The sequence below is a fragment of the Sciurus vulgaris genome (assembly GCF_902686455.1).
Source record: "Sciurus vulgaris genome assembly, chromosome: 5".
In the NCBI taxonomy this organism is placed as follows: Eukaryota; Metazoa; Chordata; class Mammalia; order Rodentia; family Sciuridae; genus Sciurus; species Sciurus vulgaris.
Window position 1 is genome coordinate 43,475,246 of NC_136465.1, and position 144,179 is coordinate 43,619,424.

The 144,179-nt window shown below is 34.3% G+C and overlaps 2 protein-coding genes across 9 annotated transcripts; one reads left to right on the forward strand and one right to left on the reverse strand.

Annotated features, from left to right (window-relative positions):
• Positions 1–213: 213 nt before the first annotated feature.
• On the reverse strand, positions 214–105,019 carry MICU3 (mitochondrial calcium uptake family member 3). Of its 6 annotated transcripts, none has more exons than XM_079142745.1 (15): positions 104,554–105,019; positions 59,342–59,495; positions 55,906–55,937; positions 51,001–51,079; positions 46,775–46,822; positions 42,291–42,373; positions 40,388–40,459; positions 36,568–36,606; positions 24,590–24,685; positions 18,104–18,204; positions 17,371–17,542; positions 8,738–8,846; positions 6,306–6,463; positions 4,598–4,666; positions 215–3,001 (listed from the first exon to the last, which is right to left on the reverse strand). In XM_079142745.1, exons 1-14 carry the CDS (start codon positions 104,983–104,985, stop codon positions 4,598–4,600), a joined length of 1,644 nt encoding a protein of 547 aa, XP_078998871.1. In that variant the 5' UTR covers positions 104,986–105,019; the 3' UTR covers positions 215–3,001. The 6 variants fall into 6 exon arrangements, with proteins under 6 accessions (XP_078998873.1, XP_078998871.1, XP_078998870.1 ...); XM_079142744.1 differs by having other exon boundaries at positions 220–2,998; XM_079142748.1 differs by having other exon boundaries at positions 223–2,998; positions 104,596–105,019.
• A 5,102-nt stretch (positions 105,020–110,121) lies between these two features.
• On the forward strand, positions 110,122–130,543 carry FGF20 (fibroblast growth factor 20). Of its 3 annotated transcripts, none has more exons than XM_079140187.1 (4): positions 110,122–110,168; positions 111,194–111,307; positions 128,113–128,216; positions 129,339–130,543. In XM_079140187.1, exons 2-4 carry the CDS (start codon positions 111,247–111,249, stop codon positions 129,582–129,584), a joined length of 411 nt encoding a protein of 136 aa, XP_078996313.1. In that variant the 5' UTR covers positions 110,122–110,168; positions 111,194–111,246; the 3' UTR covers positions 129,585–130,543. The 3 variants fall into 3 exon arrangements, with proteins under 3 accessions (XP_078996313.1, XP_078996312.1, XP_078996311.1); XM_079140186.1 differs by having other exon boundaries at positions 110,145–110,176; positions 111,217–111,307; XM_079140185.1 differs by lacking the exons at positions 110,122–110,168; positions 111,194–111,307 and adding an exon at positions 121,511–122,693 and having other exon boundaries at positions 129,339–130,540.
• Positions 130,544–144,179: the final 13,636 nt, after the last annotated feature.

Below are 144,179 nucleotides of genomic sequence, written 5' to 3' on the forward strand. Positions count from 1 at the left end.
ATGTTTTTACTTTCTCTGAGCATTGTATAGTCATATGCACATATCACAATTATAGATGTATTTCTATTTTTAAATCATGTGCCAAAAATATTGATTGTGATATAAAGAGAATACAATATTTCATAGAATTTAACATGCAACATTGCAGGATAAACTATTATTTCATGAGCTACTAATAAAGTAAAAATGCTATAAATTAAAAGAAAATCAACACAATCCTTTCTTATTTAGAATTTTTATTGTATTTGCTGAATATTATACGATACTTTTTTACATAATTTGAGAATAAAATACTATGTTTTTTAAAAGTGTTAACTTACTATATGGCTACAAGAAATATATAAGAACTAATGCATTTTGAAAAATGGTAAATTTCCAGGTGTTATCTTGGTAAGATGCCTACAGAATACCAACATTAGTAAAATGGGCTTCTGTAATTTTGGTTAAATTACTTTAAGCCACTTAAATAATTAGTTCTGTGAAGCAAAACTAATATGCTATTAGGTAATATGTAAACTTTCTGAAATGACTTCTGGTACTAATAACCATAACTCTATAATACAGAAATTATTTTGATATAATTTGTGAGGCTTTATGGGTCTGTGATTTACATCCCTACTATGGTGTTAATGAGATCAATTTCACATGCATGTATTACTGTAGAGGAAGGTATAAGATCAATGTTGGTTTGGTAGGTTTGGTAACCCACAAAGATTTCCAAAGTTTGGAGGTGAAATTTTCAGAAAAAACATTAGACCACAGATATACATAAAAGCAAACTACAATGTTTCATGATTCAAGGGCAGGTATATTTATTTTAAGATAACACAAGAATGTAAGACAGGTTGCTTTTCCATTGTAATTTATAATAAGGACAATTAATTGGAATTGAAGTTAATGAATTCCTTATTATGAAATGATTCTGAGAAGTACATTAAATCATTTGTCACGTAAATTTTCTGTAAAAAGTATTCATAGTAAAATTTTATGTATAGCTTAATCTTTGCAAAGAATAGTTTATAGAAGGAAATACTGAAAATAACAGCATACAAGTATTTAGTATATCACTTTCAAAGCATTTAAAAATATTTAAATTGGTGTAAACAAAAATCCAGTGAGATATTTTTGCCTTCTATATTACAGATAATGAAGTTCAAGTGAATCTCTGTAATTTACTATTCTCTTTTCATTTAAATTGATTAGGGTGTTTTATTTATTCCCATTTTAATATTTTGGTGCAGCCTCATAAGCAGATATTCATCCACTCACTCTGGCATGACTGTGTACGTAGTACAGTGTTGTCATTGGGAGAATGAAGGCTAATAAAAGATATTAAATGGGCTAACTTGATTTTACAATATTTCCCATGTATGCAAGATAATATAACTTAGAGCCAAAGGTTAAATTGTATTTTTCCTTATTTTAGATAACAGATAATACTATGAATACTCAATGGAACATACAGTAGATAACCTTGAAAGCAGATGTAATTATTATATCATATGGGATTCTTAAAATTATGTATTGGTTTTTTTCTATATTGCTATAATAAATAATATCAGATAAAGTAAAAAGTCTAACAAACACAAAATCAATGCTAAAAGTAATACTTTCTTGGAAATAACATTACTTTTATAAATAAGCTAATGCAGATCAATTTCACATTTAATAACATAAAAAAGTCAGTGTTTTCTATTTTCATATGTAAAAGTAGGGTAATAGTTGGAGTGTATGTAACATATTAAATATGTCTTAGGAAGATAAATGAACATATCTTCCACATGCAATATATAAATAAATTAGTTTAAATTCATTATACTATTTTTGTATAGTATCCTTGTATAAACTAAATGTTTTTAATTAAGGATTTCTATTTAGTACTATCAAATTATTTCTCCATGTTAAAACCTAATCTTGTGATTTTTTTCAGTACAAAGTTTTTATTTTCTCTTTTAAGACATATTATTTGAAATAATGAATTATAGTATTACTGGCATCACTTTTGTATGTGGTCCTTTCACAAGAAACAATATTAGCTTCTATTTAAATATACATCAGTCTTCTAATTTGTTAGCTTTATATAATACTCATTTTAATGCTAGACATAACTAAGAATATGCAATAAATTACAGAGCTCTAAGATATTATTTTACTAGTTTTTTTTAATATATATACCACCTGCAATCAGAATCAGCATCAAGTTTTAAACAATAATGACAGTGACTACTATTACAACTGTACCTGCTTCTAACTGTCAATATATGGCCCTTATTTTATTTTATTTTTTTTGAGAAAAAACAACTACAGTTAAAATTTCTTTACTGTATACATAAAAGAATATCAGACATTCTGTTGGCTTTGGTAAGTGAACAACAAAAACTTTAAACAAGTCAAACAATATATGTTACGTAAGTACTTTTAAAATTAAAAGTACAATGTAAACCATATTATTTGTCAGCTTAATTTCTACTTGTTTTCCAAAATCACTTCAATATAATTAAAAACCTGATAAATAAAAAGGATTTAAAAACAATTCTAAGGGCCCTAACATAAATCTGAAGCAATACTCCTTTTCTGAAAATAAATTCACAGTCCAAAATCAAAGAAAATATGCTGTCCATTTTTAGGTGATCTACATTCTATGAGTCATAAATTATTTTGATATGAGGAAAATTTCTAACAAATAAATAAAAATATTTTAAATACATTATTATATCATCAGTTGAAGTATGCATATACTTCTGAAGGGAATGAAAAAGTGCAGAGTTCAGTAAATCAAGGCAAAAGGTCAACTTGATTATATATAACATTCGTAGGAAGATGCATTTCATCTGTTTTATGTTTAAGAATTCAGTTCAAGAAAAATATATTAATTCCATAGCATTTCACCATTCCTTTTCTTCGTGTTCTGATTTCAGACTTGTTTCCACTCTCAGAAATTTTGCTTCTTGCATTTGTCATATAGATAGTAATCCATTAATATTTGCTTTAGGAATATCTACTTAAAAAAACACAATAATACAAAAGCAATATTTATTTAGGATATGACTGCGAGGTGATGGCATTAATAAAAATTCTTATGAAAATAATATGAAACAGTAAGGCACTCAAAAACATTCCACATAAACTAGTAATAAGCAGACTTAATCAAAAAGTTTTAATTTTGAAGTTCAGTGTTTCATTAGAAACTTATCTAGTCCTCAGTCTTAGGTCTAGAAAAAGAAAGCAATTTCTAGCTATGGTTTTATGCAGTAATATGTAGAATCAGTAGTGTCAGTGTGATACTATTACAAACTGGTTAGGAATACTATCTATTATGGATGTCTAAATGGATGGTCCTTTTTAAAATAAATGTATTCTTTAAGTTCTCAAAGGTAGTATAAAGTTCCTTAAAATAGAGATTAGGAAAACCTTACTTCTTTGAGTAGCTGGATCACAACAGTTACCATCTAAGACAAGTAAATACTTGCCTCTAAACATTTTAGACCAGTATTTCCCAAAGTGGATTCCAAAAACACTAGGTCTCAAAGCTACTTTGCAAAATGTTGATAACTGCAGTTTCCTTTAAAAGACAAAATGAATAGCAACATATTAAAATCTAATAAATTCTATGGGGAAGTAACCTATTTAACAATTTTTATCATAAACCTTGACTAAGCAACTTTAAAAAAAAATTTTAAGAAAAATATGCAGTGATGTACTCAGGAACCACTTTAGGAAACAACTGCTGCAGACATATATAAATGTTTCAAGCCTGAAGAAAACAGCAAGCAATAAGCATGTGAATATACTTACATTAATTTATAAAAACAAATTTCCATTGTGGAAATCTAATTAATCAGAACTCACAAATTGTATAGCTACAGTTGACTTTTAAAAGAAAAAAGGAAAGATAAACCCTTCGTTTTGGAGATTAGCAACAAGTGTGAGATACTTCTTTGGGTCATTACAAATGGAACAGGCATCTTGAATCTTAATTATTACAATCCATGGTGATAGTATAAAGAATAAATAAGACAGTTTGGACAGCCAGAAAGACCTGAAGCTTAAATTCTAGTTTGTCACTTACTAGCAAGTTATCCTGGGCAAGTTACATGTGAACTCTTGTTTTTCTCTGGTATTAAATGAGGTATCTATTTCAAAGAATTAAATGATACTACATGTGGAAGAACTCTGAGTAACACCAGACACCTTAAGTAATTCTAAAAGAATTATCTACTAAGTTGTAGCGGAAGTTCAGAATAATGATCTCAAAAAATAGTAATAAATACTCCTTAGATGCTAATAATCCTAGATTACAAACATACAATTTACATTCATTAAGTTGAATCTGCTCAGGTACAAAACTATAAGTTTAACATAAGAATTTTAAAACACTCTAATGGCCTAAATATACATTATAATTGTATTTGTCTCAGCTATACATATTTTTTTTTGGTGCTGGGGATCTAAACTAGGGTCTTATATATGCTTATATATCACTGAGCTATATATACCTTTAGACCTTTATCAGCTATTTTTTAAATGTTATAACAGAAAAGTAATAATTATTCCTTTGCTGTTATTGAACAAATTTAGATAAACAGAGCTAACATACTTATCTGCTATGAAGTTCTTTTTTTAGGCAGGATTTGAAAGTGGGATACTTCTGGACTGTTTTATAGCCCTGTGGAAGAGAGAATCAAAAGTGTTCAAATGTTCATAAAGAAAAATTCAGCCTAATTTAATTTATATGTGGAATCTAAAAATGTTAAACTTATATAAGTACAGTAGAATGGTGGTTAGCAGGTGCTGATAAGGCTGGAGGATATGAAAAGAAGTTGCCCAAAGGGTACAAAGTTCCACTTAGGAAGAATGAGTTTTTAAGATAAATTGCATAGAAAGGTGATCACTATTAATAATTATGTATTGTATATTTCAAAATTGCTGAAAAATACATTTAAAACTGTTCTCACTACAAAATAACAAATATGTGAGGTGAAAGATGTATTAACTTGATATAATTATCCACAATGTATTCATATTAAACATCACATTGTACCCCCATAAATATATACATTTAGTATTGGTCAATTAAAAATAAATTAAATGAGGGGTGGGGAGAGAGTGGGGGAAGGAAAGATAATAGAATGAGATAAACATCATTACCTTATGTACATGTATGAATACATAAATGGTATGATTCTACTTCATGTACAACCAGAGAAACAATAGTTGTACTCCATTTGTGTACACAATGAATAAAAATAAAAATAAAATAAAATAAAATTAAAAAAACAAACTAAAAAAATTGAGCAAATACAAATAAAATGCAAAGGTAATCACAGGAATGTAATATATACACAAAAATTAAAAAATAACACCTAAGAAATAGTGTCAAAGGTTTATAACATAGTTTACATTTAATTTGGGCTTTCTGCCTAACTTTTTTGCAGAAAAATTAGAGATTTTCAATGTATGTCTTTACAGTATTTGTGGCATAAACTGAAATATTAAAAACTAACCACTAGGTGGCAGTTAAGTACACAGCATGTTTACCAAGAGAGCTGAGTTTTAAGGTCATTCATTACATAATCTAAGACAAAATAAAACATAATCTAAAATGAATCTTGATTGTTTCTCTACAAAGCTTTTTCTGTTTAAAACTGTATAACACTTAGGGATATCCTTGCTAAAGATATAAGACTGAATATATTAGTTGTTAATTTTAATAGAAAAAAATTTTGTTTTCCATTTGTGGTACATCCATAAATATGTTGGATGTATATACATTTATTGGGTCATGCTATATTTCACATTTTAAAGCATGGTTCTTAGAAAAATAATCACTGACTAGCAATTACTTTTTAGTATGTAAGTATGAAAAAATAATTGAACAGATAAAAATCATTTTAAATTTATTTTCATATAAACAGAAATTAATATGTAGTGACTTAAAAGCCTTGAGATACCTAGAGGAACTGTTTCTCATATAAAAGGAGAAGTGGAGGTATACTTGTATATTAATAATAACAAGTCTAAAAAGCCAATGTACAAACAATTTTTCAAAAAGTTTGGCAATACTTCATCCCAAATACATTACACTAACTGCATATAAAAATAAATTATTAGAAAATTACTTAAAAAGAATCAACTTTTATGAGCTAAAATTGTTTTTGCATAAGTATATAAGGCCTATGATTCTTCTTTGCAAAGAAAGCATTCCATGCATAAATTGTTAAATATGTAAATTGTTCCTGAACTTATTATTTTTTTCCCTCGGATTTTAAAAAGAATATCAATAGGCTTGAAATCTGTAGGTTTACCCGGAATCCTCTATGTAGTCTGTCTTTCATAATCCCAATAAATTCTTTATAACTTAATTGATCATCTTTGTCAACATCAAAAATCTTGAAGACGGTATTCACTAAATGTGGTGAAAGTTTGAGTCCAGTAGCTACGTAGACAGCACGTTTAAATTCATCTAGAAAAGTGTCACAAAAAATGAAAAAGAATAGATCATTAACATTATTTTTTGTATGTGTTAATTACTGGAAAGGTTGTAAAAGAAGTTGTTTTCAAAACATAGGTCATGGTCTTGCATAACACGGGACTTTTCATTAACCATGTTGTCTTTTAGGAAACAAGAAGATATTTTATGGTTTTACTGAAAAGAGCAAGAAGCAGTTGTATTTTAGGTTAATAATGTATTCATAATTAATGTATGTTTAATAAGTATCAGTGACAGATCCTTTTAAGTTCTGAGAAGAGAGTTCAGATAGGCAATGAGACACTTCCCAAATAACCATTACATAGGGTCACATAAAAAGTACCAACAAAGTGCAATGAGAATTTGAAATGAGTGAGTACTTCTGTCTACAGTGTGGAGTAGGGAGGGGAAGAGAAGAGCAGTGATTTGGGAAGGCCATGATTTTATATTTGAACTCAGCCCTCAAGGGTGGATTTCAGTTTTTAGGGATAGAGAATGGCAGATGAGATGATGTGAATGAAAAAAAGCACGGGTGCAGATGGGAGAAGAATAAAACATATTCAGAAAACAATGAACAGTCTGGTTTTGGCAAGCACAGGGAACATGAAGCATCTGAAGGAACTCTGCACAGATTGTAAGGTGAAGAACCTGTACATTCTCCAACAGGAGATTTGGAAACTGAAGAGTTTTTTTTATAACTGTTGTATCATAGAAAGGTTAATTGGGGTTTTAGAAAGATTCTTCTTTGAGTTGTCTAGGAAACATCAGAAAGCAAGTAGCTAGTGGCAGGAATGCCACACAGGTGGCTTATACAACAGTTCTTTTAAGAAGTAAACTCCCAAATTAAGATGCTACTAGTAGCAAAAGGTAAGAAAGAAACAGATATGTTCCTAGCTCTTACAAAAGCAATACAATTTTTTCCCATTTCCTTAGTAATAAAAAGAGCAACTTTCTATTCTGAAGCAAGTAAACCAATAATGATTTTTATAAAAAGATCATGGTAGTAAAGGCTGATCTGTGAAAGCATGGCTTCCCAAAGTTTTGGCTTTAAAACACTAAATTAGGCTGAGATGATGTGAACATCACAAACATATCAATTTCTTTGAATGTTGTAGACTAGAAAAAGGTCGAAATACAATTTTCTCAGGTTTCTCTTAGTCAATGAATACATGAATGAGGCCTTATAATGGATCTATGGATGCTGGTTTTGTTTGATGCTGGGGTCAAAACCAAGTCTTTACCAATCCATACCCTAAACCCCTCTAAGTTTTTGAGAGATATGATTATCATCATCACTTAGGAAGTTCAGTTTGGCTTCTCCCTGGACTTGAGCAGTAAAAAACCCAAGACTGCCCTCTGAGATTTAATAAACTTGTGAATTAACACAGATTATGGCAGATGGCAGACATTACAGTAAAATCGTCTTTTTAAAAATTTTTTTTTTAGTTGTTGATGGACCTTTATTTTATGTTTATTTATATGCAGTGCTGAGAATCAAACCCATGGTTTCACATTTTGCTAGGCACGCACTCTATCACTGAACTACAACCTCAGCCCCAGTAAAATCCTCTTAAAAGATATAAACAGAAAGTCCTCCTATGGCAAAAACTTTATAAAAGGACAGACATGTCTTTGAGGGGAGGGAAGGTGATGATCGTTGTCACAGAATTCTAGTAAAAGAAATTGGCTTCTTAGCCAAACAACAGTGTTGGAACAAGTGAACTGGTCCTGAGGACTACAGCATTCTCAATTCTATTTTAGTTGTATTTCTGTGTAAATGAAGCAAAACTGATATATAATTTTTATGTATCATTCTCAAAAGTTAGTTAATGTAAATTCATAGTTAAGAGGTGGCTCTGCTGATAAATTTCTGGTATTTGAGTCAGCAGGTATTAAATCAGTAAAATAAATACCATTCTGTAAGAATGTCTGAAACATGGCCAGTTGGTTCTTCTACAGATAGACACATGTCCTTCAATGTTATCAAGTGGTCACAAGGCTTCTTCTTTGAATATTTTTAGAAACATTGTTTTCCCATAATATGAAATTGAGGACAAAAAAAATTCAATAAAAAATTTAGTTCATTTACCCTAAACTTGCTTCATTTTCTTTTAAGTATCATAGCTACTTTTCACTGAAAGTATAAATCAGACTTTCAGGCAATGAAATGATGGGTGACATCATATATCTAGTTGACTTATTGCCAAAGACCCTAGGAACAATTTAGGATTATTTTTTGCTTTAGATGTTTGAAGGGTAATTACTTACCTTGTCCTATAGAGCGACTTGCAAAGTTATACATATTAAGGGCTATTGCAAAGTCTTCTAAGTTGTTCAGAAACTGGAAAAATGATCTGAATTCATCAAATGTGATGCCCTATTTTGAAAAACAGATGTAAATGCAATTAGCAGTATCAAATTTATTAAAATAACTATCTACACTTAATATAAGTAAACAAATTTATCTGTAGTAATCTCCAGTATATCTTGGAAGTAAACATTTCCAGAGCACGTTAGAATTTTTTTTCCAAATGGAATTTAAGATTCATTCGGACTTATTTGCACTGGGTAGTGTTGTTACCATTACGATATATTTTTAAACACTGTCATATGAGCACAAAGCTCTAAACAATGCTACAATAAAAAATGAATTAAAAAGTTTTTATTTCTAAGGCTCAATTTTTTTAACCCTGCAAATATGGTAATTAAGAAAAAAGCATAAAGGACAGTTTCCTTTGCATATGCACTCCCTTAAATATGATTCAGCATTCAATCATTAATGTCTTTAGAATGACCATGCAAAACCAAAATGCTGACCAAGTGTCAACAGTAGTCTATTTGAACTTGTTCCTGTCATGATAATGCTACCAGGACAGCAGGAGGAATTCAATGACTGTGTTGGCAGGCCCAACACAGGCCTCAGGGTAGGACTGTGTAAAAGACTAGTGATAAGAGTGGCTTCTTTCGGAATGTAGTACAATTGCTACCACTGATATTACAGCAAATAAATAGAAAGGTTATTAGAAATAAGTACAAGGTATCTCAGAGTGTACAAATTTGGACAGGAGCTGAATTTTAGTTAATGCGTTCTCAACAAAATTAATACAAATGAGAAAAAAGCAGAGGCAAAAGCTTAGGCTTAACAAATTCTGATTTTAATATGGGGATAAAAGATAAAGGGATACCAAAGAGGCAGTGCTGGAAAGCTAGGGAAAGAACCAGGAGTCTATTTAAATGTAGTAGCTAACTACTAATTAATGATTTATTACCAAAATACCCAATTTTTGGTATACATTATTTCCACTTCAATTACAACCCCTCTTTTATTGGCAACATGAAAATCCTCATTATGTTTTCATACTTTTGTCTTTTTCTTGCATTCATTTATGGCCACTCCAATACTGGATCCTACTTTGTGACCTGATCCCACCTGCCATGTCTTCTAGAGAGGGCAGTTAGAATCAGTTAGGAAGACTGCACCAGAGGGAAATATCTTGATGAGGAGAACTTGCTGTCAGGAAAAATGATCGCTGCTTTGGTTCTGTACTAGTTTACAATGCAACCAGCCACCATAGCAACAGTCTCTGTCTCCAGATGACAAATTACAAGTAAAAAACCAGAAAGATGGAATATTTTTAAGCAAAGGGGTAATGAAAATATCAATACTTTTTTTGTGGGGGCGGGGGTACTAGGGATTGAACCCAGGGGGACTTTACCATTGAGCTGCACCCCCTGCCCTTTTTCTTTTTTATTTTGAGACAGGGTCTCACTAAGTTGCTTAAGGCCTAGCTGAACTGCTGAGGTTGGCCTTGAACTTGTGATTCTTCTCAGTCTCCTAAGTTAAAAATATCACTGAGGAGAATGAATTTAAGAAACAAGTCAAAGAATGACAGGCTACAATTTTCAACATCTGAATCTTTAGATTTTTCAAAATATGATTCTCACAGTTTGGAAATACAGATCAAATTTAGAACCACACAATAATTCTCTTGTATAGATTGAACACTTTGTGTTTGAAAATATGAAACTGTAAAATAAAAAGTGGGGCATTTATTTTTAAGGAGATAATTTGAAAAAAATCATCTTTAACAGCAGTGAGAGACACATAGCCTGGATGAGAGGCAGAGAGAAGAGATGTGGCCTATTTATGCCATCCTATCATTATCCCCTGAATAGAATGTATCCATGAACTATTAGAGGTAAGATGAAAAGAAGTGGTTTACGAGCTAACAAAAATAAAACAATGATAAAGACTTAAAAACTGCTGTTTCTCCTGAGTCTGCCATATTGGCCATTTGGCTCTAGGCTTCACTCTCCCCCTTAGGAGCCCCAGGTTCCTCTGCTGTGCAGGGGCTGAAGAACACTAGGGAGAAGAACTGGCCCCTGAACACATGAAAATGGTTCAAAAAACTGGAGAGACACTGCCCTGAATGAAAGCAGGGAGCTTAAAGCAGAAAGCTTCCAGAGGCCTAATACAGAGGGTGATCCAAGATGGCGGACTAGAGGGTGACTGCATCTCCAGTCGCTCCAAAACCCAGGATTCAAGAAGGGAAGGCATCGAGAGACTCGGACTAAAATAGGGTGAAGTCGACTCACAGGGTGAGCCGGGATGAGTCTCCCCCACCGGGTGAAGCTCGGCCTGGGTGGCAGGCCTGGATAGGGGCGGCTTATCAGAGCAGGGCAGGGCAGCTAGAGTCTTTCCCAGGTAGCCCTGCTCCCTCCGGCGGTGGGCTCCTCCCACACAGCCAGCTTCTCGGAGCAGGCCCCCCAGTGAGAGCCTTTCTGCACAGAACAAGCTCCAAGTCCTGGAGCCAGCAGCAAGCTTCGGCCCACAGGCAGCTTCAGGGACCAGGACAGGGCAGCCAGGGACTTCCCCAAGCAGCCCTGCTCCCTCTGGTGGCAGGCTCCTTTCATGGCCAGCTTCTTGGAGCAGACCGCCCAGTGAGAGCCTTTCTGCACAGAGCCAGCTCCAAGCCCTGGAACCAGTAGCAGGCTAGGGGCAGCTTTCTTCAGAAGCACTGCATTATCAAGTTCCTCCAAGACTTCAGGCTACTGAAGGCTGGGAGGTGATACACTGGAAATCTACAGGGACACTATAAGCCAATAGAGGCAATCTGCAATATCACAGAGTCCCACTGACATCTGACTAATATGAGAAAACAAGGGAAGAAAATGTCCAAAACAAACCTAGATACTATATCAATAAAACCCAATGACAGCACAGCAGAAGAAATGTCCGAAAGGGAGTTCAGAATGTACATAATTAAAACAATCAAGGAAGCAAACGAGGAGATGAAAGAGCAAATGCAGGCATTGAAGGAGGAGATGAAAGAGCAAATGCAGGCATTAAATGATCGCACCAATCAACAGTTAAAAGAGCAAATATGGGAAGCAAAAGAGATCATTTCAATAAAGAGTTAGAGATACTGAAAATAAAACCAAACAGAAATCCTTGAAATGAAGGAAACAATAAACCAAGTTAAAAACTCCATAGAAAGCATAACCAATAGGATAGAACACCTGGAAGACAGAACCTCAGACATTGAAGACAAAATATTTAACCCTGAAAACAAAGTTGACCAAACAGAGAAGATGGTAAGAAATCATGAACAGAATCTACAAGAATTATGGGATATCATGAAAAGGCCAAATTTAAGAATTATTGGGATTGAGGAAGGACAGAGAAACAAACCAAAGGAATGAACAATCTATTCAATGAAATAATATCAGAAAATTTCCCAAATCTGAAGAATGAAATGGAAAACCAAGTACAAGAGGCTTATAGGACTCCACATATACAAAATTACAACAGACCCACAACCAAGGCACATTATTATGAAAATACCTAACATACAAAATAAAGACAGAATTTTAAAGGCCGCGAGAGAAAAGAATCAAATTACATTCAGGGGGAAACCAATAAGAATATCAGCAGATTTTTCAATCCAGACCCTAAAAGCTAGAAGGGCCTGGAACAACATTTACCAAGCTCTGAAAGAAAACAGATGCCAACCAAGAATCTTATACCCAGCAAAACTTACTTTCAGATTTGACGACGAAATAAGATCCACTCCAAACCTACCTGGATCAAGGGATAAAAAATGGGACAAATAGCAGAAAAAATTCAAAACCTTAGAAAGAAGGAGACAAGTAAGAATGGTTATTTGAGCAATGAAAGCTCAAAGGGCCATTGCACCATTGTATAATTCTAGGAAATAGGCATACAATGCATATACCCAGGAGAGATGCATGCTTAGAAAAGACAAGAGGAGTTTAGGCTACGGCCTCTGGCAAGACAGTATGCACTCTATGATAGGTGAAGGCTAATAAGTAAGAGTTTCAGGAAGTCTTGCTCAGTGATCGGATGTTCCATCTCAGAGCTAAGTTGCAAAGAGTAAGAGAGCACTATTGTTTTTCTTTTTGGGTGTAGGCATATAAAGAAATCTGACAGTTCACTGGCTGACCACTAAGATAACAAAGCAGAAACTCCAGTAACTAAATACTACAAGGGATCTATATTCCTTTACAAAACAGTTTGAAAAAGTCACTAAAGAAATGGATGGTTGCATGGGGAGACTCTCATTTCCAGAGTTACCATATCATAACAGTCAAAATGTTCAGATTTTAGCAAAAAATTACAAGGCATGCAAAGAATAAGGAAAATATCACACATTTGCAGAAAACAAATCAGCAGAAACCATTCCTGAAGAATCCCAGATAGTGGACTGACTAAACAAAGACTTCAAATCAACTATCTTAAAAGAATTAAAGGAAACCATAAATATTTTTTTAAAAACCCTGGAAAAATGATATATGAACAAAAAAAGAATATCAATAAAGAGACAGATATTATAAAAAAGGAACCAAACAAAAATTATGGAGATAAAAATCATTAATAGCTGAAATGAAAACCTCACGACAGAAGTTCAAGAACAGATTTGAGAGGACAAAAGAAAGGATCAGAGAAGCTGAGGAATGACAACTGAAATTATTCAGTCTAAGAAAGGAAAAAGAATGAAGAAAAGTGAACAGATGGGGCATCATCAAGAGTACCAACATATGCTTTATGAGACTTAAGGAAGGAACAGAGATGAGCAGAAAGATATTTGAAAAAATGATTGAAAACTTTCTAAATTCTGATGAATGACCTAAGACATCCAAGATGTTTAAGTAGAATAAACTCAGAGTCCCACATCAAGACAAATTATTATCAAGCTACTGAAAGCCAAAGACAGACAATCTTGCAGGCAGCAAGAGAGAAATGATTCCTGAGTAGAAGTGATCCTAAATAAGAATACAGCTGACTTCTTATCAAAATCGTGGAGGTCAGATGTGAGTGGAATGATGCAATTCAAATGCTGAAAGAAAAAAGTCTGCCAACCACGAATTCTATACTGGCAAAACAATCCTTCCAAAATAAAAAGAAATGAAGATATTCCTAGATAAACAAAAGCTAAGAGAGTTTATTACTAGCAGGCTTGTGCTACCAAAAAATACAGAAATAGAGAAATTCCTTGATGCTGAAAAGAAAGGAAACTAGATAGTAAATTATACCCATATTAAGAAATAAAGACTCTGGTTAAAGTAAAGGTAACTACATGGAGTACTGTTTCACATCTACTAGGATGACTAAATTACCAAAATAGCATATGGAAAATAACATATAACCCAGCAATTCCACTTGGAGGTATATACACAAAAGAATAGAAAAATGGTATTCAAACAAATACATGTACATGAATATGCTTGGCAGCACTATTCAAATAGCCAAAAGGTAAAAAGAGCCCAAATGTCTGTGGATGGATGAATGAAAAATCAAATTGTAGTACATACATACAATGGATTATTGTTCAGTTACTGTGAGGAATGAAGTACTGATACAAGCTACAATATAGATGCATCTCAAAAATATGAAAGAATTTGAAAGTTTATGTGTTGTATGACTCCATTTATGAAACATGTAGAACAGTCAAATTCACAGAGAAAGCAGCATGATGGTTGTCAGGTACTAGAGAGAAAAGAATGAGGAGGAACTGCTTAATAGTTACAGGATTTACTTTTGGTGTAATGACAATGTTTTGTAAGGAGACTAGGAGTTTCCATTAACGGAACAGGAAAGGTGATAAATGGAACAAGTTTTGTAAACTTGGAGCCTGAGGTATCTATTGGATCTCCAAGTGGAAAGGCTGAGTAGGCTGTATATAAAAGGCTGAAGCAGGAAACATAACCTAAGTTCTACACACTAATGACGACTATCAGCATCCCTGATTGTACCCCTGAAAACTAGATTCACATATTCAACTGTTTATTATCCATACTTAGATATCTAGCAGGAATATCAAAGTTAACTTGTTCCTAATAAAACTCTTGATTCTGTCCAAATCCTAAATCTATAGTAGTCTTACTATAGATTTTCTTAGCTCAGAAAATGGTACCATTGTTTCATCTTGATTTCTTTTTTACTTCACATTGAGGTATAATCCATAAACAAGTTCTATCAGTTCTGTTTTCAACAATCCAATACCTGACCCTTTTCCCTACTTTTATCTTGGTCCAAGTTATACTTATCATGTACCTGGACTCTTATAAAAGCATCTTAACTTGTCTCTTTCAAAGCTGGGCCAACTGAAGTTTATCTTGTAATGTAGCAGCCAAGATGATTTTTTGAAACATCAATCAGATTATATGTGGTACATGAATCAGATTATATCTTAATATTAAAGTAGACAGTCAATACTTATTGAATAAATACTTGAATGAATAAACTCTAAAGCAAGGTTGGCAAACTTATTCAGTAAATGGCATGAGAGTATTTCCATTTTTGCTGCTATATATGGTCTCTGTTGTTACTATTCATCATTATAGTACAAAAGCAGTCACAGACAATATATTAAATGAATGAACAAGACTGTTCCAATAAGATTTTATTTACAAAAATGGGAGATAGGGTAGTTTAAATGATTCCTGCTTTAAAATTTAAAAACTATAACACTATCAGTATCATTATTATCAAATACTATCAGTATCATTATTAGAATCAAATATATCACTATTAGATATCACTGATATAAAACATATCAATATTAGAATAAAATATAAATCTTTACCTTGGTTTATAGGGTCTTATAAGACTTGACCATAACTATCTCTTCCTCCTTATCACTTACTACTCTATTATTTACTTCAGGAAATGCCTTTTGGCATTTTCTCAAACTAAGCTTTTCCCCTCCCCAGGATTCTGGTGTTTGCTCTGCCAGAAATGCTCTTTATCCAGATCTTTGCATAGATCATTCCTTACAGGTTCTCTTCAGAAGAGCTCACCCCGATAGTCTGCCTTTTTTTCCATTCACCATGATTTTTTCATAACATTTATCAGTATCCGCAAATATAATATTTATTTTTTGTTTATTTCATCTCTGTATTTCTATGAAACAAAATTTTATTTATCTTGTCATTTTATCCTTAATGCTTAACGTAAGGACTCATAAATAGCAGATAAGTATTTACTTAATAAATATCTGCTAGATAAATGAATGGAAATAAAAATATCTTATACATATAAAATGCTAGTCCAAGGCTTCCCCACCCCTCCCCCCATTGGAGAGAAAAGAAGTAAGGGAAAGACCTGAGTAAGGTATGGTATAAACATCACCGACCTGCAAGGGTGTTTGCAGAATTAATGTGGTAATGCAGAAAAGAAATGTTTGTTTCAATTAATGTTGGTGCAAAATTTTTAATTTCTACTGTAATGATTTGTAGTGTTTAAGATACTTCTATCAACAAGAAGGTTTTAGAAGCTGATGTAAGATTATTTTACAAGACTTTTCATTTTGAAATAATTTTAGATGTGGAAATTAACTGTGAAAACAGTACAAGGAGTTTCTATAAACTTGTCATTCCTGAAATTTGACCTTCTGAAATTTATAGATTTTGATATTTCCATTTAATAAAAGAAAAGAAAAAAACGATTCAAGGCTCTAAACAATACAGTAGTAGCTTGAGTAGTACAGTTTCTAATATTTATTTTTAGGGAATTATGTATGAGTTGGAAAAATTCAGCTTAACAGGTAAAACACATTAAAGTTCCCTGATTAAAAGGCAACGTAAACTAATGGTCAAATGCATCAAGTCCTTTTTTTCTCGTTCCTCTGGGGACCTAGAGAATTGTTAACATTGTCACAGTGTATCCATTCTAAACAAAGTCAAACATTTGCAAGTTTTTCTTGGAAAGATTAACCTGATCCTTCTATAAACACAAATAGAGGCAATATGTCCAAAACATCCCATGCTTAAAAGGGTACTTGTGACACCAGTTCTATTTGGTTGCAATGATGCATTCAAATACCACTAGATAATGCAACTGCTCAGTAGTGCTGACAACACATTTGTTACTAAACAAATAGACAACCAGTTGTCTCAGGTTCTTAAGCATTCAGGCCATCCAAACTCTTTGAAAAACCTCACTTCAACTGCTGATAAGATCACTCACTCATCAATGGCAGTCTTCAAATGACCTTTTATTAAGGGTGTTACAGAAATGAATGGAGTGTGAGATAAATGATGTCAATATAAACTGTTTTGAAGTGATGGTCATGTACTAGTCAAAGCATACAACTCAGCAGAATTCTCTTGAAAAATAGTATTCTTAATTTGAATAAAACAACTGCTGATAACCTTAAAGGTTTTTAGCATACCTAAAATAAAAAATACGGGTATTTTCCTGTAATTTAAAATTAATTTTTTTTAAATTTGGAGAGAACACTTGGGGCACAAAAGAATAAAATCTATCCAAAATATCTTTGATTTACAGAGGAGAAAGAAAACTAACAAAAGAGGTACTTTATAGACCAAGTAATTGGAAGATAATGTATATAACAAAATAAATACAGCACATTAGATACCTTTTCTTCAGGTATACTGTAACGCACATTTTCCAAAAATACTGATGTATTTTCCACATTTGTATATCGTAGAAGAATATGAGCAAAATCTTCTTCACTAATGGTATTCATTCCATTAGAGTAGGAAAGGAATTCTATTTCTAGAACTTCTGTTTGAAGGTTATCCATGAATCTATGATAAAGTACAATGAAAATGAATAAGAACAATGATCAAATACTCACTGTCCTAGAAAAAATTATTTGGAAATAAGTTAATTACATGATGACTCAAAGCTTTATAAAAATCCTCTCCATAAATGGGAAGAAAAAAGGACAAGTTATAAGAGACTTAATCACTCAATGGCTGTGACACCTGGGGAATATAACCTCTCAGGGCTTAAGTTTCCCATTTGTACAATGGAGATAATAAACATACCTTGCAGAGTGCTGATGATATTTAAATTGCTTATTACTCCTGTGGCTTATTGAGACTAAGGTATAGGAAACATACCCTCTTCTGGACATACAGGTGATAACAATCAATACAGACATGCAGACATTTTTATCTTTCAACAACTTCCTGTCACAATTATCAATATATCTACTGATAAAAAGGTACTGGTGGAAGTGGATATTTATTATAAAGAGTATCTTCAGTTAAGATGAAAGTAGCAAACTGGTATCACTGCCACTGCACTAGATGATTTCTAATGACATTAGCATTCTAACAATTTTCATTAAAAATTAGACTCACCTATAAAAATCTTCAAAGTTCAGTTCAGCTTTTCCTTTCTTTCCAAAAAAGTGTACAAGAAGTGTAGTATCTGCTACTAAACTTGTGATATCATCTGCACGCTTAAGAAAAAAAATCACAATTTAAAAGTTAATTGCAATTAAAAAGATAGGATAAAAGTCCTCAAATAACTTTTATCAACATATAAATATCAAGAATGCAAAGGTACAAACATTAGAATGAAAAGCACAGACTATATTAATAAATGTAATTACAGTTAAAATAAGTTCAAATTTTGAAAACAAAAATTTGAAAACTGATTTTTATCCCCCAAAATGTTAAAGACGTGACTATATTTAATAAGCTTTTAATCTTAAATTATGCATATAGGGTACCTGTACTTTAAATTATCTGAGATAGTTTAAATTCTTTAGCAATCATACAAGTATACTATATTTCAGTCATTTGATTTGGATTTTCCTAATCAACCTGAAAAAAATCATTTTTTACAGGTGGTCAAAAGAGGCAAATTTTTTTGGATGTACTACAGATACAGAACTGACATGAGAATGACCCCAAACTTCATAAAAGAGATACTTTTAATCAGGATACTTTCCTATTATATTAAATAACAATATTTTAAACAGATGATACTATACTTTGAAACTACAGTGATAATATATCTTGGAATCTAATTTTTTCAAAGAAAGGGCTTACATGATTTCCTTGAATGCATCACAAGTTAATACTGGAGGATTTTTTCCTTTCCATACCACTTAGTAAACTAAATTCCAAGTGTATTCTTTAAACTGCTTGATTATATTCCTTATGAAGTTCAATGGCTATGAAAACTTTCTTCTTTTCTTTAAAGCTTTATAGGTCTTCCTTTTTCCTCCCTCCCTCTCTCCACTCCTTCTTCACATAGACATTAATTCATACCTATTTTTATAAACTCAGGTACAAAAATCATAAAATTCAAATGAATGTAACTCTCCTACATAGCATCCTAGAAAATGTAAGAAACATAAGAGGTTAAATCATTTTCTATATTTAAAAAAATCACTTCATATGTTCACTAAAGATACACAGTTGAGGGCTAGGGATACAGTTCAGTTGGTAGAGTGCTTGCCTTGCAAACACAAGGCCCTGGGTTCAATCCCCAGAACCGCCACCCCCTACAAAAGATGATACACAGTTGAAATGTGTTACTTCTCAGCCAGAATACTGATAGTACTCTACAACAGGACACAGGGAAACAAAAACCAAAAAGCTTATCAACTGTAACTATAAAGCTGCCCGTTCTCCCATCAGGTACAGCCATTTTGCCCGCCTCACAACCACTTGTCAATCTGCGCTCCACCCGCCTCTTCCGTTATAGGAATTTCCAGCCTCCCCATCACCTGTCAGTCTGCGCTCTGCCCGCCTCTTACATTACAGGAATTTCCAGCTTACGCTGCCACCATTTTCCTGCTTCCCACATTATGTCCTAACATGCTATTGGTTCATCAGTCAGCCTGCAAGAATTCTCCTCCGCTATTGGTTCCTTCCAGCCCGTGAGATTCCAATATCTGGGAGAAGCCACATGCCATCTTTCTCTTTTGCCCCATCTTTCTGCCCCTAGCTGACGTGTTAATCGTCCTCATAAATAAAGTCTCTTGCGTGAGACCTCGTGTCTGCCAAGCATTTTTTGGGGGGAGCTATTGGTGAGCCGCAACTGAGGTGAGCAAGGCAGTTCAGTGGGATCGCGCAGAGGTGGCTGCCTTACATCTCGGGAGCGCACAGCGGCGGCTAGAATCGCTCTGGGCGGATCCCAACCTGAGCTGCATTTTTCCCCTTACATCAACTAAGGACTCGTTTTCTATTGTCCCTGAAAAAAAGTCCATTTCATCCACCTGTACACAATAAAATTTGATATCTGATTCCTCACAACCCTCTTTCCAGTCTTTCATGAACGCAGCTATTTATCCTTCAACACTGGTTGGATCTTTATTTCTCCCTTTCTTCTAGTGGTTTCTATGAAGTAGCAGAGATCACACCTTCTGATTTCCCTTCTAACGTGTACCTCTATTAATGCATTGAACTATTTTTTTACAGTGATTTCTCTGCTCCTTTGATTACCTATATCTCTGTCCTAAGACTTCTCAATAGTTGGAATATCTGAGAAGTTTCCTATTAACACTACCAACTTCTTTGAAGGTCTGATAGCAATTTGATCTGTTGGTAGAGGAAAAATAATATGGGCAGGTAGTCAAGTGCAACACACTATTTTTAAAATACATCTTCTTAACAAAATATATTCTGAATACTTAAGAATAAGAGTGGTAGAACCAACCTTTCAATGCTACATATGTAAAGGAGACTACAATTTGAATTACTCTGGAAAGGCACTATCTCACCAGTAGGTTTGAGAAGGCAGACTGCTCTAACGGAAAAAGGCTAGGATTTAAAATCAGAAATTTTGTTTCATTGACTTTTCTGATCCTCTGCTTCATTTCTGTTAAATGGGAATAATTTTAATCTACAAGTTTGTGGATAAAATTAAAGTATGAATATAAAAAAATTACACAAATGTACGATTATAGATAGCACTGGGGAGAAAAGACACCTGATGTTAACTACAGACACTCTTTTATGATTTATATATCTAGTTTATTCAGTTTATAACCCTTGAAACAAATAAGTAGGGGACAGAAGTATCTCTGAAGGAAAGTGTAAGTGAAGCATGACAGGAGGTTCTAGACAGTCTGCATGCAAAACCAGAGTATTTGTTTGGAAGCTAGAAAAATGGGGCAGGAGTCAGGTGCAGCAGCACATGCCTGTAATCCCAGCGGATCAGGAGGGTGAGGCAGAAGGATGTAGAGTTTGAAGCCAGCTTCAGCAAAAGCGAAGTGGTAAGCAACTCAGTAAGACCCTGTCTCTAAACAAAATACAAAACAGGGCTGGGGATGTGGCTCAGTGGTCGAGAGAGAGAGAGAGAGAGAGAGAAAGAGAGAGAGAGAAAGAAGAAAAGAAAAAGAAAAAAGTGAGGCAGGAGAAAAGGGGACAAAATGTGCAAGGAGTTAAAGGAATGGCATTTTTCCAAAAGTTGCTTACCTCACAAATAAGCAGTAGTGTGGTGAGCAAATTAAATGATGAGTTCCAGGGTCAGGTGACTGGCATTGAATACTGACACTTCTCATTATTTAAGTGACCCTGAGGAAGTTAACCTTCCTGAGGACATTGTTATTCTCAGGAATAGTAATAGTATGTACCACAAAAAGTTGTTCAAAAGTTAGATACACTTGCAAATATTATAGCACTATGACCAGCACATTGTAAATGTTTAACAAATTTTAGCTATTATTATTTATTTTTGCCAAACAGATATATTTCAAGAAGTTGAAAAAGAATTACACACAACTAACATTGAAAGTAACTGGAAAAAGGGATTTTTATATGGCACATTCTTATTTTTTGTTATTGAAAACATATGCTATATAGAGATGAACAAAATGCCTTAAAAATGAGAGGTTCCAGGAACACCAAAAATAGTGAACTCAAATAATGCAATTAAGGAACATTTTCCTCTGGTGCTGTGATGTCACTTACCACAAGACACAGCATACTAAAATGAGACGGCTTGGTTTTATACAAGCTGGAAATAATGACCTCACTTGGCCAGTTCTCATGCCCACTGAGTAGAGCACATCTTAAAATGTTTCAGCATTAAAATCTTATTAGATTCAGGTTATACTTATTCAGATAATCTAGATCCAGTTTGGCCTAAGTAACAGTTTGACGTTAGAGAAAAAATTTAGAAAATGGAAATAGGGAAAACTTGTTTCCCCATTTAGTGAAACACAGTACTGCTTAGAGTCACTGAAAACTATACCAGTGTCCTTGGTATCCTAATGGTGTTACATAACGTAAAGTACAAGAGACTTAAGACAAAAATAAAGACTTTATCTCCTTGATTCTTAGGCTCATTGTTAAAATAAAATAAATTCAGGTGTTTCCATACTAAAGCCAGAAAAAGTCATAAAAGAACCCAATGGGCCATTTACATGAAAGGCTATTATGTAATTTTGTTTTGATTAAAAATCATTTTAGGTTGGGGTATAGATCACTGGTAGAGTGCTTGCTTAGCATGCATTTGGACCTGGGTTCAGTTCCCAGCATTAAAAGTAAATAATTTTAAACAATCAAATAAAAAATGAAATAAATTTGTACAAAATACAAATTTATTCAACTATTAAACTAAGGAATTTTAGATAGTCTTTCAACATCTTTTCATGTATTACAATGTGATAATACTCTTAAGTTCTACCTAAGGGCTGAAGACACGCAAATTTTCATCATATGATTTTATAAAAATTTTTTTAAAAAGGGTGTTTTAAGACTATTTTTAGGGTACCAAAGGTATGTTACAGATTATTAAATCAGAAAGAATTATAGAATTAGCTCTGGGAAGCTGTAAAAGCCAGTGCCAGCATACCTCTAATAGAACCATATACATTTTCCAACGATCTTACACAAATCATACAATCCTCTAAGTATATAAGACCTGACTGGTGTTCTGATATAAAGCTTACCAGTATTTAAATTAAATTCGAAATCTAATTAGCAGATTTTATCTGTCAGAATTTTAGTAGAGCTAGATAGTACTAAAGAAAGGCTGGAAATGGAAAGGTGGATATTATAGTATGGGGAGAGACAACAGTGATATGACTATTAATTTGAAGCCAGGAAGCTAGGCCACAGTTGGTTGGCTTGTAAGGACTTACAGGGATAGTGTTCTCAGTTACTCCTATTTTTAAGTACAGACTACTCTGTCCTACTTTAATGATTTTAAAATAAGATATTTCTAAGATATCTGTAAAGCAAACATCTTCCACTTCATATTTAAACATGGCCCAAATTTAAAAGGTAATTTTACGAGGTAATAGATGGTGATAATTACATCATATTTATATATCAAAGATTAAGTGTAGGGCAAAAGGTATCATTTATTTGTTTTGGGACTTTAAAATTGAGAAGAAATGACAAAATTCCCCTAGTCTAGGGATGCCAACTGAGCAACACTATAAAGATGGATAACTGAGTATAACAGAAATCACAGCTAAGCCAGGCACAGTGGTACACTCTACAGTGCCAGCTAATTGTGGGGCTGAGGCAGGAGGATCCTTTGAACCCAGGAATTGGTGAGATTCCATTTCCAAAAAAGAAATGCATTACATTATTGATCACACTTTCCTTCTCTATAATTTTTAGGTATAATTTTTAAAAGTCAAATTCAAAGTTTAGAAAAAAAACGAGAAGTCAATTTTCAAAGAGAAAAAGATAATGAAAAACAACTCTCTTAGAATTTTCCAAGAAGTCCTTTCCAGTAAGATTGGTAGCTTTTAGTTTGCTTTTGCAGTGCTTGGGATCCAACCCAGGGTCTCATGCATCCTAGGAAAGTGCTCCACTGCTGAGCTACAACCCCATTGTACTCTAATAAAGTTCTTTTATGACCCAGATGCCCTTCAACAGATGAATGGATAAAGAAACAGTGGTATATATACACAATGGAATATTATTCAGCCATAAAGAATAATATTAAGGCATTTGCAGATAAATGGATGGAAATGAAGAATATCATGCTAAATGAAATAAACTAATCCCAAAAAACCAAAGGCCAAATATCGTCCCTGATAAGTGGATGATGATATATAATCGGGGTGGAGATGTGGGGGGTGAGAGAAGAATGGAGTAACTTTAGATTACGTAGAAAGGAAATGAGAGGGAGGATGTATATGAAAAATAGTGGAATGAGACAGACATCATTACCCTATGTACATGTATGATTACATAAATGGTATGAATCTACATTGTGCACAACCATAGAAATGAAATGATGTATCCCATTTGTGTACGATGAATCAAAATGCAGTCTGTAAAAATTTGAAGGAAAAAAAAAAACCTTTTACTTAAAAACTTAGTTTTAAGTGTAGAAATTCTTAATAAGAAACATAAGGCAGTATTCAATCTATAAGACACAGCCTGTCCTTTAAAATTAAAATCACTATTGACTGTGGATTAACACAGTGGTACAAGCAATCTACTCTAAGCACAGTAATAAGGTACATGTCAGTGTCAAATTCAAAAACAATAATAAAACTAAATTAGGATCAGTCTGTTTTTTATTTTTACCATGCACTGACAATTTTAAATAATGTCAAAGTAAAATAGTCCTCCCTTCCTTTATTGACTGTTCTGACCACATAGTATTTCCTTTTAATTTAGTTGGCAAGTCATGTTTTAACAATAAGGAAATTCATTTAACACAACAACCACAGGTCATCTTGCAGCCCTTTCCAGCACAGGTGACATTCAAATACACAGTTTACATATACTAATTATTACTTTACTGAAGAAAATAAAAAATGTTGTATATTTTTGGTTTCATCCTTGTGACTAAAACAAAATGAAAACTATGTTTAACAAAATGACAAATAGTACAAGGACCTTGTTGAGGTTTAATTATACCTCTGCGAGATCTGAAAACAATGCTTGGCTTGTGTTACGTCTCAGTGTATCCCAATAGCTTCTGGAGACAAGTTCCTCAGTATCTGTTTTAAGTACCTGTAGAAATTTTAAGAAGCACAACTGAAATCTAAAGAATAGTTACAAAGAATGACAATTATACACTTTAAGTCTCTTCTAACTGACCTTAAAAGAAAACACATTAGCTTACCTTTTTTGTTTTCTGCTGCACACAAGAGTATTAAATTACACTGCTGGTAAACCCACAGTGCTTTTCAAAACAGTGGCTGGTAAATAGCCACTGTTTCTAAGTACAATATGGTTTTGTAAAAAAGAGTCAAATTCTCCAATCCCTCCCTCTGCCCTTCTACTGAGACATGGAAAACTTCTAAGAAAATACAAAATAAAAATATTATTCACCCTGTAATCCCAACTACTTGGGAAGCTACGGCAGGAGGAATCCAAGTTCAAGGCCAGCCTCAGTGACTTAGCAAGACCCTGACTCTAAATCAAAAAGTAAAAAAAGGTCTGGGAATTTAGCTCAGTGGCAGAGTACACCTGGGTTCAATCCCCCCAGCAAAAGCAATTTTTATTCATACCTTCTATGAAGTAAATTCATATATAGAGGATTTTGATAATCTTTTAGTGACCTATTATATCAAACTTAATTTAAAAATTATTTTTGGTTATCATACATCTTGTTAGTGTACCAAAAGGAAAATAATCTTATCCATACTTTGGAGAAACAAAGTTTAAATTAATTCGAAGTTTGTGAAAAATAAATAAACCTGTTTCAGTCAACTGCCTTAAAACTACTCAGGAATTTGGTAGATAATGTTTATTGTGAATGGATAAGGCACTTTCTAATCTTTATTACAAGGATCAAACACTAGCTTTTTAACTCAGTACTGGTTAGTAAGAAGATACCAAGATTAAAAAGTATTCTAATCTTCCCATGAAAAGGTTGGACTGTAAGCTTAACTTGATTCTCTAAACAAAAGTAATTAAAATCAATATTGGTCAGGATTTATCAGGGAAGATAACATGATTCTCAGGTGAGGCGATCTTTTGGTTACTGATAGAAGAAAATGCAGCACAAAATACTTAGATGAGAAAGTATGATATGAGAACTTTACTACTTTTTTGGTCTTAATTTTTAAAAGTTTGGAGTCATCAGGGCACAGTGGTATACACCTGCAGTCCTAGCTACTTTGGAGGGTGTGGCAGATCACTTGAGCCTAGGAGTTCCAGGCTTGCCTGGGTAAGTCAGCAAGAGACTGTCTCAAAATAAACAAATAAATCAAATTAAAAATAAATAAAAATAAATGCTGGGTACCATTAATAAAACTGTAGTGCAGTATTGTGTAGTATAGAAATTATTTCAAAGACTGTCTTCAATTTAATTAACTATTATTAATTAACAATCACTGCCTACTACTCATAGTTTAATAAAATGTTAACACAGACATAAATATTACCATAAGTAATAATGTGGCAACATGAGAGAAAATCTGCCCATCACTCCCTTTTCTAATTAAATTAGCTTTAACTAAGTAGTTACAAACCAAACAGGTAAAATTAGTGGAACACTGAACTAACAGAGTTCATTTTCTTTTATGTAGGTTTGGATTAACCTCAATATATACTAACTAGATAATATTTGAGACAAAGAATTTAATCTAGTTAAAAATGCATTCATTTCCAAAGTATGTCTTAATACTTGAAAGAATTTAAAAATATACTTTGAAGATGAATGCATTAAGATTTTTAAAAAAGGATTATAAAATCTATCAAAATAGAAAATAAGGCTTACTGTACACTATTTTTAGAATAATGGGAATGATTCCTTTTGTAAACGCACATCTCTTCCACACTGCCAAACACTGTTCACCAATGCATGCACGCGCACACACATGCACACAATTATAAAAATATCTAAAACACAAAGAGAAAAAGTAAACATAAAGATTTTAAGACCATAGAAAGGAAGCAAATACACTAAAGTAGACTGATTTTCTCTGAATGATAAGGCTATTTTTTATTTTCTTCTTTTTACTCTCCATATTTTAAAAATGTGTATTTACCAAGATAATATAAAACTTTTTTAAAATTAAAGATGTTTAGAATATAATAGCTCGGTAGGTCTCCTCCTGCAGAAAGCTTTATACTCATCCCTTAGCTCCAGAGACTAAATTATGCTAGAATATAACTGAATTACTGTAATTGGATATATTTGTTTTTGTTTTATCTTATACCATCTTTCAAATTATAAAACTTTGAGGGCAGGGACAATATACTTGTAGTAGCTACTACTGAAGGAAAAAAAAAAAACAGCTAATGGATCATTGTGATTTGTCAGGCATACTCATTAATGCCTAAATATTTGCCTGTTCTGGAGCTAGTGCTTAATTTTTTAATTGATAACTTGGGTAATAAAATTAAGTATATTTTCAGAATATGCAAAACTAGTAGTAAGATGTAACACCAGAAAAATATAATAGGATTTTAAAATAAGCTTAAAGTAGCAATGAAAATAAAACTGAAATTTAATAGCAAGAACACAAAGCAAAAATATAAAAACAAAATATACACATATAGTCTAAAGAAAAACAAGGGAAAATGCCCAAATGTAACTGAGCACTGTCATGATTATAAAAGAGATTTAACTATGATGCTTTGCAATGTAAATATAGAGCAATTTGCAGACTTCCTGAAATCTTCTCATTATCTTTGATCCAAGTGTTAAGGCACTTTATCAGAGGGGCTTGTTAGTGTAGACTTTCATTTTTTAAAAGGAAAAAAACACACACACACATATACTTCAGAATAACAACACTGGATGGCACAGGCAAAATGATGTCCTGAATGTACTGTACCCTTAAGTGTGATACATTTTCTGCCTGAGTTCAGAGGTTGTTATTGGTAGAACTCCCTTAAATTTCCAGTTTTGGTCAAGATTTCTTTATGCCTTTTTAGCTAAGTCAAAGTAGGATCCTATTCCAGTCATTAAATGCTATCTATGATAGAAAGGTAGGAAGGCAGGCAGGAATGGAAGAAAGGTGGGGAGGAAGGGAGGAAAATAAGGGAAAAAAGAAAGTTAGTAAGAAAGAGACATTAGAAATGTTAACGCATCACTGTGGTAAGCAAAACAATGGTTCCCCAAAGTTGACCAGACAGACAAATAAAGCTAGGGTCTAAGAAAGGTGATATTCAGACATTAGGTCAAGTAAGGGAAAAAATAACAACTCACAGAAATAGAGGGTAAACTGTCATTACTATCAATAATATTTAAACAAACACAAAAACAAATGAAAGAAAACTATACATTTTGTGGCATTTTGACAACTGTGGACTTAAAAACAGAAATCTGAGAATTGTAACTTAAAGTTATATGGGGCTACCGTGTCCCCTAGGTATGTCATGGGGGAAAAAATCATAAAACAACAGACAAATCCTCCTTAGAAGAACACACATTTAGTAACTTTTCTTAAAGAATTCTTACAAAGAAATCCCCACAAATATATCCTTACAACACAAAATTAATGTTAAAGAATGAAAGCTACCATAAATGAGTCCCAACAGAAAGAACAAACAATGGAACCAGATTTCAGATACTGCAAGCTTAGATAGAGAATGCAAAGTAAGTTTCATAAGTTTAATATGAACCTGGATTTGAAAGGATTATTTAGGAAAAATAGACTACCAAAATTTTTAGGTCTAATAGAAAAAGAAACAAATTTAATATCTAGGAATGAAAAATCAATACTAAAATTTTAAATCAGATTATATATAGACAGAATTAATGAAGGGAAAAATAAGAAAAATCATCCAGAATACAGTATGAAAAGATTGAAATATGGGCAACTGTTAGAAGAGAAACAGAATACAAAATGAATATTAATGAAAGCTCCAGAAAGCAACAGAGAGAAAATGGGATAGAGACTATATTCAGACAATGACAGTGGACATTCAAAAATCAATGGAAGAGGGTGGGAGGGGGGCAAGAATGGAGGAAGGAGGGACTGTATAAAGGGAAAAGAGGGGGGAAGGAAAAAATAACAGAATGAATCAAACACCATTACCCTATGTAAATGTATGATTACACAAATGTTATCCCTTTACTTCATGTACAACCAGAAAAACAACATGTATCCCATTTGTTTACAATTAAAAAAAAAAAAAAGACACAGACAACATATACACAGATAGGTACTAAATGAGGAAAATAAAAAAAACAAATTTTAGGAAGTTATTCTTTCTACAGTGTTATGATTTAGATAAGACTTGTCCCCTGAAAAAGTCATGTTAAGCAATGGAGGAATGTTCAGTGGTGAGATGGATTACTAGAGCTATAACCTCATCAGTGGATTAATTTATGTGATACATTAATAATTTGAATAGGTTACTGGGTGGTAAATGTAGGTCACTGGGAGCATGCCTTTGGGGATTATATCTTGTCCCTATCTCCGGGCATGAATTCTCACATTTTCATATTCTCATTCTCTCTCTCTCTCTCTCTCTCTCTCTCTCTCTCTCTCTCTCTCTCTCTCTCTCTCTCTCTCTCTCTCCCTCCCTCCCTCCCTCTCTCTCTCTTTCTCTCTCTTTCACCCCTACCCAGTCTCTCTTACTCTCTCTTTTCCCTCCCTCCCTCCTTCCTGGTTACTATAAGCTGAACAGCTTTTCCCCTCCACAACCTTCTACCATGATGTTCTGCCTTACTTCAGGCTGAGTTATGGCATTGGCTGACCATGGACTGAACCTCCAATACTCTGAGTGTAAAATAAAATTTTCCTCTTCTAAATTGTTCTCTTCAGATATTTTGGTCACAGTAACAAGAAGTTGACTAACATATGTGGCTTGAATGAGTATATGAAATTCTTACTATTAAGGGACCTCTTAAGGACAAGGACTGGTCTTATTCATTGTTATATTTTAATTTCTCATTCTGCAGCCTAGAAGTAATGACTATTCAATCCTTATTAGAAACATAAATAAATGAATAAACCAAAAAAAATCAATGGATGAAAACAATTCTTAAATTTTCAAAAGTTTAAAAAAAATCACATATAGAAACAAATCAGAGAGATACACTATAATAAAACTAGAAAAACAAAGGCAAAGAAGATTTAAAAGCCGTCAAAAAGAAAACAGATTACTTACAAAAGGAAAATAATTAGATTCAGGGTTGACCTTTCAATTTCAATAATAGAAGCCAGAAGACAATGAAATGATATCATCTTTTGCTGAGAATAAATAAATGTCAACTTAGAATAATATATTTAGGATAATTATCTTTCAAAAACGAGGTCAAAATAAGGATATTTTCAGAAAGGTTTATTTAATTTTTATTTATTAATTTTTTGGTGCTGCTGGGGATCAAAACCAGGACCTTGTGCATGTTAGGCATATGCTCTACCACCACACTACACCCACAGCCTGTTTTTATTTTTTAATTCACCAGAAGACTCTTATTTGAGGATATATTTTGTAGATATACAGTTAAGAGATTTAGGAAGGGTTAAGATTAAAGAAGGAACTAGTGAGGAAAGAATGGCAAACATGCTAGGTGCAGTGGCCTATGCCTGTCATCCCAGCAGCTCAGGAGGCTGAGGCAGGAGGATCACAAGTTCAAAGCCAGCCTCACCAATTTAACAAAGTCCTAAATAACTTAGCAAGATCCTGTTGCAAAATAAAAAAATAAAAGGGGCTGATTATGTGGCTCAAGTCGTTAAGCAGGTCCTAGGTTCAATTCCTGGTACTGGGGGGGGAAAAAAAAAAAAGAGAACAGCAAATACTTAGGTAATCCAAAATCCACTCTGATGGCACATATTTTTTAAGTTTAAATTGTGGTATTAGGAAAAAAAAAATCACACTGTACAACAATTCTAAGTATCCATGCTAGGTGAGAATAAAAGCTATTAAAGCAATTTAATGTCCTATTTTGGAGGAAGAAAATAATGATACTGCCTAATCTAGGATTTTATTATTTAAGCATACTTATTAAAATTTCAAGAATACCACAAAAAATAGTAACAGTGAATGTCCTCTTGAGTAAAGAAAAAATAAACTTCAGCTGATTCAACAGAAGGCAGAAATTTTTTTAAAAACCACTATTTTAGAAACTATGATCATATTATGGTTTTATTTTTTTTTTTTTATTTTGGGGGCGGTACTGAGGATTGAATCCAGGGGCACTGAACCACTGAGTCACACCCCTAGCTCTTTTTTATTTTTTATTTTGAGATAGGGTCTCATTAAGTTGCTTAGGGCCTTGCTACAATGCTGAATCGGACCTCAAACTTGCGATCCTCTTGCCTCAGCTTCCCAAGGGGCTGGGATTACAGGTATGTGCCACTGTGCCTAGCCTGTTATAGTTTAGATATGAGGTATCCCCAAAAGCTCATGTGTGAGCTAATGTAAGAAAGTTGAGAGGTGCAATGATTGGGTTACAAGAGCCTCAACCTCAGCAGTGCATTAATTCAGTTGAATGGATAAACTGGATTAATGAATTGGGTGGCAACAGTAGGCTGGTAGAGTGTGGCTGGAGGTGGCAGGTCATTGAGGGCATCACTTTGGCTAATATATTTTTTCCTTGTTGAAGGGAGCTTTCTGTGTTTCCTGGTGCCATGTCCTAAGCTGCTTTCCTTCACTACACAATTCCATCATGATGTTCTGCTTCACCTCAGTTCCAGAGCAATAGAGCTGGTCATCTATGGACTGAGACCTCTAAAACCCTAGCCCCAAATAAACTTTTCCTCTTCTAAAATTACTCTTCCAGGGCTTTTGATGACAGTGGCAAAAAAGGTGACTAAAACAGACGGCAAGTAACCAGTAATATAAATAAGTAAATTCTTCAATTAAAAAGCACAGATTGTCAACCAGGATAAAAGGAAACCAGAATAATTCATGATATATACTGTTAAAAAGGACTCATCTAAGAGAGAGGTAGAACTGGTCTACTAGACTTCCATTAATGATAGCCCAGTAATTAGCAACAGCTTTCTCATTGAGAATAACCAAAAAGGCTAGACCAAGCATCTTAAAAACATGATTTGCCTTTGGTATTGCATTGACATTTGTACCAATGATGTAAAAGTAATGGTGAATAAAAAACTGGGGCCTTAGTGCAAATGAGGCAGTGTTACTAAAGACCAGTCATTATATTCTTCAGTGCCACCCACTTGGAGTTGAAAAAAGGAAGAAAGAAAGGAAGGAAGAAAGAAAGAAATTCTGTTTAAGAATATACTTTGCTTAAACTTTGAAGACACATTTTTTTATTAGAGCTTAATGGTTGAATATACATCTTTTTAATATTTGGTTTGATGAAACAGGAAGAATGCATAAAGCACTTCTGCTGCACACTGAAGTACTAAGATTTTCTGAAGCAAGGACATTTGTATGATGGTTTGTGTTGCAAGGCGAACTAGCCTCTCTTTTCATGAATCATCATTCTTATTTGAAGGAATAAATGATAGACAAATTATGGTTATTTAAACCCCAGTATTTGGCAGACTTTTTTTAAAAATGAATCTAGTGAGCATGTCACTTGGAAGTAAACAACTGACAATATTTGTTGCCAAATAACATTGTAACAGAATAAATGTAAAAATGGCTATGAGAAACCATCTGTCTTCTATTAAGCCTACTACTAGAGAGATTTGCAAAGAATATAAAACAATACCACTCTCCTCACTATATTCGTGAGAAGTTATTTTTCATAAAAAACCCTTATGTTGCTCAGCACAGTGGTGTATACCTGTAGTCCCAGTGACTTGAGAGGCTGAGGCAGGAGGATCACAAGTTCGGGGCCATCTTGGGCAACTTAGCAAGATCCCGTCTCTACATAAAAATTGAAAAGAAAAAGGACTGGAATTTAGCTCAGGGGAAGAGCAGTCCTGGGTCAGATACCCAGTACAATTAAAAAAAAAAAAAAAAAAAAAAGCTTATGTTAACATATAATGAGATTTTTTATAGTTATTTGAAAATGGATTAATATTTTTTAAATCCTCAAGTTTAACTGCTTTCTGCAGTACTGGAGATTAAAGCCAGGGGCACATTACCACTGAGATACAGCCCCAGCCCTTTTTATTTATTTACTTATTTTTTGTGGTGCTGGGGATCAAACCCAGGGCCTTGTGATTGCAAGGCAAGCACTCTCCTGACTGAGCTATTTCCCCAACCCCCTTTTTATTTATTTTGAGACAGGGTATCACTAAGTTGCCCAAGTTGGACCTGAACCTGTGATCCTCCTACCTTAGCCTCTGGAGTCTAGAATTACAGGTATGTGCTGACTGACTTGGCTCTCAATTTTAATTTTTTTTTTTTAAAGAAAAATTTTAACTTTATTTTATATATGTATATATTTTATGTGATGCTGAGGCTTGAACCCAGTGCCTCACATGTATCAGGCAAGTGCTCTAGCAGTGAGCCACAACCCCAGCCTTTAATTTTAATTTCTAATATGGTAAATATGGATATAAAACACAAAATCCCTTTGGGATCCTTGATGATTTACAACAATGTAATGGCATCACAAGAAAAAAATCGTTTAAGAATCACTGCCTACACCAATACAAGAGAATGAATTAGGACTACATACAATAATGCAGATGACACTGGCAAGACAATCATGTTAGTGAGTCAAAGAAGACAAAAATTTCATACATATGATTACATTTATAAGAAGCACAAAATGGGTAAAACTAAACTAATGTTGCTTCAGATGCATAAGTAGCAAAGCAAAGCAAAGATCTACATAAAAGTCACTATTGTAGAAGACAGCAAGGGATTGTGATTCCTCAATCACTTATGAAGGAATTTATTTGAATAGAGCAGTATTTTATTTCTTGATCTATATGATGGCTAGACTTATATAATTACCATTTTATTTTATATTTACATTTTATTTGTAATAATTTTCTGAACCTAACATATATTTTAAAAATCAGGGAAAGCTTCATTATCACTACAGGGAAAAAAAGGAAAAACCATAAAAGATAGAAAATAATAAAAATATTAAAACAAAAGTAGTGTATTTACTCTAATAACTAAAGTATATTTTAAGGCAAAAAGCACTTCAAGAAAACTAGTATCATACATAATAAAAGATTCAATTCACTAAGAAGATATAAATATCCATACTTTTTTTCCCATATTCTTATATAGGTGATAACAATGCTTTAAAATATGCAAAACAAAAATTAAAACTTATAAGTAGAATTTAATAAATCTATCATTATAATATGTAATCTAATATACTAATTGACAGATCAAGCAGATAAAAATATCAATAATAACAAAGATTTAAAACACATAATTAACATGCAGGGCAATATGTATATATATTACAGTCCTATACCCCAAACTGAGAATATATTTCTTTTAAAATAAAGATTACTTATGAATATTGACATGATTTTAGTGCCCAAAACACATCTCACAACATGTTAAATAACTGATAAAAACTGGTGCTTTCTGATGACAATGGGATTAGGGTAATTAAGAATAATCTCTTAAAAAATCATAATATAAAGCAAGCCAAAGTCAAACATAACTTGACTTCAACATTATTTATTCTTTTGAATTTTTATACTTCTTTTCATTAGTGTGGGAAAATAAAAGAGAGCTGACTATATGAAAAATATGAAAAAAAGCAGGGTTATTTGGAACAGAAAAGGGTGTATAAGGTAACAACTATCTTCATGGACACAAAGGAATATATTCATTCTTTCACTGAAGTGGAAAATAATTTGAAGAAAGGCAAAATCAAACTGTAAGAGGGATTAAATCTTGGAACCAGGCTAATACAGGAATCAAAAAATCTCTTCTACAGGCCACCGACTTTCCTAAAGGAACTTCTTCCCATAGGTAGAAACTAGTTATTATAAATCTTTTAGGTTATATTCAGTTTCATGATCTACATTCAAATTAAATACCTAATCATTTACATTAATCTACAACTCTGGAAACCAGCAGAAAATTGTTGATTAATTTATAACCAACATACATATTATACTAACATATTTGTACAATACTTCAGTAATGCTTTATATACTTTTTCAGGCTATTAGAATTTTTAAAAATTTTAAATGGATTTTCTTTCTTTCTTTGCAGTTTTTGAAAATAATATATATATATATATTTTTTTGAGCAAACCCTCAGCAATTTAGCAAGTTCTGTCTCAAAATAAAAAGGACTGGGGATGTGGCTTAGTAGTACAGCACTCCCAGGTTCAACACCCAATAGCAACAAAAGTATTTTTCTATTATAGGACAAACTTTATAAAACCAACTTAACTTCCAAGGGTGTTGAAAAATCATGTAACTCACTTAAGACTCTGAATAAAAATGATATCCAGTTATATCACTTTAACATATGTATTATATATTTCATTATATCTGTAAAATAATGAAAAGAAAAATGTTACCCATTAAAACATAAGATCATAAATATACTTTCCTATTAAATAAGAAAGCATAATGTAAGTGAAAAATGCAGTTTAAGTCTACTTCTCAGTATTATTCTCTTAATGTCTAGATGACTACAATTTGTATGTGTAGTTTAAACTAGAGTTATATTAGGATCTATTTCCTTTTAACAATTACTCTGTGATGTTTTTAAAAACTAGATAATCATCCTATATTAAAACTATTTATGATGTTAAAGGAAAAACAAAAGCTCATATAATGATAAATTAGAAATAAATCATAAAATTATAAGCATTATGTTTCATGATGCAGATTGTACTATAATCTGTAAGATTTTTATTTTATATGTTCTTTATAAAATTTTGAAATGATTTCAGAAATTCTTTAAAAATTTAAGAAAATGATAGACTATATTCAATGGAAAACAACAGTGAATTTTGTAGAAAATTTTTTATAGTATTTTACAAGGATTAAAACAATTAGTTATATCAGTCCCATAGACTTAGTTTGTTCCCTAATCATTCTAGGTCAATTCCTAGTGACTAGGCAAAATATCTTGGGTTTATTTTATGTTGATGTTGCTTCTAGCACATGTTCAAATCTAAAATAATAGTTTTCATAGTTTGCAATTTTGACTAAGGGACAATATACTTACTTTTAGAATTCTACACTATTGCTACAACACTCAGAAAATTAATGAGCTAATCACCTGAATTCAAGGGCTTCTGAAGTAGAATTGCTATAGTTTGAGGAATTCTTTTAAATGGCTGAATGATCCTTGGAGAAAATAAACTATTGTCCATGTTCACATTAAAAAAGGGCCATGGCCTATTCTTAGTAGGTTAATTACTAGCTGGGCTAACCAACAAGCTCTGACTTTCTCAAAAGAAGAGAAAGAAGGAAGTTCAGTATAAGAAGTACATTTGGAAGTTCACTGATAAGAATGTCCAACTTTTATAAGGTAAGTCTGAAAATTATAATCTTCTTTGAAAAATAACATGATACACTGATATATTAAATAAATCAAGTATCATCTTATACCAGATTTTTGTGCATACAGACCCAGAGAAAATAGGCAAGTAATAAGGGTTTCAGAAAAAAATTTGTGAGATCTACTGAAAACTAAAATGTCCATTAATATGCTTCTTTATTAGAACTGATCAAAAATTATATACCAGATGGATAGATCTCCATCTTAAACTACCCTTGCTGTTCAGGAGCACAGTTTATCTTATCTACTGTTTGTGCACACCTCTTCAAATATTACTGAAAAATATAACATTTCAATAATTCTACTAGAGTTGTTAGTGGTTATTGTTCACTCACCTTTCCTTTATTTTAATATAAAGACCATAAAGTCATACAATCACTGTGTCTTTTTTAGTCTTCTTATAAGTCTAGGAAGGAAATGTAAAGTTTTGGCTCAACTGAACCTTATCGTATTCAATAAATTCCCAAACATTCTAAATAGTAGATACAGCTTTATATAAAGAAATAACATCATCAAGAGATGAGGGCTATATACATAAAGAACATTTAAAGTATTGTACATACACTATTAGTAGGAGAATGGTATCCATAAAGTTGAAGACGCTGACATAGAGCACAAAGGGCCAAATGAAGAGTCACATTTCAGAATGAACCCAAGTACAGCAAAAGAAAAAAAGAAAAAGACGACAAAATAATCAATTAGGAAGGGCAAATCATTATGCTACATTCTATATAGAGCACACACACAATACAAGTAGGATAAGTTAAAGATGAGTAGCAAAGTTTTAAAAATCTCATATAATTGAACATTAAGTGAATCTGTGCTCATTTCAACCACGCACATTGTAACCTGATAGCACTACTGCTTTGAGTAAGACATGCTTCTTTTAAGTATGCAGTTGTATTTAGACAGGTTTCAGCAACTGAGGGAAACTCTAGATAAAGCATCATGATAGTAGAAATGGTCTGAGATCTGCACTGGAATTCTGTTCTGCTATTATCAATGCTATGACATTATACAAGCTAAATAACCTCTCTTAGACTGTTTTCTCATCCATAAAACAGGTACAATACTTACCCGGGAGAACTGTAATGAGGACAAAATGGGAGTAACATTTATTATGAACATAGCACAGAGCTTAGCATGTAAGTAGTCTATAAAATGTTATGTTCATTTAACTCCTTCTCAAGTATAGCTAATTTTTTATATGCAAATATTTAAAAATTTAATTTCAATTTAATTTTGATTTGGGTATGTTAATATTTAGTATAAAGTAGCAATGCAGTTCTATTAAGTTTTACAATTAGCTAACTTTTTTGAGTGTCTACTATATTTTGCATACTGTTAAATGGTTATGTATTTTAGTTCACTAAATCCCCATAAAAATCAGATGTAGTCATTACTCTTGTTATCCCTTTTGTACAAATGAAAAAACTGAGGCACAGAAATGTTAAGGACATTATTCAAGAGCACACTGATAACAAGTGGCAGTTAATATCCAAACACCCAAAATCTGGCTCCTAAGCCTATGCCATACTGCCTCTTTAATGTAACCCTGTATTTTCAAAATGAGCTGAATTTTAGTTGCTTTGAAATTAATGTTTTAATGTTTTAAGAATGTGTAGAATCATACTGTCATTTAAATAGCATCTTGACAGCACCACTTTGTGTTCTAGATAATCCTCTATACTTAAAACAGTAAAAATAAAGCTTATTAGTTTAGATTTGCATTATTTAAAATGTGATTGACAGTATTTAAAATTAATTATCATTATTATTAAATATAGTAATGAGCTGTACTGCTGAACAGTACTGTCAGTCAAAAGCAGAACTAAGCTGGGTACAGAGGTGCATGTCTATAATGCCCTGGCTTGGTAGGCTGAGACAGGAGGATCAAGACTTCAAAGCCACTGCTTAGCAAGGTGCTAAGCAACTCAGTGAGACCCTGTCTCTAAATAAAAAGATATGAAATAGAGCTGGGATGTGGTTCAGTGGTCGAGTGCTCCTGAGTTCAATGCTCAGTACCAAATAAAAGAAAGCAGTACTAAAAATTATTCCTATATTAAAAAAATAGTTCTGATAGTTAAGTTATATAAATGAGACTTTAGGAGCATTATTCAAATCATATAAGATAAAAACCTTTGAGGCACCTGTAGAGATCAATGACTTTAGTAAGCATTCCTTTACATATAAACAAGTTAAGTATTACTTGAAAGTTATTTTTATCTGTTCTTTAAAACTAAGTGTCTTTACCCACATATTTGTTAGGGAATGCTGTATTGATCTATATGCATATAAAACATCACAGCTTAGGATATATTATTGTAATTTAGATTTCATAATTTCAAGTAATGAGATTTTACTGTGTCATTAGTATGAAATATTTGCATTATATCAATATTAAATTTTTTTACCTTGGCTACAATGAAGCTCAAAGAGAAAAGTTTTGTGCTTATACTGTATATTTTCCCAGTGTGTACTGTCTGCTACTTGATGCATGTGTTTTAGTAAGTAAATGTTAATGATTAGAATCATATTGTAGTTTTATTGGAAGATCCATAAATCTTCTCTGGAAGTGGAATAAATAAACAAATAAATAAAACAAGTACATTTCTATCCATTAAAATGCTATTTGTTACTAAGGAATATCAAATTCATTAACATAATTCAATCTCCTTAAATGATTTTATTTAACAATAAAATTATATTCAGTGAATTACAGTTAGAGGTAATCTATCAAAATTAGAATAACTTTATTCTTTTAATGTATTATGTATAGGAATAAAATTTAAGAATATATTAAATTTTCTAGTTGTCTTTGCTATTACTTTAAATGATAGCATTTACAGGGCTATTAACATCGATTTATTAGTTACAATTTGGAAACTGTGAGATCTAAATTAAGTAGTGAACTACCTAATACTCCTTCCTTCCTTCTTTTCTCTTTCTCTCTTTCTCTTTCTTTTTCCTAATACCCCTTTAATACTTCACTAACATTATAAGCAGAACCAGTTTTGTTTTTTTTTTTTTTTTTTTTTCCTTCCAGTACTAGAGATCACTAACATTATAAGCAGAACCAGTTTTGTTTTTTTTTTTTTTTTTTTTTGAGCTACATTCTCAGCCTTTTAAATTTTTTTTTTTGTTTTTTTTTTTTTTAATTTTGAGCCAGGGCTTTGCTAAATTGCTGAGACCAGTCTCAAATTGACAATCCTCCTGCCACAGCCTCCTGGGCTGCTGGAATTACGGGCATGCCCCTCTGCACCAAGCTCTTTGGTTTAAGGCAGTCTTCTATAGGTTTTGTCACAGTGCATTTATAATTTTATCACAAACTGAATTTATTAAACTAGATAAAATTATATAATTCATTAATATACTGGGATTGAATATGGTACCCAACTGCTATCAATAATTAATGTTTAAATAAAAACTAATATACATAACCATAAGAATAATATAAATAGTTAATTATTTTAATTCCTATAAACGAATTATAGGGGTACTAATTTGCAAATGAAACAATTATCATTTACATGTCTGTATTTCTGGCATCTAAGTAGCATCTGAAGAAATACAGTACAGTGGATAAAAGTGTAGATTTTAGAGCTGGCCATACTTGGGCTCAAATCTTGGCTTTCCTATTTAATAGCTATAAAACTTTGGAGATGATATTTTCCAATTATCAGTTTTCTCATCTATACCTTGTGGACAATAAGAGAATTGCTGGGTAGATTAAATGAGTAAATACGGGCAAAGCACCTACTGTAGTGCCTGCAGTAATGTCTCTGAACTCATTTGTTATTTTTATTACATGAACTGATCTGTTGTTAGGCTGAAATAATTGAGACAAACAACAACAACAACAAAAAACTGGTAGTAAGATGAAAAGAAATGCTGCTAAATTCTAACTTCAGAGTAAGACAAAAATATTACACATTTCAGAAAAAGAATCTATAATATGTATTTCTAAGAATGTAAAAACCCCACATTACTACGTTATATTTGCTTCAACATTCATATTGTTATATTACCAGTTTACTCATATCATAATTAAATCTTTGCAATTCACCTTTAAATTTTTACATGCATAATGATCTGTATTAATCTACTGTATGATATACCCTTCAAATTTCACAGATAACAATAATATGAATGAAAATGATTTAATGAATGTGACTATGGGTACAGATATTTAATATCAATATTTAACATAAATATTGATATTGATGCATATAAATATTGAAAGAATTTTTCTACATACAATTTTAGAAAGTTTTCAAGAAGGGAACAGCTCCAAAGTTCTAACTTTAATTACTGTTTCTCAACATGAATAAAGTAATTCTCACCTGGAAAATCCACCTGAAACTATTATAAAGTATTTCTTACCAGCATTGCACGCTTTTCTTCATCTCCTTTAGTTTCTCTCTTTTCATTTTTTTTCCTGAATATCTCTTGAAGCTGAAAGGAAATTTATCAAGAGTCAAATATCCAACAAGTGTTTTGAGACACCTACCTATCACACTATGCTAAGTATATTTTCAAAACAAAGAAAATAGTTTCATCAACCATGAATATTTGGACAACTACTTCAACTTTTTATTTCATTTTACACAACAGTTGAAAGTCAAATAAAACATGCTACCTCCTAAGACTTTAGACTTACACAAATAACTTAGACCAATTCCACCTCATGCTTTTAGAAGCTCTTTGCAAATGGGCGAATTATCATGTATAAGGCAGTAGTACAGCAACTGAAAAGACCAGACCGCAGGTTTAAAGTAAGGAAAGGTTTTTGTAAGAGTGTAGAGTAGAGGACTAGGGATGTGGCTCAGTGGTTGAGTGCTTGTCTAACATGCACAAGGCCCTGGGTTCAATCCCCAGCACAACAAAACAAAAACCGTGAAACAAGAATGTAGAGTAGAAACAAATAGAAGATCGTCATGAATGCTTTTACCTCCCATCTCCATAAACAGACAGCATTCCAAAAGCCCTTTATATAAAGCAACTTCAAGGGAATGAGTTCTCCAAGTTAATCTTTATGTCAGTGGAGTGGAATTTAGCAGTGTTGACATAGAATGCTTAGTCAAAATTTCTTAGATAAATGGTTCATTCTGAAAGTTTCCTAAATACAGTTATGTACTATTATAACAAAATTACATTAAAATAAACTTGTCTCTTTTAGCATATCTCCATCTATTGCAATGAAACTCAGAACTCCCACCTTTTGACCATTCTGTAAAGCACTAGAATGAGGGTTAAAGTTCCAATGGCTGGTTCAGGGACTACACCTAGGCAAGGGCTATGTGTATGTTAGTTTAAGCTTTTTGATAAATCGCAGTAATTAGTCTGCTTGTTTCCCTTTGAATGGCTACTAATGAACTTTTGATGAGGATTTTTATTTATTCTCTCTCCTACCAGAGAAAAGAATGGTTTAATTTGTGTTCTAGTCTCTGAAGTAAATCTGAAGCTCTTTAGAGGTTTTCTGAAAGATTTTTAATGGTTGTGTTACAAAGGGAAAAATCCCCAGAAAATAAAATGACTATGTGCGGCTTTTTTTCCCCTTTGTTTTTATGTAGGTGAAGACAGAATTAAACATAAATGTTAAGGGTAGACCTTACTACTTTAAGGAAGAAAATAATCTTCATTTTAGAGCAAAAACATAGGAATCTTACCATAGAAAAAGATGCAGGATACATAGGTAAAAAGAGAAAAATTCTGGAAGAGGAAGTGGGAAGATAAATGAGCAGCTAAAGACACTATCAGACCAGCACTAAGGTTGAACTGAGGTGAGAAAGATCTACCTAAGAGCTGTCAGTCCTTATTCAAAGACAATGGAAGAGAATAGGGAAGTGGATGCAAGACTGCAATATAAGGCACCAGTGAGTGCAAGAGATAAGGAAAAAGGGAAACTATCAAGTCCCTGTATTGAGAAGGAAGAAAAAATGCTTATGGCAAATATTTGTGACTAGGTGGTTGATATAATGGAGAACGAACAGTAACCTGGGCAAATATAATCTCAGGATTGCTTGTTATATACCCAATAGAAAATATCCAATATATTCCAAACTTCCAACTAGTATATACACAATTTTAATCATCTTTATACTATGGACACAATATAAATTGTTATAATGTAAATATTATTGAAAATGTGAGTATATAATTATTTATTAAAGTTGAAGCATACATTTTTCATTCCTCTAAAGTAGTACTTTGACAATGCAAAAGCATAAACATATAAATAAGCAATATTTAATTATTGATAAAATGCAGCACATAATATACATACCACTAAAAACTCCTTTTTATCCACCATCTCATTGCCATCAGTGTCAAACATGTTGAAAGCTATTCTAAAACCTGCATGTGGCTCTGTCATAAAAAATAGAAAAAATTCATGAAAAAGAAAAATGTATTTTAAAGTACAAAAACCGTATTACTTACAAAGTTTCTCACATACTATATCAGAAATATTTTCTTTAACCAAGAAAACAAAAGCAACATGTTACTATTATTTAAATATAACAAAAATATGAAGATATAAACATAACAGCAGACTTAAAAACCAAACTGATAATATACTTTAAATGTCTGTATATCATATAGCAGGAAAGGAAAAACTTGACTACTTTTATTCTAAAAATAAACATTAAAAGTCTGTTAGTTTGTTAAAAAGAAAATTATCAGTTTATCATATCTGAAATAGTCTCAATACTTAACTACTTAGAATGACAGAAAAAAATAAAAATATGACACAATGAAACAGGCCCAATTTGGAAAATTATAATTGAAATGACCTTTGGAAATAAAGGTCAAGGATGAGAGGTTACAGATTTGGGTTTAAATTTCTAAAGGCTTCAAAAATAGAAATATAAAACAAGAGGTTTAAAGATGTAATTCCCAATTCCTCCAAAAGACAAGAAACGATTGCTTTTCTGAGAAAAGCCTTTTAGAAGTTAAAATAATAAAAGGTAAAAAGGAAACACTTAGAGACAGATAATGAACTGCTTTAATTTTATGAACCTTAAAACAAGGTTCACTCTTTTCCTCTTTTTACTTCTAGAGGATAAAGAAGAAAACTGGACAGAAGAAAACGTTAAGTTCTTCAAAGAGAAGCTCAGTACACATTGCAATGTATAAAGCTGCTCTCCCCACCCTTTCCCATGCAGCCATTTCCCCACCTCCCAACTACTGTCAGTCTCTGAACATCCTAGCTAGCTATTGGTTTATCAGTCAGCTTGCAAGTATCCTTCTCTGTTATTGGTCCCGTTAGCCCAGCGGGATTCGTAAAGATAGCTTCACCGCCATTTTTTCTCATTTGCTTTTCCTCCTCCTTGCTTTCCACCCTCTCTAGCACAGCGCCCTTTCTCCTTCCTTTCTCTTTTCCTCTCTTACCCTGCAGGGAGACACTCTGTTTGCTTAATAAATTCCTTATGTGATTTCCTGTGTCTGGCGTGGTTTTGTGGGATTTCCTTACACACATGCTTTCTCAAAAGATTTGACTTTTCTTTTGACATGACTAGAATAAAGTTTAAAAAAGAACCCCTGTGCCTCCCCACTACAGATACAATTGCTGTTGACTTATTGTAAATCTTGAACCTGACAAAGGAGAAGCAGATAGCCTTACTTACTTAACCCATAATAGCTATCTCTGAAAATAACAGAAACAATAAGCCAGTCCTTTATGTTAGCCGAATCTTGCACATATTTTACGAATCTAAATTTTCTTTTATTACCATTGACTATAGAAAGAACAAAAAATTTATACCATCTCTGATCTTGAAAGTAGGCTATGGCTTGGATGTGAGGTCCCCCAAAAGCTCACATGTAAGACAGTGCAAGAGGGTTCAAAAGAGAAATGACTGCATTATAAGAATCTTAATCCAATCAATGAGTTAATGCCCTATAGGGATTAACTGAGTGGAAATTGAAGTGGTTGGGTGTGGCTGGAGGAGGTGGGAATTGGGGTGTGGCTTGGGGGATATAATTATCTGACAAGTGGAGACCTCTCTCTCTCTCTCTCTCCTTTCTGATCACCATGTGAGCTGCTTCCCTCTGCCACACTCTTCCAACATGATGTTCTGCATTGGGCCCTGAGGAATGGAGCTGCTCTTCTATGGACTAAGACCTCTGAAACTGTGAGCCCTCAAATTTTTTCTCCTTTAAAACTGTTCTGGTCAGATCTTTTTGTCACAGCAGCAAAAAAGTTGAGTAAAACATGCATATACAAAGGAAGTCCTTATAAGCATTGTTTGGAAGAGAAAATGAAGTTGAAAAATAAAAGGAAAAAGGAAACACTTATAGATAGATACTATAGATTATGTAGCCCATATCCTGCCAGTCCTCTTTTCATATTTTCTTAGTTCTAATCCAAACGTCCTATAATTTTTCTCTTCTAACTCCTTAGAAGCTTTTACAGCTGTGTCCTATACTCAAAGCAAATTTCACAGCATTCCCATCCTTTTTTTTTAGTATGTAAAAACCATGTTATGATTTGGATGTGAGATGTCCCCCCAAAACCCCTCTGGTAAGGCAATAGGTAAAGTCATTAGTTTATGACAGCTGAAATCTTATCCACTTGATGGATTAATAATCTGAATGGACTACTGGGGGTAACTGTAGGTAGATGCGGTATAGCTGGAGGAAGTGGGCCACTGGTGGCATGCCTTGAGGATTATATATTTTGTCCCTGGCTCCTCATGGTCACACTCTCTCTCTGCTTCTCTTTCTCTTCCTCCATGATGTTCTGCCTCATCTAAGACCCAGAGTAATGGATCAGGAGATAAACCTGATCCTAACCTCTGAAACTAAACCTCTGAAACCATAAGCCCAAAATAAACTTTTCCTCCTATAAATTATTCTTATCATATACTTTGGTCACAGCAACAAAAAACTAATACAAACCACTGTTTATGGTTTTATTCCCCTGCATCCTTAAACCATATTCTGTCCTATCTAAAAAAGTGAATTTTCTAATCAGCATTGTTCTTATTTGTGCCTATTACTCTATCTGTTTAAGTACTTATAAACTTCTTATTTTGTAACCAAAGTTGTTCTTGTAGCAAGATAATTTTTTCAATACATCTCTGAGACACTCCTAGCATCCACTCAAATTCTCATGATAGCACTTGTCACTGGTCTTGCATCATCACTATTTCCAGACTAGATCAAACTCAAGTAGTCTTATTACCAACTGCACATTACTTTTTCTTTGTCACTAATATTTTCTTTTCATTTTGTGTACAGGAGAAAAAGAAAAACACAAGAAAAAAGAATTTTTGAAATAAACATGTGTGCATGCACAAATTTCCCTTCTTCCCTAATAAAACTTCCTACAATAGAACTTACGGTAACATTATTCACTTCTAAGTTAACCACAGCACAATGGTATAAATTTGCTCATTGCAGGAATACAAGGCATTTAAAAAATTTTTTATGTGTTCTAATTTGTTGTACATGACAATGCATTTATACATTTTGATAGATCATACATAAATGGAGTGTAATCTCCTTTTTTTTCTGGTTATACATATTGTAAGATCACATTGGTCATGCAGTCATATATGTACATGAGCTAATAATGTCCGTTTCACTCTACTATCATTCCTACCCCAAAGGTATTTTAAACCTTGTTTCTAATAATAAGAGTTTTACTGACATTCTTGTTCTCATGCACGTCCATAAATGCCCACTAATGAAAATCCCAAGAGCAATATTCTCTCATTCATTTCTTTCTACATTCATTTACAAACTATTTTTTTAAGTAGGTACCACATGCAAAACACAAAGATAACATTTAGCATCATGGACCTTGCATTTCAGGGTGGGATACAGACAAGAACATGTAAAACAATAACAATTTCAAGTAAGTGCTCTGAGGAAAACAAAACATGGTAAAGGGAGCTGGGCACAGTAGTATGTAGTCCCAGCTAATGAAGAGGCTGAGGCAAAGGACTATGTGAGTCCAGGAATTCCATCAGCCTGGGCAACTTAGTAATACAGGGAGACCCTGACTGAAACAACAACAACACGGTAAAGTGATTAAAAAGAGATGGGAGAAGGAGATATTTTAGAGAGGATGAATTTTTCAAATTTTCACATTTGCAAGGAAACCTGAATTATATTTATTCTCACAGGGATCTTAAGGAAAGCACCAAAGGCTGAAAGAGCCGAAAGTATATAACCTTTGAAATGGGAATTAAAGAAACAGAAAGGTCAGGTGGCAGGAGCACAGTAAATAAAGCACACAATTTCCTCTATTAAATGAAGAAATTGAACTGAAAAATCTTACTAAGTCCTTCATATATTTAACAAGAACTGTTGCATATGTGAGGAATTGAAGAACAAAGCTGCTTTAGGATAAGGATGATGGGTATTCTGATAGACTCACCAGTTTGGAGACTTGAGACTCACTCTCTCATATTAGTCTTGCAGAAAATCTGATTCAAATGAGTACAGTAGGAACTTAATTATATGTCCTGACCTTTGGGGCTTCATGAAGAATAAAACCAAAAGGATTGATTTTAAATTTATAATTCATGAGCATTTCGTTACTATACCACAAGCCAAGATACTTGTTTTTGACTCTTAATAGTGCTATGCTTCTCATATTTCTGCAGTATTTAGACATGAATTGTGCAGAACAGCAAAGATAGGCCTTTCAATAAAGATAGTCATTTTCTTTATTAGGAAAAGCTAAGGAAGATCTGTTTTCCAAGATCCAGATTGAAAAAGAAAACTGCATCTAGAAATAGATTTAATGAGCATACTTACTTGTTAAAATACATAAAAGAAAAAGATATTCTGTGTAAGAAATCACACCTAGAAGAAAAATAGTATCAATTATGCTATATACAATATTACTTATCTTCATATGTATTAAAGTAAAATATTCTACTAGCAAAAGATACTGTGAATAAAGAGTTTACAGTTTTAAGGAATATGCTAAATATTGTTTCAAAGGAGTCTAAATTATTATAAAATAACTACAAAAGCAGGAAAATTAATTTTACATTAATTGTTCCATAGGCCAGTGTAGAAACATATACAAAAATTCCCATTAATGCTCTCAAATATATTAGCAAAAAAAGGAAAATTATAATTTCACTTATAGTTGTAATTTTTAAATTTGCTCCTAGTTTTTCCATGTATGAATCCAACATAAAATTAAAAAGGCAGAAATGATTAATGCTGTGAAGAGCTTAATTAATATTTAGTAAAATGTGGATAAAACATTTAGACATTCTTCCTTAGAAATGCAGCTTTTGTACTGCATTCAAAAAATAGGACTTTATAGTCACCAGTTTCCTGCTGTCCAATTATCATTTATCATTTTTGAAAAATAATATTTAAAAGTACTCTAGAAATTAATTTAATTTAATGGCTTACACTATGTACCTTGCACCCTGAGTTTTCTGTAGCCCCATAATTAACTTTAAAAAGAGTCTGTTTGAAGTAAATAAAAATATACATTGTTACTTAAATTCTTGCTTTTGGACTAGAACACCCAAAACTAGAATTAATGGCTTAATCGAACATCCAAGTAAAATACTAAGAAAATTATAATCAGAAATAAGTCTGCATTACTTATCAAGATAGCAGATAGTTTTGATGTTCAGTTAAAAGGTATTAAAAAATCTTTAAATAATCAGATTGTGAACTTTAAAGTTTCCTTTTTATCTGATGTTCTTTGAGGCTACCCTCTTTGTTATAGAACAAAGAGAAAAGAAGTCACTGTCAGACAGTATGTCAGAGACATGAAGGAAACAACCCAGGAAGCTCTGAAAGCATTCTCTTCTTTTGTTTATACTAGAATATTGTGACCTATGGACAGATAGTTCTGGTTGATTTCCATGAATGTTATGGGAGAAAGATTCTGAAACGGCCAATGTATATAAAGATACAATACTTAGATTCCATAGAGAATCCTCCAAAAAAAAAAAAAAAAAAAAAAAAAAGAAAAAGAAAAAACAAATGCCAAATGCAAGAGGAAAAAAGAGAAATGGGGCTTGTTATCTCTCACATCCTATCTCACTGTTGTTCTAATTCATCTGGTGGAATTGCTGGTTGGTACAAAGAATTTTTTTTTTTTCTCCAGTACTGAGGATTGAACCCAGGGCCTTGTGCTTGTGAGGCAAACACTCTACCAACTGAGCTATATCCCCAGCCCAGCTGGTACAAAGAACTTTAATAACTACTATACAACTTGTACTTGACAGTAAATTTAAGATTTTCTTCAAACTGAGAATTACTTAATAGTGTGTCTTGATCATGATAAGTACCTGCCTGTAGGTCTACCTGGTTACTAAGGTGGCTTAATCTATAGGGAAGGAGAACAAAACAAAACTCATGATGTAATTTAATAAAAATGGTCAAGAAAAGCTGAAAATATTGCTGAATAGAAATTGTAGATTCTTAACGTTTTCCAGTAACAAAAATGGAAAAGGTTATGGATAAACCTTTGAATTTATTCAAGGTTACCCAGGAAAAAAAAATACATTTAAAAAAACACTAAGCATATAGTAAAGGTACACTCTTTAGAAATGGAATAAGATGTCAACTAGGTTTCTTTTGAAAAATCAATCAAAAAAAATTTAAAGAAAGTTCCTTCAAAAGCATAACACTGTTTAATTCCTGTATTATGATACATTATAGCTGGCTGTTATAACTAAGTCTATGTAACATATGTTTTCATAAATATTGTATATTTCATTTCATTTTTTTTCTTACTGGGTAATATTTCAAGCAGATGAGCTTCTTCATTTTAAAATTAATCTTCAATAGCTCTAAAGAGTTAGGTTTATAATTGCCCTACCATTTAATCTCTTAAAAAAAAAAAAAAGCAAGTATCTCTGTGTTTCTCTATTTCACCTAGTCTGATGGCTCTAAAACTTATTGGATCATATATTGCCATATATTCTACAGAGTAGCCATTGAACAAGTGTAGCTATTTAAATTTAAATTAACCAAAATCAAATAAAACTGAAAATTCAGTTCTTCAGTTTTGAGTAACACTGGCCATATCTGAAGTGTCCAATGGCAACATTTGGCAGAAGATAAATATGAAATAGCATAGAAGTAGAATGTTTTCTCCACTGCAGAGAGTTTTATTGAACAATACTGAATAAATGCTCTTCCCCAAAAAGAAGAAAAATAGAAATATGCACATAACACAAGGAAGATTAGGACATTCCTAAATTTAAGGCTTTCAGATTAAAGCTTTTCTTTAACTAAAGAGAATTTCCTATTTCCATGCATTTTTTTCTCAAATTATGTTTGACCCAATTCATATTTCCCCATGAGTTATATTAAGGAAAAATTTTGAAGTTCACCATATTTATCTGTTGCTTTTGAGTTTTGAACATTCCTGATCCTATCACCTCACCCTATAATCTGTATGGTAGTTTTTAAGACAAGTTCCAGGAAAAAAAAAATTTAGATTGAGAACACGTTGGCCCAGGTTTCTCAAATATATAAAAACCATAGTTAAGTAAATAATAAAAGATACATTGTATTTTTCAAATTCCATGTGAAACTAGTGGAAGCAATTTTTAAATTTTTTTGGTTACTGGGGATTGAACATATAAGTGTTTTACCACTGAGCTTCATCCCTAGCCCTTTATTTATTCTTACAAAATAGATATAAAAAATTGAGTGTACATCCCAGTGGCTACAGGAGGCTGCGGCAATAAACAACTCAGTGAGATGTTGTCTCTAAATAAAAATATAAAATAGTGCTCAGCGGTGACAAGTGCCCAAGTTCATTCCCTGGTACCTGCCCCCCACCCCCTGCCACACAAAAAAAAGTTAAATGATTATGCAAAAAAATCCTTATTTTTTAATTATTTACTTATTGGTACTCACTTTGAATTCTTAGCTATTGCTTCCTTTTTATTTTTTTATGTTGAGAGAGAGTCTCACTAACTTGTAGAGGGCTTGCTAGATTACCCAGGTTAGTCTCAAACTTGCAATCCTCTTGCCTCAGCCTTCCAAGTCACTGAGATGACTAGCATTCATCACCACACCCGGCAGACACTTGAATTTCTAATTCTACTTTAAGTATATGAATTATAACTATTCCTTCAAAGTATTTCATCTTCAAGCTATAAGTATGATATTTTCAAACCAAAACTGATTAACAAAGATGAAATCAATACCTATTTAATTTCTTTCATTTTTTTTTGCATATTCTTTTATTTGAAAATCTAAACAAGTGTCATTCCTTTTTAAGGTTAAAGTTATTTTATTAACCAATTTTTCCATAAACGTGTACAAAAAGTATGTTGTAAAAGAAAACTTCAATAAAAGCCATGTAATATGATTGCAAGCAAATTAAATTAACTTAGATAAATGAATACTAATAATGGAGTAAGTTAAAACAGGTGGATTTTGTACTGAGCATTGTCTATAAAAGAAACGTTTAAATTTAGCTGTCAAAAGACTCATCTACTAAATTTTTCATAGTGATTAAATTCAAGAATATCTATAATTCCTTAGAAACAAAATGAAGGAAGAAAATAGATACTTGAAGATCTAGTATTTTTAGCTTTTTAAAAATTTCTTTTGTAATGCTGGTGATTGAATACAGGGCATCATGTATACTTGGTAAGTGCTCTATTACTGAACTACATCGCTGGCTCAAGATTTAATATCTTTTAAGAATGCTTTCTACTGTGGCAAATATAGCTTATGCTTTTCAACATGGTTCTTTAAAGAGAAATTTTTTAAATTATGAAAGTTCATTCTGTTGTTAAAAAAATGCAGATATAAATAATATACATAAAAAATAACATGAAAACTACCCTTAATCATGCCACCAAAAATAACATTACTACCCAGAAACATTCATATTTTAATGTTTTAGTTTTCAGATATTTCTCTATACATTACATATACTCATGTAATTTTAAAAATTACCACAGGTATGGGAGAAATATACATATATGAATGTTAAAATTAACAGTCAATATTGAAATGTGTAAGTATTAAAATTAACTTACCTCTTTCTTTAAGATTTCGAAAAAGCTTTGATGATCCCTTCCAAACTGGTGGTGTTTCTGAGAGCATTTGATTTAATTCCTATGACAGAAGGTGTCATATAGGTAAACTATTTTCTTATAACATGGAGTTAAAAATTGAATGTTCATGTAAAAAATTATCATTTAAAAGACCTGAAATGTGGTATATTTATCCTATTTTCTGCCTGCAATTTATTCAACCACAAAAAAAATAATATTTGCCCACAGAGCAAGTATAAAATAAATGATAAAGAGTCTATATTGAATTAGAGCTGGTCAAAATTTCAGATAAATAACGGAGTTATATATAGATAAGACAACCATATTAAGATAAAACAGTGAGTTTAATTTCTGGAGTCAGTTATAAAGGAATAGTTTTATAAAAGCCACATGGATTTCTTCATCAAGGTCAATATGATCACCTAGCCTTACAATGTTCTTTGCAGCATTATTGGATTGGGGGGGTTTTGAGTAGAGAAATTAATGAAGGAATATGCTAAAGAGGAATGAAGAGTATTTTTATGGTAACTCAAAGAATAAGGACATCTGATGAAGTGGAAGGATAGGGGTATTGAGTTGTTAACAGTTTCAAATCTTTTTCTAATTTTAATTTAAATATTTAGGAAAGAACACAGACCTACTTCTATCTGGTCAGCTTTAAAAAAAATGTATCACTGCTGGTGGGATATTATTGAAGAATTTAAACATTTGTATCATTGCTCATATAACAATTTTGAATTTATTGTGCATACTTTATAAAATTACTAAATGAAAACTATAATTTGGTTAATTGTAAAGACTACTGATTAAAGGATTTAATAAGAAAACAAACTAATCTGAAATTTAAAAATTACTCTGCTTAGTAACACATTAAGAAAAAACAGAGACCACTTCTATTTCTAATATTCAATCCCTGTTACTCAAACTGTGTGGTTTACCCAACAATCTGGGTGTTATTTGGAAACTTGTTAAAAATGAATTTCAATTTTCATATCCAGCCCTACTGAAACAGACTGGTTTTTCATAATATCTCCAGGTGAATTTTGTATACATTCAAGTTTCAGAAGCACTTCAAACAAATCCTTTTTGATGCGGTTGTACCTGAAAACACTCTGTGGTATTTATAAACAATCATTTTTTTCTGATAACTTTAAGAACTTAAAATTTATTAAAATTTTAATATTTCAATTCATGATGAGAATCTCTCTCCTTACCCCCAGTGCCTACCTTGTTCTCTTATATGTAGCAGTGCTGTATAAAAATTAACTTGACTGACTTTTGACCCTGGCCCCTGGGAGGAAGACTATAAATCTTGGATCACACTTGAGTTTATGCTAAGGACATGATTCTGGATGGGATTTGGTCACCAGAAAGAACAACTATGATTAGAAGGCTGAGATTTTGACCCAGGCACAACCTCTTGAGAGGAAAGGGAATAAAAATTGAGTTCATTCATATGGTCAATGATTCAAACGATCATACTAGGTAATAAGACCCCAAGAAAAACTTCTGGATACGAAGGTTAGTGGAGCTTTCAGGTTGGTGAACACACCCTGCTTTCAGATGAAGAGGGCACAAAAAGCTCTTTGTCAGGACCCTCCCAGACCTAAACTTTTGTCTCTTCATTTGACTAGACTTAATTTGTATTTTTTGCAATAAAACTGTAATCATTCACATAGCATTTTCCTGTGTTCCATTAACCCTAAGGGGAATTGTAAGGAATTGTGGCAAACCCCTGGTTTTGTAGTCAATAAGGTCAGAAGCATGGTGCCTGGAGACCTCTGTTTGTTACTGTAAGCAGCAAACATCTGAAATGGGGGCAGTCTTTTGGGGCGCTATATACCTTTATACAACCCTATGCCTTTATACAAACTCTGGGTGATTAGTGTCAGAATCATACTGCAGTATTGCAAGTAAGTATTGAATAGATATTTTCTGACTTAAATTCAGTTTCCCAAAATTACAGATGTTTCTTAAAGGTATTTATACAACCTTCTCAAATGAGTACAGTTTTTTTTTTTAATTATACAGTTAATACATATACATCATAGGAAAAGTAGTAAGCATAGGCAAGAAAAACTAATTATGATCCAAAGACAAACCACATGTAAGCTTTATTTAATATTCTTTTAATCTGATTCTGTAGTTAGACATCCTTATATAGCATTTTGTTACTGCAAATATTAAATCTCTCCTTTTACTATTTTGTAACTTCCACTTTTTAGTTCATATATTATGGGCATATTTTCCTATCAAATATTTTTCTTTTTTATATTAATGGCTACATAGCTGTTGTCTATAATAGCAGTTCTAAAATTCATCTCTTTCCATACTTAAAAAACTGAGCCTCAAAGAGATATTATTTATATGGGTTAATCTATTTGAAAGTTAAAAAAAAATTTTTTTAAAGCACAGGAATACACAAACATAACATTCCACAGCTGTCAGAGCAATGACATCATCACTAATCATGCAGCCTCTTGGAAAACTCTACACTCCGAAGGAGTAAGAGTAAATAAAACAAGAATCTTCACAGTATTAGAATGAAAATGATTTTGATCTCATACATACTTGAAAAGGTCACTGCATTTAAAGAACTGCAGTCTATATTATTCTACAACTTCTTGTTTTGCTTAACCTTGTATTTTCTAGGTCTATTCACTTTGATACACATAGCTCTAAAGTATTTATTCATCTTAATTCTGTATCACTATATTTATCTTTGGTATGTCAGTTTTACAGTTCTTTTATTCATTTCCCTAATGATTGACATTTATTTTGTTTCTAAATTCTGTTGGAATTTTTGTTAGAGTTGCACTAAATTAATGGATAAATTTGGAGGAAATCAGTATCATTATGAGATAGCTTATTGTCATCCATGAACATGATGCTCCATTACTCTTTTTTCTTTTTTTTTTTTTTGGTACTAGGGATTGAACTCAACCAGGGGTACTTAACCACTGAGTCAAATCCCTAGCCCTTTGTGTTTTTTTAATTTTGAGATAGGATCTCGTTGAGTTGCTGAGACTGGCTTTGAACTGGCAAACCTCCTGCTTCAATATCCCAAACCATAGGGATTATAGGTGTGTGTCACCACCCCCAGGTTATTTCCTCATGTCCTTTTAAAAATGTAACTTAATAATATCTTCCATACTTTCTGTTATGTACACTTTTAAGTATGTAATGATTCTTGTTGCTATTGTGAAATATCTTATTTGATACTAGTTTCTAATTGGCACTGCTGCATTAAAAGCACAGTATCAGCATGTTATTAAACTTTGGTTCATTGATTTTACACCCAATGGTAACTTTGCTAAACTTTTATTTGAATAAATCTCTGTACTTTAAAATTTTTCTCTCAGTCATATTGTTTGCCACTATTCCAATCATTAGATTCTCGCCCCCCCCCCCCCGCTTTGTCACACTGTATGTTATGGCCTGAATTGTGTCCTCCTTCCTCCCAAATTCATATGATAAAAGTCCTAATCCCCATTATCTCAGAATCTGATTTTATTGGAGAGGGACCCTTTAAAGGTAATTGTTTGAGGTGGCCCTAATCTGATATAACCAGTGTCCTTATAAAAAGACATTAGGACACAGACATGCACAGAGGAAAGACCATGTGAAGACAGAGGGAGAAGACAGCCATCTAGAACCAAGGAGAGAAGCCTCAGAAGAAAATGACCTGCTGATGCCCTGAATTTAGACTTCAAGCTTCCAGAACTGTGAGAAAATAAATGCCTATTGTTTAAGCTACCCAGTCTGTGCTACTTTATTATGGCAGACTAGAAATATAATTTTTTTTTTTTTTTGGCAGTACTGGGGATTGAATCCAGGGCCTTGTGCTTGCAAGGCAAGTACTCTACCTATTGAGCTATCTCCCGAGCCTCAGAAATAGAAGTTAATGAGATATAATACTTTCTTGACTTCTAATAATTGCAGTGGAATAGTTGTGATAGCAGGTATATTTTTATTATATGTAACTTTAAAGAGAATGTCTCTAACATTTCACCAGAAAACATGACATTTGCTATAGGCTTTTGAGGATTCCGTTTAACTAGTTAAGGAAAATGGAAATGATGAAACCAAAAAATAGAAAATTATCAGTACATTAGTAGTCTCTAAGCCCCTCACTGATGATGTTATACTGTATCTCCCCTAGAGTAAAGGCCATCTCGAATTTTATGTTAATCATTTCTTCAACTTCCCACCTATGAAAGTAATCCTATGATTTTATTTTCCCAGTTTGGGACTTTAAGTAAACAGGATTATATTTTTATGTAAATTGTTTGTTTACCACTATGTTTAACTGAGATTCATCTAGTTATAGCATTACTACAATGACTTTGTTTCCACAGTTCTATACTATTTACCATATGACTATATCAAAATTTACATGTCTACTATTAATATATTATGTTCTTTTGGGCCATTATGAACAATCTACCAATTCTTGTGAATCTCTCCTGCATTTAAACAATGGTTTCTTTAGGTATACACACTGGTATGAAATTACTGGGTCATACAGGACATTCAAGTTTAACTTTACTAGATACATGTGTATGCACTGCTGTAGAATTTAAACCCAGGCATGTAACTGCAAAGTATAGGATATGTATTATCTTCAATTTCAGTAGATAATGCCAAATTGTTTTCCAAACAGGGGTATACCAATTTATGTTTACAAAGGATATTTACCATTGAGCTATAGCTTCACTAGTCCTTGGAATTCTATATATTTTTAATTTTCTTACAACATGGAGGGTAAAAAATGGCACTATGATGTGATTTTAATTAAAAAAAAATTTTTATACACACACACGTGTGTGTTTGTATGTATGTGTATATGTATATGCATGCATATGTATACCAAGAGCTTTAACTTACCTGTTTGGAAAGCGACTTCCATGTTTTAGCAACTAAAATAAATATAAAATAATTAGATAATAAATACTCCATGTAATGTATATCCATATTTAGTTAGCCATCTACAACCAAAACTCAAAGCTAAGCTTCTATGTCCAAAAGGCAAGGGTTTTTTAATCTCAAGATTCAAATTTAAAATATGAGCTTATCTGTTTCATATACTACAAACTGTTCATAATAAATATTATCAGTCAAATAGGAAATACTTTCCCATAATGAGATTGTTTTAATTTGAGGCTTCCTGGATTTATAAGGAGGTGGATTTATTTCATGTTAAACATCCTATTAGATTAAAAGCACAAATAATATTCATAAAATATTCATGTTAGAATAAGAAATATTAATATTTCTGAAAATAATTAATAGGTGAGATCTCTCTAGGATGAAGAAGGAGGATATGAGACAAAGAGTAAAAGAGATGATAGATGAGCAGGTAAAGTAAAAGGAAAACTCTCATCCTGTTTTCATTCTTCTTCCCTACAACTTCTTAAGAAATATCTTGGAACAATAGTGTTGCAGTTGAATAAAACATCTGGGGTCACTTTCTTTTTTTACTTCTTCTTCATACCCCTGAAGATCTCAAGCATTATAAAACTTATAATGATCAGTAAATATTGCTGGGTGTTGTTGTTGTATAGATTTAAATAATATAAATATGTAATGCCTGCCTAACACTTATCTCCAGGTTGAAACATGATTAAGTCTTGTAACACAGCTGCATTAAGAAAACTGGTATATATTATTTTAGCTTCATTACACTAATGACAACCAATCATTGTTTCTATATTGATTGGAGCAACTTCTGTACAATTAACAATATAGCAAATTCAAAATTACATGAAAGGTACTTTTTTGCTATGCAATATAACAACTCATTTTAAGACCAAAAGGAAGAAATAAGCTTCTACACTTTGACAAAATGATTTTCATGGAGAGAGATTTCTGTCATAATAACATCCTTTCTTTACCAAAGATAGTGTATATAAACATGTAATAGAGTGATTAAAATCAGACTATCAATTAGAACTTAGTAGTAACATTAACTAGAAGACTGTATACATTCATCTCACAATGACACTTTGCTTTTAACAATGAAAAGAATATCAGAAATAATATTTATGATTCTGTTTCTCTTGAAATATAGCCATAAAGGAAGAAAAACAAATGGTACAAAAGTACACGCACATGCTCTTATGCAATGCTCAGAAGCTATTTATCAAAAGAGGAAGTTAGACATACACTTGAGTTTTGTAGGATTTATGAGATTTCCATGGTAAATTATTCACAAAAGATATATTCATTCTGCCGGAAATGTAGCATGTTCACTATTATTAGCTTTTTTTAAAATAAAAAGATTAAAGGGCCACTAAGGTTGTCCTTCAAAGGATTTTCGGACTTTCTAAATTCATTATATCATATGAAGTTACTACATCCATAAATATAACTTAGGTGGAGAGAAAATACTTTAATTCTATTGGAAATATTTTAATTCTTAAGCTATAGTTGATGTGCCTTTAAATTTTAGTATTTTCTTATATGTATGAAATATTTTTAAAGAAACAGTGCATTTTAAAAAATGTAAATTGAAATAATTCTTGATGTATAACAGTAATCAATTAATGATTGTAGTTCTAAATGGGAAATTTATCTATTAAGGTCTACATAAAGAAGTAAAACAAGAAATTTTCTTGTTTCAAAAACAAATTATAATAAACATATAGTTCTCAATGAACATAATTTGAGTTATTATTAAGCAAATATTTATGTACTACATCATTTTTGCCTTCATAATGTTATCATAGTGTATCAAAGATTTTTAAAAATTCTGGTTATAAACTCAAATGATGAGGATTATGATGACCAATACAATATTCATTAAATGCTCACTGTGTCAAGCACTACACTAAGCAGTTTTTCAATCTCCAAAAATTCTTCTGAGGTTATTATTACTTACACATTAATAAATTAATACAGACTACATAATAATAAATTTTAAAAAATCCATACTATACCAAATCAACTTAATAAGGGGGGCTATTATCATAGTTTTCCAGCCTTTTCTATCATTATTGCCCTATGTATTTCCAAAGTGGTTGCTATAAATATACCAATACCCTCTTATTTTGTTTTTGTTTAGATAGTTCCCTCTCTTTTAGATGCTACTCCCTCAGTCACTGGTCAAAATCTTATAAAAATGTATTTATTATAAGCTAAAATCTTCCAGGATCAAGCCTCTGCCTCCAATTCTACTCCAGCCATATTTCCTTTCTTTTTTGTAAATTTCTCCAAAGAGTTGTTCACATTCTTTATCTTCATTTCTCTATCTACTATTCAGCCCTGCAATCTAGTCTTTGCCCTAATCACTCCACTTTAAAACATCACTTTAAAAAAGTCATCAATAATCTTCACATTAGTATATCTAATGGACATTTTTCTGGTCTCATTTAAATTCTCAATAGCATTCTACTCACGTGACCATTCTGGTCATTTTCTTCAGTTTCTATGATTCTAAACACTTCTGATTTTTCTTTTAGTCAACTTAAATGAATTAAGAGACAGATCCAACTGTCTTATCTTTCACATGTTCAATATATCTTAAACACATTATGTCTAAAACTTATATCATAAATTTTCTTTTCAAACCTCATTCCTACTGACACCCATCTAATGAAGCCAGATATTACTCTTTCACCACTATCTTTGGAGGCTTTTGAAGCCTGAACTACCACTAGCCACACTGTGATATAGTATCAAAGAAAATTTACAATTTTCAGAAAAAGCTATGAAAATATTCTTTCTCCTCATATTGGTGAGGTGAATATTCCTCATACACTTCATGTAAAACTACATATTCTAATAGGTTAAAAACAAAAGCATACATGAGAATCCAGTCATCTTTTATTAAATTAGAGATCAAGTAATTTGCAAGAGTGTGCATAATGCCAAAAGGTTTAAGAACTACTAACACAAGGAAATGTGAGAAAAAATTAACTTATATTTATACTACAGAAGTTATGACAAATGCAAAAGAGATATAAAAGAAATTATTGACCAGAGCTAACTTCAAAGTCAGTACTCTGAATTAATCTGTTCAGATTAGACAAAAGAATAAGTAGGCAGAATCTCTTATAAAGAATATCAAAAGTAAGGTGGTATTGACTTTTGATGTATGAGAAAGAGGAAACAATTTAAAATTTCTGAGAAAAGATAGATAAGTAAGGGTTTATAAGAAATATTATGGTAACACTGTATAGCATATGTCTTGAAATGCCACACATCTGGAAATACCATACTACCTTTCTAGCTATTCTAAAAAACATACACTGCCTCATACTTTTACAAAGTATAGATAAGAATATAACCTAACATGATTATGATAATCTTAAAATATACTTACATTTAGGCTCATCTGTTGTTACAGCCAAAATAAAATCATATGGAGTCATGAATAACTGCCCTTCACATTCTATAGATGCAAACAAACGAAATCGCCTTTCCCGGGATGTAGCATAGAGGTCTAAGTCTTCAATATCTGTTCTGCCAACAGCAACCTAAAGTTAAGAAAGCAAATAAATTTTGACTGTGTGAAATAATTTCTCCTTTTAAAATATAAATACCTTTAATTATGTTAATAGTGAATTAATCAAGTAAATGAGCAAGTGTGAAAATATTTGGTCTTCTGGAGAACCTGCATCAGTTTATAAATAAGTAATTTACATGAATAAAATGTATCAAAAAGATCCTATCAAGAATGCCATTAAAGACTTGAAGATTTCTGAATAGGCACTTCAAATGATTTATTTTTTTGAATGGTTTGTCTTAAGGTTTGGTTGTAGAGAACATTAAATTACAGAGCCAGTGGTACCTTTACAGGAAACACCAACACTTGCTGAATGCTTACTATGCACTCTCTATATACTTCTTTATTTCACTAGACGTTGATTCACTTAAGTCTATTAATTTTCTAAAAGGAGAAACTAAAGCTTGATATACTGCTCATGACTACCACTAAGGTAATCATGCAGGAATATTTAGATTAAAGCTGGAAATACTAACTCTAGATCATTATAGTATAGTTAACCACCAAGAGTCATTCTGAATTTTGCCTTGGATCAAGAACAGAATTAAAACGTGTGGGTATGGGGTAGGGATCCTGTTTTCCTCCATTTCAAGATCTTTCCTTATAGACAATTTTCCACTGTTATCTCTTTTTGAACTAAATATAGAAAATTAATTATTTTAATAGATGGATTTTCCTGATTATAAAATTACTGTATAACTATTCCATAAAATTTAGAAGTATTTTTAAATATTTATGGATATACTTTTATATCACTTTTGGCAAAAGAAATGGAATTAAACCATACATGCTGGGCTGGAGTTGTGGCTTAGTGGTAGAACACTTGCCCAGCACATGTGAGACACTAGGTTTGATTCCCAGCATCACATAAAAATAAATAAATAAAGTTATTGTGTCCATCTACAACTAAATAAATAAATAAAAAACCAACCATACATGCTGTTCAACAATCTGATGTTGGTGAACTATATCAGGGCCATTTTCCTTTGCCATTAGGATAATCTAGTAGTTACTGCAGATAATTGGAAGACAGAATTTAAAAATTAATAGATATAATTATTTTGATTTCTTTCTGGCAAAAAATGGGATTATACTACATACGCAGTTTAGTAATCTAGTCTTTCTTACTATCAGGACCATTTTCCTATGTCACTAATTAAAGCAGAAGACTATTTTGAAAAACTATAATATTCCATGGTAAGATTTTATAATATAATAATAAACAATTCTGCATGGTTAAATATTCAGGTGATTTGTAGCCTTTTACTATTACAAAACAATGGTATAATAATCAGGCTTGAAAATGTTTAGAAATATCCACAAGTAGTTCCTTGGGATTAATTTCTGTAAGTAAAAGGCAAGACCTTTTTGTATATTATAAGGGAGTTCATAGTTATTTATGGGCACCTCAATAGTATATAAATTATACTTCCACATGTTTCATAAAAACTAATTCATATTAGAAAAAATCTTATTTAGGATGACAAGTTTATTGTCTTTATTGTCTCTGCTTTTGTCTATTGAGCCTTAATGCAGATTATGTACAAAATATAGACATTATTTAAGCATCCTGGGAAATCAAAACAAAGCTACCCAAAAGAACTTCCAACAAGGAGACACTATTTTTTTATTTCTATGTAATACTTTATTAAATGAAAAGTCAGACAAATGATCAATGTTTTCCACCATTTTGAAGATGACAACTTTTCAAAACATTACACAAACACTAAAAGAAAATTTCACTCCTTACTCCCACCCCCCTTTTTGCATTTGACAGAACCCAGGGCCTTGTGCATGCTACTGATCAAGGGCTCTACCACTGAGCTACATCTCCTGCCCCATCCCCCATTTTTTGATGGTGTGTATACAAAATGGAATATGTGGTCTCTGCCTTTAATGTGTTTACAATGTATGTAGAAGAACACAATACTAGTTGAAAAAACAAAAGATATAAACATTGGGGAAGGAAATAAGTCATCAAATGAAAGTAAACAGAAGAAAAGCACTATAGGTTGAGATTAAAAAGAAGTTTTTATTCAGAACAAAATACAAATTTTAAGATAGAAAGAGATATGAACACTCCAGGTTTATCCAGCATATTTGAAAGATGATAATAGTCTTCCCTGGAATAGAGGATTTATATTCATGAAGAAGTGAAGGGAAGATATGGCCAGTTAATAATGATTTCTAAACACTAGACTGAAGCACTGGATTTAATCTAACAGAAAACAAAAGGTTTCAGAAAATTCTGAAGTGGAGCAATGAGAAAAGAAAATGGTATCTAAAAGATAAAGCATATTTCTTTGTACCAACAAAAACAAGGCTCAGTAGTATATTAATAACAATTGCTCAAGCAATTCATAGGTACTGGGAAATTGTTTTGGCTCTGCCATGAGTAAAACATGACACATTGAACAATATAATGATAATTATGGACAATAATCTCCCTTACTAGTGCTAAGTGATTAGACTACCAGCTTAGTAATCTTGTATACACATATCCAAGGGCTTTCTTTTTCTTAGGACAGGAAAACAAAACTTGACTGTGACCAGTTTACTTTTCTGCTTTTTTCTTACTAGACCATTTCTCTGAGCTTATCAGTAATCCCAATCAATCATGATTTATTTCCAAAGTATTTCATGGTTGATCACTCTGACTGAGCTCCCACTGTTTTTGTACCACAATTTGAAGCCACACCACAGCTGAACATTATTAACCACAATTTTGCATATGTACTATATATTTGTTTTGAACTCATTTGACTTGATCTGTGATTTCTGCTTCTACCTGGTGCTGCCATTAATGTGTGAGGTGCCTGTTTTCTCATCAAATTTTCCTTAAGTATAGTCTACTAATTGTCCCGTCATGCCAAACCTGCTTGACCACTGCAGGTGGGAATCTGATCCACCTTCTATGGGCTAATGCTTACAACTCCTTCTCCTTTACCTCTGCTAACAGTTAATTAACAAAGCCTATAGCTCCCCTTTAATTTCTCACATCTACCCATTGTCACTACCTTTGTCAAGCATTTATTTCTATTTCCTACAGTTTTACAGTTAAGGCCTGTGATGTTGCATTCTTTTTTTTTTTTTTTTTTTTTTTTTAAAGTGCTGGGGATTGAACCTAGGGCCTTGTGCATGGGAGGCAAGTACTCTACCAACTGAGCTATATTCCCAGCCCCATGTTTTGCATTCTTCAACCACTGGAATAGGGTATGAAAACAAATCTTACCAAGTACAGTTAAAGGTTTTCATTAATACGTCACTGCATCAATTTTACCCCTTGTTGCCTTAACAACACTATTCATCATTTTTGATAACAGCATTAGGTGGTGCCCACAGGTCCACTTAGTATCATCTTAAAAGAAGGTTTGACCCAGCTATCCCACTCCTTGGCCTATACCCAAAGGACTTAAAATCAGCATACTACAGAGATACAGCCACATCAATGTTCATAGCTGCTCAATTCACTATAGCCAGATTGTGGAACCAACCTAAATGCTCTTCAGTTGATAAATGGATAAAGAAACTGTGGCATATATATAATATTACTCTGCCATGAAGAATGATAAAATTATGGCATTTGCAGGCAAATGGATGAAATTGGAGGATATCATGCTAAGTGAGATAAGCCAATCTCAAAAAACTAAAGGACAAATGATCTCGCTGATAAGCGGATGAGGACATATAAGGGGGGTTAGGAGGGGTTAGCGTTAGGGTTAGGGTTAGGTTTAGGGTTAGGGATAAGGAGGGTGGTAAGAAGGGAGGAAGGAAGGACTGTATAGAGGGAAAAGAGGGGTGGGAGGGTTGGGGGGAAGGGAAAAAAATAACAGAATGAATCAAACAACATTGCCCTATGTAAATTTATGATTTTTAATTAAAATAAATAAATAAATAAATAAATAAAAAGAAGGTCTGGCAAGGAATATAGGAATGTTTTGTGTCCAGACTCCCCCAAATATATGCATATGTTTGTGTGTGTACACGTGTGCACTCACACATGCACCCTAAAAGAGAAGAATATGATTTATGTATTAAAGAGAAAACTAGAGTCTGGGTGCTTAAAAAGGCTTTGATATGGCCAGCTTGTTGCTTCTTCCACTGCCTTGTCTCAATTTAGATAATCACACAGTTACATATTAGTGCTGCTCAAATGAAATATGAACTGGTAAAAAGTGAAGAACAATTATCGCCATCCCAGTAAACTGACCTAATTTCAGAACAGTTAGTTACCATCAACTGAGGAAACTGGGCTCATCGGGTTGTCTGAGAATGAGATGGGACAGAATGCAGAAGAGGAAATCGATCTTTGAATTGGATTTAAAATTCTCTATTCTCTTCCTCTGACTTATTTCTCTCTTTCTACTCTAATGGAATACTGTTTTAATTACTGTACTTTCTGAGTATGTTTTAACAATAAAAAAAGCAAGACTGTCCTGTTGTCTATCTTTTAAAAATGTTAGTGAACTGTGAAATCAATTTGTCAAATTATATTTTTAAATTCATACTAGTATTGTTTGGGTTGACAAATAATTTTGGTTTAATTTAGGGAAACATGAAAGTCTCACAATATTATTTTTCCAATCTGGCAATAGAAGGTCTATTTATTCAGTTCTAACTATGTCTTTCAGTTAAGTTTTGCAGTTTTCTTCTTGTAAATTTTTTTGTAGATTTACTTGCATACATCTTATAGTTTCTGAGTAGTCTAAATTGGGAATGAGAACTTTTATTTCTATCATATTTTCAATTGGTTATTTTTGATGTGTGGGAAAGCTGGGAACTTTAATGTATTTGGTTTGTGTCCAACTATCTTATTAAAATGTCTCATTAATTTGAATAATTTTTTTGTTTTATCTAAGAAGATGATCATAAATTCTTTCAAAATGGTGACAGTTGTAGATTTTCCTTTCAATATTTATACCTTATTTTCATTGCCTTAGTTATTAGAAGTACAGGTATATAAAAATGATTTTGGATAATATCAATATTAACCATTCTTGATATTCTGAGAATGATTCTATAACAATATACTCTTTTTCTCTTCTTTTTTTGAGATAGGTTCTTGTTTACTGCACAGGTTGGCCTTGAACTTGTGATCCTCAGAGGGCTAAGGAGAATGCTTCTAATGAACCACCAATAAAAGCAATGTTTGCTATTGGTTTTGAGAATTATCAGGAATGTGTGTTTATCTGGTCTCCTTTTATTTACTAACAATAAACTAGTTTAGAGTTAAAATGATCCTTGGGAGATATTTTGTTTCTCGTTTCTTCAATTTTCTAAACAGAATAGAAACAGAAGATTTAAATGTGTTGGCAAGCAAAAGCATAAATAGAAATCCCCAAATATAAAAATAAAATGTATTATAAAAACTATTATTTTTATTATCTTTTAACCATGTATACTAAAATGAATATTTAACATCAACTAATAAGTTAATGTACACTCATTAATTCTTTCAACAGATACTTGATATGTTTATTTTATAGAGATGAAGTAATTATAAAATAACTTATCAACTGGAATTTATCTGAACTGTTTTAGAGATAAATGCAAATAATTAAACTTGGTTTAATCATGTTCTGTCTACATATGCTTAACTACTTTCAACTGTTTTGAATTTATATGCTTACTTCTCTGTAGTTTATCAACAGACTATTTCTCAGTAAATGATCTTAAGGCACAAGATGAAGAATTTAATAATTTTTTACTGTGATACATTTCTGACCAAGTAATATAGGAAGTTATCATAGAGCAGTCCATGAAGATCTGCTGAAATATCTATTATAATAGACTCTCTGAGGAAAAGGGAAACTGCAGGCCAGTACACTACCAAAGTGTCAGAAGAAACCCAGACCTTTAAGAGATTTAGCTTCACTTTTGAAGTTTTCAAAGTTTAAAAAAATCTCAACCTTCTAAAGTTTTAACATCACTATTATGAACACTCAGAAACACTCATCAGTAAATAAAGGTGAAAATATCAAACCAGTTTACTAATTCTCTTGTCAGTTCTGCTTGCCTATAAATGACAATGATCTTATATCATGTTAGAATTCTGAACTTTAAAAAAAAAAAAAAAAAAATTTTTCCTGGAGCAAACTGGCATGATTCTGTCATTCCTTGCCTTATATTGCAAGGAATAGGTTAATACAAAAATACTTGTATTTGCTAGCTGATCTACTTTATTTTAAATACATTTTTGCTCATCTAAATCCAATTTATCCTTTAAAATTAATTTCTAAAATCTAAAATTAACCTAAATAATCTTTCATTAATACTTATTTTTCAGTAAATGATACTTTTTGTATCAAAATTGCCAAAATAGTAAAAATCCACCAATAAGCATGAAGTATAAAAGCCAATGGAGAAAGCTAATTGAAAAGCCCAAAAATCTGATTTATATTTCTTAGATTGTTAAAACATTAATTGTTAAAGTGAAAAACATTATTATCAGTTCAATATTGCACCTAAAAATGAGTCTTTCAAAAGTGGTAACGTGATATGGTTATCTGTGAAATGAAGAGATGAAGAGACTGAGAGTTTATATAGAAGTCACAGTAATTTGAGAAAAATTCTTAATTTCTATAGATTAACAGTCAAACTGAAAAACACATATTTGAGAAGTTGAAGAAGTGTCAACCTTTAAAATGTTCAGAAATATTAAAGAGAAAACCCTTAGTCTTATACTGACTAATAAGAAAAGCTAGAGGGTAGGAGAATAGACAGTTGAAAACTGAGCTAGCTTAGCTTCAAAGAAATCATTCCTCTAAAGTAAATATTACAGTTTCCACATTCCATCTTTCTTGGATATGCTTCTTTAAAATGGTTATTAAAAGGTGAAATATTTTTTCTGCATATACTCCCGGTTTTTTTGGATGGTCTTAGTATTATTACCAACCTACTAACCAAGTTCTTAAATTCAGTAAAGACTAATATACAAGTTTTGTTAGGTAATAAGTAGTACATCATATCATGGAGGTTATCAATAGCTTATTAATTATCAATTTTAAAATCTGCTTTAGTTAAAACTTTTAAGAGATTGAATGTAATCCTTTGTGTCTTGAAGTCATATTTTCATATCAGTCTCTGGAACCAATCCTGTGCCAAGTTGGAGGTAACCATATACTCTCAGGCCAGGGATTTGGGTGTTGCTTGTCCTATTCTGGGAACAGGAACCGAGCTTCTCATTTCCCAATCATCCCTGGGTTCTCTATTTCCCAATTTCAGTATCTGGGTTTTTCCCTGCCAACCTGTGCCTGAGACCTTTTCAAGAGTTTCCCCTGGAATTGTGTTGCATGCTCTCCTAGACACCTCAGAGTTTGGTGTTAAGTTGCTACTTCTCAGGTCTTTCTAATTTTTTATTCTTTCTGCTATAGAGTGCTACTAATTATCAACATTCAATGGTTATTTACTGTTAAACTTTATGAAATTAAGCTAATGCTAACCAAAGTCTAAGTCTAACCTATTGATTAAAAATAAGAATGAGCCTAATTTTCATCTGTGCCTGGGATGAGCTCTGGAAGCTGTAAGTCTCTGAGCTACAGTAATTTTCAGTAATATTTTAGTTCTACTTTAGTTCCCTGTTTAGCTCTGCAATTTCTCTGAATGTGAGCACTTATACCTTCCCATGTATTACCAAACAGATGAATTTTTGCCCCATATCAATTGGCATATGTGATTCTTTTACTCTTTTTACCCTGTTGCTTTCATACCCTCTTTATTGTATAATCTAATGTTCCAAAAATCAAATCTCAATGACCACGTTTCTTATAATTAAATTTAATTGTTGACAATGTAGTTTCCTTGAAAGTCAATACTTTACAAGTTCTACTTATTTCTTTTATAAATTCCTATTATATTGTTTTTACTCCTTCTACCCACTCATAATGGTTTGCAATTATGTTTACTATCTATCTCTGTTATTAAAGCATGAATTCTTTGAGAAAAGCAGGAAGTTCTTACTGTTTTAGCTCCCTGATTAATTTGGTGCCTGACATGTATAAGATAGGTAAATATTTACTGCAGAATAAATGAATGCTTGTGGAGGAAAAGATAATTGGCCACTGGGTAATAAGCACCCAAAGGATACTGAGTCACACTCAGACAGACAACCAGAAGAAATGTTTGGGTTGTTAAGGAAAACCAAAAGAATGGTTTCCGATATCAAATTAAGCATTTAGACAGAGATAACAAGAATGAATACAGAGATCTAATGAAAAAGGTAATGCATTATAACTTAAGGATATCTATCTTTTAAAAGATATATTTTCATTTTTGACACATAGTAATTGTATGTATTCATTGGGTAGAGTATGACATTTAAAGACATGTACATAATGTGCAATGATTGGATCAGAGTAACTGAGTAATCACCTCAGACATTTATCACTTATTTGTGCTGAAAAATTCAAATATCTCTTTAGCTATTTTGAAATATTCTATTAATCAATGTCAACTCTAGTTATCTTACTGTACTAAAGAATATGTTGTTTCTCCTATGAAATTGTACCCCCTTGCCCATAAACCATCCTCTCTCCACCCCCTCTTCCCCCCACATCTTTCCCAGGGTCAAGAAACCATATTCTGATTCTCCACTTCTATGAGATCAACTGTGTTAGATTAGACATGATGAGATCATGCAGTACTTGTCTTTATGTGCATGGCTTATTTCACTTAACCTAAATGATCTCCAGTTCCATGTATGTTGCTACAAACAATAGAATTTCATTTTTTTATGGTCAAACAGTATTCTACTGTGTATGTGTATCATTTATCAGTTGGTGGTCCTCAGGTTGCTTGCATTTCTTGTCTATTCTGAATAGTGCTACAATAACGTTTCTGACATATACCCAGTAATGGGATTGCTGGATCACATGGTAGTTCAATTTGTAATTATTTTAGGCACCTCTACACTGATTTTCATAATTTCTCAACTAATTTGCATTCCTACCAACAGTATTAAGAGTTTCTCTTTCTCTGCACCCTCACCAGCAGTTGCCATTTATCTTTTTCATTACAGCTATTCTCACGAAGGTGAAATTTTATCTCACTGTTTTTGATTTGCATTTCCCTGGTGATTAGTGATATTAAGCATATATTAGTGATATTAAGCATTTTTCATATACCTGTTGGCTATCTGTACATCTTCTGAGAAATATCTATGTCAGTCTATTACCCATTTTTAACAGGGTTATTATTTGATTAATACTAAATTTTCGAAGTTTTTACATATTCTGGATACTAATCTCTTGTCAGATATATAGCTTACAAATAATTTTTCCCATTCTGTAGGTTGTCCCTTCACTGAATATTATTTCCTTTACTGTGTAGCTTTTTGCACTATAATCCCATTTGTCTATTTTGCTTTTGTTTCCTGTGCTTTGGGGTCTCGTCCAAAAACTCTTTGCTCATTCCAATGTCCTGAAGCATTTCCCTTGTTTTCCTCTAGTAGTTTCACAGTTTTAGGTCTTACATTTAAGTCTTTAATCCATTTTGAGCTTGTTTTTGTAACTGGCAAGAGATAGGAGTCCAGTTTCACTCTTTTGCCTATGGAGATCTAATTTTTCCAGCACCATTTACTGAAAAAAACCTGTCCTTTCTCCAATATGTGTTCTTGGCACCTTTGTTAAAAATCAGTTGGGTGTAAACGTGTGGGTTGAATTCTAGACTGTCTGTTCTGTTCCACTGATCTATGCATCTGCTTTGTACCAATGATTTGCTGTTTTGATTACTACAGCTTTGTAGTATATTTTGAAATCAGGTAGTGTAATGCCTCTTGCTTTGTTCTTTTTTGCTCAAGAATGCTTTTGGCTATTTGGAATCTTTTGTGGTGCCATAAAATTTAATAATTATTATTATTTTTTGTCCTGTGAAGAGTGGTATAGTTATTTGGGGAGGGTTATACTGATTTTGTTAGATGGCTTTGAGTAGAATGAACATTTTAACGATATTGATTGTTCCAATCCATGAACACAGGGTGCCTTTCCTTGTCTGTGTCTTCTTCAATTTCTTTCAGATGTTTTATAGTCTTCATTGTAAAACCTTTCAGCGTGTTGGTTAAATTTTTTTTTTGTAGTTATTGTAAATGGACTGCTTTCTTGATTTTATTTTAGTTAATTCACTTTTGGCCTACTGCAACAACACTAACTTTTATATATTGATTTTGTATTCACAATTTTGCTAAATTTGTTTATTAGTTCTAATAGTTTTTTTTTTTTTTTTGATACAGCATTTGAGATTTTCTATATATAAGACCATGTCATCTATATACAGTGTCAATTTGACTTCCTTTTTCTGAATTTGGATGCCCTTTTTCTTTTTCGTGACTGATTATCTTAAGCATTTGGGGGCAGGGGGCTAGTCAGGTTGTGATGAATTCTCTCAGTTTTTGCTTGCCTTAGGAAGTTTATTTCTGAAGGATATTGCTAGATATAGTATTCTTGGTATTCTTAGTATTCTTAGTATTCCCGAATTCCCAAGACTTCAATCACATAATCTCATTTTCTCATGATCTATAAGGTTTCTGCTCAAGCCTTGCATTAGTCTAATAAGGGTCCCCTTATATATTAGTTGATGCTTTTCTTTAGAATTCTCTCTTTGGTTTTGTGCTTCCGACAGTTTAACTGTAACATACCTTGGAGAATATCTATTTAAATTTAGAATCCTTGGAGTTTCCTAGACATGGATGTTTATCTGTCAAGACTTGGAAAGTCTGTAGCAATTATTTTGTTCAATAGGCTTTGTATGCTGTTTCTCTTATCTTCTCATCTTCTTCTGGAATACCCATAATGTTAAAGTTTGTTTGCTTACTGGTTCCCAGAGGAATCAATTTTCTTCATTCTTTAAATTTTTCTTTTCTTTTTGTTTAACTGGGTTATTTTGAAAGAACTGTCATCAAGTTCAGAAATTCTTACTTTTATCTGATCTATTCTGTTGTTGAGGTTCTTGACTTATTTTTAATTTCACTTACTAAAATCTTTTGCTCCAAGATGTTTATTCTTTTTTTATGATCTCTCTTTGCTAAATTTCTCATTCATATCATGAATTGTCTCCACAATTTTGTTGAATTGTCTGTCTGTAATCTTATCTCATAAGCTTCCTTAAAAGTAAGTAGTTTGAATTCTTTTTCAGGAAATTGGTCAATTTCCTTTTCTCTGGGATCTGTTCCTAGAGAATTAATATGTTCCTCTGGAAGCATCATGTTACCTTGCTTTTTCATGCTTTTTGTGTCCCTAAATTGATATTTGTGCATTTGGTATATCGTTGCCTCTACTAATTTTATAGGGAAGCTTTCATAGTAAAAGATTTTCTCCTGGTGATATATCTTAAGAGTACTGGTTGAATAGGCTATGTTGGTTTTGGTTCCAAGTGGGAGCTTTAGTATGGTATGTAGCTTCTTCAGCTATAATCAACATTGACAATGTCCATAGCCATCTCAGTGGCCTATACTGCAGGAATTGTGAGACTGCACCACAGGCTGGGTTGCAACTCTTGAGGCAGAGTGGGTTCAGTGGCAGCTTTGGATGCCGTATGTCCAGCTATAGAAGTGGGTGCCCATCAGTTTCTGTGGTTCACACAGGAGAAAAAAATGCCTAGGTGGGTCTAGGTAGATGTGATGCATCATGCTTGGTAGGGAAGTAGGGTGCTTTTCAGTGTCCGAGTGTTACAAAGGGCTGGGACACACTGGTGGGTCCATACAAGGTCCTTGTCAGTATCTGAGGCCTGTGTGGGTAACTATGTGGGGCCTCTGGGGGCCAAACTGCTCAGACCAGGCTGAGGCTGCCCAGATGCTTTCCGGGCCAAGAGTAGGTTGGTAAGAGCACCTGTCTGCTTCTCAACACCTCAGTTGGCTAACCTTTTGGAAATAGGCTACTTAACCACTTCTAAGGGATGCAGGAGGGTGGTAGGGTAGCATAGCTACTTACTGGAGGCCTCAATAGGCCAAAGCACTCAGTGAAGTCTTCTTGGCTGCTTCCCAGGGCTTCTGTGGGTCAAGATGAACAGGTATTTATCTTTTAAAAGTTGGCTGAATATGCCATCATTAAATTAATGTTGATTACTGATTAAGTTTAGCTGCTGCAATAAGAAGGCTCAAGGGGGTTATCTTCATTTTGATGTTTATTATCTTAATAGAGTAAGAATTCTGGTAAAAAAATCTTAAAATAACTGGCTTAATTCTACGCACTTCTGAGTCATTACAATATAACATAAAATTGTATATTTGGACTTTAAGAAGTTTCTACATACTTAAAATTTTAAAGTAACTACAATGTCACTAACTGCATAATACTTCAGTTGCTTTCTTTCAGTTATACATTATCAACTCTTTCTATAACTAAGAGTAATTTTTGCTTCCATAATACCTTTCTAAAAAGAATTACTGAAATTCATAAAACCTTCTAAGTTCTGACTAATTAAATGACAAGAACAAACAGACAGTATATCCAATACGAATTTTGTCAGCTTATGTATCATGTCAGCTGAAGAATCTTCCCTACAGAAGAAGAGTCTTTCAAACTTGAATGAATATCGGGAGTTCTAACACAGGAGAAAGCAGTATGTTGTTGGAAACAAAAACAAAACCCAACAAACAAACAAAGCATGAATATAACCTGGAAGATCCTCAAGTTGGGTAGACTGCAGAAGGACCTTCATCAAGGATTGTGGCAGCAATGGAAGAAATGAAAAGCCAGAATGGGGAGGATTGGGAGACACAGTCTATGATATTCTTGGCATAGTACTGAGCAAGATTAAGATTCTGGATCTCAGCCAGGAACACAAGTGATGCACAGAGATTCAAGCAGCATGTAAACTGGCTGAAGTCTACTATTCAAAGGATAGATGAATAGATTACATCTAGAGAAGCCTGGGTATAGGAGGAAGAAATTTAGTCCCTGCAAAACTGGCATAAGGTCACTGAAGCAGAAATCTAAGAATAGGGGATTAAATATAAGACTAGAGCTAAATCACAGGAATTAGTTACTTCAACAATGCCCAAGTGGTCAATTAAACCTGAAGTTTCCTCCATTTTCCTATAAGTCTTAGTGTTTGTGGTAAGGCGGGGCCTACAGGTGGGCAGTTAGGTGAACTTTGATATCAGAACAATGTAGGAGAATAGTCCTGCTAAAAAAGTTAATTCACTTTCATCAAAAAGCAGTCATTTCCCTTCCCAACGATAAAGACCTCTAAATAATCCCTTCTCTACTATATAAAATAAGGTGGTTTAAATTCCTCAAATAAAATGGTTCAAATACAACAGAAGTGAGTTTATTTCTTTCTTACATAGGCTCTAGAAAGAACATACTAGGACTTGGGATGGAGGAGGGATCAAAGAGCTTTTCTTCATGTGGCCATTCAGAGACTCGGGGTAATACCTCAGCCATCATTATTCAAAGGAGGTGAAGAAAGTCATGAAAGAAGTTCATGTGAGAAGCACTTACAAGCCAGGACTAGAAATGGCATAAATCATTTCTGCTAGCATTCAGCTGAACTTAGTCATTTAGCCACACTTTAGTGCAAGGGATGTTGGAAAATAGAGAGCTGAGCATCTAAATTCTAACTATCATAAGATTATGGTTTACAGTTTGCAGTCTGTCACACCACTTCGGATGACAATATCAGGAGTAATGGAATATAAAGGATTGGGGGAAAACTTTAGAACTCTGTGTTTGTGTGTATATGTGTTTAAGAGAGACTGAGACTAACATCTAAAACAATCAAAATCTATAGGATTAAAAGCCTCATCAAGGTTGCCTTCATCGATTTTACATGAAACATTAAACTGCTGTGATTTATTCTGGTTGACAGTTCCATACATTTTATCCCACGCAGACCGTATCTTTCAAAGTCTCATAACAGCCACCGTCAGCTTGAAATTTAATGTTTGCTCTTGCACTCACCTTAGCTTTGTCCTTCCAAATTTGGCAAAATGCTTCTATAACTCTGACCTATGCACAAAACACTACAGCAAGACTAAGAAAACATTTGGATCTGATCTTCCATCCTTGAATACTGAGACATCAAGTATAAACAGATGATTTCAGGTCCTCTTCAACAGACCTACCTACATTATTTAGGGAAAGCTGAGGAGTAATTACCATAAATGTCCTATAGTTTAATTTATAAAGACTGAATTCAACCAACAACATGGAACAAAATCATGGTCTTCAAATATTTGCTCCATAATTATAAAACTGAGTTATTATTAAAAGAAATTTGGTGACATGTTGATATACTCAAAATATCCCTCCCCAAAACAATTCTAAATCTAAAATCTAAGTAACAGAAACAAAATATAAAATTTCTTAAAAATATGTAAGTGTATAGACTTGTTTTAAATTCTAATAATTTCATTTTCATTAGTAAAATTCACTCTGAAAATAAAATATCATCTAACTTCAAACACTTAAACTACCAATTATGATTTTGCCAAATATTATCTATTAAATATAATACAGTTATAATTTCTTGGCATCACGGGGACATTCTAATTAGAAATTTTGACAATTTTATAGTGCTCTCTTTTACAGAATATGAAAATATAGAAATCAAATTTAAGGTAAGGTATCAATACAGTATTTTTAGATATAGCAAATTTTGTTGAAGAATTTGAGTTTTTCATATTAAAAAAAGGCATTACAAAGTTCCTGTTGAAAACTACCCAAGCACAAACCTCAGAGTTGGAACATGAATTATCTTAAGTGTGAGGCCACACAGTAGAAAGATAAAAATCACAGAAATCTAAAGCCAGGAGAGAATTTAAGTTTGCCTTTTCACATTACTCCTTCTAGGAAAATACATCTTATACCTTCTAGGAAAATATTTTACAGTGACTACTTGATATTGTTGTTTGCTAAAAATATTTAAGAAATCTACCTCTAGAAAACTTCTTTCTGCTTGTTGAGAAATTGGGAGTTATATTCTATGTCTTTAACCTCCATTTTCGTACTTATAGAAGTGGAGAATTTTATGTGGAAATAAAAATTGTAAAAATACCCATAATGTACATAATTTATTTACAAAAATAAGTAATCATAATTTTAAATTGTCAGTCCTCTAAGTAATACTGTCAGAGTAGAGAAGCTTAAGAAGTGATATGATGAAAGTTCCATTTTTAAGTTATCTTATCTTTCTAAATGAAATAAAAATATTGTGTCAATGTAATTATCTTCTTGGAATTTCCAAACACAGAACTCTGCAACCAGTACTTAGATGTTACTTCTTAAGGTAGTGAAACTAGGGCCTTCAGGCAACAGAGTACATCATTACCCTTCCTATGAATAACAGAAAGCAGAGGTTCACTGCCAAGACAGTCTCATGTTTCTTCAGGTCAATGATTAGAAAATTCACTCTGTGGTAAAGTCTGGTTTTCCCAGGAAGGAAGATTAAATGCTAGATAAAGGATTCACTACTAGACAATTAGAGAAACTGATGCCTACAAGCTAATACCATAAAGAGGTAACTTGAAACAATTATATTATCTAGACATTGTACAATGCAATGAAGAAACAGGGAAATGACAATGAAGAATGGAAGAAGGAAAAGTGAAAATCATTTGTAAGAACAAAAATTACTGAGATTAGTCCTCCTTATTAGTTTCATTAAAACACAATTGCTTTATATTAAATCAAGTTAACATTAAATTTTGAAAATAAAAATTTTTTAAATGTGCTCAATTTCATATAAGTTGAGCATTTGATAAAAGTCCTACCTGATGCTGACAATTGTACCAACGTTTTTGTAAAGCATTAAAGAAAAAATAAACTTTAAAATTTACATTTAAGAATTTTACGGGCAAGAATCTTATAGGACATACATGAGATTCTTCTATTCAAGTAGCTAAAAAAGTTACTCTTGGAAGCATTAAATTTGGCTTTCTCAAATGGCTTCAGGCTTATTTAAAAGAGTCTTAAGAAGATAAAAGACGTAACATTTTCTTAGCTTGCTGGGTGGCCAAAAGGTTAAACATCAAATTCCCAGTATGGGAAAATCCCAACGTACTCTAAGGTGAAATGTTTTGATGCTTAGCAAATGTCTGTGTATGGAAATACACACAGCTGAAAACACGCCAATAGTATAATACTGGCTCAGATCAAATTAAAAAAAAAAAAAAAGCTGCTAGATAAAGCAACTGACTATAACTTTTAAATCTTTACTTGTATTGTTATAGTAGGTTACATTTATAGGGTTCAAGCACTTTTGCATATATCATTTCAATATTTGATAAGAAGGTGCTAAAGTGAAAGTATTTTTAAGGATGCACAATGGTTTATCATTTAGAGCTCATCTTTTCTTTCATACTAAGTGATTTTGCTCCAGCAACATCTCCCTTGTCCTGAAACCTCAATATTTTTTCCTCCTCTATTGAGAACTTATCTTCAAACACATACACAGTTGCTATTTCCCCCATCTTAGAAAGCTCTGTGTCTCACTTCCCCATTTAGCTATCCTTCCCGTCCTCCCTTCCAATCCTTCACAGCAAGGCTACTGGAGAGAAGTGTCTACATTTCCTGTATCCAATTTCCTCTCACTCTTTTGAACTTACTTCAGCAGGTTTTACCCTCTACTGCTGCTAAAATCGCTTGTCAAGGTCGTTGATGACCTCCTTGTTGCTCAATTAAAGGTCAATTCTCAGTTTTCATCTTATAGCACTTGACACATTTGGGAATTTTTTTCCTTTAAATAATTTATATTCTCAGTTTCTCTCTTTTTTTTTTTTTTTTTTTTTTGGTGGTGCTGGGGATCCAACTCAGGGCCTTACACTTGCAAGGCAGGCACTCTACTGACTGAGCTATCTCCCCAGCCCTCAGTTTCTCATTTCTTCCTGATTTTCTTCCTACCTACCTCTCTAGCAGTTTCCTTTTGGAACTTTTGATGTTACTTTAATTTTTTTTTAATTTTTATTATTTTTTTTTTTGTACTGGATATTGAACCCAGGGGCACTTTAATACTGATTTACATTCCCAACTATATATATATATATATATATATATAAATTTTTTTTGAGACAGGGTCTTACTAAGTTCCTGACAGTGACCTGACCTCAAACTTGTGATCCTCTTGCCTCAGTCCAAATCTCTGAAACTACAGATGTGCACCACCATGCCAGGTCTCTTTTTATTTTTTTTTTCAAAGCTATAATTACTCTCCTAATGATCTTATCTAGCCTTTGTATATCATACTGAAAAACCCAAAATTTGTATCTCCAACCTTCTACAATAATATGAATATCATGAAGACAGAGATTTGGGTTTACTTGGTACACTTCAGTTTTCTCAGTACCTAGAAGAGTTTCTCAAACATTTGCTGAACAAATGAATAAGTGAACAAGGTTATAATGCTTACTGCAATTGTTTAATAACATTTCCTTTAAAAATTAAAACAAAACAGTAAAAGTTGGTAATGGGTCTGAGGGTACAGTTCAGTGATAGAACCTCACCTAGCATGCATGAGGTACTGGGTTCCATCCTCAGAACCACCACCCCCCACACACACACACACACACACACACACACACACACACACACACACAGTCAATAGCTATCTGGTATTAATACTGTAGCTGACTTCAGAAAAATGTGGGTGGGAAAGCAATACAGTCAAACATGTTCAATGATTTTTTTTTTTTTTAAATGGGACATTTTCTGATACTTGTTTATTCCTCAAATTTCAGATGTATATATTAAAAACATGTTTAAATGTTTGTGTAATTGATCAGCTTAAGACTGAAAAACAGGATGTGTAAGTTTTAAAAATGTCCACGGTGATAAATCTATTCCGACTACCTGACATTTCACTGTGGTTCTCATCTGCCTTATGTTCGCTCACCTGTCTCTTAGTCTTCCTGGCTCAGTCCCAAACATGTAGATTATACAATATGGTACATGTTAAGGAAGTTTGATCCTAAACCAACATGATGAAGATTCGGAGCTACTTTGTCTTCTATTTGGTGCAGGGTCTCTGGTCTAACTCCTAAGTTCTTGATCCATTTTGAGTTGAGTTTTGTGCAGGGTGAGAGATAGAGGTTTAATTTCATTTTACTGCATATGGATTTCCAGTTTTGCCAGCACCATTTGTTGAAGAGGCTATCTTTTCTTCATTGTATGTTTTTGGCTCCTTTGTCTAGGATGAGGTGATTGTATTTATGTGGGTTCGTCTGTGTGTCTTCTGTTCTGTACCATTGGTCTACCTGTCTATTTTGGTGTCAATACCATGCCGTTTTTGTTACTATTGCACTGTAGTATATAGTTTAAGGTCTGGTATTGTGATACCTCCTGCTTTACTTTTCCTGCTCAGGATTGTTTTGGCTATTCGAGGTCTCTTATTTTTCCATTTGAAGTTCATGATTGTTTTCTCTATTTCTATGAGGAATGTCATTGTGATTTTAATTGGAATTGCATTGAATTTGTATAGCGCCTTTGGTAGAATGGCCATTTTGACAATATTAATTCTGCTTATCCAAGAACATGGGAGATCTTTCCATCTTCTAAGATTTTCTTCAGTTCTTTCTTTAGTGTTCTATAGTTTTCATTGCAGAGGTCTTTCACCTCTTTTGTTAGATTGATTCCCAAGTATTTTTTTTTTTAGGGCTATTATGAATGGAGTGGTCTTCCTAATTTCTCTTTCAGAGGATTTATCACTTATGAATAGAAATGCATTAGATTAAATACGTAAAATCAAATCCGTCAAAAAAAAAGAGAAATGCATTAGATTTATGCATATTGATTTTATATCCTGCTACTTTGCTGAATTCATTTCTAGAATTTTTATAGTGGAGTTTTTTGGATTCTCTAAATATAGAATCATGTCACTGGCAAATAGTGACAGCTTGATTTCTTTTCCTATTTGTATACCTTTAATTTCTTTTGTCTGTTTAATTGTTCTGGCTAGTGTTTCAAGGATGATGTTGACTAGAAGTGGTGAAAGAGGGCATCCCTGTCTTGTTCCAGTTTTTAGAGGGAATGCTTTCATTTTTTCTCCATTAAGAATGATCTTGGCTGTGGGCTTAGCATAGATAGCCTTTACAATGCTGAGGTATGTTCCTACTATTCCTATTTTTTCTAGTGTTTTAAGCATGAAGGTGTGCTGTATTTTATCAAATATTGAAATAATCATATGATTCTTAAGTCTATCGATGGGATGAATTACATTTATTGATTTCTGGATGTTGAACCAACCTTGCTTCCCTGGGATAAACCCTACTTGATCATGGTGCACTATCTTTTTAATATGTTTTTGTATGCGATTTACCAGTATTTTGTTAAGGATTTTTACATCTATGTTCATCGGGGATATTGGTCTAAAGTTTTCTTTCCTTGATGAGTCTTTGGTTTTGGTATTAGAGTGATACTAGTCTCATAGAATGAGTTTGGAAGGGTTCCCTCCTTTTCTATTTCCTGAAATACCTTGAGGAGTATTGGTATTAGTTCTTCTTTAAAGGTCTTGTAGAATTCGGCTAAGAATTCATCTGGTCCTAGGTTTTTCTTGATTGACAGGCTTCTTCTATTTTGGTGCTTGAAATTGATCTCTTTAAATTGTGTATGTCTTCCTGATTCAGTTTGAGAGGTTCATATGTCTGTAAAATTTGTCAATGTCTTTGATATTTTCTATTTTGTTGGAGTATAGATTTTCAAAGTAGCTTCTAATTATGTTATGCAAAAAATACACTTTAAATGTGTTTAAATGTCCACGCTAACTTTATAGCTTCGAATGTATTCTACTTTAAGAGTTATTACAACAAGGGGAATAGAATTTGATAACTGGATGGATAACAGAGTAAATACTATACCCTGCACAATGAAAAAGTTGAAAACATTTTTTCATCTTGCAGTGGCACATCATTACTGAAGAATCTGCTAATTGCCAACTTCCTCTTCTCCCTAGCACACAAGTAGAATCCATTTCCCAGTACCTCTTGGCATTCTGATGTAGCCAGATGATTGTTGTTTACAAACTGGAATATGAATGGTAGCAATACAGCTATTTGTAGATCTGGCGCATAAAACGTTCCCATATATATTGCTTCTCAACCTTCCCCATTGACTTAACTGAAATATTGGCATCTTAGTTAACCTTGAAAGTCACTTGTTAAAGATGACAAAGTCTCTATCAGTCTAGGTCCCTGGATAACCACATAGAAGATAGCTGCACAGAGGAGTCTTCCTGTAAACATGGAACAACATAATGTTGTTACATATACAACAAGTAAGCTTCTTTTGTATTAATCCACTAAAATTTGAAGGTCCTACTACAAAATAGCTGCCTACTCTAACGATAATATTTGAACATCAGTCTGTATATTAAGTTTTTCATGGGTCTTGGTAATAATGTGAAAGTCTTAAAAAGTTAAGCAGAAAATGAAAACATATAGTTAGATAACTTAATCTGGTATTTCTTTCTGGAGAAGAGTAAATCTCAAGGTAAAGAAAATGCTCCTAGAATATAATATATTCCATATATTAAGGTGAAGTTATTGAAGGATTTTATTCATTCAAAACTAAAATGTTTACTTTTGCAAAAATCATTTTTAACCTTTAGAATTTCACCCTAAATATTTTCCCAAGAGTTCAACATACTGGTGGAACTGTCTGTCTTTTACCAACCTTTTGGTAAGTGTGATGATGAAAGCATTCTGCTCAACTCCACCACCAGTGATGGATACTAGTCACTGCTAATGCTAATGAAAGCAAATGTGCACTCATTATACCATTTAACATGTTGATGGGGGCAACTCTAGTCATTCCTATTGACTTATTAAAGAGGACTGGACTATGTGACTCATGATTTTCCTCAACATCCCAACTGTGTCAGAACTTCAATGTAAGTAGCAGTGGTATCTAATAACTTAGCCTCAAAGCTCTCTAACCTCCTAATTTCAAAATTCAAGGATGAAATTTTATAATTACTCTATAGCTAGACTAGCTCTATCTCTTGGGCTATTTAGCCCTAATAGGGAAAAATCACTGCCAATGCCAATTTATGAACCCCAAATTCTTCTCTAATCTTGTAGGAAGAGCAATTCTTTGCTGTGAAACTAGAGGAAAGAAAGTGGGATGAAGACAATTCTAGCTTTGAAGAAATAATAAGTTGTGCAGATTTATATCCAATAGATCACTTCCTCTTGTCTGGGACAGGTTAAAGTGGGGTATGCAACAATAGAGCGGAGCCCTTAATGTTCCATAGCAATTATAGGATGAAAAATGGAGTTATCAGAGGCATGTAATAAGATTGTTATAAACATGCCTCCTTGTGCACATCAGCCTGTCTAAACTTTATGTGTAGATAGGATTTTTTAAAAAATTCCTTCTCTCTCTCTCAGTGCTGGGGATAGAACCCAGGGTCTTGTGCATACTAGCTAAGAACTCTACCACCAAGGTATACTCCAAACCCTAGATGAAATTTCTGAGTCATTTAAATATAAAACACCAATCTTTTTTCTGAATAATATATAGGTCTAATAGCAGAGTATGAGAATCTCCTGTTACATCACATCATTGCCAACAGCAGTTGGTACTTTTATCAATCTAACCGGCAAGGAAATGGTGCCTCGCTGTGTTGTCGAAAGCTGGATCCTTGTTCCTGATGCCAATTCAATAACAAGGACACAGGTTTTGAAAAAAAGGAAAAAGAAGGTTTATTGCTTTGCTAGCAAAGGAGAAACACAAGGGACTCCTATCCCAAAGGTTGTGATTCTGCCATTGGAAGGAACGGGGCTTTTCAAGAGGTGATTCAAAGGCTACATTCTACATGCTCTCTGTTGGAGTTATAATTCACTTGTTAATTTGGGAGATAGTCATTTCTAAGATCTTCTGGTACCATCCCCAAACTCTAGATTAGGTCCTTCCTATGATGGGTGTGTACTCAATGACAGATAACTGCCTAGGATGGGGAAGAAAGGTAATCCTGTTTTCTGAGAGATAGGGGAGGAGGAGAGATTAGGTAGGAGGAGAGAAAAAAGAAGAGAAAGAAAAATGTCCATTTAAAAACTAAGTTGCACTAGCAGAACAGCAAGGGCTATACTCAAAGCCTCCATTGTTATTCTTACAGTCCATAATTCCTAATAGATTAATTTTGGACTCTCAATTTTCCATGTCTTTTAAACTCACATGGTATTGCCACTTCTTTATCTTTGTATTACATTTTGTTTAGTTTCTTCAAGAACCGAAGTCAAAATTATAGGTGAGCACATTAAATCGAGTAATGGAGGCATCTGAGTCTGGGAAGCTGGAGACTGCCCCTGGGAGATTGGAGTATCAGTGTCTCCAGAGCCCTTCTGATCACCAAGGTTACCTGCCTATACTACCCCACCCAAAAGGCTGCAGTCAGGGAATTGGTAATTAATGCCCCCTGCCCTGTCCCCTACCTGCCTGAATCACTCCATTTGGCTCCTTCCCCTGTCCATCTACTACTCACCTCTTTGCCACATCACCAGCATCTCCTGGGCCTAGTCACACAGGCAGGAAGGAGAAAGATAAAGGGGGAGAGAGCAGGAGAACAAAGGAAACCCTAATCTATAAAAAGGGAAGGGCATGCTAACTTCTTAGGATACCAGAACACCAGCCATGGCCCCCTTTTCCCCCCAAGAAGTCTGTGTTACTACCTTTAAATAAAACCTGCTTCATATGCTTGCCTCAGCATGCGTCTCTGGTGTTATATTTCGACATCTGAGGAAGCAGAACTCATCACTGATACATGGCAGTATCAGTATCTTCCATTACTAATTACACCTCTTTATTTCTTATGTTGTCTAACCTCTTCAATCTTCAATATCTGTATTTTGCATTTCTAAAAGTTTTTTTTGATTCTTTATTGCAATCTATTCTTCACACTGATTTTTCATTATGACTTTAATCATTCTGAATATACTTACATACTCAATTAACTTGCTGTGCTAATAAATGGTAAAGAATCTAATCGTTCAGTTTGTAGACTCTTATTCATAGAACTTCATGAATTTTGTCCTTTTGGCTTATAAGTTCATCTTCAGACTGTATCTGTAAGAATTATATATGGCTAGTGCTCAAGGCATTTCCCTCCAAAGAAACTGTGTATTTCTTTCTGCCAGTTACTTCTACTATTTATCTGCCTGGGTAATATAAATTCAAATCTGAATCAATATGTTTATGCAGTCTCAGGAGAGTACTCTTTTAAACTGAATAGCCCAAGCAGTTCTTCAGGTTTTCTTATCTTCAATTTGTACTAGGGGATAGGATATTTTTTAGTCCACACTTTTGATAAGAATACCATTTGGTAATATCTAGCTCCAACTTCCTTGGAGAAGATAAATGTTGTCTACAGTCCCTAGATGGGAATTAAAATCCAAGTCCTTAGAATGATATCATTATCCCCTAAGTAAGCAAGTCACAGTTTCCACACTGTTCCTAGTTGTAGCTGTCCCTGGCAATTTCCCTAAATTTCTTGTAATTATAATGGGATATTTAAAAAAAAATTTAAGAGCTTTTTATGACAGATTATGTAGTATGCTATATTGTAGAACCAGAAGTCTAAACCACTTACTTTACTAAATGGATATACCATAGATTATTTGTGGGCATTTCATTTTTATTTATTTAAAAGTAATTTTCCCAATGTAATATACTTCTCCTCCTAATAAAAACTGACAGATGCCTGTTACTCTCCAAATTTTCCTTAAAAAGAGAGCCCTGAGTTTTAATAGGAACAACAGCACAAAATATAAGTCATATTTCTCAAACTTTTGCAAGTAAGATAGGGCCATCTGAACTGATTTTTCACCAATGCAATATAAATAGTGGTTTTTTGAAACGTACAGAAATGCCATTTAAAAGGTGCTAACTCAACCATACTGCATATACATAAGAAAGACAAAGGTATTATCTTAGTCCAGGTCTCCTGACCCCAAGCCAAGTACTCTTAATATATCTTGCTTTCACTTATTTCAACCTATGTCATTTCCATAGTCACTCTAACTCCTGACCTTGAAAACACTATAGAGGGCAATCACAAGTAGAAATAGTCAAGGCCACTGTAGAGTGAGGGCATGAAGGAAAGGAAAAAGAGGAAGAACTATATTTTCCCAAGCATGAGCTTAATATGAAGATCAATACTCCTTTTGGATTAGGCTGTGATACTGTGTGAGTCTATAGATATACCACAATGTTTTCACCAATTTTTTTTGGTTAGATGCCCCTAATATCTATCTATGTATGTCTGTCTTTTCTGTTTCTCTCTCTTCATCTCTCCCCTAGTGCCTTATTTTTCCAAAAAAAACTAAACTACCTAGGGAGCTACTTTGTTGTCCTCTTGTTATCAAAAGCATGGTCTTTGTTCCTGATACCAATTCAACAACGAGGAAACAGATTTGAGAAAAAAAGAAAAAGAAGTTGTATTGCTTTGCTAGCAAAGGAGAAGCAGAGGACTCCTGTCCCAGAGGCTATGATTCTGTCCATCAGGGGGAACATAGGGTTTTTAAAGAGGTGATTCAAAGGCTACATTCCACATGTTCTCTGTCTGGAGTTGTCATCCACTTGTTAATTTGGGAGACAGTCATCTCTGAGATCTTCTGGTACCATCCCCAGAGTACTTCCTTCCTATAGTGGCTGTATACTCAAGGACAAATAATTCTGCCTAGGATGGGGGTAGAAAGGTAATCTTGTTTCCCCTGTGATTAGGGATGGAGAAGGAATAGGGAGAAGGAGGAGAGAGGGGAAGATAAAGAAACATGTCCCTTTAAAAGTAAGTTGTAGTGGCAGGGGAACAAGGGTTATATTCAAAGCATAAAGTAGACCACTATTACACTATAATTAAGAACACTGCTATAGAAGATGTTTGAATTACACAATAACATTTAGGAATGCCACTTTCACTGTAGATTCGAAGACTGCTTTCTGAATTAAACATATCAACGAAATATAGAAGAGACCTGTTTCTAGAATTTCTCTATCAACTATAATCAACAATACACCTCTACTATCTCAGCAAATTGTTTCTATATATCTGACATTCAGATAATCCTTCTGTTTCACTTTTCCATATCCTAACAATTTTTACCACTTCACTGAAGATGTTCAACCCAATCTATGGCTTTAGACACATTCCAAATTCTGGTGAGGAGTATGGGTATAAGACCAAACATAAAGCACTGCTTTTCTTTAATTTGATAGCAAATGGCAAGAATCTTGAGAAGTATGTATCCTTGCTTAAGGCTTCATGTAAGTTTAAAAATGACTTGTAATTCATGGTAAGTTCTAGATTTTAATTATTTGGTGATATATATGTGTGTTATATTTGATGTTAACTATTTAATTCACTTTAGTACCCAGTATTTGCGCCTTTGACTCATAAAATTTAGAATATTGTAGTAATGTATATAGTACAGATTTTAACCTCTCCAAATAATATGTTTTATCATATGATAAAAAAATGCTTGAACCAAAATTCCTACCTGACTTTTAAAAAGGACTCAATTGGACTGGCAGGTAAAGGGAACATAACAGACAAGTGATAGAGAATGCAGAATACTAGACCAAGAGGTTATTAAAAGTGTGCTCTTTACTATGAGGACATAAAATTCTTATTTGACCCATTTATTTAGATATGAAATAATATGAAGAGGGTCCCAAGAAAGACTGAATACAGAACAGGAGTAAAGTTCTGATCACACTGATCTCTATTCACCACAAACCTAGTAGCAGAAAATAATAAATGTAGCAAATTCTCTTTAATACACAAATGACTAAGCATTTTGTTAATGCTAAACACACACACACAAAAGTAGAGCTTGTTGGATCTGTTTATTTCCTTTTTTAATTTTTTGTGGTTAGGAATTGAACCCAGGGCCTCATTCATGCTGGGCAAGTGCTTTGAGTTATACTTCCACCTGTCTGATTTTTTAAGAAAACATTTTTTAATCTAATACACTACATGAAATAAAGTTACTCAAATAATTATAGGAGGTCAGTGAGATCTAATATTTACTTGCCCATTGAGTTTAAACAAAAAGAATAAAATCTGTATTGTATTGAAAGTTTGGTGTATTTCCTGTCTAAGTTAAATATGACATCATGGGTAAAAAACAAAAAAAATACTAATTAGATCAGATTACTAAGGTTTAAGTGTCCCAAAAAAGGGGACAACTTATAAATTAGGACAGCAAAACTTGTGACCATGTAAAAACACTACATTTCAAGAGCAACTTAAAAAAAAAAAAATCATTTACCATTTAGAAGATTTTTTTTTAACCCTATAAGTACAAAACATTAACAAATCCAAAGATTTCATGGTTTTCTAGTTTTTTTATAGTGGCTATTTCAATAATCTACTTTCCCCCAAATCTCTATCATGGTTACTTTATAAATTGCTATATTTTGCTCTCAGAAGATGACTTTACCTCATATTTCAAAGAATAAAGAGATGACATCAGGCAAGAACTACTGCAACTACTTGTAACTAAACATACATTAAATCTATTTCCTTCTAGTTCTTCACTATTACAATGGAAATGGCATTCCTCCTATTATCTAAGGTTAAATTCCTCACTTGTGCTTTAACTTTTATCTCCCACTTCTACCTGAGCCTCTGACAAATTAATTATCCTCTATTTTCCTTAAATTTAATCTTCTTTCTTTCAGGATTTAAACATAGACTTTTTCATCCTTTTTAAAAAAATCGATCAGTTCCTTAAGCTACCATTCTTTCCCCTCCCCTTCACAGCCAAATTCTTGAAAGCACTGTCAACAATTAATTCTTTTCATCTTACCTGTTTTTTTTTTTTTTTACCTTCACTCTCAACTATAATCTGATTTTCACCTCCAAGGTCTTATCAAAATCACCCATGAACCCTTCTTATAAAACCCAATGTATATTTTCTCTCATCTTAGTTGACCTCCTGGGTAGCATTCACTACAGCTGACTACTTCCTCTCTTAAATACTATCTTTCATTGGCTTCTATGACTCTCCTGGTTTTCTTTTCACCTGTCTGGACTTTACCTCCCAGCATTTGTCGAGTTCCCTTTCTCCCTCATTCCTTTAAGTCACTGATGCTTACCAGTACTCACTCCTTTTATGCGTATCTCTTCTCATATCTTTAACAATGTCATCCATTCTTAATATTTGATGATTTTCAAATATATTTCCTTTCTAATGTTTTAAAATTTGTTCTTTTTAGTTACAATAGTAGAATGTATTTTGACATATCATATATACATGGAGCATAACTTCCCATTTTTGTGGTTGTATAACATGATATGTAATGATTGTGTATGATATGGAGTTACACTAGTTCTGTATTCATATAAGAACATAGGGAAGTTAAGTCCCATTCATTCTGTCTTTCCCATTTCCTTTTTTAATGCTTTTATTAGCGCATTATAAATAGTGGATTTCATTTTGATATAATCATAAATGTATTTAACATAGTTTGCTTGTCTTCAATCCCCCCTCTCTCCCCTCCTCCTTTCCCTTGATCTACTTCCTCTTCTTTACTGGTCTTCTATTTATTTACTGCTTCTTTAACTGGTGCACTATAGTTATACATGAAAGTGGAATTCATTGTGATTTCTAATAGTACTGATTTCTCTCAGGAGCTCCTGACCAATGTATCCAACTGGAAATTTTTCCATTAGCTCACCCGTCTCCCTCTTTACCAAGTAATTCCTATACATCTATCAAGTCCTAACTTAGATGTTACTTCCTCTGGGAAGCTACATTTAAGGTTTTAAGTCTGGGTTATGGGTATACTCTCTTTTTCCCATTACGTCATTTTACCATATTGTATAATAGCTATTGTGTATCCTTGCTAGATTGTAAACTGCAAAAATACATGAAATTTATTCTATCACAAAATTCCTAGTACCTACTACATTTCAAGAAATTTTCTTTGAATAAAGTATTTGAATGAACAAATGGGTGGTAGACAAATGAATGGAAACATTTATTTTGTTCCCAAATGGGACAGGAAATGAAAATCTTATTATGGCTATGAAATAAAAAGAAAGTGCTTGACAAAAAAAATTCTTTAAAAATATTAATCATTTAGGGATGTGAGCGTAATTCAGTGGTAGAATAAATGTTTGCACGTGTGAAGCCCTGGGTTCGATCCCCAGTAACACCACCACAATAAAATAATAATAGCTGGGCTTGGTGGTGCACTGTGATCCCAGCAGCTTAGGAGGCTGAAACAGGAGGACTGTGAGTTCAAAGCCAGCTTCAGCAATTTAGCAAGGCCCCAAACAACTCAGCAAGACCTTGCTCAAAATAAAATATAAAAAAGGGCTAGGGATGTGGGCTGGGATACAGCTCCGATGGTAGAGTGCTTGCCTCACAAGCACAAGGTCCTGGATTTAATTCCCTGCACCACAAAAAAAAAAAAAAGGGGGGGGGGGGCTAGGGATGTGGTTCAATTCCCAGAACCAAATAATAGTAATAATAACAATAACAATCATTTAGACAGAATCATGCCCTCTAATAGAAATGATCTCCCAAAATACTATTCCAAGTCCCTAAAGTATAATACTCTTCAGCATATCCAGGATAACTAACCTAATGTTTATTATTTTAAAGAAAAGCAGAGAGTAGGAAATTAAAGGGACCATTTGCTGACAGAACTGCTAAATTGATAGCTACTAAGAACTTTGGAATACTGTATGGAAATCAAATAGTCAATAATTTAGATATATAATTGTACATGTACGATCATCTCATAATAAGAAAAGCACTAAGCATCGGACTAGTCACTAATGATGAAAGACTAAGGATGTCTCCAAAAATGAATCTTTTATACAAGCACTAAGTGTTGGTGAGGATGTGGGGAAAAAGGTATACTCATATATTGTTTATGGGACTGCAGATTAGTGAAATACTTTGGAAAACAGAAAACTTGGAACGGAACCACCATTTGACCCAGCTATCCCACTCCTTGGTTTATACCAAACGGACTTAAAATTAGCATACTACAGTGACACAGCCACATCAATGTTTATAGCAGCTCAATTCACAATAGCTAAACTGTGGAACCAACCTAGATGCCATTCAACAGATGAATGGATAAAGAAAATGTGGTACATATACACAGTGGAATATTAGCCTTAAAGAAGAATGAAATTATGGCATTTGCAGTTCAATGGATGGAACTGGAGCGTATCATGCTATGTGAAATAAGCCAATCCCAAAAAACCAAAGATTGAATGTTTTCTCTGATAAGTGGATGCTGATCCATAGTGGGGGGTGGGTAGGAAAGAATGAAGGAACTTTGTACAGAGGGGAGTGAGGGGAGGGCTAGGGTGAGTGGGGAGGAGAAGGATAGTAGATTATGAGGGAGATATTTTCACCCTCTATACAGGTATGAAAGAAAATTTAAAAAAAAATATTTCTCACTGTCAGAAAAAAAAAAGAAAGAAAAAGAAAAAGAAAAAGGAAGCAGATTAATGGTTCCCAGGGTTTGGAGAAGAGAAGAAAATGAGTGCTTAGTAGTTACAGGGTTTCTTTGGGAGGTGAAGAAAATATTCTGGAATAAGATAGTGGTGACGGTTGCACAACTCTGTAAATATTAAAAAAAAAAAAAACCCTACTGAAATGTACACTACAAGTGAGTGACTTGTATGGTATGTGAATTGTTTATTAATAAAACTATTTTTTAAGTGAAAAAAAATGAGTCTTTTGTTCTATATGCTTACAGTACAGGAAGGAAAAAAATGGATGCACTTTGCACCTGCTATTTCATGAAACTGTAATTCAATATTTAATTTGTTTCTGCTAATGCTACCAGGGCTGTTTCTAGTCTTTCAGTCCTCACGGGTAACACAAAGAAGTTATAGACATCTATTATTCTGCCTCCCTTTAAGGTGTTTAGATCTTCTCCTAATCTCTATAAAAGTCACATGCAAATTTGCTTGGATGAGATAATTTTGTAAACACGGTATTTCTAAAAAACTGCAAGAATTATAAAAATTAAAATTTACTTCTGGATTTTAGATTCATTCGTGTATTCATTAAATATGAATTTACTAAAGTCTTATGATATACAAGGCTTATCTGTACAATGAGAGCAACGAATGAAATCTCCCTCAAAGGAGCTTCAAAAATTTAAGGTTAAAAATGATACGTTGATCCAAGATGGCGGACTAGAGGGTGACTGCATCTCCAGTCGCTCCGGAACCCAGGATTCAAGAAGGGGAGGCATTGAGAGACTCGGACTAAAATAGAACCACGGGGTGAGTCTCCCCCACCCAGTGAAGCTCAGCTGGGCAGCAGGCCCGGATTCCAGCGGCTTATTAGAGTAGGACAGGGCAGATAGAGTCTCCCCCAGGCAGCTCTGTGCACTCTGGCGGTGAGCTACTCCCACAGGGACAAAATCTCCAGCCTCGCGGAGCAGGCCCCCCAGTGAGAGATTTTCTGCACAGAAATAGCGCGGCCAGCTCCAGCCTGCCCCAGCCAGCTCCGGCCCACCCTGCTGCTAGCTCCAGCCCACCGGCAGGTTGCTTCAGTGACCAGCACAGGGCACCAGGGACTTCCCCAAGCAGCCCAGCCCCCTCCGGCGGGAAGCACCTCTCTAGGCTAGCTTCTCGGGGCAAACCGCCAAGTGAGAGCCTGTCTACACAGAGCCAGCCACAAGTCCCCAAGCCAGTGGAGACCTCTGACCTGCAACCAGCCTCTGGGACCACGGCTGGGCAGCAAGAGACCTCTCCAGGTCTCTCTCCCTGGAACCAGTAGCGAGCTAGGGGCAATGTTCTTCGGAAGCACTGCATTATCAAATTAATCCAAGACTTCTGGCTACTGAAGGCTGGTAGGTGATACACTGGAAATCTACAGGGTCACTATAAGCCAATAGAGGAAATTACAATATCACAGAGTCCCACTGACATCTGACCAATATGAGAAAACAAGGGAAGAAAATGTCCGAAACAAACCTAGATACTATATCAATAAAACCCAATGACAGCACAGCAGAAGAAATGTCCGAAAGGGAGTTCAGAATGTACATAATTAAAACAATCAGGGAAGCAAATGAGGAGATGAAAGAACAAATGCAGGCATTAAATGAACGCACCAATCAACAGTTAAAAGAGCAAAAACAGGAAGCAAAAGAACATTTCAATAAAGAGTTAGAGATACTGAAAAAAAAACCAAACAGAAATCCTTGAAATGAAGGAAACCATAAACCAAGTTAAAAACTCCATAGAAAGCATAACAAATAGGATAGATCACCTGGAAGACAGAACCTCAGATATTGAAGACAAAATATTTAATCTTGAAAACAAGGTTGACCAAACAGAAAAGATGGTAAGAAATCATGAACAGAATCTACAAGAATTATGGGATATCATGAAGAGGCCAAATTTAAGAATTATTGGGATTGAGGAAGGCACAGAGAAACAAACCAAAGGAATGAACAATCTATTCAATGAAATAATATCAGAAAACTTCCCAAATTTGAAGAATGAAATGGAAAACCAAGTACAAGAGGCTTATAGGACTCCAAATATACAAAATTACAACAGACCTACACCAAGGCACATTATTATGAAAATACCTAACATTCAAAATAAAGACAGAATTTTAAAGGCCACGAGAGAAAAGAATCAGATTACATTCAGGGGGAAACCAATAAGAATATCAGCAGATTTTTCAATCCAGACCCTAAAAGCTAGAAGGGCCTGGAACAACATTTACCAAGCCCTGAAAGAAAACAGATGCCAACCAAGAATTTTATACCCAGCAAAACTTACTTTCAGATTTGACGATGAGATAAGATCCTTCCATGATAAACAAAAGCTAAAGGAATTTACAAAAAGAAAGCCAGCATTACAGAACATTCTCAGCAAAATATTCCATGAGGAAGAGATGAAAAACAACGATGGAAATCAGCAACGGGAAGAACTAGCCTAAAGGAATAGCCAAATAAAGGAGAAACCAAATCATGTCAAAAAACAAAAATGAGTCAAATGACTAGGAATACAAATCATATCACAATAATAACCATGAATGTTAATGGCCTGAACTCATCAATCAAAAGACATAGACTGGCAGACTGGATTAAAAAGAAAAATCCAACAATATGCTGCCTGCAAGAGACCCATCTTGTAGAAAGAGATACCCACAGACTAAAGGTGAAAGGATGGGGAAAAACATACCATGCACACGGACACAGCAAAAAGCCTGGAGTATCCATCTTCATTTCAGAAAATGTGGACTTCAAGACAAAACTAGTCAGAAGGGATAAAGAAGAACATTACATACTGCTTAAGGGAAGCATAAATCAGCAAGACATAACAATCATAAACATCTATGCCCCAAACAGTGGCTCATCCATGTACGTCAAACAAATCCTTCTCAATTCCAGAAATCAAATAGACCACAACACAATAATACTAGGTGATTTTAACACACCTCTCTCACCACTGGATAGATTGTCCAAACAAAAATTGAATAAAGAAACCATAGATCTCAATAACACAATCAACAATTTAGACTTAACCGACTTATATAGAATATACCATCCAACAAAGAATGAATACACTTTCTTCTCAGCAGCACATGGATCCTTCTCTAAAATAGACCATGTTTTATGGCACAAAGCTACTGTTAGCAAATACAAGAAGACAGAGATACTACCTTGTACTCTATCAGATCATAATGGACTGGAATTAGAAATAAATGACAGAATAAAAAACAGAAACTTCTCCAATACTTGGAGATTAAATAATACACTATTATACGATGAATGGATAACAGAAGACATCAGGAGGGAAATTAAAAAATTCTTAGAAGTAAATGAGAAGAAAGATACATCATATCAAAATCTGTGGGACACTATGAAAGCAGTACTTAGAGGAAGATTTATTTCATGGGGCACATTCAACAAAAGAAGTAGAAATCAACAAATAAACGACTTAACATTACAGCTCAAAGCCCTAGAAAAAGAAGATCAGACCAACACCAAAAGTAGTAGAAGACAGGAAATAGTTAAAATCAGAGCCGAAATCAACAAAATTGAAACAAAAGAAACAATCGGAAAAATTAACAAAATAGTTGGTTCTTTGAAAAAACAAACAAAATTGATAAACCCTTAGCCACACTAACAAAGAGAAAGAGGGAGAAAACTCAAATTACTAAAATTCGGAATGAACAAGGAAATATCACAACAGACATGAGTGAAATACAAAACATAATTAGAAACTATTTTGAAAGTCTATACTCCAACAAAACAGAAAACCTCGAAGACATCAACAAGTTTCTAGAGACATATGAATTACCTAAACTGAACAAGGAGGACATACACAACTTAAATAAATCAATTTCAAGCAATGAAATAGAAGAGGTCATCAAAAGCCTACCAACAAAGAAAAGTCTGGGACCAGATGGGTTCTCAGCCGAGTTCTATAAAACCTTTAAAGAAGAACTCATTCCAATACTCCTCAAAGTAGTCCATAAAATGGAAGAGGAGGGAAGCCTCCCAAACTCATTCTATGAAGCCAATATCACCCTGATACCTAAACCAGACAGAGACACATTGAGAAAGGAAAATTTCAAACCAATATCCTTAATGAACATCGATGCAAAAATTCTCAACAAAATTTCAGCAAATCGCATACAAAAATATATTAAAAAGATAGTGCACCATGATCAAGTGGGTTTCATCCCAGGGATGCAAGGTTGGTTCAACATCCGGAAATCAATAAATGTCATTCACCATATCAACAGACTAAAAGTTAAGAATCACATGATTATTTCAATAGATGCAGAAAAAGAATTCTATAAAATACAGCACCCCTTCATGCTCAAAACACTAGAAAAAATTGGGGTAGTGAGATCATTCCTTAACATTGTGAAGGCCATCTACGCTAAGCCCATGGCCAATATCATTCTAAATGGTGAAAAATTGAAAGCATTCCCCCTAAAAACTGGAACAAGGCAGGGATGCCCTCTTTCACCACTTCTATTCAACACTGTTCTTGAGACTCTAGCCAGAGCAATTAGACAAACCAAAGAAATTAAAGGGATACGAATTGGAAAAGAGGAACTCAAACTATCCCTGTTTGCTGATGACATGATTATATATTTAGAGGAACCTGGAAATTCCACCAGAAAACTCTTAGAACTCATAAGTGAATTCAGTAAAGTAGCAGGTTACAAGATCAATGTTCATAAATCCAATACATTTTTATACGTAAGTGATGAATCTTCAGAAAGAGAAATTAGGAAAACTACCCCATTCACAATAGCATCAAAAAAAAATAAAATACTTGGGAATCAATCTCACAAAAGAGGTGAAAGACCTCTACAATGAGAACTACAGAACACTAAAGAAAGAAATTAAAGAAAACCTTAGAAGATGGAAAGTTCTCCCATGTTCATGGATAGGAAGAATTAATATTGTCAAAATGGCCATACTACCAAAAGTGCTATATAGATTCAATGCAATTCCAATTAAAATCCCAATGATGTACCTTACAGAAATAGAGCAAGCAATTATGAAATTCATCTGGAAGAATAAGAAACCCAGAATAGCTAAAGCAATCCTCAGTAGAAAGAGCGAAGCAGGTGGTATCGCAATACCAGATCTTCAACTCTATTACAAAGCAATAGAAACAAAAACAGCATGGTATTGGTACCAAAATAGACAGGTAGATCAATGGTTCAGAATAGAGGACATGGACACAAACCCAAATAAATACAATTTTCTCATACTATACAAAGGGGCCAAAAATATGCAATGGAGAAAAGATAGCCTCTTCAACAAATGGTGCTGGGAAAACTGGAAAACCATATGCAACAGAATGAAATTAAACCCCTATCTCTCACCCTGCACAAAACTCAACTCAAAATGGATCAAGGACCTTGGAATCAGACCAGAGACCCTGCATCTTATAGAAGAAAAAGTAGGTCCAAACCTTCAACTTGTTGGCTTAGGAGCAGACTTCCTTAACAGGACTCCTATAGCACAAGAAATAAAAGCAAGAATCAATAACTGGGATAGATTCAAACTAAAAAGCTTTCTCTCAGCAAAGGAAACTATCAGTAATATGAAGAGAGAGCCTACAGAGTGGGAGAATATCTTTGCCACTCATACTTCAGATAGAGCGCTAATATCCCGAATCTATAAAGAACTCAAAAAACTCTACACCAAGAATACAAATAATCCAATCAACAAATGGGCTAAGGAAATGAACAGACACTTCACAGAAGAAGATGTACAAGCAATCAACAGATATATGAAAAAATGTTCAGCATCTCTAGTAATAAGAGAAATGCAAATCAAAACTACCCTAGGATTTCATCTCACCCCAATTAGAATGGCGATTATCAAGAACATAAGCAACAATAGGTGTTGGCGAGGATGTGGGGAAAAAGGTACACTCATACGTTGCTGGCGGGGTTGCAAATTAGTGCAGCCACTCTGGAAAGCAGTATGGAGATTCCTCAGAAAGCTTGGAATGGAACCACCATTTGACCCAGCTATCCCACTCCTTGGCCTATACCCAAAGGACTTAAAATCAGCATACTACAGAGATACAGCCACATCAATGTTCATAGCTGCTCAATTCACTATAGCCAGATTGTGGAACCAACCTAGATGCCCTTCAGTTGATGAATGGATAAAGAAACTGTGGCATATATATACAATGGAATATTACTCCACCATGAAGAATGACAAAATCATGGCATTTGCAGGCAAATGGATGAAATTGGAGGATATCATGCTAAGTGAGATAAGCCAATCTCAAAAAACTAAAGGACGAATGATCTCGCTGATAAGCAGATGAGGACATATAAGGGGGGGCTAAGAGGGGTTAGTGTTAGGGTTAGGGTTAGGTTTAGGGTTAGGGATAAGGAGGGTGGTAAGAATGGAGGAAGGAAGGACTGTATAGAGGGAAAAGAGGGGTGGGAGGGGAGGGGGGGAAGGGAAAAAATAACAATGAATCAAACAACATTGCCCTATGTAAATTTATGATTTTTAATTAAAATAAAATAAAAAAATAAAAAAATGATAAGTATGTAAAGTGATGCATAAGTTAATCAGCTTGATTCAGTCATTCTCAATTTATGTAGCTATCAAAAGAATATGTTGTATCTCAGAAATATTCAATGAAATTTTGAGTTAGTACAATTGCTTTGATGATTCCAAATGTCCTCTCATCTTCGGGCAGAAAATGGCATTCATTTCTCAAAAAATTATTAGAGACAAATTAGATATTTAGTTTCTTAAAGGGCAGCCAGGCAGGCATTTCATCAAAAATATTTATATCAAAAGAATATCAAGCTAGGCATGGTGGCACATGCCTGTAATCCCAGCGGCTTGGGAGGCTAAAGCAGATGCATTCTGAGTTCAAAGCCAGCTTCAGCAAAAGTGAGGTGCTAAGCATTGAGACCCCATCTCTAAATAAAATAATAAACCGGGCTGGGGATGTGGCTCAGTGGTCGAGTTCAATCCCTGGTACTGCCCCCACCAAAAAAAGGGCTGCCACATTTTACTTAGTAGTCAAACGGTCCATTGCAAAATTATATAAGCAGAATACATGTTAAGAATCACATTACGAAGTCACAGGAAGCCCAAATACACTTGAATTTCAATTCAAAATACAATTCAGGACAGGTGCAGTGGCATATCCCTATAATTCTAGTGGCTTGGGAGGCTGAGGTAGGAGGTTTGCAAGTTAGATCCTCAACAACTTAGCGAGGCCCTAAGCAACTCAGTGAAATCCTGTCTCAAAACAAAGTATAAAAAAGGTGGGGGATGTGGCTCTGTGGTTAAGTTGGTTCAGACCCTGGTACCAAAAAACAAAAGCAAACACACACACACACAAATTCAGTGTTTGTATGGTTTTCAAAGTGTGGATTACAGAGACCAAAAAGAAAAACTGATACGTATCTTTTAGGTAAACTGATTGCTGGGAATTATTTGAAAATTTCCAAGTCTTAGAAGATAAGTACGGAAGTTTGTTTGATTGGTTTAATTTAAGGTTTTATTCAAGGCACAACATTTTTATGACATAAAAAAATAGACTCGTTATAACAGTTTCATGTCCTGATTTCTAATGTGAATCTAATAAAACAGAAATCCAAAAAATGTCAAAACCAGTCTTCATAAAAACCCAGAGAAAAAGGCTTGGGGTTGTGGCTCAGTGGTGTAGCACTTGCCTAGCATGTGTGAGACACTGGGTTCAATTCTCAGCACTGCATATAAAAATAAATAAAAATAAAGGTCCATCAACAGCTAAAAAAAAATATTTAAAAAAGAGAAAAAAAGGCGCATTCATTTTCACAAGTCTAGGTTTGGTGTAATCAGAACAAGAAGTTTTTTTTTTACAAATTTATTTAAATTTCACTCTGATTTATGTAGAGAAAAAATAATATACATTCTTTTATATGTGAATCTATTACATAGGCCATTAGAAGTGGTACAGGTAGAATGTGGCAGACTTGTTTGTGATGAGGTGACTCAGGAAACCAAAAGAGAGGATCATCCAGTTTGGCTTCCTATACAACAATGTAATTCTACACAGAATTAACTCATCTTCAATTTCATGTCTACGTGACCTTCCTCCATCTTTTCCATATATACATATGGTAAATTATTTAATATGCTGGGAAAAAAATAAGCGTAACCTCACATTTCAAGATGTACTGCTTTGAAATAGCTTAGAAAAGATATACACTGAAAGAAACCTTAAAATGCGTGATTACTCGACATTTTAATAGAAATATGCAAAAGAGATACAAAATTGCTCTAACTTGTTTTCCTTTCCAGAATACAACTAAATTGTTTGAAGCTTCTTAAAATGAACAAATCAAAAAGCAGGTTGCAAAAAGTCCCATGAGAGACAAGAGAGGGGAGTGTACTGCTCTGCTGGTCCTCTGCCTTGGGGAAGAGCCTCATCCAGCTCTGTAACTGTGGAGGATGCGGACAGCCCAGATGTAGGGTCTGCAGTGGTGTGTGATGATGGGGACAGACATTAAACCAAAGACATTTAACCACAGTAAGAGTCTGATGTCTACAAGAACAGAAACTGAGCTAATAATATCAAAGACAATAATTATTATTACCCTTTTTTAAAAGATATCTTGGATAAGCCACATAAAGATAATCAATGCTAATACGTAGGACAAGAAAACAATTTTTTTCTATTGAGATAACTCATCAAAAACTGCATACTAAAAATTTTCAGTACCTAACATTTGAGAGGTTTTTCCTTGTTAAAACATGGGTTTGGTCCCTGTCCTGAGGTTTTAGAGATACCTGCATAGGGTTAGAGAAAGTACCCTCTACAGAACCCTATCTATGTCAACAAGTCTGTGAGATCAGTGTTCTGAGAAGACCAGGATATCACAAATTAAAGAATCAGAGACAAAGAGAAAGAATGGTATAAAGGAATCATCTATATGTTTTAAATAAATAGGCAAGAAAAAAGAGCACTAGTTAAAGCATTAAGAAGAAAACCTAATGCTGGAATGAGACAGACATCATTACTCTATGTAATTTGTATGATTACACAAATGGCATGGATCTACATCGTGTACAACCATAAAAACGAAATGATGTACCCCATTTGTGTACAATGAATCAAAATGCGGTCTGTAAAACTTTTTTAAAAAATTAAAAAAAGAGAAGAAAAGCATGTATGTTAATGGAGGAAATCATGTAAAACCTTTCCCTAAATCCAAGCCTGTTGGCTGCAAACAACTTCTTACAGCTGAACAGTTAAAATGAAGGAAGATGCACATCTCTTTTTAGTGCTGTCACCCCAACTTGTTGGGAAGGCGTGATCATTTATTTCCAGGTGAGGGGCTGTAACTGTTATAGCCTTTAAAGAGAAAGAAAAAATGTCTGTGGATATAAAATAAAATAGAGATTTATAAACCATGAGTCAATTGGGACAAGAATATGGGGAGGGTAATTAAAATGATTAGGTCAAACAGGTCCATACCCCCAAGAGGCAGCACCTGTAGGCAAAGAGCTTATAACACTGACCATCTCAGTCACAGAGGTAGATTTCACCTTATAACCAACCACTCCCACATTAATACTATGTGTCCGTATGCATTTTTATGGTATAATTAATATATTAAGTCAGCAGGGATTCCCCTTACCCTTAGGGCATACCACTGGCAGAATTGCAAGATGGGAATAAAGCTTTTAGAGCGTCTTTCTGGAATAAACTACATCTCTACTTACCAAAAATAACAGTTATAGCCTTTTTTTCTTTCATATTGACAGACAAGAAAAATTATCCACCTAATTTGAAGCATAGAAGAAAATAGTTGCTAAGGTTTTTTAATAACTATTCCCACTCTGCTCTCTTAGACATGTAATGTTAATCGTTTGTTAATATTGCTGTAAAGTATAGTATGATTTGAAGACAGAGTACATGTCATTTTATTATACTCCATCAATCTGTAATATATTAGACTGATGCTTTAAAATGCTTTGAGTTTCTCTGGAGGAACTTTAGAGGGAAATGAGAGGGAGGAGGGGTATGAAAAATGGTAGAATGAGACAGACAGCATTACCCTATGTACATGTATGATTACACGAATGGTATCAATCTATGTTGTCCACAACCACAGAAATGAAATGATATACCCCATTTGTGTACAACAAATCACAATGCAGTCTTTAAAATTAAAAAAATGCTTTGAGTTTGTATAATATATCTTGACAAATTTTATTACCATATGTTATGTAATCAATGTGTACTTTTGTACTTGCAGAAACTGCTAACTTTTAAAGTTGCTTGATTTTCAAGGAACTTATAATGGATATGTATGAACTCTATGCTGTCTGTTAAATAAAATGCCATTCTACAGAGTTAACAGTCCCATGAGAGCAATACTGACTTTGGAGAATTCAGTTAATGAGCTTGATCTCTGCCTCACATTGAAATTTCATGGAATATAGTTAATGTTGAGTTGCAGCTTTGAGCATTTAGTTATAAATCATGGTCTTTCTAGACTTTTATATTTTTAAAATCTTATTTACCAAATGAGTCAAGTTTTAGATACAGTCTGCATTTCATCAGGAATTGTTTTAAATGCACCCCAGGAATGATATATAGTCTATGTCCATCAAAAGAACCACCAGTTCAATTTAACTGACTGTGTGAGATTTTCTTATGGTTTAAGTGTGAACCATTTCAACCACAGTACCCAGCTGACCTTAGACACACCATGACATTAGTGCTCTTCAGGTTATACAATGTGTTAAATATGACTCAGTTTCTCATGAGTGCTGTATCTTTGCCTTCTCAAAACTCATTGAGGTTTCATTTGTATAAGTTTAACTGTCATTTCAAAAGGATTTAAAAAATATGGCCTTAGTTCAGAAAATCATGTGCTCTAACTGGGTAGTGAGGACCACAATTCCACTTTCAGAAGTGTAAATATTTATGTTTGGGCAAAATATGCACATAACACATAACAAAATTTCATACCAATTTCTATCTAAATTTTACAGAAATAAGTTAATTTTGCTTTTATTTTTTTGATAATTTTGCTTTTAAAAGACTCAACTCACTGTTTTCAGTAGATTTAGAAGTTACTTTCTTTGTGTTTTTCTACTTTGTGTGGCATAACATTGAATCAAAAGGATATAATATATTCTTGACCCAATGACTTATTTTTTCTGTTGAAAAAATTTTAAGCATAATCAAAATTCTGCTGGAAGTGTTTAACTTCTATTTCCTACCAAGTTGTGTTTTGGAAACTGCCTATTTTAATGCAAAGAAAAATTCATTACCAAGATACAGTTAGTAAACAAGTTTTATTCCCTGAATAATAAAGTTGGGTAAAATGTTCACTTCCTTAAAAAAAAAAAAAAAAAAAAGCAGGTTAAAAGTTCTGTATAGTAAGTAAAATTCTAAAGTGTATTAAGTAATCCAATAGATTTTCTTATTATGAGCCTTAAACAAAAAGGCAGTTCTAGAACAAATATTTTTTCCACTAATGAAAATAATGCTAAAGCTAAAACTTTAAGATTCTAAGAAGAATCTTGATAGTATCTTTATAAACTTAATATAGTACAAGGCCAAGGTTTACTAAAAAATTTTGGCAAGCTAAATTTGCACAATTCAAATAAATATAGTGTCACATGATTTGTTCTCCCAAAGGCAGGAATTTTGACCTTGACTGAAGTCTTCCCAATTCAAATGCTATAAATACTTTAGCCGAAGAATATATGAAGCATTAATTCTCACAGAATGTGAATGTGGTTGTGCTTTCTAATGTGCATGCCCCACACTATATTTAACATAGGCTTATTTAATTCAACAAATATTTATTATATCTACTAGAGATAAGCTCTAGCCTGGGGCAATAAAGACATAAAGGTGACCAAAACCAATGCAGTGCTTCTCCTTACAGGACTAAGAGAAACAGAAAAATCAAAGAATTAACAGATAATTATAAAAAAGTAATTATCTAAGAGTATGGGAGAAGCAGAGGTATTTTTAAGAAATCTATGGAGTCAGGGAAGGCCTTGGCATGGAAGTTTCAGGCTAGTATATTTAAAACAAAACTCCAAGTTTATGGCAGGTCACCCATATTTCTGAAGGTTATTGCTGTTCAGTCTCATCAATTAAATTATTCTTATAATTTAATTATTCTTATAATTTAATTATTCTTATAACATATAGGTTAATTTAAATACCAGCCTTACATTCAGCATAATGTACTGCTTTTTAAAAAAGTTCTTACCTATAATCTTAAACAACAAAAGGAATCATTTCATTTCTACCACTTCAGGAAAATCAAATAAAGCATGGGATTAAAGTAATATTTCTGGAAAATGGTAGACTGATTCCCTAGGTTTCTTTTCCTCCTTAACCACACTAAAATCACAGTAAAGTAATTTAAAAAAGGTATGAATACATTGGGACTAAAAAACAGAAAAGAAGAGATTAAAATAATCAAGAGAATTCACCAACATTTTTGTAAAACTGAAGAGATGGAGGAGTGATAATTGATCTAGGGAGCAAAGGCACTATGTGGGTACTATTGAGAAGACTAAACAGAAATAAGCTATTTCCTGTATAAAAATCTCAGAAATTCAAGGCACTGGAAACACAAGGAGCTATAGAAACATTGTAAGTGATGGAACTGAAAACAGGTGAAAAATAATATATAAGTAGAGCATTATCCCCAACATATGCTCTTACCTGTGTACATGAACCTGCATCCAGAAGATTACTGCCCCCACACCTCTCTAATTCAACTATACCAAAGGAAAAGTGTTACGAAATACTGACATTTGGATGCTGCTCTAATGAAAAATCTGATCACCCAATGAAAAGTCATGCTCATTGTAAAGTCCTTTTGAGAAGTTCTCAAATAACAGATGGTCAACAACCACAGATATGTATGGGCAATCACAAAATAAAAGTGAGAATCAAACAGCAATAATTAAAAAAAAAAAACCTAGAAGAAACAAAGTAATGCACACAGCAGAAAACAAAATAAAATTATAAGTTTTATTCTTATAGTAAAAAGAATCCCAGGTGGCTCATGCCTGTAATCCCAGCAGCTCAGAAGGCTGAGGCAGGAGGACCACAAGTTCAAAGCCAGCCTCAGCAACTTAGCAAGGCTCTCAGCAATTTAGGGAGAGTCTGTCTCAAAATAAAAAATAAAATGGGTGGGAAATGTGGCTTAGTGATAAAGTACCCCTGGGTTCAATCCCTGGTACAAAAAATAAACAAACAAAAACGGTGGTCAAGAACAAAACAAAATGCCTGTAACACATGAATCCATGAACAGAGAACATAAAAACAGTTCTTAAAAAATAGGATAGCTAAAATTAAAAAATTCAGTAGGAAGGCTGGAAGGTAAAGTCAAGGATATTGTCTATAAAAGCCAACCAACTCACAAGACTCTTAAAACTGGGATATAAGAAAGATTAACAATTAAATTAGGATCTGTTAGGAGATTTACATTCAAATTACTAGCAGTTCCAGGAAACCAAAACAAACAAACAAAAAAAGTAGTAGAAAATATCAAAGAAATAGTACAAGAAAATTTTTACATAATATTTTTAGACATGACTTTCCATATTGGTAGGGTCCTTAAATATGTAGCACAATGAAAAAGCTATCTACACTGAAGCTGGTAATTGAGAAAATTTAAAACATCAAGATTAAAAAGGTTACAAAAGTTTCTGAGAAGGGACAAAAGATCACATACAAAATTCATGACAATCTGAATGTAGAATCAGAGATTTGGGAAGGATAAGACTCAGAATTTTAGTTTTATATGACATCTAAAACAATATACAGAAAATTTCATACACACTAAGCAATAATGTAAAAAAATGGCTAAGTAAATGAATGAAATAAATTTACTGAATGTTTACTACACACCAGGTGTGTCATTCTGTTTTAAATATATTAACCCTTTAATTCTTCTAACAGTATGAGTCTATTAGCTTCTTTTATGGATAAGGGAACAGGCATTGAGAGATTAAGTAATTTTCCCAGAATGACATAGTAAGTGGTGGAGCCTGAGTTCTAGTTTTCTGAGTGTTGGTTTTGAAAACTGCATGACTGTCTCTCCATTGAAAAGTAAAATTAATTATAAAAAAGAAGAAAATGTTCCCTACCTTGTTAATCTATTCCCAAATCAACTATGGTTGATTCAAAGTTCCAATCCAGTACTACTTGGTAAAGGTAAAACAAGACACAAGTTTAATGCTACCCTCCCTCCTAAGCCACAAAAGTGTACTATTTGGGGGTGGGGGGGTTGAATGTTGAGTATATTTACTAGTATTTTTAGTATTCAGTGTATAAAAATACTTTGAGTTGTGTGGTTGTGATTTACTGCTAGAAGTTCCATAAAGCAGATTCCCCAACCTAAGTGCATCAATGCACCAAAATAAGTGACCTGCACCAAAATAACTGATGCACTTAGATCACTACTGTGCATTTACACAAAGCTTATATATAAGCTATAAAATTTCATTGAAGTTACAAACAGTACAGTTGTCTCTTTTCTAAATTATTTTTAATCTAACTTTTTCACACTTTTCTAGTGTGGTAAGGAAAATTCCCCTAGACAATTTTCTTATTTATTTACATGACTTTATTAAATATAGTGATTAAATACATCATGCCCCTTTCAGTCACTCTTACCTTTTTATTACACTCATCTTTACCTATATTATCAACTGTCTAATATATATTATCAACTACCTAATAATATTTAGACATTTTCATGTGATTAAAGTCCTCTGTAAGAGCTTCATTCATGTTTCCTACTTTTGCTGTTATATTGGGAATTGAAGTCACAGATTCAAGCACGCCAGGCAAGCACTCTACCACTGAGTTATATTCCCAGCCCCTTAATTCTAGTTTTAATGGGGTAGGTGGGAGAGAAAGATAGTCTTTTTGAATAATTTTTTCCTTTTACATCCTGATACCACCATACTTCCTCCTCCTTCTTCTTTTCTTTTTTGGGGGACGGGGCACTGGGAATTGAACACAGGGTTTCATGCATACCAGGCAAGCGCTCTACCACTAAGCTACATTTCCAACCCACATCTTTCTTTTTGACTTATAAGGAAGCTACACAGGTTTAGCATTTCTACCCTTGGTACTTCCATACACTAATATAGTGACTTCTGAGACCTCAAGCCACTGCTTCAAGACTCATCCTACTGCATTCAATTTCCTGAATCATTTCCTTTGCCCTGCCCAGTCCGGTGGTTCCTTTCTCAAACATACAGCCCTCACATTTCTACCTGTCCTGTCCTTCCTATCTGAGTCGTGTTTTGTTTCATTTTTGAGGACGAGGGTTTGTTTGACAGGTGGTAGCTGGAGCAACCCTTTAGCTATGGGTGCATCAATGACGGCATCATCTATGTCTTCCCAGCACTTAGTTGAACGAATGCCTGGCCTAGGTCTCAGTCTCACTCACAGGAGGTGCTCTACCCACGGCCACGGAGTTCGCTATGCCTCTACAAGCTCCAACGTCCGGTGTCACGGCGACCTACGGTCTCAGTCGCACCATGCATAGTCTTCACCATCCCTCCCCGCGCACAGGTGGGATACCTGGCTACCCAACCCTCGCGCGTCACCTGCGGGCCGGCTCCGGCGCGCGCACGCGCTCGTGCACATACCGTCTCCTTGGCAGCAGCCACCGGGATGGGAAGCAGCCCCCGGCCTCGGGGCAGGTCCTCAGGCTCTGTGGCCGCGCTCTCGAAAGAGCGCTCGGGCGCCAGCACCCGCGCGGAGTCGCCCCTGGGGTCCCCATAGAGCTGGTAGCACAGAAGGCCGACAAGACCCCCGCCCGCCGCCGCCGCGATGCTCAGCTCCCCCCAGCGCCGCCGCCGCCTCCAAGCTGCCTCAGCCACAGCCCCCTCCTCGTCCTCCTGGCAGGAGAAGGGCCGGCCAGGGAGGCCAGGCGCCGGCCCCGCAGTCCTCCCCCACGGCCCAACAAAGTGCTGGTGAGGGGAAAGCGTTGGCGGCAGCCGGGGTGGCGGCCACAGGAGCCTCCGCAGTGCAGCCATAGCGGGAACAGCGGGCACCGGAGCTGGGAGGGAGGGGGGGGGGGGGGGGTGGCACCGAAACCTCGCGAGAAGTCGATGCGGAGCGGTACGCGGCTGTGGAGAGAGACCCTATGGGCTCCAGGCCTGGGGTACCTTCGGGGCAGCCTGCCGGTGGCGGGGCCGGGGGCTCACCCTGGCAACAGCCTGGGCAAGGCGGCGAATCCTGGCAGTTCCTAGGCCCTGCGGCCTCAGTCCAACCACGCAGTCGTAAATAACCGTGCCGGCACCTGGCTGCGCCAGAAGCCAACACCGCCGGGTACAGCGGGGTCAGCGGAGCCCAGGAGCGCGCGGGTGCGGGGTGTCCGGGCGCCCGGCTCGCGTGGCCCCTCGCCTCTGCCCTGCCGAGCAGGTGTCGGAGCCCTGGTCGGCGCCCCTCTACGAAAGTCGAATCGCCTAACGGTATCCTGATCTTATGACACGAGGTCGCGAATAATTTGCAATTGTGACTTAACGTGTACAACAAAGATGAGGTGTACAAATGTGGTTCAAGTCATAAAGATCGCAGACTTTAAGTCAAAGAATGTTTCGACTACACACTGGTACTTTTGTTGAGGGAAGACTAAACAGTGGTTTGTTTCTTCTTTGGGTTACCGTTACTTTATTTTTTTTTAAAGAAATATTAACATGCCCACGATCACTTCATGCAACAAATCAGAACTGTTAGACAAATAAATGAAGGATTTTTAAAAATTCTGAATAAAGATAACATTTCTAAAACACACCCTCACTGTTTGTGGGAGGTCGTTGGTGTAAATACAAGAATTGATAAACGCATCGTGTGCTTTGTTTTTGTTTTTGTTTGTTTCCTACATTGTCAGTAACTGTTTTATGAGAAAGTGTAAATGACATCCTTCATGTTATAGGGTTTCCCACCTCCAACCCCAGTTTTGGTAACTGAGTTATGCTAGCTTGGGTCTTCATATTATGGAGTGGTATCAGAAGCCCGTTATAGTATGTTGGGTCTTTATAGAGGCAGTCGTTTCAGTTGTGCTACAGTGACAAGGGGTTAAGATCAATTGGTTATGGCAATTCTTAAGAAACTAGGGCTTTCAGATGGAACCAAAATTAAGGTCTCTGGCAGGTCCTGCTATTCCTATTCCTCACTAACACCTTGTTTTAATATAAGTTAGTAGAATTCTTTCCTTTTTTACCAAAAGTGGTAAAAAGAAACGTCTTCTATGACATATAAACAAAAGCATTTTAAGTTGCTATTTCTGCTTTTTCACTTATGCCTGTTGGTTTTATGTAATAAATGCCATAAAAGCTTCTTGCTTTATTTAGAAGTTTCCCTCAATTTCTCTGAATTCTGAAAAATTAATTTTCCAAAAAGTATATATATATAAAACAGTTGTTCTAAAATTGTTTACTTTGAACTCAACACAATTTCCTGACTTCCTCATAAATTTCCAACATGTCCTAATGCCAGAATTCTTGAGCAGACCATAAATTTTTATTATTTGCTGGTTAAAAACTAAGTGGCTCTGAAGAGAATTAGGAAGATAATACAATAACACATAACAAATTCTTTAAGATGATTTTAAACGTATATATCTGTTCATATATTTATATTCGTGTACTTCTATTTGTGTTAGCTGTCCATTGCTGTGATGAAATATCTGATACAATCAACTGAGAAAAGGTTTATTTTGGCTCATTTTTAGTCCATGGTCTCCTGGATGTATTACTTTTAGGTGGCAAGGGAGAAATATCATGGCAGAAGGACGTTGCAGAGGGAAGCTGTTATGGTAACCAGGAAACAGGAAGGAACCAGGGAGAGATATACACCTTTCCAGTGCATATCCTTCTCCTGACCTATTTCCTCCAACTAGGCCCTACTTTCTACAGCTTCCACCACCTCCCAATAGTCCATTCAATTATGAATCCACCTACAAATTAATCTATTGATGAAATCAGAGCCCTCATGATCTAATCACTTCCAAAAGCCTCACCTCTGAACAGTTCTGCATTAGGTACCGCGCATTCAACACATAAGCCTTTGGGGGATATTCCACATATAAACGACAACAGTTCTCTTTAGTCTTAGTAAATTTGCATGATACAATTTCTGCAAGTCATTTCTTTGAACAGTAGCTAAATTTTGCTACAAGATGTGGTGAGTTTCAGTTTATAGAATACTCAGATTTGGATAAAATGTCTGTGCAGAAGTTGTTTTAATTATAACGTTCATGGGACCTTTCCTCTAAAAACCAAATTTCCTTAAGAATAGTTACGGTGTTCTTCCCATGTCTAGTGCTGTATAACTATAGCTACACAAAATAACCAAATTCCTTTGTTAGCCAAATATTTTTCTGAATTTAATTTCTGGAGGAAAAATTATTAAAAAAAACAACATTAGTAATTTGGAATCTTTTTTGAAATTTCAGATATTATTGTAGGGTCATTATAGATTTAGCCCAATTATCTTCATTTTTTTGTGTCAGTTCTATTGAGAATAAAAAGCCAAGTAATGCCTCTATGCCTGAGAGCCCACACTTTCAAAGAAAGAGTCACTTAATATTTACCATAGTCTAAGTAAAAAGAAATATTCTGAAACATTTAAAATTTTAAATAGCAAGGATTAAGTCAAGTATTTTCTAGGAAGGCATATATCTTAGTGGATAAATGATAAGTTAGAAGGCAAGAGATCTAGACTAGATTCTTGGTTTTGCTATATCTTAATTATAGTGCCTTGGAGGCCACAATTTCCTACAAAATAATAAAGTTGAGAAAGGAATGCCTTCTGAACCCAAGTTTCTAATTAACTAAAATGCTCCAAGCATGTTATTAAACAATATATATATATATATATATGCAGAAATTGCTTAACAAAACTTCTATAAAAACATGCTGTTTACCTTAATTTGCTCACTCTGAGCCCCTGAATTTTGACTAGTTAAAAGAGGAGCACTTAACATCCAAGACTCTTATGTCCAGGCACCCACAGGCCCACTCAATTCTGACAGAGGGAATGTACCAGTAAAAAAGTAGACTGCCAGCAATCTCCTTCTCAGGAAAGTTGTCATAAACCTTATTTTCCACTTTCCAGGCTGTCTTCCTTAGGGGACAGTTGGTAAAATCAAAGGAGGAAGTGTGAGGAAAGTGTGTTCTGTGAGATCTCAGTCCTTCCTTGGTCTTTCATCTTCAGAGTGCTAGACACCTAGATTCTGGAGTTCAATTTCCTAGCATCCCAGACTGTGGGAACCAAGTTACCCAAGGCACTGAGGGTCTGTTTTCTATTTTGACTAGCTCCTACTCCCAAGGACAGTGACTTGCACCCTGCCTTTTCTCTTACCTCTACCTATGCTATAACTGAACAGCATGAAACCAGAGCATTTATCTACCCAACTCCTGGCATGCATTAATAATGTTAATTATAATGAAGAAGATGTAGCGTTCCTGGTGGAGTGGGAGAGGGAATGTGTGGGAAATACAGTGGCTCATCAGACACTAAGGGAACTGATAAATGAATATCTGTAAATGTAATCAACCCAAAAGGGAGACCAAAAGGAGAAATAAGGGGGTTGACAAAAGAGGATAAGGACAAAATGTGACCATGGAATGGAGTAACAGGACTAAGTTTTGTGATTTTTTGAGATTCTAGTACAGAGGCTCTCTTCTTACATATTACTTGGCACAATCTTGTTGTATTAGACCTTGCAGTTCATGTCTTTTGGTCCTCTGAGGAAGTCTGGCATGATCTATGGCTAAAGGCCACTAACCTGATGGATCAGACTTCCTTTTTGTTCTTACATACCTCACTGGTGACAATGACCAAGCTGTGAGTTATATACACATTTAACTCTTTAACTTCAAGACCAGTAGTAATCTCACATGGACCATTATATCTATCCAGTCTGATGGTGCTTCATTGTTCAATTCCTATTGTTTAGGTTTTCCAAACTCCTCTTTGTCTACTATTTAATGGCAGAGACTTAAATATTTGGGAAACAAAGAATAGCCCCTCAGACTTGCAACCAGCAAAACCACCCCTGAAAATGGGTAAGCCTTTCTCAATTGTCATATCTTGTTTTCATGTCTGATAGTGGTTAAAGCTTATACATCTATCCAAGGTATATTCTGGTGGAGAACAGCCTCAGAATAAGAAAATGACCATCCATTACACAAGCATAACACCAGGGTAGCAACATAAATAATATACTATTTCTAAATCTGTTGGCAGTATCTACTAGAGGTAAATACATGTATGCCCTATGGCACATAAATTTCATTCCTAGGTAAAATACTCAACAGAAATGTATACTAAGCTTACCAAAAGACATACTGAGGAGCATTCATAGCAGCACTATTTGTAATTGGCAAAAAAAAAAAAAAAAGGAAAGAAACTACTCTTATATCCATCTGTAATAGCCAGGATAAAAAAAAAAAAAAAAAAAAAAAACAAAACTGGGGGCAGGGTGGTGTACACCTGTAGTCTGAGCTACTGAAGATACTGAAGCAGAAAGGATCATTTGAGCTCAGAAGTTCAAGACCAGCCTGGTAAACATAGGGAGACCTCATCTAAAAAAAAGTGTTAACATTCATAGAATTAAACACTATGAAACAATAAAACTTATTGAACTTGAATTACATATAATTATATGGATGAATTTCATTGCATACAGTTGATTCAAAGAAGCCAGACATGAAAGAACCATCTATATTATTTCATTTGTCAAGTACAAAACAGTAATAATAATAGAAATCAGGACAGTGGTTTTCCTGGGTAGATGTTAGTGACTAGAAAGGGAAAGAGGAGGCTAACCTAAAAAGTTTTAAACAAGGAGTATAATAAATATTTTTCAGTACCTGTAAACTCCTAGAAAGATGTTCATTAGTTATTTTTCTTATTAAGAAAAAGCCAAAAGTAAGTTAGTATTTTAATCAAATAACCTACTACTTTATCTTCTTTGACTTGCAGCACTTTCTCCTATGAAAGGTCCATATGGACAGACTCAGTAGGTATCTGGTCCTAAGGCCTAGTACAACTAGTACATACTCTTGTCTCTGGCTCTCACCCCAGACTGTCAGGTGTTGAATGGGAAATTGCTTTAAGGGCAGATAACCAAACAGAAGGGCAGCCTTCAGAACAGATGGAAAGCTCAGCATAAAGAGAGAACCATTAGAAACATCAAGAATAGCATAAGGTAAGTCAGTATACAGTCATGGAGAAATGCTGAGGGGTGGCAAACTGGTTTCATCTCTTGCCAACTCCAGTTGGTTGGTATTAGTTATCCATAACACTGAGTTAAGCAAAATTGTCAGATGAGACCTATAATTCACAGGAAAATGTGGATGAGAATATCTGCCAAGGATGGACCACCAGATTGAGACAGTCGAATAGTAGGACCACCCTTGTTTCTTTGAAACTCTCCAATAAGGAAAGATGATGTAAATAACATCAGAGAAACTGAAAAATGTTTAAGTATTTTTGTAATATTCACTTGAATATACTGTATTTGCCTTATAAAGTTATAGAAGATGGAAAAATATTTAGAGCTAGCTTAGTCTGGAAATTTTTTAACCTCTAAAATTTTTTTGAGGAGATGGGGGTAGGGAGAATTTAGTGGAACTTGTCGAAATAAATCTTACATGAAGACCCAAATTTCAAAGTAGATAACAGCAGAGTGTCCCTACTTGCAAAGGGGAAGCATGTCATGATCTACTTAAAGTACCCTTTTCAACTCCCGTAGTGGACCTTAAGTACCTCTGTAGATTCTTGGGACTTAAAAACCACTAAAATATATACTTTTAATTTTTACTGATGAGGAAATTGAGAGACTGTCAGGTTAAATAATCTTCCCTGGGTTACACAACTCGATATTTTACCCAGCATTTAGATAGTTCCTATTTTGGAATCATCAGAAACTGAAAACATGTAAAAGAATTTTTCTTAAGTCATACTAATTTGCAAGGAATAGAATAATAATCACATTTGCTCCAATAAAAGACACATTCAAAAGATAAAATCAGATGGAATCCAGAGGAAAGTGGTATTATGGGGTCCTAAGAAGTGTGGTAATGAGGTCAGCTCTAGGGACCTACCTAATTAGACTTTAAGGGTATTTATTCTAACCCCTACTGTGGGCATGACTTGGCTATTCATCCATCAGTCTCAGGGAATCTTCATTCAAATTCTAATGAGAAAGCCTTACCTTGGTCTCCCTGTTAGTTTTTCCCTCTTAGGCCAGTCAGCTGTATCTGAGACACAAAGTGTGGAGTCACATGAAGATGCAGCTTCTGGGGAAAAGAAAGAGGGGCCTCCCTCAGAAAGCCCTGTGGAAAGGTACGCGTGGTATGTTGGTAAAGATTTAAAATGACTAGTTTTGAGGTAGACAAGTGGAAAGCCATGTTTTTTAGCTTTTGCAGATTTCCATAGGATAAATACTCCCACTACAGTGATTTCAACTACCAATATCATTTAACTGATAGCAGTTGTGAAGAAGTACATGGCAGCATATCATTACATAGAATTTCCACCATCCACAGGCAAAAGATAGTTATAAGGTAAAACAGTAAAATAACTGGAAAGTGATGAATTTTAGTACTTATCGCCTTTTTTATTTGTATTTACTTTATATATAAATTACATTACTTTGTAATATAGTTAGTTTAATATTAAGTTTATGTAATCTAATTTTTAATAATGTCTCAGTTCAACAACTGGCTAGAATTTTTTGTGAAAGTTTAAGAACTGAAACAAGAGGGGGAAAGGATGAATAAGCTATAAGGCTAAGGGCTGGGGTTGTGGCTCAGTGGTAGAGGCTTGCCTAGCATGTGTGAGGCACTGGGTTCAATCCCAAGCACCACATTTAAAAAAAAAAATAATAATAAATAAATAAATAAATAGACAAAATAAAGGTATTGTGTCCATCTACAACTAAAAATATTTTTTAAAAGATATGTCTAAATCTAAAAAGATTAGGATTAAGAATTTGCCTTCAGCTACAAATGGCAAAATGAATTTACCCATCTTTTAATCAAGAAGAAGGTAACAATTCTTTTTACCTTCTCAAAGTTATTAAATAATTTCAGTCAACAAATATACTAATATGTTATTTTTGTCCTTTCCATATAATTATGTGTTGTTCCAAAGACTTGGAATTAAAGAATCATCTCAAGTCTGTACACATAAGACGGGTAAAATTTACTGCCCAGACTCGTTAGAGACTACTCTTGATCTGGACTCTACAAGAGTCCAGTTAAAAAGTGTGCATTTATTTGATATTTTGAGGTAATTGATGCTTTATGCCAACACTAATTTTTAGATTTGATTAAAATATATTTCAAATTTATACTATGGTGATATGATAAATTCAACCAAATTTACTTAAAATTTATATACTGTCCACCTGAAGATATTCATTCCTAAACCAAAGCAATAATCAAGTGATTTACATCACTGTGCAGCATCTTTTTTCTGTTAAAATAAATTAGTTTGCCTCAAACACTAGGGATTGATCTAAAAATAGGGTTTTAAAATATGGGTGTTTATAAATTCTTTGGTAAGTGAAGCATATCAAAACTCTTGCACTTCAAAAATGATTGCCATTTTTTTTTTCAGGATGGTCTCAAATATTATGTTCAGGAACCTGCAAACCTCAGATTACCACATCAAGGAATGAAGTGAACCTTTCACTTGATGATAAGACCTAATAGAAAACCACTAAATGAGTTACTCTAGCATCACCATGCAGGTGTATGAGTCTCTCTGAAATTATTCCAGAATAAGGAAGTCCATTCCTCAGTCCTTCCAGTGTTATGAAAGGAAATCAGATTTGATTAGGATTGTACTGTGAGAAGTATTTATTTCAGGGCATTCACTTTGATCAAAATCTATGTAATGGAGACTTATGATATGTAGAATTAATCATTGATCTCTTGGCTATGGCTAAATACAAATGTACACTGAGGTACTTATTAAATGGCTGTGAAGAATTTGTCCCCAAAGTGGATTTTAAACATAGAAGAACAACAATGATGAACCCAATATAAAAACTCAAGGTCATTATCCGAACCAGGTGCTCTTTCAAACTGAAAATGAACCAAATGTAGACGGAAGAGCTCAAAGTTGTACTAATAGAACAATTCATCAATTTAAGTCTTATAAAAGAAGTAACATAAGAGAAACGAATTTCAGAATGTAATGTGAATGCTCCTTTCTTCTTGTTTCCAATCTGTATATTAAAATTAAAATTTTGTCTAATCTTTCTCTGATAATGATGCAGAATTGACATGACATTCAACTAAATACGAAGAGATACTAGAGCTTTGGGAGAGAGGTTAGGTTGTAACTGACAATACACAGCTTTGTATTGGAATTTAGCTGAGTTTGAAAAGGATATTTGTAAAAAAAATAATACTTTGAAATCTTGCATATGCCATAAGTGGAATATATGAGTAAAAAATTATAAGTTATATAACACATAATTTAAAAATGGGCACTTGCAGATACATGTACAGAAATAGTGTATATGGATGCTTAAGGAGAACATCAGAAGTTTGAAGCACATGTATACATAAAATGTTGAGGTCCATATTTGTTTTGATAAAATATTAATATTATCAAAGTCCCATGATTAGATATTTCATTGTTTTCTTTAAAGCTCTGACTTTAAGGGAAGGGGAATTTAAGTAATTTGAAGAGATGGATTTATAAAAATTAGTCTATAAAGCCTATAAAATACTGACTTCTATTCTCCAATTAAATTTGATCTTGAAATTTGGATAGAAAAATCACAAAATGCACTACGGACATAATCAAGTCTAAGGACTATGTTTTAGAGAGTGAATGGATCATGCCTTTCCAGGAGGAATTTCCTGATCTGTTTCCTTCCTCTTCTTTCTCTGGCACTTCCTATAGGACTTCACTTGTATATTACTTCTCAGATACCTCCCCTTTCCCAAGGCTTGTTAAGTTCACACTGCTACCTACTTTCAGTGAAGCTCCTTGAACTCCCCTATCAGGGCACTACCATTCCTGGAATGTGTTCTTTTACTTGTTTTTATCTGCCTCCTAGACTCCAAGCTTCAGGAAGGAAGTGATTGTATTTTGCCTTTTAATAAAACATAGATACTGCAAGCTTCAGGAAGGAAGTGATTGTATATTGCCTTTTAATAAAACATAGATACTGACTATTATGTTGTCAGTCAGCACTTGCATAATTTTAGAGCAAATATCTTTTTTATAAAATTACCTAGAATCTCTGCAAATTATATATGAATATGAGTTCTTTCTTTAGAATCATAAAGATATGAACTGAATTATTGTTCAAACTTTATTTTCATATACCAGGTAAAAACAAGATTGCCTTGGAAAGTACATTTCTAATGTAACAGCTCCTTAGAAATACTTGTAACTTGTAAGCTTTGAGGAAATAACAGTGGATCTGAATTTACTCAAGTCAATCATAAATGACTGTTGTCAGAACACTGTCTCTTATTTTTAAAAAAATCCACAGAGGTTATTGCTGTTGTGATTTTGTTGTTTTGTTGTAGATTGTGGTAAATAGTTTTGTGGGTAATACAATTCTCAAAGAAGTTTCCTTTTATTTGTTTTATATGACAGCAAACTACTGAACCTAGTTCCTTGCCATTTCAATTATTTGACTCAGCTCTTGTCCTTGAACTCACTTCATAATTTCATTGCCAGCTAGAACCTTACAGCCTTGTTCACAGGAATAGCTCAAATCAAATATGTTCAGCGTCAACACTTTCACAATGTCCTGTCAGCTGTATGGTATCTGCTGAATTGCACTTTATTTCTCATCAAGATTATTGACATTTTCACACTTTTTTTTTTTTTTTTTTTTTGTAATTTTTGATCTTTGCCAATGACCTGCTCAGTATGATTGTGCTGGGATTTTTTTTCTTTCCATTTTTGAAAGTGAGAATTACATAAGAATTTTGCCAACAGTATGACTAGAAATTGGAGAAGTGAAACTTAGCAGCATTAATTCCTGTCTATCAAGGTCCCTGTTGGCCTTATCAAGGGTCTGGCAGGATATGTGACCACACCGTCCTCTAGTGGCTGACCCTAGAGAGAGGCCAGCAACCACTCTCCCACTATGGCAAAGACTGTCCCTTCTTTCAAGTGCCTGGCTTTAGGCCATGGAGTAATTACTTTAAAGATGAAGAATATTGTTCTTACTATGCATCTGTTTTCTAATAGTCAACTTAAATTCTACAGTTTTGAATACATGTTCAATGACTTAGAATCATTCTTAGTTGGGAGATATATTAGAATAAATTCAAGAAACAGAAGCAAATACTTGACATGTTAATGAGCAAAACAGACAAAGATCCCTGCCTACATGCAGCTTACATTCTCTTTTGAGAACTGCCCTAATAAATGTTTCTTCTTAGGATAAAATTCAAACCAGACTATTTGTAAATGTCCAGTTCTAAACTCCATTTCTAGTTATCTCAGGGAGACATGGTTTTGCTAAGTTGCTTAGAGTTCACTAAGTTCTGAAGCCAGCTTTGAACTTGCAAACCTCCTGCCTCAGCCTCCCAAGCCAGTTGGATTACAGACATGTACCACCACAGCAGGCACCACAATTATTTTAAATATACTTTAGTGGCTCTAGAGAATCCATTTTTATTATTTTTAGGTATTTGCAGCATGATTTGGTGGGAACAACACTGAAATTAGGTGTGAAATATTTTAATTTTTTTTTCTCATTAACTAGGTTGGATTAATCTGTAAACCACCCTTCTCATCCATAAAATGGAGGTGTTTATTTGAGGTGATATGGAAAGTTCCTTTCATGAATGAAAAACATAAAATATTTTCATAATATAATTTTATATTATATTCATATCATCACAGAAGAACATTTGAACATTAATGAATGATATGTATTTAGCCAGATGCTGTGAAATAGGCTATTTTCAAAGTACTTGTTAATTTTTTCAGATTCATCTCAACATACTACTAATTAGTAGTTCCAGGATCACTTGAGCCCAGGAGTTTGAGGCCAGCCTGGGCAACATCAGTGAGACCCTGTCTCAAAAGAATTTGTTATTAAGCAAACTTTTCACTGCAGGAAGCATAAAAAGTGTTTATTCTCTGCTCCAAATAATGAGCATTGTTAATTTTAATATTGTTACCAATTCCACAAATCATCTTTACCTTCCTGCAACCTAGAGCAGAACATGGAATTTTAACATTTAAGGAAAATTGATTATGGTTTTGTTAAAACCATTACATAGATGTTGTAGCACAAATGGATTTTCATACACATTTACCCACGTGATGCCTACAACACTTCTGCAAGTTGAGAACACACTTTATTATCTCAATTTTATAGGAGAAAAACTGAGTTCTGAGGAGATTATGCAAATTTCTCAAGGTTTCATAACTATTGAGTGGTAATAACCTGCTTATTTATAGCAAGGTAAAAAAAGAAAAGAAAAGAAAAAAATACAAGGTAAGAACCAAATTTGTTACTGTTTATTATTCTTGTTGCTCTTTGTGGTGGGTAAAGTGGGGAGTGGGGCTGGAATAGGGTAGCTGACTTTCCTGAAATAAGCAGGTAATAACCCTGGTGTTCAGTTTGTGCCAGATTTTCATTCTGCCCTAGTATGTTTCCACAAATTATGTGACTTCATGGTTATTTTCATCTATATTCAATGCTGTCCTTTGAAAATACCAAACATGTTCTAGTTGAGGTATAGGATTTTGTAAAGATGCAAATTTTTCCTTTCAGAAACTTGGATTTCTCTCAACTACCTTTACATAATAGTTGTTGAATTTAGATATTCTCTACTATATTAGAATGCTCCTTATAGTGTTAGTTATGACTTAAAATATAATATAAATATAAAAGTTGAGACTTGTAAAAATTTCCATTAAAATGTTTTACTTTAACATAACTCCATACTTAGGAGAAAGTTATAAAAATAGTAAAAAGAACTCTATATACTTTTTATTCACATTTTTCAATTGTTAACATTTCATCATGTCTGCTTTATTTTCCATCCTCTCTCTGCAGATAGGTTTATACATTTTCCCACAATCACTTGAGAATAATTTTGCAGACCTCACACTTCCTTATTCCTTATTAAAAAAGTTTTCTTTTGCATTTCCTGAGACTTACCATATAAAACCACAGTTCAATTGTCACAAATAGGAAATTCAATGAATACACTACTATTATCTAATTCCCAATCTATATTCAAGTTTTGCCAGTTGTTTCAATAATATCCCTGTGGTTTTATTTTTCTCTGGTCCAGGGTCCAGACCAGGCTAATACATCACATGTAGTTTCCACATCTCTTTAGTCATCTTGAATCTGGAACAGGTCCTCGATCTTTCTTTGTCTCTCTTGATTTTGACATTTTATGAAAGCACAGGCCTGTTTTATAGACCATTTCTCACTTGGGGTTCATCTGTTGTGTCATCATGATTAGGTTCACATTGTGTGTTTTGCCAGGAACAACACATAAGTAACATAGTATTTTGCTTAAGGTATCATGAGACTCCTGATGTTGGTTTGTCACATGGTTGTTGTTTATCACTACTGAGTTGGTAAGGTAGTATTCACTAGTAACAGTAACTATAGAGTTACACTTTTCTTTGTGTAATCAAGACTTCTTCATCAGACTTTTTATCTTTTTTTCTCTTGTTTTTCTTATTGTTATTGTTTCTTCATCAAACTTTTAACCACTAGTGTTAGCATGTATCAGTAATTTTTTATCTGGATCAGCTATGATCCTATGATGGATGCAAAATGGTCCTTTTTTACTTCTATCATTCTTTCCATATTTATTAGTTGGTGTTCTACCACAAGAAAAAAAGTTTTCCTTTTCCCTTATTTGGTTGGTTAGTTGTTTATTTAAACAGTTACTCTCAAATATTCTTATTTTATTCCATAAATATCTTGTTCCTATCATTATTAATTTGGATGTTCAAATGGTCCCCGATTTGGTTTATGTCCTTTTTATGTCCTAATCATTTTTTGAGTACTTCTTTGCCTTCTGGCACAGAGAGATGCTCTAATTATGGGACCAGCAAATTCTCTAAATTTCCCTGTGTTGTTTTGGTAGGAAACTGAGTTGAGAGAAAAAAAATCTGGGCCCCAGCAGTGCTCATTGCATGACACATTTGCTTCTAGGCTCTTCCAGTGGACAGAATGAGATGGAAGTACATTCACACATGCCATGTGCTAGTAATGCAACTGCAGTTCCAATTCAACACCACAGGGTTCACTAGCCTTCCCCCTTTACATATTTGAACTCCATTTTCTAACAATGAAGTTCTTAGCTCTCATTAGCCTCTGTGTATTTACTTATTTGCACAATCCTACCCTAATCCCTCCCACTGAGAAAAACCATCTTTCTCACTGAAGTTCAACATGTTTGTTTATTTATTCTGCTCTTCAATCTTTGGTTATATAATCAAAGAACTGTATTTGAAAGCTACTTATTTTTTAAGAAATGATATTGTCCCCTTCTGTGTGGTTATGTTATTCACTTAAGCTTTATATGTTTCTGGTTTTATTCCTTTTCTCCACCTCATCCTCGTTTATTTCATTCTACTTTAGAAAGAATGTAAAACATGAGCTTTTCTCCTAAAGTCTACTCTTTAAAATGTCCTCAGAAAAGTGTCACTCCTTTCTCTCTTTTACTCCATTCACTGGCTAACCAATTGTATTAGTTTTTAGTATATCCATCTTGTGTTTAGTCTTGTTAAATAAGCATATGTATGTAGAAGTTTCTTAATTTCCTTCATTACAGAAATGTCAGCATACTGTAGATATTCTTTTATACTTTGCTTTTTTCACTTAACAATGTGTCCTGCAAATGTTCCATATTAGTTCATAGAGATCTTTCTCATTCTTTTCTCTCCAGATATAATTCTCTATTGTATATATTATAATTACAAATAAGTAATAAAATTGTACAAAAGTATTTTATTTTATTGGGGACATAAATCATAACTTTAAAATCAGCTCTTTTTCTCAAGTTAAACACAAAGAAGCATAAAGGTATTATATCCTTTCTCATCTTTGTAAAAACAAAGATCTATGACAATATGCTGACTGAAAAGCTATATATGATTGTATGGTCTGGAAAACTGTAACTAAATTTTGTGGAAGTAGAAATTGTACCACATATTTGTATAACAGCAAGGCAAGTGTGGTCTCTAGGAAGTATAGGTGAAGTTGATTAGATTGTAGTGTATACTTAAAAGTTGAATAATGTACTCTTGTAAAACTCTCTTCAAAATTATTTAACTTCCCATGATATCATCACAGTATGTGCAAAAAATTCTTTAGTGTTATCTTTTCCTGTCACATGACTAAAGCAAACAAAAGAAATCCTTATCTTTCTGTTTCTATTCTGGTCCTTTATAAAATGGCATTAAGCACCATTCAAAACTTACACATTAAAGGTTTGGTTCAGGGAAAAAAGGACTTATTTTGCATTTCAAACAAATCACATTTGCTAAATTATGAAGTAAAAAATTTCCCAACAACGGAAGTTGTCTAGCACATTATGTGCATAGAAAATTTCATAGTTTTAAGAACTCTTTCCTATATATTATCATATGTAAGTCTCATACCAACCTTAGGCAAAAGATATATTGTTCTCCTTTTACAAAAGAAGAAATAGAAGCGTTTTAAGAGTTAAAGGAAATTTCACTGGGATGTTGGACTCTGGACTAAGCAAATGAGACAGAATCCAGTACAATTTTTTTTTTCTCAGTAAAGTGGTTGTGCCTTTTTCATATGGTTATTGTGGTGATCAAAATAAGGGAATTCACATAAAAATGCTAAGATGTACAAAGAGAAGGTAGTCCTATTATTAAAATATATGGAACTTGGTGAGTGAAAAATTCCACATATTTGTGTGTGTGTGTGTGTGTGTGTGTGTGTAATGCAAGAGATTTTAAAAGTCTAAGAGCTATAAATTGCACAATAACAGCAGGACTTAAAGTGTTCATGTGAGGAAATATTTTATAGACTAAACTAGTAGCTCTAAGACAAGTCACAATAACATATATTATTACAGAATAATTAACAGCATTATATGTTGCACAGAACTTAGACCTTGAAATAAACCTCATTAAAAGGCACTTGATCTAAGTTTAAAACCTTTAAGTATCTCCTCTTTAAAAGTGATCAATGTATGTTCTGACTACTTTAGTTATTCTGCTATGAGATTCACACAACTTTGATCTAACTTTCTTTGATTTAACACTGCAATTAAGAAGATTTGGTTCAAAGTAAAAGCTCATTGGTTGATGTTTTACACTGATGTGATAATGTTTACACAGATGTGCTTTGAAATCTTGATTATGGTGGATTTGGGGGTCCTACCACAGGACAGACTGCTATTATTTGAAAGGTGAAATGATATGATATTTACCTGGTAAAATCTTTAAAACAGACTTAGCAATATATGTTTCTAAAGTGATTTATTTGTTTATTGTTTTTAGCCAGTGTTTTTGTTTTATTTCATATCTATCAACAGTAAATCACTTACTTTAAGGACTCTTTTATAACTTGGTTGCACAAGGGTCATTACTTAGGTCTGCAGTGATGAAAAGGTGTAACTTTACCTACTTTAAAACACCTGCCAAATAATTAGAAAAAAAAAAAAAAAAAAAAAAAAAAAACCTTTGGAGAAAATAAAATAAACCAGTCAGATTCATCTGAGCTTCCAGCTTTAGACTTTTGCTGAACAGACTATGAAACAAGCCTGAAAAACTAATCTAGAGTGATTCTCTAAAACTTTTTGCTCAGGGGAAGCATAAATCTGTCAAATGATTCTCAACTCTTCGGTCACTGAAAAATTTTAATAGAAAGATCTCAAATTTAACCAGTGGTACAAAACCAAAGTTTTAATGTTTGAATGGACATTCATCTTTAACTTCCTCACTTCACTGGCTTTTTGTTTTACAAATGTGCACAGGCATTCTCAGATTTTACCAGTAACTTTTGAAGTCTCAAAATGCATCAAGGAACAACACTATTTCCATTTAGTTGCTTTTTTTTTTTTTGACTTTGTAATTGAAATGTAAAAAACAACAACAAAAAACTAGACTTTAGGAAAATACATCTAAGAAAAACAGAGATGTGCTCTTATATTGGACAAGAGTCCAAAGACTGCTCATCATTTGTGTCACTGTTCCAGGTACTCATTTTCTCTTCATGGCAAAATATAAGAATATAGACCATCTCTTTCAGTGAATATAATTTTACCCCTTGATTCATGAGTATATTATGCTGCTTTATTATGCTAATTAAAAGACCAAGAGCTTAGCATACAATTTCATTTAGATATAAGGCAGTCTTGGTTATATCATATGTTATCTGAGTAAAGATAAACATTAAAGAGAACTTGGGAAGGGAGAGAGGGTGTTCCTAACCTAACCTTATTATGTAAAGAAAATCCCCCATCTAAATGATAAAAGAAAAGAGTAATGCTTGTACATTTTATTAGTGTTTTAAAATTAGTGAGTTAAACTGTCAAAGCTTTGATTTTCCTTTCATGTGTGTCTGGGCAGGTCTAAGCCTCAGGTAACGCCCTTTTTCCTTCTCCCTCTCTTACCTGTCTTTGCACCTGTCCACTGCAGGCACCCAGCAATTCCCAAGAAGTACGATTCTTCTCCTCTCCTTTTTTTCCTCCCACCCGTCCCCTCCTTTTCTGTGCCCCCACTTTTTGTATACTGCCAAACTGGGCTCCTTTTCGCAGCCATCTATCACTGCAAAGGAGCTCTTATCAAAGTTGGTTGCACAGCAGCAGCCAAACAGCATCACCGTTGTCCCAAAGACAACCTCAAAGAGGGACCTCGACTGAGCCTCCCCGAATATACTGGCTGACTTCGGCCAAGTGCAGGAACGATTTTTGAAGAGTGCATGGGTAGAGAACCGTCAAGGGTCTCTTTTGGTCACTTCCGAAGAGCAGAAACGTGTTGAGAGGAGGCCGGTTTAAGATTTCAAACAGAACCAACCTCCCCAGCTCGCATGAAAGGACTTGATTAGCATATGTCAAGAGGACCCGCATATATACTCGGTGTGTATGTACACAGGACTCTGATCTGATCAGTTTGCGGAGTTGGAGCCCCAGCCCCCAGGCCCCAACCCCAGCCCCAGCCCCAGTCGCAGCCCAGTATTGGCAGCGGCACCTACAGATGTTTCTGCAAAGCCAGCAGTCAGCTCTCACCTATCCAAGGAGAGAAGACCGCTCCAAGACAGTGAAAGCGTCCCTGCATTCTCAGTGCACAGTCCCTGCATCGACCTCACAGGAATAGCCTGGCCTTAACTTTTTGCGCTTGTTTTACTGTGATTCTCTCCATCCACTTCGACACTCCCGCTACATATTTTGTTGGGGGTCTTTTGTTTTCGGATCTTCCGCCTTTCCCTCAGGCCTCTCCATGGCTCCCTTAGCTGAAGTTGGGGGCTTCTTGGGCGGCCTGGAGGGCTTGGGCCAGCAGGTGGGCTCGCACTTCCTGCTGCCTCCTGCCGGGGAGCGACCGCCGCTGCTGGGCGAGCGCCGGGGAGTGGCGGAGCGGGGCGCCCGCGGAGGGCCAGGGTCTGCGGAGCTGGCGCACCTGCATGGCATCCTGCGCCGGCGGCAGCTCTACTGTCGCACCGGTTTCCACCTGCAGATCTTGCCTGATGGCAGTGTGCAGGGTACTCGGCAGGACCACAGCCTCTTCGGTACGTACTGGCATCCCGTCTCTGTCCCCCAAGCTTGGTTCCTCTTCCTCTCTCCGCGTATCTCCCCCAACGTTTGTCAAGGGTGTCAGGACTGCAAGCAACTCAGAGTTCCCTTAAACCTATCCAGCGCGGGGTGCAGGCTGGGGCTGAAGGGCGACCTAGCTCAGGAGCAGGAGGACTTTTCCTATCCACTTGAGTACGCTGCCTCCAGCAGGCCTGCAGCTCCAGATGCTGGGAGCAGGAGGAGAAAGGGTGGGTGGTCTGGATGCATCTTTCTGCTCTGCCTTTCTGAATGCTTGGGACACCAAGACCTGGACTCAGAATCTTTGTTTGTTTGTTTGTTTATTTATACTCCTTTCCTCACAGGCAGTTTTATTATTATTTTTAAATCCCTGTTATTTTCTCCTATGTCCTTTCATACTCCCCCCAGTACCATCCACTTTTGAAACATTAATAACAGGAAGTATTCCTCTTCTTTAAACATGTTCTGCAGTTATGCAGTTGATTATCCACCCATAGCTACTGCTCTGCAGGTTGCTCTTGCAAGCATTTGAGTGTCTACCTCTAGAGAACTGTAAATGTTCACCTGAAGAAGTAACAGATTAACTTTCCATGGCCACCATTGCTACTGTCTTCCTCACCTGGCTGCAGTTTTCTGAGCTGGAGTTCTATTTGGGTGAGCCAAAAAAAAAAAAAAAAAAAAAAAAAAAAAAAAGGAGCTACTGAGCATGTCTAGTACCTCTTTAGAAATTGCGAAATTGAAAAGCAGTGATCTTGGTATTGACCTTAGGTAAGAGGAAGTGGGGAAGCGAAAGAAGATATGGGTGGGAACAGCATAGGTTTCAGAACACTCCTGGGGTTGCCTAGGAGCAGAAGGGGTTAAAAGAAACAAGCAAAAGATCAAGACAGCTTGTGATAGACTTGCAAAGTCGCTACCATTAATTACTCTCTAACTAGCTGAATAACTAGTAAATGCCCTCCTCAGTGTGAATATTATTTTCCTTTATGCACAATGATGAGTTAAATTAGGTGCTTTATGGTTGTAACGTCCCAGGATCTTTTCCTCACAGCTAAGGTTTTCATTATATCAGTTAACCTGCTATCACTCTCAAGGGATTTTAATTATCTGATTTGTGGCATCATTAGAGAGATTCATTATTTTAAAAAAGGATAACATTTACTTGTCAGCAGCTATGTGAAAGCACAACGAGTTCTTCTTTCTCTTCCTTTGCACCATGGAACTCTTTAAGAATCTCATTTCTAGATGGTCCTCTCTTCTATCTTGTCCTCACTCCCTTGTTCTTATAATCTTGTTTCTTTTTTGACTTGTAGTACTCATTTAAACTTTGGAGAAGTGTAAATCTCCATTTAAGGGACATTGGTAACTTTAGATGTAGAAATAAGCATGTGGTGGTCATTTGGTAGCACTTAAAGGCTTAGAAAATTAACTTTTTAAAACCCATATGTTTGCAGCTTCCACTGATCTCTTTCAAATTCCCATTGACCATGAGTCAAGAGTGTCATGACCTAGTGGCCAACCTGGGGTCACTTTTGGAAAGTGTTTTTTTTTTTTTTTTTTTTTTTTTTAATTGAGGAAGCCAAGATTCTGATTCTAAAGAACTTTGCTGACACCAGGTGGCTCAGCTCTTTTGCCTTTTAAGAATGGCTGCACTATTCTTGTTACAGAAAAATCTTCCAGCTACCAAAAAGACTTAAAAAGGAACACAAATGTGATAATGCTTATAGGTAGAGCAGGTAGAAGTTAAACTTAGGTAAAATTTAGATTTTCCCCTGTGATATACTGTAACCTTGGAAATTCTCCCTTTAAGAGGCTTTCAATTCAATTGTAATCACCTCAGTGACATGAGTTGCCCCTGCTGCTTTGTGTCTCTTTATAAGACTGACACAATTTGAGGAGATTAATAAATATTTGTAGACTTGATAATATTCATTCAACTAGTATTTAAATCCATTCCTTTATGAATTATTAGAATTACCATCTTGCTAGCATGTTTTTAAACTAAAAGTGTTTATAATTACTTAGTAATTGCAAAAAGATGATTTAGACTGATTAAAGTGAGTTTGTGCAGGTTTAAGTCTTGCTATGGCAGAAGACTATATATAGGAACAAAATATTCACTATTATATAAAAGGAAGATAACCCAGATAAGTCTGGTAGCCTAAAGGAATGAACAGTCTCTTTATGGTACATTATACTGCATCCTAGTGGCCTTCAATAGCTTAGACATCATAATTTACTACAGGGTGTGTGGGTGAGAAGGAAGTTCATATTCAACCTGTATAACACTGTATACTTCTCTCTTGCATTTGCCTCAATTACAAATTATTATTTTTCTTTTTTTCTTTTATACTCATTTCTGTGACATTAAAGTAAGAATTTTGATAAAACTCAAGAATGACCATTTGAAATATTAAAAACCATTTCTGATCATTTTATACTAATTTGACCATGAGCAAATATAAGCTCAGAATTCTGTATTTTTAAAATTTAAAACCACATCAATAGAACATAAACAGAGGTCTCAGTGAGGCTAAATAATTTCCTCTCTGAGTTAGCTCTTTTTTTAATAGCAGAGTTGTTCAGCACAGAAGTACAGTAGGAAGACTTTACCTAATATGTAAACATGGAATCATTTCTTTAAGAAAAAAAGTTCAGCCCAAGATCAAACATATTCTTTTAAAGCCTTTTCCTTTATTCTCCCCATTCTCCATAGATTTGTCTGATGTGGTTGCATTGTGGGTTGACTCACCTGTTTATTATGATTTAAAAAAAGGCTGGCTTTGAAAATGATACCAGAAAGACAAAGTACCTCCAAGTCTTTTTATGGGACACTGGGCATTAGAAAATCTATCTAAAATCTGTGATTACCTCTTAAGGAAAGTTTTTCATGTCTACCTTTGTAAAGGAATTAGCTTAGTTGCCACCTCATATTATAAATAAGAAAGACTTGTCAAATCTCATTTAAGAATCAAACGATTACAAATTACTATGTGGTATACTATTTCCTTGAGGAGAAAAAGGATCAGAATTATAAAGTGTGGCTAAAATCTTTAAGAGGAACATGAAAACACATAACCTTTTTCCCATCAGTTCTATGAGCCATTGAAAAATTATTTATGCTTGGTTATGTAAACTGTTTTGGATGCTGTTTATTTTAATTTAATTTTTTAATTTGTTTTGAATGCTGTTTAATAAAGTTGAAACTACTGAATATAGTTGTTCTAAGAACATACATAATCATTTTTTTTCTTTTTAAAATTACATGTTTTTTGGAAAGATGACAGGATTGTATTGAAGGGAGAATTAAAGTGTAGGTGGTTAACCATTTAGTTTCCCTGGAAAAACATACTTTGTGAGATGTTATACAAATAGCTTACCTGGAAATTAAACTTCCATTCTATCATACTTGAAAACTGGTTCTATTCTACATTCTAATTAGTTAATCAGTTCCTGTACTTTGAGTATCTTAATGTAAATCAGATACAGGAAATTAAGCCACATGTATATCAACCATAGTATACTTTTAATTAATAAATATTCAATATAATTTGAAGTAATTGCACATTTGTAACTAAAGCTTGGATGAAATGACATTATTTTTTTATATCAATTATGTTTGGGGCCTATATTTTGTTGCTAACAGAGTCTTTCAGTGATGAACTTGGCAGTGAGTTTGATTCTCTTTTAGGCCCTCACTCTACATTTGTTGTATGAGGGCTATCTTATGGAGTCTAAATCTTTCTGCTACATCTTATCTTCTCCTCTGCCTCTGACTTTCAATTAGGGACATTGGCTCTTTCAAGCCACCTATAGACTATTTAGTCGTGTATTGTTGCTGTAAGATTCTTGATAGCTCTAGTGTTCTACATGATCTCCTAATAGTTTGAAAGAGCTCATTTGTCTTGCTAAGAATCTATGTTTCTGCCAGAGTGATAGAATACCTGTGACAGAATAGAATAGTGATAGAATAAGCTCTGCATAGAATAGAGCACTCCATATCAGCAAATAGTCAGATTCTGTACTTTCCTTTGGCCTTGGGTGTATCACGTGTCCAAACAGGAACTTGTACAATAAATCAAGAAATTACTTAAGAGCAAGAGTCAGGCTAAAGGGTACACATTTATACTGTTTGTAGAGCTTAAGATGGGGTGAAGGGGTGAAGGTAGAAAGTTATTGAGGAAGGCAGATCCAAGCATAGAAACTACGGTAAAAATGTTTTTTCAGCTAAGGGGAATAACTTGACAAAGGCATTAGTCCAAAGGTTAGTATGTGCAGAAAAAAAGGGTAATGCAGTGGGAGGCATTAATTTTTTAAAAATAATCTGTTGTGTATTAGTGTACTAAGTAGAAAGTTTTCAAAACCAATTTCTTATTGATCAATTAAATAACTCTAAAAGATTAACAATAGCAAAATCTACCTGAATTCTATGCTCTTGATGTTTGTCTATCACATGTAATGAATTATAAAGTTCTTTTACTTCTGTGAACTATACAGATCATTTTTTAAAAACCATGTTATAGAAAAAATAGCATATTTTATAACCTATAAATTTTTGAAATTACTGTGTGATCTTCAAGAAACAGCATTCTGGAGTAGAAACATTGAATTAGGGTTCAGAAGATGTGATTTCAATTATCAGTTCTATCGGTTGCAAACATTATGTCTCAGGCAAATTAGTAAACCTTTCTGAGCTCAATTTCTTCATTTGTAAAGTAGGAATAATAAACTTTTTTAATAATGTCTTTCTTATATATCTTAAGGGATTGTTTTTAAGACTAGATGAAAAAATATAAGTAGACATCTTTTATAAACCATAAAACACTTTTATACCCATATGAAGTATGCTCTTGTTAGAAAAAGATGAACTTGATTCATTGTAAGCAAAAGCAAAACAACTAATAGAAAATGGATATAATTAACTAATGGAACCATGAAGGATGGAAAATACCTCTATTATGTTTATTTTATGAAATTAATAGCTTCTATGTGTTGAATGCCCAAATGTGTTAGTCCTCACCCTCTTTCTTTTAGGGAGGCATTTCATTTGTTGTGCATATGAGGAAGTTGGAGTTCAAAGAAGACAAATGACTTGCCTGGTGCCTAGCTAGTCAGTTACTGAACTGGAATTCAAATCCAGGTCCATTTGGTTTAAGGTTTCAGTCCCTTAGCCTTATACTATGATGAACATTTTTTTCCTTTTTAGTCCTTTTCTTTCCATCTGAAAAATGGGAGTTTCATAATAATAGTTGAATACTACTTTTCAGTTTATTAAGGACTTCTGCATATATCAGTGTATTTATTAATACTGGCCTACTACTACAACTATTATTATGATTTATAAGCTTTTATTATATATTTATTAACTAGTATACATAACTATTTTGTTTATAAATTTAGGCATCCTGGAATTCATCAGTGTGGCAGTGGGACTTGTCAGTATTAGAGGTGTGGACAGTGGTCTTTACCTTGGAATGAATGACAAAGGAGAACTTTATGGATCAGTATGTATTTTTTATTATTATTATAATTCTTAAAATTATGACTGTTATGTAATTAAAATGTATCAATATTTATCAGAAGTAATAAAATATATAGAAATTAGAAATCTATATCAGTAAATTTTCATACATGTGGCAAATTGTATTTGTAATTTGAAAAAAATTGGTAAGATATAAACATGTGCCACTTTCCTACCCTTCTTCTGATATGAAATTCCTTCTTATAGTCAAATTATCTGTAACTATTTCCATAATTTACTTTTTATAATTAAGCTGGTGGCATTGTTACTTATTTTTCTTAAAATTTTAATTGAGACTAATATTCAGCTATAATCTTAATATACACTGTAATATTTCAATAAGTAGATGAATATCTGTTGCATGTGTGGGTAAAGATTGTATTTGTCTGGGTTTTTTTTTTTTGCCATCTCTGTACAAAGAGAAAAATAATGCCATGTATAGTGATCATAAAAATAGGATTACAATAGAGAAAACACATACACATAATTTTCATGTATGTGTTGGGGTAAATAAGCAACTGTAGTCCATCCTTTAGGACAATATATGGTCCATCTTGAAAAGATGAGAAATCACTGGGCTTCTACTACATTTAAATTAATAGTAACATATCAGATAGAAGCTACTCATGGGGGATGTCTCATCAAATACTTAATAAATTCCTAAGAAATTTCTTATTTGAAGTGATGATTTTGAATTCAGAACTTGGATCATAGAAAGATCTTAAATATCCCATATTGAGAAAAGAGACTTGATATATATAACTTTGGCATCTAATGATGGAATAAAATAAACTACTGTTTTTTTGATGGTGATGGTGGTAAGAAGTGATAATATGGAGCATGGAAAAATTCAGAATATTTATTAAGTATTTGAAAATAAAATTGGGAATGACATTTGACTTAAAAGTTCTGTGAATCAAGCTGCTGGATGAAGTCACCTTGCAGGATAATTCCAGGTAATATATGAATACAACCAAAATAAAAACAAAATAATTTTTTCTTTCTTTTTAGGCAAAGAAATAAAAATAGAGAATTGAGATTTTGGTAAGAAAATTATTTCAAAGATTTGTTTAAATAGTAGTTGTCATTCCTTTTTTTTTTTCAGGAGAAACTGACTTCTGAATGCATCTTTAGGGAGCAATTTGAAGAGAACTGGTATAATACATATTCATCTAACATTTATAAACATGGAGACACTGGCCGCAGGTATTTTGTGGCACTCAACAAGGATGGAACTCCAAGAGATGGTGCCAGGTCCAAAAGACATCAAAAATTCACACATTTCTTACCTAGACCAGTGGATCCAGAAAGAGTTCCAGAATTGTACAAGGACCTACTGATGTACACTTGAAGCATGATAGTATCTATTTTAAAGAATGAAACCACAACTGTCATTTTTTCTCATAGCTCCCATCATTAACTAATAACCAAGGAAGATATTGAGAATATTTCAGTCTGCTTTTTACTGGGAGATTAAATTTGGAAAGATGCCTGAAAAAAATTGACTTGAAGTAGATCAAGATCATTCCTTATAAGTGGATTAAGTTTCCTTAGGTTCACTGGCTTAATCCTTAACCAGTAGATGGAACCTGAAAATCAGTTCAACTCTGGGTAAAGGGAACTCCACCTAGTTTGCTGCTGGTGCCTCACCTCTTTGGATTATGTTTACTTTGAATGTTACATTAAAAATAGATACTTCATGTTGAAGACATGGACTGACATAGTTGGCCATGATTATTGCCTCATAAATCCTGAGGACTTTGTAGGATTTTGCAAGTTATGGCATTGCATGTAAAACAAGAGCAAAACAACAACAAACATACAAAATCCTGGGTGACCATGGACTCTAAAATATGCCACACCAGGATGGAACATTTTCTAAAAGAATGGACCTATTTATACATTTTCAATTTGCAAATATTTATTATATATTTATTTATTAAAGAGTTTATTTTTTACTGGTGTATGAAGATGATATGAAGAGTAAAAAAATCACAAAACTTCATTTATTGTGCCATTACTTTGTTATGGTATCTTGGGCTGTAAGGAAGACATCATTCTTACAATACATTAACCATAGAATAAGATCTTAAAGTTATTTTTTAAAATGAAGGTTAGTGTAGATTAGATTTTTATGCAATAAATTGCCTTCAAAATGTATCATTGATTCTTTTCAGCCTAGAAAAATGCTTTATTGATTTTATTGAATTTGACACCCTTTTAAAAAGGGAATTAAATATTTTTATTTAATGTTTTGGATTCATTGCTTTTTAGGCCAAAGTTCTATTTATATAACATTTTTTAAAATGATAAAATTCTAAGCACCCTAAATTTAGACTTTAAAATTTAGGGAACTTTTAATGTTGAAATTATCAACTATTTTAGCCAACTATGTCCACTCATTTTCTTGATTCAGTGTGGCAAAGACCATTTATTTCACTCTGTGTGAACACAGGAAGAAAAAATTTCTTGCTCACTTCCCTAACAATTGTAAGGCCCATCTCCCTGAATCCGGTATTCTTTTCATTTATTCAGCAAATATTCATTAAAGGTTTCAGTACACCAGGCACTGTGTTAGGCATTATGGAAAATGTGGTAATCAAGATAGGCGTAGTCCTGCATCATGGAGCTTAATGTGTGGTAGGAGAAAGGGTAAACAAGTAAATTAACAAATACCATAGTTGTGAATTGTGATGAGTTTTATCAAGAAAACAAGTTTTAGACACACACAAAAAAGAGAACAAGCTTAGATAGGATGGTTCAGGGAAGGCTTCTCTAAGAACGTGACATTTTCTGATGGGCCCTAAAAGATAAGAAGGAGCTAATCAGACTAAAGAGATGGACGATAATTATACAATGAATGTTCAAAATCCCTTCAAGAAACCCAAACTTCTTGTACATTTTGAATATGTTCCATTGATACCTTCAAAGACATCATAGGCAACTATTGTTTGTTCTTTCATAAGTTTTTAAATCCCAGAGCTGTTCATGCCTATATGAAATATGTAACACCTTTGCTCTCAAAGAAAGATTGTTCAGATAGCTTTCTATAAGGGAGGCAACTAGTTTTTATTACTTTGGCACCAAAACCAATACCAAGGTGAGATTTACCAAACAAGTCACCAAGGATTATGACAAAAAAAATTGAGATTAATTAAAACTCTGGTAAGAGAAGTATTTGCATTTTCACTTGGAGATGATCTGTTTAATAATAAATGTGCATACTAATCAAATTGATTTTCTGATAGTAGCTTGACCTCTAACCAGTGCAACTGAGGGTATAGTCTCTGTTCTGGTCATGACCTGTATGTTTCCATTAGTCCACTTCTGCTGGTCCTCTTCAGTGCTGTGCAATTGTATCCTTCAATGTTCTATTGTGGAATGTTTTCTATTCTTAGGGTCCAATTGTGAAAGTCCTGTTTTGGTGTCCATGAATATTGAAAGTTCACTTCAAACATTGCTGGGGATGGGTGTTGTTTCCTTCAAATTAATTCCTTGCTTTGAATAACCTTTCTCTAAAGGAGAGACTGTGTAGAACTTGTCTCTCTCCGTTCTTTCTGGCTGACTGGGGAATAAGTAGGGATTATGTCAGCACATTGCAGATGTGTAAGATGGAACGAGAGTACTAATTATTTACAAGTGAAGGAGTTTGAATGGAGGGGCTGGAGCATAAATTAGAATATTAGATGTATGTAAATGAAATTTTGGTTGCTTGGAGCCAAATCTGAAAATCTCTTCCTCAAAATGCAGTACTCTAACATTTTTTGTGTTATACCAGTAAACATTTTTAAGTGGACAGATAGTGGGCTTTTAAATTTCACCACATTCCTGTAAGACTATTCCTAAATTCTAGAGATAAGTATCTGGCCAATGGTGACCAATGATATATATCATCTAAGCCATAGTATTTAATTTAAGGATTGGCATGTGATCTAAGTGTGCCAAGCAAACCCTCCCTGGGATTCTTGCTGGAACTCTAAAGAAAGATGGCTTCTTTCCTGACATGGGAGGGATTAAGAACCAAGTAAATTTAGAATGTCAGGCCCATCTGTGCTAACATAAAGGGAAATCGTGCCCAAAATTGAAGGCAAAACTAAGAAAAATAAAGTGGACAGATAGAGTCATGGAGGATTAATCCTAGACCTTAAACCTTAACAAGGAACTCCTATCATTAGTCTGACTAGATTTCAGAAGTGCTTTGGCCAAATAATTCCTTTGTACCCCTTCCATTCCCCTCTTTTTTTGACATAGGTAATGGACAACTTTTATCCTGTTCTGTCCTACCACTGAATGTTGAGTGTGTTGGGGGTATAAAACTTGTCTTTTCAGTTTCAGAGGTTTTTAGATTGAGAGGAATGTTACTGCTAAGAGTTACACTTAAAGAATTACACCCCACTCATCCATACCTATACCTGTTTTAGATAATGAAATTTTGAATTTTCAAATGTTGCTAATGAATTAGTACTCTTGAAAACCGTGGCAGAGGTTGGCAGAGTGAATGTGTTGGCAGAGTGAATGGGAGGAACATGAAAAAATTAGAGATCAGCAGTTAACCATAGTGGACAGATTCTAAATTGGTCCCTGCCCCCAATCTCTACTTACTGGTTCTCATGCTTTTGTACAATTCCCATGAGGTATATGTGACTTCCTTCTAGAAACAGAATATAGCAAAGAGATGATGTGCCTGAGATTATGCTAAGACGCTATTTTACTAGCATATTTGAGATTCTTATTGCTGAATTGACGAAGTAAGCAGCCATATTAGAAAACCCCAAATGGCCTCTAGGAGTGGAGAACAACCTCCAACGCATACATAAGCCCAAAGATGGGGCCCTCAATTATAACCGAATGAAATTAATTCCTGCTCAGCTTAAATGAACTTAGAAGGTGATCCTTACCATCAGGTCTCAAGAATGTAGCTTAGTGTTTGTAGTTCTGTGAAGCCCTGATCCAAGGGCCCAACTGAAACTACCTGAACTTTTGACCCACAGGAAAAGTGAAATAATAAATGCAGATGATTTTATAGTAATATATTGTACAAGAGTAGGTAACTAATACATTTGTGAATTTGAGGGAACATTTATTATTAACACATATGACCTCACCTTCTGTTATTTGCTGGTGTTTTTATTATTTTTTCAAAATTTCTAAACACAAGCAATGGAGGCAATATCCCTTCATCTCTGACCCCAGGCTTGGAACTGTTAAATGGAATGCCTTTTGGGACATGACTTATAGTTGTGCCCTGGACACATCTTTACCTCAATGAAGTCACCTCTTTCCTTTCTATCTGAAATGACAAATGGTGATGACACCAAACCAAATTTATTGCCTTTTTCATCTGAGGCACTGAGGTGTGAACTTCTGCTCTCTAACGTAAATGTTACAAAGGACCCAGAATGCATATTTTTTCATGTCATAGAGGAATCTGTGTTTGTTTCCATCCCATATTGTGCCTTATTCTAGTTATCTTTTGGTGGTTGACTGGTCCGGGGCCTTGTTGGTACCAGTTCCTTGAAACACTGGACCATTATTTTTTTCCAGGTGAGGGCAGGTTAGTCACACATTACAAACATCCACAATATCTTTCAGGATGTAAGTGAAGGATTTGCCAAGGGTCCCTTCAAACATTCCACCCTTTCTGTTAACTTTTTGAGGCATAACTATATTTTATTTTTGTTTATTATCCAAGGTAAAACTGGATGAAAAGGATCTGTGTCTAACTTAAAAATAGGCTAAGATACTCAAAATAGTGATACCTGACTCATCAATAATGACTCAAGCCTCCCAAAGGTGGCCGCTTCTGTAGAAGCAGCTACGAGGACCATTCTTTGCAAGTTGCAAACTGGTTATTTATTTGGGCAATATATTTTGCCTTGGTGTCAAGTTCATTTGATTTCTAATGTCCTTTCCATTGAATATTCATTTTTTTATAAGACAGTTCTATTTCAATTCTTTCCTGACAAAAATCTACAGGTTGGGATTAGCAAGGATGATATCTTGGCCCTCAAGATAAATGGTATGTGAGACTGAGGAACTTCACTTTCCTCTAGATAACAACATGGTGCTACTAATTATAGAACTTTGGTGAATATTACATCTTTTGTTATAATTAACTAAGTGGGTAAAACATTTTTTTGTCCCAATGGCAGAAGGAATTCAGTGTCACCTCTTTCTTTAGAACAAACTTTGAAGTGTATTTTTATAGGACCTGTAACCAATACCATTCTAAGATTTCCATTTAACCATATTATCTCAACCTATTGTGAATGAGTAAATATACACAAGGTTAAGGCAGAAGGAGTTGAAGTGAAGACAGGCAGAATCATATTTAATTCAATAGTTTTAACAGTTCCCTGATAATTGAATAGAATACTTTTGCAGGTCACATCTACACATTGTTAGTTCCTTAACAGTTTTTTTGTATTTTACATGGTTGGGAAAATGTAAATAAAACCACATAATGGTACTGAATGAAGAAACAGTTGGTGGTGTTTTTACCTAGTACCATTTTCATTTTCTAGTATGAACTTAACAAAATTTGCAACATAACTGATTCTGAAACACCACTTTCCTTTTTTTTCCCTAGAGCATGCTGAAGAAAGTTTCATTGTTTTTGTGACTGTTTTCTGCCCCCCATAACTTCAGTTTGGAGGGACAAATTTTGTACAGTGTGATTCATTAGAGTGAACAAATATTAACTGGTTAGCTTTTCTCAGTGGAGGTTCTGCCAGAGAAAAATGGTGTTTTTGTAAAAAAAATGATGTGAGTGACTATATTCTTGATCTTTCAGCCTACATTATGGTATGACTTTTAGATATATAAGATATAAGCTATTGTATTACACATAATGCATCCCTTATGGTGAATACTATTAGGAATCCTGTTGGGAAGCTGTGTTGTCAGAGTACCCTCATCTCTTAGAAAGATTTAACTATTTTCCACATGGATCAGGTAATATTAATATAATTCTATTCAAGTCTAACTAAAATTCTATCTGCTACTAATTTTTAAAGTTTTGATAGCAACGAGGTAGTCTGGTATGACCCCCAAACCAGTTAATTTTAATGAGCTTCAAAATAATGCATCTTTCGTCTCCTTCACATTCCTTACCCATAGACATCATCAGTCTATTATGCAATGATTCATGAAGGATGCATTTTCATGAACACATGCTTTGGAGATGTAGCAACACACTTATTGACTATTCTACTTAATAAATAAAAACATTTGATTTGCATATGATATTGCTTAAAGTGTTCTAGTGGGGCTTTTTTGGATCATGTTGATACATTAATAAGCCAGAGACTGTCCTAGAATATGTTCAATTCAATTTTCATTACCATGATTAGCTTTTCTATTTGCTAAAAGAACAGAATGATGCTTTTCCTGGTTGAGCATTCTTCTTGTGTCCTGGCCATTATCTGTCGATGCTGTTTAATGTGGGCTACTTTGAGACATGGCTCCTCTCCACAATAAGCCTTTGGCATGGAAGGATGAGATTTATTAGTTGAGGACAGATGATTGAAGATTTCCCTATATGTTAAAGTAGCCTTACTTATCATTAGGGTAAGAAACCTTACATTCAGGCCCCAGAGGTAAAGTTAATTGGTACAAATAGGATGTACTGAAATTATATCATAGTCTTGCATTAGTGGCACCCAGCAATGGAATGGAAAGATTAGAGAACTACACTAGAAAAGGAAAAGATGACCAAAGTTCTTTTAGTTTATAAAGATTTCTGGTTTTTAAATGAAAGAGAAACCATTTTTGTCAAAATATTAAGCTTATTCTAATTCCGCAGTCTATAAAACTCCCTTGGCTTCTGAGTGGTTTGCATGTATCTTCCCAACCATTTGATGAAAGTGAGTTTGGATATTTATTTTAACATTTTTGATACCCAGGGATGAATATCTGTTCTTATTTATCTTCTTCTTTTTTCCTCCTTTTTTTTTTTTTTTTGCTACTGGGGATTAACCCAGGGCATTTAACTGCTGAGATATGTGTCCAACCTCTTTATTTTATTTTTTTATATTGAGACAGGGTCTCATTAAATTGCGTAGGGTCTCAATAAGTTGCTGAGGCTGGCTTTGAACTTGGAATCCTCCTGCCTCAGCCTCCTGAGTCTCTGGGATTACAGGTGTGTGCTACCACACCAGGCATGGTTTTTATTTCATCAACTAATTTACTAATTTACCTTCAATATGGTTAAAATATAGGAATATACAATTTTATAATCATTTATTTACCTTTTTTTAAACCAATCATTCTCCCTGCCTCCCCCCAGTCCACCAAAGAATCATGGAACAATCTTTGTCTAAGTTCAGTAAATAAGCCAGCTTTACTGCTCTCTGTAGTGCTTTAATAAATAAACATTCAGGGTTAATTTGCATTGTATCAGATTTCTTCGTGGCAGTAGATATAGCGAAGTATGTCTGAGGTTCTAGTGTATTTATTGTTACCTCATGTCCTTGGGGTGTGAGTTATGGGAGTTGATACAGTGAAGGGAGAATTACTAATGAGAGAAATTGTTTGCTGAGTAAGACTGTACTACCAATCATTTTGTTTGTCCTGAAACTGAGATTTGGGTCACAACCCATGCCTTGTACTTACAGATGTTCGAGCATCGGTAAGTGTGCCCTTTCCAAGGGCTGGCTCTGGTAGAGCAGCATAATTCTGTGAAGACTGCACTTCTTTGGAGATGAGTATCGCTCTTTACTGATTATGCTAATTCCATCTAACATCTCATTTGCTCATTCCTCCTTGAAAGCAATCAGGTTTCAGAGATAATACAATTCATGGTGGTAGCAAAAGGGCTTGGTGTTCTCTCCATGAATTGCTTTTTTAACTATGGCATAATGAGTAGCTGACAACTGCCTTTTGAAATGAGTACACCATTTAGCAAACTTCACGGTTTTGTCATCTGCATAGGGATACGCCATTTGCCCTATATCAAGGGTAGATCTCTGGGGAGTCATATTCTGGTTATGTAGTATGAGAGATCAGAAAAGTGGTTGTATAAACTTTAAGACATCACATTATTCAGATTGCTATATAATTAAGTGATAAAACTACAGCATAAGATACCCAGATGTGTCAATATCTTTACATGAAAATTTCTTTGCCTTCTATTTAGTGATGTGTGTTTCAAGGACAGTTTTCTTTTGTGTGTGTGTGTGTGTGTCTCATTCAGTTCATAAGTTATTTACTTCAAGTAATAGAACTCCCAGGAAAGTTATTTTTTGAATTTATCCTGTCAAATTGTTGTATGATTTATAGTCATCAAATTAATGAGGGAAGACAGAGCCTTGGATACAATTATTTCTGACTGCTCTTCAACGTGGCATCTCTGAAATGTGAAGGCACCCAGAAACCACTCTGGACACGGGAACTCACACAAGAGATTTTATTAAGTGGACAGGCAGAGTGTCTGCCCATGGAGAGAGAGAGAGAGAGAGAGAGAGAGAGAGAGAGAGAGAGAGAATGAGAATGGCGGTGGAGCTATTCTTAAGTAGTGGAATTTCATGGGCTACTAACAATGGATCAAAGACTGACTAGGGAGTTCACAGGCTAACAATCTGGACCAATGACAGCTGAGAATGTTTGCAGGCTGATGAGTGGACCAATAGCTGGCTGGGATGTTTGTGGGGTAACAATATGGGTTGTAAAATGGTGTGTGTCATGGGCAAAATACTGGTGGCAGCAAAATGGCAGATATGATGCAGTATTCCTTCCTTTTTGTTTTTATAGATACTAGGGGGTGGGACCATGGTCTTTCTTCTGTAGTTTCTTCCTGCTGGTTAGGGGCAAAAAGTCTCATTCCTGTAATAAAAGGGAATTAGGGAGGACTTTAGGTGGGAGCAGAGTTTTGGAGCTGGAGGTTGCAATAGTGAATCACAAGTCTCAGCTTTGGGTGTTAGAGGCTGGTAGTCTTGAAGGAGAAGTGGTTGATTGACTGATTGGTTGATGAATTGTGTGTGTCTGCCAGCTCCAGAACTTGGGTATCTGATCTTGTAGGAACTTCTGTAAGCAATTTAGCAGGCATGGTCCTATTTAGGAAGATCTGTAGACCTTAAAACAACCAAAAATTTCTGACTCTGGCAGTTTCTCTTAATGGCTATCAGGCACTCCTGCCTAAGAATCTCTTTAGTAGCCTCAAGTCTTACTTATTCTTGGGGTTAACATAAGTGTACATCTTAAGTTACATTTAACTATTGTTTCTTCTTTTAAATGCCAGGAATGGCTGTTTTGGTTTTAACTGTTTTGCTAGGTGTTCAAGATCAAGATGGTCAAATTGACCTAGTTCTTATCTGCTGTTAAGGGTCAGCTGATTTCCCACAGTGGTTATTCATGGGGAACTTAAGAGCAGCTTCTTTGCTCCTTTAGTGCCATTCACTAGGTAGGGTATCCTTGGTGAGGTGACTTCCTTTGGAAACATCAGGGATGTCTCCCTTTTTCAATGACCCTCCTCTTTGCAGCAGATGCACTGATTGGTTTTTCAACCTCTAGTGGTCTCATCAATCTCCCTGATTGGGAGGTTATGTGGCCCAGAGTTGCAAAGCTCCTTCAAGAAACTCTCCCATTTCCTGGGTTCCAGCTGACTTAGAGGGCTAGAACCAAATACTAGTTTTCTTGGTCCTTTTGTGTTTTAATCTCAATCTCTAAGCTTGATCTTAAACATCCAACAAGCCAGTCTCACCAGTCATAAAGTAAGAGTACTGGGCTTTAATTTTAATTTTTATGACTTTATAGTTATTTGCCCCCTTTATTTAATTGGGGTCTATATTTTCTTATTTGTCCTATAGGTGATGGTTTATTATCTCAAATAAATTTAGGTCATTTGTTCTTGAAGTAGTACTTCTGCAGAACATTAATCAAGTGACAGTTATAAAGTTTACAAGGAAAATACAATAAGGAATTAACAACAGTAAAACATTTAGTTTGTGTAATAGCTATCTTGAATTTTGACTGAGCTATACATTATATCCCCTGTTTGAGATCACAGTAATTTTAGAACAAAAAAAAAACAATCTTTTGAATATAACATCAAATGAGCTGAAGGCTGGCTTATTTTGGAGCCATTGTAACATGTAGCAGGGTGGGAGGCAGAGCCTTATCTCAGTTAAGGCGGGGCTCTTCACAAATTTTAGGTAAAGTGGTCTAGTTATGAAACTGATCTTTGCCTCTTCCTTAAATGTCATTTGAAGGAGTTATATTGTATCCTGAGTCTATGTGAATGTTAGTTAACAAAATGACATTACATCCAAAACGTAAATCAAGGAAAGGCTGAGAGAGCTTTTAATTTTCCTTTTGTGTGGCAAAGTGGCAAAATGCTTTCATGTTTCAGGATATTAACCTTTAAACAAATCAGGCTCTAACAGGTCCTATTATAGAACATTACATGATATATCTAACTTATATTGGGGTTAGACTGTGTTGAAATAGAAAATGCAAAGTTGGAGATCTGGAGTCAAATGGAGAGGCCAAATGTTTTTGAGGAGACAGTCAAGGGGGTGAGGGTCGCAGAGAATTTTAGATTGGGCAGAGCCCATGGCTAAGAGTTCTCAGGAGCCTGGAGAAGGGAAACAGGAGAGGAAGGAGCATCCACACAGCCTCTCTGATTTCCCACGTAGGAGCAGAACTTCAGCGAGGGTCGTCACCATCCCTGACGGGTCTGTGGCCGAAGCTGAGGGAGACCGTGACCCAGAGCTGGGGTTTTTGGGGAGAGAGAGAGAGAGAGAAGAGAAGAGAAGAGAAGAGAAGAGAAGAGAAGAGAAGAGAAGAGAAGAGAAGAGTAGAGTAGAGTTCAGGGCCACCATGGAAGAGCTCTGAGGACCCACCACCTGTAAAAGGAAGGCTGTCAAGAGTCAAATTCTGTGGTGGGCAAGGAGGTCAGCAACAGCAAGAGATAGAAACACCCTATGGTGGATATTTACCAGGAAGGAGAGGGCATGGTAAAGGCGGCTCAGATCCCCATGAGGGGAGAGCCAGCAGGCAATGACCATGGATCCCATCCTGGGTTTCACCACAGACTTTCCCACCCAGAAACATTTTCTTCTCCCTTCTACTAGATATATTTTTTTTACCTAGAATCTTTTATTTTCCTTTCCTATATGTTAACCTTTTTTTTTTTCACATTCTGAAACAACTCTTATGAAATTTCTGAATTTAGATAAATTACTTCATTTTAATAAGATGAAATATTTTGTTATGTACAGTACTCTAATTGAAACACAGTTGAAAATTTTGGATCCCTTTGTATATAGAATTATACCTGTTAGGACTTAAGTCTTAGTAACCCTGTTTTTAGTGATGACACAAAGCAATTTTAAACCCCTCTTATTTACCAATCTATGAAAACACTAATAATGTTTAAGTACGTTACTCCATGGAGTTTAAGGAGTTAAGAGTACAGGATATTATTTAACAGTTATCATTTTAACTTTGTAAATTAATCAGATGTCTCTAACACAACATGAGTAATCCCATACATGTCAAATCTAATTCACTCATCTTATTGTAAAAAACTAAGATATCAGGAAGTGTATTGAACAGTTCTGTCATCTCTTTCCTGTGGAAGAAAAGTCCTAGAAACAATTGATATTAGACATTTTATAGACATCAACATTTTATTAAATTGACTACCTGCAGACTTGTGAGTTAAGTAATTTCAAAGACATTTTACTTTCATTTGTTTATCTGATTTAAATTAAGTCTTTTAAAATCATGTGAGTTAAAGGTATCTGGATCCATTTTTTAAATTTTAATTTTATGAGTGCTTGTTATTTATGTCAATTTTGTTATCAAGTACATACATAGACAACATGACATTAGTCAACACAATATACACATAACACAAAAGCAAAGGCCTTGTAGCCTTTTATAGGTGAATCTTCATTGCAATGTAACAGATGTTCAAAAATAACTGCAGAGTTGAATAAAAATAGAACTGATCAAAAAACCATTAACCTAGGTATGCAGGATCAAAATGGTGAGCTCAAAAAATAAAGCATTTAAGAAAACCAAAACAAATCAATAGTCCTAGAAGAAAAAAGTGATAATGGCCATTAATTATTTTAGTAAAATAGCATGAGAGTGTGAGAAAGAGAAAGAGAGGGAGGGAGAGGAAGAGAGAGAGAGAGAGACAGAGAGAGAGAGAGAGAGAGAGAGAGAGAGAGAGAGAGAGAGAGAGAGAGAGAGAGTGGGTTTGCAGGAAGAGCAATGATTGCAAGAAAGATAAACTTGAATGTAGGGAAATCTCTTTCCATTTCTCTGACTGCTCTCAGAAATTAAAAAGAGCCCTAAAAATGTTGGGATCTAAAGTGCCATTTGATTTGAGGTCTGGGATGAGGTGGAGGGACTCTTAAATTAACTGAGGCAACCCAGGGGGGTATGGGTGTGGGGATTGAGAGTGAGCTGCCCATTGTGAGAGAAGAATTGGTGAACATAGAGGTGAGGCATCCCTTGGCCCCCAGGGAATCACCCGAGTGAAGGACGAGTTATCCAGGAAGTCATCACTACCACTAGATAAGCGTTGAGGCTAAGCCTGTAGGGGTTCCTGGGTGCCCCGCACTGGGGGCTTTCGTAGAGACAAAAATGTCATAGAGAGAACCCAGGACTGGAGTAGGTCTCGCTTGAGGCTGTGCTCTTAGGAAAGAATCCCCTGTCAGTCTGGAGCTTTCCTGCCTCTCAGGAAAGAGTCCCCCATCAGCCGGAGCTCTCCCCCAGCAAACAGTATAGGGAGTCAGCTGTAGTTGCAAGAACCATGGCTGGGGGTTCCCCCGATCTGCAGAGAGCCTTGTGGGTGCTGGACTCTCAACGGTCACTTCCCAGGTAACCAAAAGTGGGAGGAGAAGCCACTTACCAAATGAGGCCAGTATCTGGATGTGGAGGAGAGCGTCCAGGCTAATGAAAACTGAGACCAGCAGCTCCGGGTCTTGGGCAACACATGGGATTCCACTCATCCAAGTTGTGGTAGAAGAGCCCATCTGAGTCAGGGCACCAATGAAAGCACCCAGAAACCACTCCAGACACAGGAACTCACGCAAGAGATTTTATTGAGTGGACGGGCAGAGTGTCTGCCCACAGATAGAGAGAGAGAGAGAGAGAGAGAGAGAGAGAGAGAGAGAGAGAGAGAGAGAGAGAGAGAATGGCAGTGGAGCTATTCTTATGTAGTGGAATTTCACGGACTAATATCAACAGAACAATGACTAACTAGGGAGTTCGCAGACTAACAATCTGGACCAATGACTGCCGAGAATGTTTGCAGGCTGACGAGAGGACCAATGGCTGGCTGGGATGTTCGTGGGCTAACAATGTGGGTTTTAAAATGGTGTGTGTGGTGGGCAGAATACTAGCGGCAGCAAAATGGCAGATCTAATGCCAATAAAATGAATATATTTTCTATTTGAACTAGGTCAAGGACATATATTTAAGTTTTGCCTTACTAGTTTATAACATAGTATTGAAGGGTTTACCCTGTAGTGGGACAATAAAGGTATGAATCTGGACAAATAAAGGCAAACTATACTGATGACCAAAACTAACAGAGATCTGTGTTTGCTACATTAGTTTTGTGTGGGGTTCTTCTCAGTTTCTTCAACACCCCTATTATGTAATTTGTTGTACTTCTACCTCAATTTGGCATCATTTCAAATTTGCAATTATAGTTCAGAATTGTTCTAGTAGTTCCTCTTTGGCATGCCCAATTGTTGAGCTCTTATTTCTACCTTCACTAGAATTGTAACATGTCCTTTGCAAGTACACACTCATACATAGGAGATACCACTCCAGAAAAACTTCTTTGTCACTCTGTGTCTAGGCACTATGTGTCTAGCCATTACCACAACCTAGCAACTTCAGCTACTTTCCCCTCCATATCCTTCAATAGTCTAGACGCTTTCTTTCTTTTTCTTCCTTCCTTCCTTCCTTCCTTCCTTCCTTCCTTCCTTCCTTCCTTCCTTCCTTCCTTCCTTCCTTCCTTCCTTCCTTCCTTCCTTCCTTCCTTCCTTCTCTTTTTTTTTGTATTCAAGTTTCCCAGAAATAATGTTATCCTTGATCCTGTATCTAAAGCTCCTAAGATTCTTGAATATTGTCCTTTTATCAAAAAAGGTCACATGGTTTAGGGTCTCTCTTGGAGGATCTGATGCTTAATGGACCCCCATGTTAAGGACTTTGGGACAGTTTGTCCTTTCCTTTGAGAGACTGGGCCTGATTCCCAGACTTCAGGGGTAGGTTTCTTAAATTTAGAGAGATCACAAGAAATCAAAGAAAATGTTTTAGAAGTTGTCCTTTGTTTTTCAAATGCTGGGAAAAGTTTATCCTTAAGATTTACGAAGCCCTTGTCTCAGTGTTCCCTCTCTTGGCTCAGCTCCCAGTGATTTTGAAGTGGCTTATTGCTATCTGTGTGGAGGGTTTGCCAAGGCTGTTGCCATGGCTGCAGGGCCTGTAACTGAAACTGATTCTTGTGTCCTATTGATTTCCTCTGAATCTTAGAACTTGCCTGTGTTCTTATAATTTGAGTTCATGTTAGCCCAAAGTTGAACACTCTTTTGTCTTAGCCCACTGGGAAATTATTGTGTGGATAGTTTATAAAATTCAAATCCAAAAGATTTTTCAATAGCTAAATTTTCTTCAATTTCTCATGAAATTCACCCTTCCATTAAGAGCTTTTCAGGGGGTGGAAACATAACCCTTTGAAAGCAGACTTAACACATTGATTTCTAAAGATAATCATCTGGGTGGTTGGGTTCACCTATCCTGTTGATCAGAATAGTAACTACTTGAAGTTTCCTCCTTTTTAACCTCCCTGATCCTTTGGTTATCAGTTTTCATGGCCAGGGTTGCTCCACTCTTCCTTGCAAATCAGCTTATCATGATCTCTATGCTTTCCTCATTCATAAAACAAAGCATCAGTTTCCATGAGTTGCCCACCTTTATCCTCCCA

What these genes read in the sequence shown, in the direction of transcription:
- FGF20 (XM_079140185.1), top strand. Translation starts at nt 122,408, where the DNA reads ATGGCTCCCTTAGCTGAAGTTGGGGGCTTCTTGGGCGGCCTGGAGGGC. An exon ending in GCAGGACCACAGCCTCTTCG is followed by an intron (nt 122,694 to 128,112) that starts GTACGTACTGGC and finishes TTATAAATTTAG; the next exon opens with GCATCCTGGAATTCATCAGT. An exon ending in AAGGAGAACTTTATGGATCA is followed by an intron (nt 128,217 to 129,338) that starts GTATGTATTTTT and finishes TTTTTTTTTCAG; the next exon opens with GAGAAACTGACTTCTGAATG.
- MICU3 (XM_079142745.1), bottom strand. Translation starts at nt 104,985, where the DNA reads ATGGCTGCACTGCGGAGGCTCCTGTGGCCGCCACCCCGGCTGCCGCCA. An exon ending in GGAAGTCGCTTTCCAAACAG is followed by an intron (nt 51,080 to 55,905) that starts GTAAGTTAAAGC and finishes CTTCTGTCATAG; the next exon opens with GAATTAAATCAAATGCTCTC. An exon ending in AAGAAAAGCGTGCAATGCTG is followed by an intron (nt 36,607 to 40,387) that starts GTAAGAAATACT and finishes GCTCTATGTCAG; the next exon opens with CGTCTTCAACTTTATGGATA.